Raw genomic sequence first — 144,179 nt, 5'->3', positions numbered from 1 at the left:
GCTCACGGGCGCATGTGCCCGGAGCTCCATGATCGTGATTGCAAGTCCCGCGGATATGATGTCCGCGGGGATACCCGCGATTGTCTCACGGTGAGGGAGAACGAGGAGATGCTAATGTAAACAAGCATTTCCCCATTCTGCCTAATGATACTGTCACTGATCACAGCTCCCTGTGATCGGAAGCTAGTGATCAGTGATGTATCACACATAGCCCCCCCACAGTTAGAATCACTCCCTAGGACACACTTAACCCCTACAGCGCCACCTAGTGGTTAACCCCTTCACTGCCAGTGACATTTTTACAGTAATCAAAGCAATTTTTTAGCATTGATCGCTGTATTAATGCCAATGGTCCCAAAAATTTGTCAAAATTGTCCAATGTGTCCGCTATAATGTCGCAGAAAAATCACTGATCACCACCATTACTAGTAAAAAAAAAATTATCAATAAAAATGCCATAAAACTATCCCCTATTTTGTAGACGCTATAACTTTTGCGCAAACCAATCAATAAACGCTTATTGCGTTTTTTTTTACCAAAAATATGTAGAATACGTCGGCCTAAACTGAGGAAAACATTTTTTTTATATATTTTTTGGGGATATTTATTATAGCAAAAAGTAAAAAAATAATGTGTTTTTTTCAAAATTGTCGCTATTTTTTTATTTATAGCGCAAAAAATAAAAACCGCAGAGGTGATCAAATACCACCAAAAGAAAGCTCTATTTGTGGGAAAAAAGGACGTCAATTTTGTTTGGGAGCCATGTCGCACAACCGCACAATTGTCAGGTAAAGCGATGCAGTGCCGAATCGCAAAAAGTGCTCTGGTCATTGGCCAGCTGAATGGTCCGGGGCTTAAGTGGTTAAAGGATGATTGGTTATCACTCTTGGAAGAAAGGTATAACACCAAGGAGCTCTTTCCAAGGGTACAGGAGATTGAGCGTATTCAATCACCCATAATTTAGTATCTTTATGTCTATTCCAATCAATTGTATACAAAGGTTAAGTACAGCGCTACGCTGAAAGTAAACTAAAACAGCAGCCAACACACCCGTAGACTCAGGATCAAAATAACAATAGAAAATTCAAAAGTGTGGCGCTATAAGCTCCATAATTATGTGATGAATAAATATATCAAAAATGATGAGAAAATCCTAAAAATTAAGTGACTTCAAAGCAAACATTTCAGTGTGAACCAAAAAGTGCCACGTGAACAAATGTAGCAGTACCTAGTGAACAAAGTAATAACACTTATATACATTCACCAATTCAATTAATAAGTGGAAAAAACATCAAACTTTGGTATTAAATAAAAAAGTCCATATCACAATAAGTAAGATAATAATAAAAAAACAAAAAAAACAAAAAAAAAAAAAGTCTGTGATAACAGTGCATAGGCGATGATAAACAAGTGTCTCCTGATCATGCAGAGAGATTGTTTAAACCCGGCAACCTGGCAGATAAATGGACCGTAGGGAGACCAGAAGTGCACGGAAGGTTGAAATCAGTGCCAGGACCATCACCAGAAATCATGGAGGCTTACCAGAAATAGTGGCCTGAAATAGCATATGCCATACAGGTTAAAAGGGCTTGGTGACCAACAGGTCTGAGTGTTTTATCTGGTCAGATGTCATCACCACACAGAAAGGGGGAAGTAATCAGTACGGCTTCCTGTTGATCCTGCCAGTAATGCACTCGGCTGGTAATTCCTGTTGTGGGCTGACAACACACAGGGGTTTGTGGAAGGTAAAAGGCTGAGATCTTCAGTCATCTCAGCCTTTTACCTGAAATGTTTGCTTTGAAGTCACTTAATTTTTAGGATTTTCTCATCATTTTTGATATATTTATTCATCAATAATTATGGAGCTTATAGCGCCACACTTTTTAATTTTCTATTCCAATCAATTACTCTGTTTAAGTGTATTGCTTGGTAGTACTTACGTATATATATGGGGCTTCCAGTCCTCCATATTCTTTGGGAAGCATTAATTGTTTACGTTGTATCCTAGGGTGTTTATGCACCCAGATAAAATCAAATATTAGCTTCTGACTCTGCCTAAAATAAGCAACCGGAATACGAATCGGCAGTGCCTGTAATAGGTAAAGGAATTTAGGAAGAATATTAATTTTTACGATGTTACACCGCCCCAACCAAGACTGTAAACCTATATTCCATCTATCCAGTAATATCTTCACTTTTTGCAACAGTGGGGGAAAATTTAGCTAAAAAATTTTCGATATTTCAGGTGGAAACAAAGTACCCAGGTACATTAACGCTTTATCAGTCCATTTAAGCTTAAAATTTTGTTTGAGTTGCATAATTGATTTATTCACCCCCATTACTTCCGACTTAATAAAATTAATCTGGAGATTGGAAAGCGAGCCATATTTTTCAAATTCCCTCATCAAATTTAGAAGCGTAATCAGAGTTTATGAGAGGTTTGTAAGAGAGAACAACATATCATCAGTGTTGAATATCTCCTATCTGTACTCCTGTGATATCCCGGTTTAAACGGACAGTGCAGAGAAACGGTTCCAATGACAAGGCGAAAAGGAGAGGCAAAAGGGGACACCCCTGTCGCATCCCATTTGTAATTTGAAGAGTATCTGACAATACTCCACTGGCCCATACCCGGGCCGTTGGGCAGGAGTAGATGAATGTAATCCACCGTAACATCCTATTGCCAAAGCCTCCATAGTGTAGTACTGCTAACATAAAACTCCAATTCACCCTGTTAAAGGCCTTCTCTGCATCTGTATTCAAAAACATGCATTGCGTCTGGGATACGTTAACTGCATGTAGTAAATTCAAGGCCTTCGTAGTATTGTCTCTTGCTTCTCGTGTAGGGACAAATCCCACTTGGTCTAAATGGATCAATTTCGGAATAAAATGTTGAATCCTATTTGCCAATATTTTAGTGGAAATCTTAAGATCTAAGTTAAGCAAAGAGATTGGCCGGTAATTTCCACAGTAGGTCAGGCCTTTTCCCTCTTTAGGTATCACCGAAATATGGGCTAGCAAGGTCTCAGCTGTAAATGATGCAGAAGAGCCCAGCGCATTAAATAATTTAAGCATGTATTGAGCAAGAGACGGGAACAAGATCTTATAATATTGGGCCGTCAGCCCATCTGGACCGGGTGCTTTATCCCGTTTAGTGGCACTAACTGCACTTTGAAGTTCTTCTATTGTTATAGGATCTTCAAAATGTATCTCTATCTATATCCGATAATCGGGGCATTAATGATGAAGAAAGGTATGAGTCTATCTGAGCTTGGGTGGGCGGTTTAACCTGCAGGTTATATAAAGATTTATAGAACTCTCGAAATTCCTGCGCTATATCATGAGGCTTCTTAACCTTAGGCCTGTTAGATAAAGCCACCTGTGGAATATAAGTCTTTAATTTCTGCCCTCGCGAAGTTCTAGCTAATACTTTCCCACATTTATCCCCAGATTCATAGGATAACTTCCTACAAATCTGCAATGCCGCCTTAGCCTTATATTGAAGAAGGTCTACAATTTGTGTCCATTTAGCAAGAAGGTCTCTCTCCAAGGAGAGAGAAAACCCGAACAAAATATTGCTAGAACGCTCACTGGTTAAAAAACAGTATTCGAGCGACAACCTATGTGGGGTGTGGTTGGAAATGGCAGGGAACAGAGCTCCAGGCCTTTTCCCTTCTCCAGCTCCAAAAAGAAAAATCAACACTAGAACCTACATTCCCCGCTATCATCATCCACATAAGATCTTACCCCCTTATAACTTGACAATGCAAAAAGCGGTTCAAAAAGTATAATCTTTAGAGGACATCCGTCCGAACTGTGGAAGCCCTCGGTCCCCCACCCCCAAATCCCATAAGGGACTTCAAATGAGGAAAGGGGCCCAAGGGGTAATCCACAGCCAGGCGGTCTGTCCCCCCTCACATTAAGATAATATAAACAATCAAGACTATGTGAACAACCAATGCAAATCTACCGTCTTCCTCAGCCTGCAGATAATCTTCAAATATCTTCAAAATAATAATAGTAAGAGGATATACTATAAGCTAATACCCCCCGCATATAACTCCTTCCTATCCCCTGGGAGCGAATAGGGGCCCAGTCTTGATAGGGTTATCTCTGGGCCATCATCTGCCACCCCAAAGGGGCAAAGGGGCAAATCTTAGTGATAGCCTCAGGTAATACTCTGTCCTAAAATAATAATAAAGGCCTCTTTTAAGTACCTATTTTAAATGCCCCCTGATCCTCTATTTCAATCTTAGCCGTGTAGAAGGGACCCCTCTCTCCGTAGGTTCCTGGCTCCCACCTCTTCTCTACTTCAGAGCTACCTCTCCCCAAGTTATCTCCCCACCCCTACTCCAGCCCACCCACCCCTCCCCTCCCATATTCTGGGGCACTAGGGAAACTAGTGTGGACCTAAATTGTCAATAATATTGATAGTATTGATAACTCTTATCTCTCCATTTGTGCCTTTCCCCCCCTCCCTACATGTCCTCATCCCACCCCTTTCTTCTCTCCCTTACCCACCCCTCTTTCCCTTGAATATCATTTAAAATGAAAAAAAAACATTTCTACAACCATAAATCATACAGTGTAAATATACTTAGTGCAATTCAATGCTATCAATCGGTGATATATCAGTGCAATTCATCTCTAAAAGAATGTATACATTTTCCTCTCAACTCATATCTACTTTATAGAGTCTCTATCTGACTTATTTCATTATCAAGTCTGAATTTTACCTCTCTATTCCTTTAAAGAGGAGGAGGTAGGGTAGCAACCGGGGACGGCAGGAGAGCAATCCCCTAAAAAAAAAAAAAAAAAAAGGGGGGGGGGATTCTTGGATTCTTCCTTTAATGCATCCTAGCCTATCTTGGTATACTTCCTGTTAGTTCCTCCAACTGCTCTATAGGCTGTTCCAAATTTTCTTTAAATTGAATTAATCCAACTAGTCCAACTGATCAGATTTTTAAAAAGCTGGGGGACCAGGAAAGGGAAAAAAAAGGGGGGAAAGGATAGAACGGGGGGGTACACAAAAAAAAAGTAAACACATAATGTCTATCTTCTTAGGACTCACAGTCTCTGGTCTAACTTTCTACTCCCATTTCTCGCCGAATTCTTCAGTCTGTAGAGGGGTTTTCTACAGTTACCCTGGGAGAGCCCCCCCATCGCTGTCTCCTCATCATTGGCTGCAGCCAATCTGGGACTGCACACTGCTCTACCCCCAAAAACAAAAACAGGGCAGGAAGCTCAGACAGCTGAGATAGAGAGAAGGAAGATGATCCTTTCTTTACCATTAAAGATATAGGATATCCCCATCTACAGTATATAAGCCTCCTGAGAGCCTTATTTTCTCCAAGAGCGGGAGCAATTGTGCCATCCGCTGAAGAGTGACCCGAGATAGATCTGGGAGGATTTTAACCAATGCACCTTCATAATTGATCGGGCCCACCTCCCAGGCTTTACGGCTTATCAATTCTTTATGGGCATATCGGTGAAAACGTCCAATCACATCTCTGGGTCTAGCTAAGTCTATGGAGCACGACCCTGCGGCTCTATGTAGTCTATCAAATTCTGTGCCTCAGGGAATGTTGAAATTCCCAGTCTCTGGCATATAGTCAGCACCACTGTATGTAATGCTTCTTCCCCTATGTCCTCTGGGATACCTCTAAACCTCAAGTTATTACATCGGCTCCGATCTTCAATTTCCTCTAATCTAAGTTGTATAGAGAATGTATGGGCCATCTGGGTGGTCAATTCTTTTTCCAGTTTGGATACTAACCTTACTCCAGCCGCCTCCTCTGCAGTACATCTATCCGCCAGCACTTGTATCTCCGTCCGAACCAGCTGCATTTCCCTACGGTGCCCCTCCTCCAGACGGGACACCATCGCCTCCATCTCGCTGCGTGTCGGTAATGCTTAAAGGATCGCTCTTAGGTATAGGTCCCCCAGGAACCGAGCCTGCCGTACTCCGCTCTTCTGATGTTAACCCAAACTGCTCCTCTTCCGGCTCCAGCGCTCCAAGTGTGCCTGGTGTCAGGGATAAGCTCATGCGAGGCGCCGCCATTGGGGTCCCTGTGCATGGTCTCCCCCGTATCTCCAGTGCTGATGCCTGGGCTACCGCGGCTCGTGTGCGCAGAAAAAAATGTTGAATCTCTGGCTGCATAGGGCTTTTATATATGGGTTTGTATCTTTCTTCCCCCTTCTTCTTCATGCTGCTCATTCCGTAGTGTATATCCTATGTATCGGCTGCCTTTAGCAGCGTGGTAGCTGCATTCAAAGTATTCACAGCTCAATTCGCTGGAGGGATGGCCGGAGCTCTGCTAGCATGTCTCTCTACTCCGCCATTACCAGACCACGCCCCCCCCTCTTCTTCTTTAATGGGATAATAATGAAGCTGTTTGGCGGTGATACTGATGGAGGTATTGCAAACGAATTACTACAACACCATTATCCCCTAGTTTATAAGATCAAAGATACAACTATGTTTGTGTCCCTTGTCAATTTTACATTGTATTTTTAAAATGTAACTGCCTACTCCCAAACTGTCACTTGAAGTAAAACACATAGCCAAGTATTATTCTCCACATTTTTTTTATTGTGCATTAAAAAAAAAAATACTAGACATGCTATCTGCCAATAGAAGTTAACCAAAAAGTGCATTCTATGCATCCAAAAATATAAAAAATATACCAAATCAAATCATTATTCAACCAAAAAAAAAAGTCAAAGCAATAACTCCAAGGCCAATAATAAATAACACATTATCTCCTCCGATTCTGCAACATGTCTGGTTGACCAACGGCCTTTCAGGAACGAACTGAAAAGCGCGAAATGAAAAACGCGAAAAGAAAAGCGCGAATCAACACTCACCAAACTTCTACTAACAAGAAGATAGCAGAAGGAGCCCAAAGGGTGGCACCAAAGAGCTGAAAAACCACGTAGTACGTCACTGCGTTCGTAATTGTTGGCCAACATTTGTGTGACCGTGTGTATGCAAGACAAGTTTGAGCCAACATCCTTCGGACAAAATTCCACGGTTTTGTTGTCGAAAAGTCCGATCTTGTGTACGAGGCATCAGAGGGGATTGCTTTTAGAACCACTTTAAGCAAAGATTTGCAGTATTTGTTCTATAGGTATGCAGAAAATTAGAGCATTTTAATTTTTCACGAACACCATCTTAAAGAGGAACTGCAGTCTACTCACATAATTTGTAATAAAAACATCTTTTGCCATTCTGAAGCTTCCCTCCAACCACTTTGCATATTATTTCATATATACTGTGATTCTATACCAAATATGCTGCAGAAATCTCCCTCCACTGAGTCTGGCTGCAACTATTTTAACTGTGGGCAGCTGAAGCTGTTGCCTGTTCACTTCCTGGAGTTACACAGACACACAGAGGCACACCTCCAGCTCTGCAGCCCTGCATTGGCCCTCTTATGACTCACCCACCCTCCCTTCCTGGCAAACTCTCACGAGAGAGACTTGTGCATGATGTCATAAGCCTAGGCTAATGACCAGACAAGAAACAGGAAGTGGGCTGAATAAGGCATTTACTGGCAGAAAAAAATGTTTTACTATCCAAAGTTAAAATAACACGGGCAGAAGATTTAATAGATGGAAAGTTGAAAAAATGACTAAAGGTCCGCTTTAATGGGTATGCAAGTGGTTTTGAATTTATTGTATTTATTTATTTATTCACTATTTTCCGAACTAATATTTCATATTTATATTGCCAGTCAGTAGATGGAGCTGGAGGGTCCTTTCTAAAGATACTATTTACAGAGCTGAATAACTAAGTCTGAAATTATAGTTGCATACAGACTTTCACTTAGAGAGAGACAGTCTGAAAGCAAAACATCTATGACTGTGCTCTTCAGAAGACCCATAATGCTTTATGATACCAGTATCCTCAGTGCACTCTAGATACAGTACATAGCGAATATAAATCCTGTACTGTAAACATCAGTTTAATAAAATAACATTGACTAAAACATAAAGATGAACTCCAGGGACAAAAAAAAAAAATTACCTTTGGAGTGGATCCCTCTCTGCACTGCATGAGTTAACTGTTCATGTTGCCTAGAGTATGATGAATTATGTTATATACTTACCTTATCTCACTTCCCCACAGCCCCTACAGTTACTATAACATAGTGACATATTGGAATAAGAAATAACTGGTGCTAGTCCAAAACATCTCTGTATAATAAAGTGAATTGTCTTTTACACTGTTGCTCATGGTAGTTGAGAGGTTTAAGGGTAAGTTCACCTCTACAGAAAAATCTGTAAGGTGAACTTACAAAGGATGCCCTCCTCACCCCCCCAAGTCCCGCTGACCTGGAGTGCAGTGGTCACCCGCTAGGAGACAATGGGTCGCCGCCTCACCGGTCCGAGGCATAGAAATCCCCCGCAGCTTAATCTCCAAAATGTACCTCATCAGGAGGTACATTTAGGAGCATTCTAATTGGTCGACTTCATCACATGGGCAGCGCCGACCAATCAGAACCCACATAGCCCGTCCTGTCACCACTGGTGAAGAGGAGAGAAAGCCGATGGGATTTCAATTACTCGGACCAATACAGCGGCGATACGAGCTGTCAGTGCGGAGGATTGCCGAACTCCAGGTTAGCTGGACCGGGGGGAAGGGGGTCTGGTGTAAGTTCACCTTACAGATTTTCTGTAAAGGTGAACTTACACTTTAAATATAGAGTTGGGTGAACAGTTTGAGCCTAGCAAAAGTTTGGTCTGAACAGCGCCCGTTCGCTCGGTCGATGAACACACGAATTTGCAGGGAGCTTGGCAGGACATTTGCCCACTGAGCTACCCACAATGCACTGCGTGCTGCACAGTGCATTCTAAGCCCTGATTGGGTAAAGCTTTGCCCATCAGGACACAGTGAATAGCTGGTTTTTAAGGAGTGGACGGGGAAGCCAGCTGCAGTGTCCTTAACGTCGGATGAGTCATCAGCTGTCAATGAGCTTCCCCGCTGACAGCTGAATAAAAAAAAAAAAAAAACGTTGCTGGCAATGGAAAAATGTAAAAAAAAAAAAAAAAAAACGGCATTCCCCCCCCCCAAAACCATACCAGGCCCCTTGGTTGCAACCAAGAGCTTTTGGACTGAAATTTCTAGAGGGAGATTGCCGGGAGGAGGGGAAAGAGCTGCATTTTCTCAGTCTGTAGAGGACACAACTTTCTCTTGCCATGAGGGAAACCGGAGAGTGCATATCACTGTTCAGTGTGCACCACCACTGCTGCATAATGGCAGCCTGAGTGGGATCTGGAGTGCTGAGTCCAGATATGTCAACAGCTAGGGTCCCTTCAGTTCAGAGCAGAGAGTGGACTAATCCCTGCGTGTAACCAGATGGTGAGCTGCAATATCACTAGGACTGGTGAGATGCTGCTGTGGGGAATTTACTATCTGCTGTTAGAGAGCATAAGCCCTTTAGGAATTTATCATACAACCATCTAGTTGCTTTATTGCTGCTTGCAGATTTGGCTGGGACTATTCTCATGTACACCAATGTTACAATTGGGCCTGAATGGTAGCCAGCTATAGAGTTAGGACTAAAGACTGCCCCTTTACAGCTGATACATGGAGACCTTTACTTATTACAGTGCCTTGAGAAAGTATTCATACCCCTTGACATTTTTCACATTTTGTCATGTTACAACCAAAAATTTAAATGTCTTTTATTGGGATTGTATGTGATAGACCAACACAAAGTGGCACATAATTGTGAAGTGGAAGGAAAATGATAAATGGCTTTCAAAATCGTTTACAAATAAATATGTGAAAAGTGTGGCCTGCATTTGTATTCAGCCCCCTGAGTCAATACTTTGTAGAACCACCTTTCGCTGCAATTACAGCTGCAAGTCTTTGTGGGTATGTCTCTACCAAAGCACTATCTGCTTTGAACATCTAGAGAATAACATTTTTGCCCATTCTTCTTTGCAAAATAGCTCAAGTTCTGTCAAATTGGATGGAGAGCATCTGTGAACAGCAATTTTCAAGTCTTGCCACAGATTCTCAATTGGATTTAGGTCTGGACTTTGACTGGGCTAATCCAACACATAAATATGCTTTGATATAAACCATTCCATTGTAGCTCTGGCTGTATGTTTAGAGTCATTGTCCTGCTGGAAGGTGAACCTTCGCCCCAGTCTCAAGTCTTTTGCAGACTCTAATGCCGCGCACACACGATCGGAATTTACGTCAGAAAAAACTTGGATGGTTTTTCCGACGGAATTCCACTCAAGCTTGCCTTGCATACACGCGGTCACACAAAAGTTCTCTGAACTTTCGAGCATCAAGAACGTGGTGACGTACATCACTACAACGAGTCAAGAAAATGAAGTTCAATGCTTCCGAGCATGTGTCAAATTGTTTCCGAGCATGTGTGATTTTTTGCGCATCTGAATTACATACAGACGAACGCATTTTCGGATAGGAACTTTTCCCGACCGAAAAATAGAGAACATGCTCTCAATCTTTTGCTGGCTGGAATTCCGCCAGCAAAAGACCAATGGAGCATACACATGGTCGCATTTTCGGACAAAAAGCTCTCATCGGAGTTTTGCTGGCGGCATTTCCGATCGTGTGTATGCGGCTTACAGGTTTTCTTCTAAGATTTCCCTGTATTTGGCTCCATCCATCTTCCCATCAACTCTGGCCAGCTTCCCTGCCTCTGCTGAAGAAAAGCATCCCCACAACATGATGCTGCCACCACCATGTTTCACGGTGGGGATGGTGTGTTCAGGGGAATGTGCAGTGTTAGTTTTCCACCACACATAGCGTTTTGCTTTTAGGCCAAAAAGTTCAATTTTGGTCTCATCTGACCAGGGCACCTTTTTCCACGTGTTTGCTATGTCCCCCACATCTTATGGCTTTCTTTCAACAATGGTTTTCTTCCTGCCACTCTTCCATAAAGGCCAGATTTGTGCAGTGCACGACTAATAGTTGTCCTGTGGACAGATTCTCCCATGTGAGCTGTGGATCTCTGCAGCTCCTCCAGAGTTGCCATGGACCACTTGGCTGCTCCACCAATTAATGCTCTCCTTCCCTGGCCTGTCAGTTTAGGTGAACGGCCATGTCTTGGTAGGTTTGCAGTTGTGTCATACTCTTTCCTTTTTTAGTGGTCCGTGAGATGTTCAAAGCTTGGAATATTTTTTTATGTTACACCACAGACTGTTTTTGGATTTCCCCCTTCCGGGAGCTGTGACGTGCCTGTCGGCTCCTCCCCCCTCCCCCTCCCGGGGGGGTGGATCTGCTGCCACTGCACGTCAGCGTCACGCACTCCCCATCAGACGTGCGCGTCCTTTGGACGCTTACACGCCTGATTGGATGGTGTTCATCACGCACATCACGGGGATGGGGCACTGACATCGGCGGGTCGGGCGTTCAGCACCTGATCGGCGTCGCCGTCCGCCCCTCTCCTGTGTTTGCGGCGTGACGCTGGTGGGCGGTCCCCATGGTGGCGCCTATATGGGCGTAGCCTCGGCGGTGCTGGCTCTCGAGGCTTTCACTTCACTGGATGTCATGTTCGTTTGGGGATTGCTACTGCTTTCTTCCCTTCACACTGTTCCACTCTGCACGCCAGGTATCCTTTTTTCCGTCATGTCCTCTCATGCTTTGTCCATTCCTCCTTCTCTATATTTTCACTTAAGGGTACTTGGTCTTTCCCCTTTTCCATCCTCAGCTTTTTTCAGGTGTCTCAATCCAGATTTCTCTTTAACCCCCATATGGGTTCAACCTCTTTCTGGGGCAGTATCACTCCTACATTCCTACTTTCACACTGCTCTCTATTCCTTGGTAGTCTTGCAATTTCTTCTTCAAACTTTCACTTTTCACCGCAGGTTTTGCCTCGGGGGATCATGCCTGCCCTGGATGGCGCCTTGTGGGCTGCCCCCGTCGATGAGTCCATCTCAGCTCCCGGGGGGGTGGCGTCTCTAATGGTCGGGCGATGTACGGCTTTCTGCCATCACTCTACAACCAGAATGCGTAAGCATGTACTTAGTGTGGGGCTTGTTTATCACCCCACCTCTGTTTCATGTACACATTTACCAGACCAATTTTTTATATTTCCTATCCTAGATAAGATACGCGCTTGCTCCTGACGAGTGGCACAACAGCCACTAAACACGTAGAGCTACCACGGTCGCGTTTTTACCAGCGTCATGCATCTCTAATCTTTATTTTGAACCTTTTGGAGGCCTTTGGTGTACATTCTTTATTATATGGTTGTGTTAATAATATCCAATTGATGTACCACGGAGAATTTTTGTATTCATATAATCATGTATAATTGCTGCTATTATTGCTAATATTTCTTTCCATTTATGATTGATGTATATTTATTTTATGCATGTTATATTTTTATGAACTGAATAAATTTTCCTAGTTGTTCATTGATTTTGTTTCTGAGCATTCACGCAATTCATTTAAAGTCCCACCCTTTTCTCTTAGACTAGTACAGGGATGGAAACGCATGACCACATCAGGTCATGGTTTCATTAAAAGTCCCACGGGATATACAGTCCCAACCACTTTCTAATATATATATATATATATATATATATATATATTTTTATAACCTAACCCTGCTTTAACCACTTGCTGACCAGCCGCCATCGTTATATGGTGGCAGGTCGGCTCTCCTGCGCAAATCGCCATAGTTGTACGGTGGCTTGCGCAGGCACGATAGCAGGCAGGCGATGGTGCCTGCTGCGCGCTGTGGGTGCGTGCCCGCGGGTCGGGCGGACTCAATGTCTGCCGGCAACCTGCGATCGCCTAGTACAGAGGTAGAATGGGGACCTACCTTTGTAAACAAGGTGGATCCCCATTCTGACAGATGACATGACAGAGATCTACTGTTCCCAGTGATCAGGAACAGTGATCTATGTCATGTCCCAGTGAGCCCGTCCCCCCTACAGTTAGAACTAACCCAGAGAACACACTAAACCCCTTGATCGCCTCCTAGCGTTAACCCCTTCCCTGCCAGTGTCATTTTTACTTTGATCGGTGCATTTCTATAACACTGATCAATGTAATAATGTCACTGGTCCCCAAAAGGTGTCATTTGGGGTCAGATTTTTCGGCCGCAATGTCGCAGTCCATCTAAAAATCACAGATCGCCATCATTACTAGTAAAAACAATAAAAAAAATAAAAGTCCCTAAATCTATCCCATAGTTTGTAGACACAATAGGTTTTGCGCAAACCAATCAATATAAGCCTATTGCATTTTTTTTTACCAAAAATATGTAGAAGAATATATATTGGCCTAAACTGATGAATACATTTGTTTTTATATATTTTTTGGGGATATGTATTATAGCAAAAAGTAAAAAATAGTTTATTTTCCCAAATTGTCACTCTTTGTTTATAGCGCAAAAAATGAAAACCACAGAGGTGATCAATTACCACCAAAAGAAAGCTCTATTTGTGGGCAAAAAAGGACGGCAATTTTGTTTGGGTACAGCACCGCACGACCATGCAATTGTCAGTTAAAGCAACGCATTGCTGTATCACAAAAAATGGCCTGGTCATTAAGGGGGCAAATCCTTCTGGGGCTGAAGTGGTAAAACTTCTCCACAACTTTATCCCTGACCTGGCTAGTGTGTACCTTACCATGATGCTGTTTGTTCACTAAGGATCTCTAACAAACCTCAGAGGGCTTCACAGAACAGCTGTTTTTATACTAAGATTAAATTACATACGGGTGAACTCTATTTGCTAATTAGGTGACTTCTGAACGCCATTGAACATTGAACCATATCCTAGTCATCATTTTAGTGTGCACTCTAGAGTCAGACTAGTTATAGTTAGAGATGAGCCAAACACCCCTCGATTCGGTTCATGGCAGAACATGCGAACAGACCAAAAATTTGTGCGAACACGCAAACCCTGTTAAAGTCTATGGGACTCGAACGTTAAAAATCAAAAGTGCAAATTTTAAAGGCTAATATGCAAGTTATTGTCATAAAAAATGTTTGGGGACGCGGGTCCTGCCCCAGGGGACATGAATCAATGCAAAAAAAAGCTTTAAAAACGGACGTTTTTTTGGGAGCAGTGACTTTAATAATGCTTAAAGTGAAACAATAAAAGTGAAATATTCCTTTAAAGCGGGGGTTCACCCACACCGCCAAAAAAAAAAATATTAAAAGCCAGCAGCTACAAATACTGCAGCTGCTGACTTTTAATACATGGCCACTTACCTGTCCCAGGGTCCAGCGATGTCGGCAGGGGACGCCGAGAACCCACTCGGTTCTCGGCAGCTGCCGCCGCCATCCTTGGTGAGGGAATCAGGAAGTGAAGCGTTGCGGCTTCACTTCCCGGTTCCCTACTGGGCATGCGTGAATCGCGCTGCGCGTCCCTAGTGGTCCCCGCTCTCTCCTGGGAGCTGTGTGTTCCCAGCAGACAGCGCGGTCGGGACGGGAAGAGGCATAGACTCCCAAGGGGGTCTATGCCGGAAGTGGGTGCAAATACCTGTCTTACACAGGTATCTGCACCCCCCTCCCCCCTGAAAGGTGCCAAATGTGACACCGGAGGGGGGGAGGGTTCCGAAAAGCGGAAGTTCCATTTTTGTGTGGAACTCCGCTTTAAATATCGTGCCTGGGGGGTGTCTATAGTATGCCTGTAAAGTGACGCATTTTTCCCGTGTTTAGAACAGTGCCTGCACAAAATGACATTTCTAAAGGAATAAAAGTCATTTAAAACTGCTTTCAGCTGTAATGTAATGTTGCCCCCCCCCCGCCCATTACCAGGCCCTTTAAGGTGAACCCCGCACCCAAATTTAAAAAAAAAGGCGTGGGGCCCCCAGGCCCTATATACTCTGAACAGCAGCAGTATACAGCAGCAGTACACAGGCGGTCCCCAGGTTACAAACAAGATAGGGAGTGTAGGTTTGTTCTTAAGTTGAATCTGTTTGTAATTTGGAACAGGTACATTTTCTAAGTGTAGCTCCAGCCAAAAAATCTATTTTTAAGCTTTTTGGATAGCATGGGGAAGGGTTATCATCACCCCTGTAACATTTATTTTGTTGTCTGTGCCCCTGTTCAGAAGATTTCACCTCACTTTCTGTCCCAATGAGAATTGGATTTTGAAAATTGTGGGTTGTTGTAGAAACAAGGATTGGTGATAAAGCATCAGTGGAGACACCTTTTTCCAATATTAACTCTTACAGGAGAGAATTTCCCTTCCTAGGGATAGATTTCCTCTCACTTCCTGTTGTCTCCCTCCGTTTGTAAGTATAAGTCATTTGTAAGTCGGATGTTTGAAAATAGGGGACCGCCTGTATATACTATACGGCCTGCCCTATACACTCTGCGGAAAATTGGGACTTAGGTGTTGGTGGTACCAGAACACTGGAAGCCCACACAGTTAAGCTTGATGGGCGCTGGAACAGGCCCTGCTGTTAAATATTATATCAAGAATTGTATTTACACGCCCCTGTTAAACAGGGGCATAAAAATTGGGCCTTGGGCGGTGGTGGTGGTGGTGGCACAACACTGTAAAGCCTCATAAATACTTTTGTTGAGCACAGGAACAGGCCTTGCTGTGAAATATTAGATCAAAAATTTTAATTACGTGCCCCTGTTAAACAGGGGCATAAAAAATGGGCCTTAGATGGTGGTGGTGGCGGTGGCACAACACTGTAAAGCCTCACAGATACTTTTGTTGAGCGCAGGAACAGGCCCTGCTGTGAAATATTGATCGAAAATTGTAATTACGCGCCCCTGTTAAATAGGGGCATAAAAATTGGGCCTTAGGCAGTGATGGTGGTGGCACAGCACTGTAAAGCCTCACAGATACTTTTGTTGAGCGCAGGAACAGGTCCTGCTGTGAAATATATGATAAAAAATTGTAATTACGTGCCCCTATTAAACAGGGGCATAAAAATTGGGCCTTAGGCGGTGGTGGTGGTGGCACAACACTGTAAAGCCTTTGCCTGGGACTCAGGAATCCAAAAACCTGAAAGAGCTGCTTATGTGAAGTTTGCTTGGTGAGAGAAAGAAAAGGTTTGCATAATCTTTGTTTTGTGGGTGACTGGGAGAAGCCCTTCACAGTTTTGGTCCGTATGAGATATCATGGTCTTCACGTTTTCATCCGGCTGAGAATTGGGAATCCCTGCCTTAGGACACAGATCCAGAGTTCATCCACCTTAACCCAAGCCTGTTTGACATGCAGAGCGTATGCTCTGATGTGTTCAAACAATCTGGTAAGCCTCCTCTTCACATGGTGTTGGTTCTCTCCATAATCACATAACCCATCTTTTGCAAGAACTTCTCACTTAGAGGTGTCCATTGATGAATCTCACATCCTCAAGCATATAGATTGGGACTATGTACATACCTACCCCTTTGCACCATTACCCACATGGACTTTATTTGAGTTTTTTATATATATATATATATATATATATATATATATATATATATATATATATATATATATATATATATATATATATGTTTGTTTCATTTACCTATTGTATATATTTTTTTCTAATTTAGTGTCATCAAGACTCACTGTCTACACTGTCTTTGGCATATCACTTTTTAGCGCTAAACTTTGCTGTTTTTGTTTTTGTATACGATTTATCTAATTTGGTGTGTTAGCTGCTGACTTTGTGAGCAGCGCAGAATTATTTGTTTACACAACACTGTAAAGCCTCACAGATACTTTTGTTGAGCACAGGAACAGGTCCTGCTGTTAAATATTTGATCAAAAAATGTAATTACGCGCCCCTGTTAAACAGGGGCATAAAAATTGGGCCTTAGGCAGTGGTGGTGCCCTGAACCAAAAATATTCCTAGGAGCTATCATCATTAAGATGATAGGATAGTCACTCAGCATATGCAGTTTTCAAGGGATCCCACGTCCATAGAAAAATCAATCGGTTACATCAGCATCAGGTGCTTGGTAGCTGGTGATCCAAGACTGATTTATTTTTATGAATGTGAGCTGATCAACAGAGTCTGTGGACAGGCGCACTCTGTGGTCGGTTACAAAGCCTCCAGCAGCACTGAATGTGCGTTCAGAAAGAACGCTAGATGCAGAACAGGCCAGTAGCTCAGTCGCATATTGAGCAAGCTCTGGCCAGTGGTCCATCCTCAAGACCCAGTAACCCAGTGGATGCGATGTTGGAAAGGTCTCCAAGTCTGATCTTGCCCCTATATATTCCTGCATCATGTAATTCAGACACTGGCGATAGTTGCTGGAACCGATCAGACCTAGGTGCTGAGGAGTGAGGAATTGTCTAAAGGCATCGGTCAGCCGGCCACCTTCTCCAACGCTCTTTCTGTGACTGCACGAAGCCTCAGCAATATGTTGTCCAGCACCAGGAAATTGTAACCTCCCAGGCTCTGGAAACGCATTGCACAAACCTTTCTGCAAGGCCTCCCGAAGATATTTCACCCTCTGCTCCCTCTGCGAAGGCTAGATATGTTCTGCAACCTTACCCTTGTAACGTGGATCAAGAAGGGTTGTCAACCAGTAATGATCCCTCTCCTTGATACCACAAATCCTAGGGTCCTTTTGCAGGCAGGATCAGGGAGGCAATGCAGCATAGGTTTGCAGAAGCATTCGATCCTGAGTCCTCTGGGTCACTTAGGATCACATGATCCTCAACCACCTCCTCCCAGCCACGTACAACTCCATGGGCTTCTGGGAACTGCAAATGATCCCTTGAAGACTGCTGCTGATGCTTAGTGTTATCCTCCACCTCCATGCTGATGCAATCCTCCTCCTCCTCTTCTTCTTCCTGTGTGATCAGTGGGCCTGCAGGAATACTAGTATCTGGATAAAGGGGGCCTTGAGAGGTAAGGAAGTCCTCCTCTTCTTCCCACTGTTCTGCCTCAAGTGCCCTGTCCATTATTCCACGAAGCGTGTGCTCCAACAGGAACACACGAGGGACAGTAACACTGACGCATGCACTGTCACTGCTCACCATCCTTGTGGACTCCTCAAATGGTGACAGGACAGTGCATGCATCCTTGATCAATAGCCACTGGCGTGGCGAAAAAAAAACAAGCTCCCCTGATCCTCTCCTGGTGCCATACTCACACAGGTACTCATTGATGGCCCTCTGCTGCATGTGCAGCCACTGCAGCATTGCCAATGTTGAGTTCCACCTGGTGGGCATGTCACAAATGAGGCGGTTCTTGGGCAGGTTGCATTCTCTTTGAATGTCAGCCAGCCGAGCACTGTCATTATATGACCGGCGGAAATGACCACAGACTTTCCTGGCCTGCCTCAGGAGATCCTGTAAGCCGGGGTACCTGCTCAAGAACCGCTGCACCACCAAATTCAGGACGTGAGCCAAACAGGAAACATGGGTCAAGTGTCCCTGTCGGAAGGCGGAGAGGAAGTTGGTGCCATTGTCGCATACAACCATTCCTGGCTGAAGCTGGCATGGAGTCAACCACCTCTGAGCCTGCCCCTGCAGAGCTGACAGAATCTCTGCTCCAGTGTGGCTCCTGTCCCCTAAGCAGACCAACTCAAGCACCGCATGGCATCTTTTTGCCTGAGTGCTTGCGTAGCCCCTTGAATGCCTACGAAGCTCCACTGGTTCAGAAGGGAAATCTGCAGAGGAAGGGGTCATAGAGGAAGAAGAAGAGGAGGATGTGGAGGAGAGAGCTGTGGCAGAAGCACCACTAGCATTTTGGAGGCATGGTGGCAGAACAAGCTCCAACAATACTGAACCCTGTCCTGCATCCTTCCCAGCTGCCAGCAGAGTTACCCAGTGGGCCGTGAAAGAAAAGTAACGTCCCTGTCCATGCCTGCTGGACCATGAGTCAGCAGTAATATGCACCTTACTGCTGACCGCCCTGTCCAACAAGGCCAAGACATTGACTTCCACATGCTGGTAGAGAGTCTGAATGGCCTTCCGTGAAAAGAAATGGTGTTTGGGAACCTTCCACTGAGGTACCGCACATTCCACAAATTCACGAAAGGGGGCAGAGTCTACAAGCTGAAAAGGCAGCAGTTGCAGTGCTAGCAATTTGGCCAAGCTAGCAGATTGGCCACAAGTACTTGGGACACCTATTCCTATACCTTCATTCCTCTCAGTGCAGGTTTCTGAGAGGACTGGAGGTATAGTGGGGTTGGAGATCCCAGCTGATGAGGAGCAAGGAGAGTTCCGCCTTGTGCTTTGAGGTGGGTCTTTTAAGTGCTGTTGCCAACGGATTGCATGGGAGGTTGTCATATGTCTGGTCAAGCATGTGGTGCCCAAGCGGCTGCTGTTTTGGCCACGCTTGATACGCTTCAGACATATGTTTTAAACAGCAACTGTGCAATCTGCTGCACACGTGTCAAAAAAGGCCCACACCAAAGAACTTTTCAAAATATGTGGGGAGTCAGCAGCGCCCTGCACCTGCTTAGCTCTGCGGTGTGATGCAAAAGGGTGGCTGCCCTTAAACTGCCCCCTGCAGGGCATCCTGCCTCATTGGAGATGTGCCTCCTCCTCCTCTCTTCTATCAGGCACCCAAGTATAGTCAGTGACCTCATCATCATAAGACTACTGAGCTGATTCAGCAATCCTACTGGTGGCCTAACCTGAGGCAAGATTGTTAGGATTTCGTGGGCTCCTGCACAACCTGTGCCAGAAGTAAGGGAAGCTGCACCCAAGCCTGGGGTCTGCTAAGACCACTACCTATCCCAGACCGCCCCTGGAAAATGCTGTCCATGGATTTTATTGTGGAGCTGCCCCCATCCGAAGGCTTTACCACTATCCTGGTGGTGGTCGATCATTTATCAAAGATGGCCCACTTTCTGCCTCTACTGGGTACACCTTCTGCCATAGATACAGCACATGTCTTTATTAAAGAGATCTTAAGATTGCACAGCTTGCCAGACAGTATTGTATTCGACAGAGGAGTACAATTTACTTCAAGGTTCTGGAGGGCTCTCTGTAAAGCTTTGAACATTGAAATCTGTTTGTCCTCTGCCTATCACCCGCAGAGTATTGGACAGACAGAGAGGACAAATCAGACGCTAGAGCAGTACCTCCACTGTTTTTCTACCTTCTCTCAAGATAACTGGGTAACCTTGCTGCCATGTGCTGAATTTGCCTATAATAATTCGGTACATGCCTCCACCAATCAGTCTCCATTCTGGGTGAACTATGGATTCCACCCATCCTTCTTGCCTCATGTCACCCCAGAAGCAGCGGTACCTGCTGTACAGGACAGACTAACTTTCATTCAAGAAAATTTACAGGTTCTTCAAGAAAACATGAAAATATCACAGGAAGACTACAAAAAGCATTATGACAGGAAGAAGAAAGGTAATCCAGTTCTGAAAGTAGGGGACAAAGTTTGGCTCTCCACATTGAATCTCAAATTGTCTTGCCCCTCCCGGAAGCTGATCCCAAGGTTCATCGGTCCCTTCACGATTAAGAGAGAGATTAATCCTGTTGCTTTTGAATGGTCTCTGCCGAGCTATTACAAGATTCACCCAGTCTTCCACGTCTCGCTGCTCAAGCCAATCAGTGCTCGCCCCTTTTCTGGAAGAGAAGATCCTCCTCCACCTCCAATCGCAGTGGGTGAAGAAACGGAGTTCGAGGTGGAAGCCATCCTGGATTGTCGAAAGAGAGGTAGACAAATTCAGTATCTAGTGAAGTGGAAGGGTTACTCACCAGAGGAGAGCTCTTAGGAACCCGCAAATAATGTTCATGCCCCTAAACTGATACGTGAATTCTTCAGAAGATATCCGGAGAAGCAAGCACGCCTGGGCATTCGGAGGCTGCCCCTTAGGGGGGGACACTGTCAGGGGAGAACTGACATCAATGGCCAGCAGATTCTTGTATCAATGAACACAAATTCTCCAGCGCTAATGCGAACGTGAGAGCTGTCAGGACAGTGTATTCTTCAGTGTGCACACGCGCGCCAAAGCGCGCACCAATGTGCACGCCAAAGTGCGTGCCAATGTGCACACGTGTGCTCCAAAGCACATGCACTACGTGAGAGACTCCAGGTGCCAGTATACTATTTAAAGCATGTTGCAGCAGTCACCAACTGCTGCATGATCTTCAGCTTCTTTTATATTCCTGAGTTCCTGTTCCTATTGCCTTGGATTACCTGCTAACGACCCGGCTTGTCTTGACCTATCTGATCTGCATTGACCCCGGCTTGACCCTTGGCTTGTTCCTGTTACTCCGCTTTGATCCATTGCACTGTGTATGACCCCTGGCTTGTTTCATTGACTTTGCTACTGCTTGCTGTCCTGTGTATGAACCCCGGCCTGGCTCCTGACACTACTCCTGGTACTCCCTGCTGCACAATCTCATCTGGTACTTCTGAGGTACCCCTGCCTAGCAGTCTACCCTGCTCGTCAGCTGCCCACCGGTGGACTTCTCTGCTTCATCTCAGCTTGTCACAGCCAGCAGCCCCTGCTGCTTTGAGTATAGCTCCCCCTGTGCCACCTTCAGGGGGCGCTCTGAACTTAGTAGCAAGGGAAGCCCTCCCAGCATTTCAGCCTCCGATCAGGTACGTGATAGGGGTGCACGGTACTGTGTACACCAACAGAAGTGTAGTAACTATAGGTGCACTGTATGTATGGTGTACACCACCAGGAAAGTAGTAGCAATTGCACTAGGGGTGCATGGTACTGTGTACACCAACAGAAGTGTAATAACAACTATGGGTGTACTGTATTGTGTACATCACCAGAAAAGTAGTAGCAACTGCACTATGGGTGCACAGTACTGTATACTGAATATTAGAGTATATTAGCATACTCTAAGTATATGCTAAGTATATTAGAAACAGTACACAAGGAACGGCCCTAGCTAAACTGTATGCAGTGGATATATATATATATATATATATATATATATATATATATATATATATATATATATATATATATACACACACACACCTATCTATCTATATATATTAAATACACTGCAGCTAACTGAATCACCTGCATGTCAGAAGTATATAGAAACAGTACACTAGGAACGGCTTGCAGTTAGATATAGCTATACTGTATGCAGTGGATATATATATATATATATATATATATATATATATATATATATATATATATATATATATATATATAAAAGACTATCTGTATATATATATATTAAATACACTGCAGCTATCTGAATTACCTGCCTGACAGAAGTATATTAGAAACAGTACACCAGGAATGGCCTGCAGTGAGATATAGCTAAACTGTATGCCCTGGGTTATATATATATATATATATATATATATATATATATATATATATACCGTATTTATCGGCATATAACACGCACAGGTGTATAACACGCACATTAATTTTAAGAGGGAAGATTCAGGGAAAAAAAATAAAATTTTAAATAAGGAACTTTGAAGCAAAATAAGGGTCAGTGCCCATCTGCAGTCTCACCATTGCCACTAATGCAGCCACATCAATGCCCATCTGCAATCTCACACCTGCCATCAATGCAACCTCATCAGTCCACATCAATGCAGCAGCCTCACCATTGCCATCAATGCAGCAGCCTCACTATTGCCATCAGTGCAGCCTGATCGATGCCCATTTGCAGCCTAGAGGGGACAGGGAGGGGGACGGGACGGGACGAGCACCGTCTGATTACATACAGTGAGAATCTCCTATGATAGACAGAACAGTGGTCCAATGGCCGCCCAGGAGACGGGACTTCCTATTACAGAGGCCGCCAAGTAAACAGGAGATTCTCACTGTATGTAATCTGACGGCACTCGTCCCGCCCCCCTCCCTGTCCCCTCCTAGGCAGCTAAAATTGAAGTATTGGCGTATAACACGCACGCGCTATTTGCACCCAATTTTTAGGGTGAAAAAGTGAGTGTTATACGCCAATAAATACAGTATATATATATATATATATATATATATATATATATATATATATATATATATATAAGACTATCTGTATATATATATTAAATACACTGCAGCTAACTGAATCACCTGCCTGCCTGAAGTATAGTAGAAACAGTACATCAGGAACGGCCTGCAGTGAGATATAGCTAAACTGTTTGCAGTGGATATATATATATATATATATATATATATATATATATATATATATATATATATATATATACACACAAGACTGTGTGTGTATATATATATATATATATATATATATATATTAAATACACTGCAGCTAACTGAATAATCTGCCTGCCTACTCAATCTAAATGAGACTCTCTCTCCATCCACGCCAACAACACACTACACGAGACCGACGTGCAGGCGGCCTTATATAGTGTGGGGTGTGGACTTAGTCCCCCTGAGCCATGATTGGCGAAAGGCACCCTGCCTTTGGCCAATTATGGCTCTCTTAGCTGAGGGCACCATGATTGGCCAAAGCATGCAGGTCATGGTGCATGCTCTGGCCAATCATCATATAGCAATGCACTGTGCTCCCTCAGTGCATTATGGGCCTTTACGCGCCGCTCGAATTTGGCGCGAACGGCCCATAATATTCGGTTTTCAATGAACGGGCGAACAGCCAATGTTCGAGTCGAACTCATGTTCGACCCGAACAGAAAGCTCATCCCTAGTTATAGTATTACTATTCACATTGCGGCTAATGCTTATAAGCGCTGTTTATTGCGTATTTTGCTGATTCATGAGTTATTTCTAGTCTAATGGCACAGAACTGTATTCTGAGTAACCTTGACATATTGATTATACTGTCTAGTGCAGTGTTTTTCAATATTTTTTCAGTCAAGACATACTTTAGAATTCTGCGCCATCCCAGGGCACACTAGTCTGAGGTCTCATTCCCACCTGGAGATGAGTGTGAGCATTTTTTTGCACATTCCTGCACATTGCAGTTTTTAATAGGCTGCTCTATGCTTGTGAAACATGCAAAAAGTTGCTGGCATGATTTTTTAAACATACCCCACCAAAGTCCATGGTACTGCGGTATGATGAGTGTTAGTGGACACAAACGTAGACACATTTGCTAAATGCTTGGGGGTGCCATTAAGAATTATTTGCACCCGCATGCATTTGCAAATGGCAGCACATTTTCGTGTGGTGTGGAAAAATGGGTGAACATGCCTTAAAATGTATTTTGTATGGCAGTCAGACTTAGGTAGTCTGTAAGTCATAAATCCTCTACCCAAATTCCCCAAGATAGCACAAATCCTACCCCCTCCTAACATAAACCATCCCATCCTACCATATCTCTCTCATCACATCAGGAGCAGTGACAGCAGCAGAGAGGAGGGGAGAGCAAAGAGGAGGTGTGGGCTGTGCTCTCCCTCAACCTCCCCAGCTCCTCTCCCTTCTGTCTGTATAGAGATGACACAGAACTCCCTGATTGAACTTTACAGGGGTTGATTACTGCCCACCCCCCCCCCACAATTTCTGCTGTCGGGACATAAACAGTTTGGAGAGGAGATGGGGGGAGGTAATCAGGTCCTGTACAGTCCGATTCGAGAGCATTCTGTGTTAACACCTGTGTAGAGAAAGGAGGAAGAGAGCACAGCCTGCACCTCCTCCCAGCTCTCTCCTTCTCTTTACGCTTGTCACTAACTCTGTTGGCAACCCAGAAAGTTGTGTGGGCCACCGGATGTGTCCTTAATAACCAATGATGTCATCAGTTGGTAGGATTTTATGTCATTCTGCTGTTGCATCCCTGGGGGCTGTTTGCGGATTGCTTTAGGGGACTGTTTTTGAACCTACCTGCTGTGTGTTCATGTATGCTCAAACCACCATTTATTCTAACCCGAACCAATACATTGAGTTGTGAACCATCCGTGTAGCCAATCCCATTTGAAAAAGTCTATTCGACGAAACATGTCTTGGGCATGGTTACACGGCATTCCATCGCACTGACATTAGATGCCGCTGTCTGAGGAGGACTACACCGATCGGATGGCTGGGCCTTAGAAGGTTGGGTGAGAGATACACCAGTTTACCCTTCAGGTCCGCTGTGACCGCGGTGCACCGTTGGATCACTGATCCTGTTGCTTGCTGTGCTTGCTGTGGATTTCTTTTTAAAGGCTTTTATGTTTCAGTTTAAAAGTGAGTGTAACCATTGAAGTGTGTTTGAAGTGATTTTAATAAATCTGTCAAAATGGTATCACGCTATGTGGAGCACTTTATTCATTTTTTCACATATGGAGCTGGCTTGATTGGAGTCACGGTTCATCACATGCAACCCAGGTGTGGTTCAATTGCTGTTTTGCCGAACACGAAAGTGGGAGGCTATACAATCTGGTGAGTGCGCTCTTCAGAGGGAGTGGTGAACCTATCACGGTGGTGTGGTGGAAGAGTAGAAGATTTTTCACACAAGAAGATTGAAAAACAACTGTTGAACTTGATCATTCATTTCTTGTATTTTATTATTTATAGTGACACTTTTCACTGGGTGTTAAATAAATTTCTTTTCATGATAAAATTAATATTTTTCATGACACTATTATTATTAATATTTTTATGCATAAGTAGAGGGTCATAGGCATTCTACTGCTCTGACCCATTATTTTACACAATTTATATTAGCGCCGCTATCTCTATCTGTACACGTGTGAGAGGTATAGTTTTGGGATTCTGATCAATACATTGAGTTAGTTTACTACTAAATGGTCTTGTGTCTATTTCCTGGTACCAATTCACAACCAAATTAAAAGCATCTACAATTGTGTTCTTACAGTATAAGTGCTTGAAGTAATTTTCACTCAACCAGGTGTGTCAGAGGGGCTGATGTTGTTCTTGGAGTTGAGGCACAGAACAAATTACCAAGCGGCTCCTTCAGGGGTAGCGCTATATGTGTAATTGTAGCGTTGCCCTTTAAGCTGCATTAAAAAAATCCTCTACCCTGGAACAGTAGGGATGAGCTCAATGTTCGAGTCGAACGTAAGTTCGACTCGAACATCGGGTGTTCACCTGTTCGCCAAATAGCGAACAATTTGGGGTGTTCGCGTTAAATTTGAAAGCTGAGGAACACCCTTTAAAAGTCTATGGGAGAAATCAAAAGTGCTAATTTTAAAGACTTATATGCATGGTATTGTCATAAAAAGTGTTTGGGGACCTGGGTCCTGCCCCAGGGGACATGTATCAATGCAAAAAAGTTTTAAAAATGGCCATTTTTTTCGGGAGCGGTGATTTTAATAATGCTTAAAGTGAAACAATAAAAGTGAAATATTCCTTTAAATTTCATACCTGGGGGGTGTCTATAGTATGCCTGTAAAAGTGGCAGATGTTTCCCGTGTTTAGAACAGTCCCAGCACAAAATGACATTTCTAAAGGAAAAAAAGTAATTTAAAACTACTCGCGGCTATAATGAATTGTCGGTTCTGGCAATAGAGATAAAAGAAGTCATTGAAAAAAATGGCATGCGATCCCCCAGTCCATTACCAGTCCAGAGTCTGGTATGAATATTAAGGTGAACCCCAAACCAAAGTTTAAAAAAAAATTGTGTCGGGGTCCCCCCAAATTCCATACCAGGCCCTTCAGGTCTGGTATGGACATTAAGGGGAAGCCCAAGCCATTTTTTTTTTAAATGGCGTGGGGGTCCCACCAAAAATCCATACCAGCACGCAACCTGGCAGGCCGCAGGAAAAGAGGGGGGGGACGAGAGAGTGCCCTCCCTCCTGAACCGTACCAGACCACATGCCCTCAACATGGGGAGGGTGCTTTGGGATAGCCCCCAAAGCACCTTGTCCCCATGTTGATGGGGCAAGGGTCTCATCCCCACAACCCTTGCCCGGTGGTTGTGGGGGTCTGTGGGCGGCGGGCTTATCGTAATCTGGAAGCCCCCTTTAACAAGGGGACCACCAGATCCCGGCCTCCCCTGTGTGAAATGGTACAAATGTACCCCTACCATTTCACAAAAATATGTCAAAATGGTAAAAATGACAAGATACAGCTTGGGACAAGTCCTTTATTTAAAAAAAAAAAAAAATGTCCCACAAAGTCTTCTTCTCTTGCTCCGCTGACGGACTGAAATATAAAAGCCGACCCGCCTCCATGGGAGGCTCCCGCCGTATGATGTGTCTTCACTTTGACAGTTCTTTTATAACTGAGGGTGGGGCCACACCGTGACGTTCCCTGGTGACCCCGCCCCCCTCTGACGCACGGGGACTTCCCTATGGCTTTCCCGGGGAGTCAGAGGGCGGCGGGGCCACCCGGTTACGTAAACTGCCACCCTCAGTTATAAAAGAACTGTCAAAGAGAAGACGCGTCATACGGTGGGTACTATTTTGACACTTTTTTTGTGAAATGGTAGGGATACATTTGTACCCCAATACTATTTCACACAAGGGGGGTGGCCAGGATGTGGGGGTCCCCTTGTTAACGAGGGCCTCCAGATTCCGATAAGCCCCCGCCCACAGACCACCACAACCACCGGGCAAGGGTTGTGGGGATGAGGCCCTTGTCCCCATCAACATGGGGACAAGGTGCTTTGGGGGGCTACCCCAAAGCACCCGCCCCATGTTGAGGGCATGTGGCCTGGTAGGGTTTGGGGGGGTGCTCTCTCGTCCCCCCTCTTTTCCTGTGGCCTGCCAGGTTGCGTGCTTGGATAAGGGTCTGGTATGGATTTTTGGGGGGCCCCCACGCCATTTTTAAAAAAAAATTTGGCGCGGGGTTCCCCTTAAAATCCATACCAGACCTGAAGGACCTGGTATGGAATTTGGGGGGACCCTCACACAATTTTTTTTAAAATATTTTGGCGCGGGGTTCCCCTTAACATTCATACCAGACCCAAAGGGACTAGTAATGGACTGGAGGGATCCCATGCCGTTTTTTTCAATTACTTCTTTATCTGTATTGCAGGGACCGACAATTCATTATAGCCGCAAGTAGTTTTAAATGACTTTTTTCCTTTAGAAATGTCATTTTGTGCAGGGACTGTTCTAAACACGGGAAACATGTGCCACTTTACAGGCATACTATAGACACACCCCAGGTACGAAATTTAAAGGAATAGTTCACTTTTATTATTTGACTTTAAGCATTATTAAAATCACTGCTCCCGAAAAACGTCAGTTTTTAAAACTTTTTTTTGCATTGATACATGTCCCCTGGGACAGGACCTGGGTCCCCAAACACTTTTTATGACAATAACTTGCATATAAGCTTTTAAAATGGACTTTTAAGGCACTTGGAGAAAATATTACAAAATATTAATACCATTGTAATTTATTAAATTTCAACATTAAAAACAGTAATATAACAAATATTATACAGAATGCATAACAGACATTTTTACATGTATGTACACAGTTTCAGAAGTATTCTTGCACCCGACGCGTTTCGGAGTAAATATACCTCCTTCCTCAGGGGTGGGTGTAAGTTAGAGACATTTTTATTCCAAAAAAGGGTATATACGACAAAATAGAAATACATGTCAACATTCAAACATATATATGGGTATAGCAATATGGTTTAATCTCCATGTATTTTTACACTTACATTATTGTGGTGTGTTACTGACTTGGCATTCCATATAATTGAAAATTAAAAACAACAGCAGGGACACGGTCTGTCAACCATAGAAATTCTTGGTTCCAAGAGGAAGCAATGGTTTTCAATTGTTAGAAATTTATTTGGCATGCGTATTGGGGGCGTAAGGATATAGGATTTCTGAGAATACACTGAGGCCGAAAGGTAAATCCTGCAAAAAAAGCATAATTGAAAAAAATGTGTCATATTTTCTGGAAATTACAAACACTATTTTTATTTATTTTATTATAGTTTTTAGTTTAATAGAGGTAGTTTATTTGTGTGCAAATGATAAATCATACCTGAGAGTTATTAAGCGGCCCGACTACTGGTGTTGCTAGTGTATAGGGAGTCAAAAAAATGGATAGGGTGGGACTTTATATGAGGATGGGGGGCCGTACTGATCCCATCCACCATCCCTATTTGATATTAAAGAAAGAGTTTTTTGTAAGCGGGACTTTGAGTGAAGTACACGGATGCATGTATAGGGAGTAATTATAAAAGCAACAAATGAAAAGTCACCCGTTTAGTTAATTGGTACTTTTTGAATTTTTAAATCTTATGTATAGACATCCAAGATGCACTAACATGTTTGTTGTTTAGTTGTAACCTTTAGAAACAGGGTAGATTTGTTTATTATCATTTGTTACCAATTACTGGGAAATAAAAAAGCACTGAGTCCTAGTAGAATGCTCTTAATGATACTCTCAATTACTTTAGTTTACCGAAATAGGATAACAGCATGCTTTTCATTTTAGATAGCATTTTAGTATGACATTAAGGTAGCACATAAGTGGTGTGGTAACAATCAAAGAACAAAGGAGATGTCTTACCTGAATGTTCCAAAGATAAGCAAACTTCTAACAGCACAGACCGGTGTCATACAGCAGAGTGTGATAGACATCCAGCGTGCTGACATGCTATCAGTATAAAAACCCTCTTCCTACCAATCAGCTGTTGCTGCTAATCGCAACAGCTGATAGTGCGGGAGGGAGAGGAGACAGGATTTTGCCATGTATGGCCCCCCAGGCTAAGTGCACGCCGCCTCATCCATGACGCACATGTGCGAGCCCGCACGCACGTCAGAGTGAGGCCGTCCACTTCACCCGCCGACACAGCAAGCTTCCCGAGAGGACTGCGCATGACCGCTGGGGTCGCAATGTGGGGAACAGTCACAGGCTGTGTAGTGACTGTGCCCGCACAGTAAGCCGCCACGGGTTACATGGCCCGGGCGGCTTTGTGTGCCGTGTCGGCGGGTGAAGTGGACAGTCTCGCTCTGACATGTGGCAACAGCTGATTGGTAGGAAGAGGGTTTTTATACTGATAGCATGTCAGCACGCCAGATGTCTATCACACTCTGCTGAATGTTTGAAACATTCAGGTAAGACATCTCCTTTGTTCTTTGATTGTTACCACTCCACTTATGTGCTACCTTAATGTCATACTAAAATGCTATCTAAAATTAAAAGAATGCTGTTATCCTATTTTGGTAAACTAAAGTAATTGAGAGTATTATTAAGAGCATTTTACTAGGGCTCAGTGCTTTTTTATTGATAACGTCATTTATGACAAAATGCATCTGGAAGAGGATACGTGCTGACGTCACCACGCTTTTGTATTAGGAGGACGGGATATCGTATGCAGCCGGCCGGCTCTGTTACTTATACACGATTTTTAAGTCTTTTTATGTAAGTGCAATACTTCATTTATAAAATTTTTACTTGTGACGATATTACGCTATGGATGTTTTTTTTCCCTTGTTTATGGCTGGGTATCGGGCCACTGATCAAGGTCGTATGATGTCAGGAGCGTTTTTGGCCATCTATTTAACCATCCAGCTTTCAGCCTACTAGCTGATCTTCTATACAGTGGCGTAGCATGGGGGGTGCGGGGGGTGCCGTGGCCCCGGGCGCGAAATTTAGGGGGGGCGCAATTTCGTGCCAGTAGTGTCACTACTGGCTGCCTCCTCCTAATTTCTTTTCCTGTGTCCCCCGCGCTCCGCCGCCATGTCTAGTGTTTTGCGCCCTGTGATTGGGCGTATGGGGGTCATGTGCGGCGTGGGGCTGGCCTATCCGCGATCACAGTCGCTCCTGAAGTCCCGCCTCCGCACATGACCCCCATTCGCCCAATCACAGTGCGCCGGGAAAAATGAATATGGCGGCCGGAGCGCAGGGGAGACGAGAGTGTGAGCGCCGGGGCAGATGTCTTCTCATCCTCCAGACCGATGCAACACAATAAGGTAAGAAATAGATAAACGGGGGGGGGGGAGAGAAGAGACAGGCGCCGTATATGTAGTGTCAGTATAGGAAGACTAGGCAGGACAGTATAGTGTATAGTGTAGTGGACAGTGTAGTATAGTGTAGTGGTCAGTATAGTGGTGTGGACAGTGTAGTATTGTGGTCAGTACAGTGTAGTGGACAGTATAGTGTAGTGGTCAATATAGTGTAGTGGACAGTGTAGTGTAGTGGACAGTGTAGTGTTGTGGTCAGTGTAGTGTAGTGGTCAGTGTAGTGTAGTGGTCAGTACAGTGTAGTATTGTGGTCAGTATAGTGTAGTGGACAGTGTAGTGTAGTGGTCAGTGTAGTGTAGTGGTCAGTGTAGTGTAGTGGTCAGTATAGTGTAGTGGTCAGTGTAGTGTAGTGGTCAGTGTAGTGTAGTGGACAGTGTAGTGTAGTGGTCAGTACAGTGTAGTGGACAGTGTAGTATTGTGGTCAGTGTAGTGGTCAGTACAGTGTAGTGGTCAGTGTAGTATAGTGGTCAGTGTAGTGGTCAGTACAGTGTAGTGGTCAGTGTAGTATAGTGGTCAGTGTAGTATAGTGGTCAGTACAGTGTAGTGGACAGTGTAGTATTGTGGTCAGTATAGTGTAGTGGTCAGTGTAGTGTAGTGGTCAGTGTAGTGTAGTGGTCAGTATAGTGTAGTGGTCAGTGTAGTGGTCAGTGTAGTGTAGTGGTCAGTGTAGTGTAGTGGACAGTGTAGTGTAGTGGACAGTGTAGTGTAGTGGTCAGTACAGTGTAGTGGACAGTGTAGTATTGTGGTCAGTATAGTGTAGTGGTCAGTGTAGTATTGTGGTCAGTATAGTGTAGTGGTCAGTGTAGTATTGTGGTCAGTATAGTGTAGTGGACAGTGTAGTGTAGTGGTCAGTACAGTGTAGTATTGTGGTCAGTGTAGTATTGTGGTCAGTATAGTGTAGTGGTCAGTGTAGTATTGTGGTCAGTATAGTGTAGTGGACAGTGTAGTGTAGTGGTCAGTACAGTGTAGTGGACAGTGTAGTATTGTGGTCAGTGTAGTATTGTGGTCAGTGTAGTATAGTGGTCAGTGTAGTATAGTGGTCAGTACAGTGTAGTGGACAGTGTAGTATTGTGGTCAGTGTAGTGTAGTGGTCAGTGTAGTGTAGTGGTCAGTACAGTGTAGTGGTCAGTACAGTGTAGTGGTCAGTGTAGTATAGTGGTCAGTGTAGTATTGTGGTCAGTATAGTGTAGTGGACAGTGTAGTGGACAGTGTAGTGTAGTGGTCAGTACAGTGTAGTGGACAGTGTAGTATAGTGGACAGTGTAGTATAGTGGTCAGTGTAGTGTAGTAGACAGTATAGTGGTCAATGTAGTGTAGTTCTCAGTGTAGTGGTCAGTATAGTATAGTGGACAGTATAGTGGTTAGTGTAGTTCTCAGTGTAGTGGTCAGTATAGTGGTCAGTGTAGTGTAGTGGACAGTATAGTGGTCAGTGTAGTATAGTGGTCAGTATTGTATAGTGTAGTGGACAGTGTAGTTCTCAGTGTAGTGGTCAGTATAGTGGTTAGTGTAGTGGACAGTATAGTGGTCAGTGTAGTTCTTAGTGTAGTGGTCAGTACAGTGTAGTGGTCAGTACAGTGTAGTGGTCAGTACAGTATTGTGGTCAGTGTAGTATTGTGGTCAGTATAGTGTAGTGGACAGTGTAGTATAAGGGTCAGTACAGTGTAGTGGTCAGTGTAGTATAGTGGTCAGTGTAGTATAGTGGTCAGTGTAGTATTGTGGTCAGTGTAGTGTAGTAGACAGTATAGTGGTCAATGTAGTGTAGTTCTCAGTGTAGTGGTCAGTATAGTATAGTGGACAGTATAGTGGTTAGTGTAGTGGTCAGTGTAGTTCTCAGTGTAGTGGACAGTATAGTGGTCAGTGTAGTATAGTGGTCAGTATTGTATAGTGTAGTGGACAGTGTAGTTCTCAGTGTAGTGGTCAGTATAGTGGTCAGTGTAGTGTAGTGGACAGTATAGTGGTCAGTGTAGTTCTTAGTGTAGTGGACAGCATAGTGTAGTGGTCAGTGTAGTGTAGTGGTCAGTGTAGTTCTTAGTGTAGTGGACAGTATAGTATAGTGGTCAGTGTAGTGTGTAATGGTCAGTATAGGAATCAGGTAGGTCAGTACTATTGTAATTTAAGGGGCTCGGGGAGTGATAAAAGTCCGCAGGTTAGGGGGGGCGCAAATTACTTGCCTTGCCCCGGGTGCTGACAACCCACGCTACGCCACTGCTTCTATACAAGCAAAGGCCCTGGCTGGGTTTAAGCCATCTGCTCCACTTTGCTTGCCAGCTGGTAAGCAGGTTTTTCTTAAGGTGGCGGCACGTTTTGTTTGATTTGGTTCACCCTGGTGTTTGATCCATTTAAGATTGAACTGTTTACTAATTTATCTACAAGCAATTGTATGGACTTTCCAGTAATTAGCGCAGCTTCCTTACTTCCTTTCCATATTCTTATTTGTGCTATCACACAATAAGCTGCTGCTCTTTGGACTACACTGTACGAATTAATTTTAATTGTGATTTTTCATTTACATCACTTACTTTTTTCAATGTTTAGTATTTTTCGACTAAGCGCATTTTTTTTCTTTTTTTAATAAAAATAGTGTTTGTAATTTCCAGAAAATATGACACATTTTTTTCTATTATGCTTTTTTTGCAGGATTTACCTTTTGGCCTCAGTGTATTCTCAGAAATACTATATCCTTACGCCCCCTACTGGCCTCCCTTCCTCTTTGGAAGGCCAAGGGAGGATCTAACCCCCCTCCCTCACCAAAGATATTTTTGAATTAATTTTTTCATCTCAATTTTTCCCAATACGCATGCCAAATACATTTCTAACAATTGAAAACCATTGCTTCCTCTTGGAACCAAGAATTTCTATGGTTGACAGACCGTATCCCTGCTGTTGTTTTTAATTTTTAATTATATGGAATGCCAAGTCAGTAACAAACCACAATAATGTAAGTGTAAAAATACATGGAGATTAAACCATATTGCTATACCCATATATATGTTTGAATGTTGACATATATTTCTATTTTGTCTTATATACCCTTTTTTAGAATAAAAATGTCTCTAACTTACACCCACCCCTGAGGAAGGAGGTATATTTACTCTGAAACCCGTCGGATGCAAGAATACTTCTGAAACTGTGTACATACATGTAAAAATGTCTGTTATGCATGTTATGTATAATATTTGTTATATTACATATTACTACTGTTTTTAATGTTGAAATTTAATAAATTACATTGGTATTAATATTTTGTAATATTTTCTCCAAGCGCCTTAAAAGTCCACCATTAGGGGGTCCATTGTTTTATTGTTTAGCTTATCACTGGATGTGACACAAAAATATACAGTAAGTTGCCGCTCTACAACAGAATCCCTAAGATTTTAAAATGAGCACTTTTGATTATTCATGTTCGTGTCCCATAGACTTTAACAGTGTTCGCGTGTTCAAACAAATTTTTTGAATGTTCGCATGTTCTGCTGCGAACCTGCTGTGAACAAAAACTGCCTTGGTACATGTCTTCCGTGGCAGTTCCCATTTTCCCTTTCTCTTTGTTTAGCAAAAGCTTGCAAATTAGACTGAAAAAGAAATAAGCAAGAATAAACTCCCACAGAATTCAGTGGGGGTTTGATGTTATGTAATAGTGGATTTTTTATAGGGTTCAGCAAATTTCCTGCAAACCAAACTATGCCCAGACTAATGGCAAGCATCAAGGGTCTACTTCCTGCAATAAGTGCTGTGCTGCTGTTTTGCACAGGAAATAACTGGTAAATCATCACATCCACTTTGCTCAAATGCCTAAAATGACTTGCACAGTGATAATCCAGCTTTAATTGGAGACATACAGTTTATTAAGCTCTTTGACTATTTTGATGAATAAAAAAGGGTTTTGAATACCACTGTAGCCAATCATGACATATCCAGGATGAGTTCACATAACTCCTGGGATGTCTGCTATTTGCTTTCTATTGCATTTAGGCAAATGTACGCATTAAGTCCCTCTTTAGGTTCATTAGCAGTAATGCTGATGAACCTCAAGAGCAACTTAATGCTCAAGTTCACCATTTTCACATATTTTGTCTGTAATGCCTCCTACTTATTTAGCTTTATTATAAACCATGCCAGCTAAAAATGTAAACTTGAAAATGTAAATGAAAACTTCCTTCATTCCAGCTAAAAATTTTAATTACACAGACAGTGGAATTTCCTGTGTTTGCTATTACAAATGGAAAAAGCATATAGTGGATATAGTGAAAGAACTAGTTACAAATATTGAACTGTATTCTTTTTTTTTTTTTCTGAAAGCATAAAGAAGGTAAAACGTGTGAAAAAAAATAACCATTTGATTTCTCAGCTCCCTTACCTCTACGTATATACAGGGATCAGTTCTACCATAATTTCCATTAAAGAAAAGAATATGTCCCACAATGTAAATCAAAAATCAGTTACGTAGATCCTTCCTCAGTCATGATGAATGATGGTCTGATGACCAGTTGACACAAATATGTCAATCCTCTCCTGCCGGCCTCTTGCCACAAATGACATCTTCTCCCGCAGCTAAAGGTCAACAAACTGAGTGGCTGCCATCATTGACTTAGTGGCAATAATTTTAAGCTATATATTTTTTTTTATGTCACGTTTGTCACGTATGTCGTTTGTTACAATGTCATGTACATTCCATAAGTGTGCCACTTCACATGCAAGTTTAAGGCATCCCCCAAACATGTTCTTTAGAGGAATTATGTACAGTATCTCACAAAAGTGAGTATCACCCTCCCATTTTTGTAAATATTTTATTATATCTTTTCATGTGACAACACTGAAGAAATTACACTTTGCTACACTGTAAAGTAGTGAGTGTACATCTTTGAATAACAGTGTAAATTTGCTGTCCCCTCAAAATAACTCAGCATGCAGCCATTAATGTCTGTGAGTACACCCCTAAGTGAAAATGTCCAAATTGGGCCCAATTAGCCATTCCCCCCCCCTGTGTCATGTGACTCGTTAGTGTTACAAGGTCTCAGGTGTGAATGGGGAGCAGGTCTGCTACATTTGGTGTTATCGCTCTCACTCTCTCAAACTGGTCACTGGAAGTTTAACATGGCACCGCATAGCAAAGTTTTCTCTGAGGATCTGAAAAAATGAATTGTTGCTCTACATAAAGATGGCTAGGCTAACTTTATGTAAAAAAACTCCCCCCCTTTTCTCCTCCCCCCCTCCACCCACCTCCTCCTCCCCCTATCTCCCTACGTCCCTCCTTAGCATGTTCTCCTTTTCCTCTCCTTGTTTCTCTCTCCCTTCCTTTTTATTAATTTATTAATATTTTCATTTTTCGATTCCCTCTTGTCTCTCTATTCTCCTTTGGTATTTGTAATTCATTAAAAATCAAATCTTCTTCTCCTAAGCCAATATTCCTTCTGCATTATTTATTATCTTCATATGTGGGCCTATTAATAGCTCTTACTGCTTCTGTGTTCTCTTTCCTTTGCTTTTTTGTTGTTTCGTCTCCTTGATCCTCCCTCTCTTTGTGTTTATCCCACACTTGAGTCTGTTTCATTGTTTGGATCAATGTGGTCCTAAGAGGCAGTGTGGTAAAACGTACTGATAGGAACATGCGAGTCATTACACTCAGCTAGCTTTTCTTATTAATGCGGTTTTAAATACATAGGAAGGCTTGATGGAAGAGTCAAAGTGAGATGAATTGATGACTCATTGAATTGGAAAGAAATTACAGCTTGCAGGAATAATATACTTTGTTCAGGTTATGTGTGGATCGCTTCATTCAGAAAACTGGAAAATGACATGTGTGTGTTCCCTTTAGGAGATTTAGGGCGAAGCTGTTGAAACGGACTTGCTGATAAAAGGGACTGACAGCCCCTAATCCCCACCTAGTCCAGACGAAGCTACGCTACCTCTTTAGCGAAATGCGTTGACGTCACAGCAGTCATGTGATGCCAGCCTAGGAGATAGGAGACGTCTGCTCAACATCCACCCTAACTATACATCTCACACGGCGAGTGCCTCATGAACCCAGCGACCTTGTTTTGGAGCACAGGTTTTTCCATTGCGGAGCTCGTTTGAGCCTAAAGAGATATCAATGTGATATAATTCCAGTCCGTGCAAGGATTGAACGGGACATAATGGCTACTGAATTCAACAGGGTGGTAATGTATGGACATACCTTTTTTCCTTGAAATATCAGACTGTGCTTGTTGGAAACGTCTAACTGTTGGAAAAACATCCTGATTGTCAATGAGCAGATTGCTCAAATTATTCATCTTGGAGAAAAGTCGGTCAGTCTGTGCACTGAAGCTGTGTTTGGATGTTCATTGCATTTTTGTTGGGCTACTCACTGTGGACTTGGCCATAGAACTCTGCCTAATACACCCTCTATAAGGCATTTATCAACCATTTGGGACTTCATTGCAGATTTAAGTGTTGATCTGGATAATTGGTGTGTATCTCTAAATGATCAATATCTCAAATGGATCTACATAGTGTCTAAAGGAGTGATGTGAAACTACTCAAAAAGTGTAATGATCCATAACTTAAGGATACTACATCTCAGTAAATTAGCGACAAGACTTTATCATAGGCCATCTAGTGATAACAACATTGTATTTCTTAAACCAGCCTGCAAGTTTCTGATCCAAGGTTATCATATCATAATCGAGATTCCCCGGGGGCCATTCACAGTGAAACTGCAAATTTAACTTCTTTTACTTGAATGGGAGAATTTTTTTCATTCATTTTTCTTATATGCATTTTTCGCATCAATGCGATTTAATCGTATGTCAGTTTCTCTGTGAATGGTATGCTGGTGTCCGGACTTTTTGTGTTTGTTTTTTGATTGTATATGTGTATTATCGTGTGTGTGCTTCCATGTTTTTTTGAATGTTTATATTAGTACATCTTAGTCAGGAGAGGGGCGTGGCCGGAAGCGGACGGAGATGTGTGTGGTGGAGTGAGCGCTTGTGTCCACCCTGCTCCAGGTGCCTGAAAACCTTGTGAACAGCCCGGTCTCCCTGTGATAGAATGCTGGTGCCTATCCTGTTCTCCCCCTGCCGTGCCGCTTAGCCACACTGCCGTGTACTGCCGTGTACTGCTTCCCTGGAGCTTGGAGCGGTGTCGGAGCGTAGTGGAGGAGGTAGTGGAGGGAGACAGACGAGCGGGGCTCGGCAGCCGGCGGAAGTGTGTGGTGAGGAGGACGCTGTGTTGGAGAAGCCCTCAGTGGCAGGAACACCGCCCGGTGCAGACTGTACTGGGGAAAGGTGAAGTGCCGGTGCGAAGATTGGAAACTGGCGGTGGTGATGATAGGAGGAGAAAAGTGGTGGCTGCTAATCAGTGCTGTGGAGACCTGTTTCAAATAACCGCGGTGGCTGTAGAAGTGAACTTCTGGGTCTGCCTACTTTAATAGAGGAGATACTCCTGCTGCAGCGTGGTATCGTATGAATTATACTTGACTTTGCTTGCTGTTCGTTATACCCTGTCTCTGATTTTACTGCATAGTCTGCTGTCCATCATACTGAGAACCCCCTGGTAGGATTGTATATTCAGAGGGCTGTTTGGAACCCCATGGGCGCAGATCAATTAAAGGTGTAACCTGCTTGGTAACACAAGTATAGCCCCGGGGGTGAAGTGGAGTGTATCACTTAGATATCAGCAGTCATACCAGGAGGTGGCGGGGGTGGCACTGGGCTAATAACCCTTTCCTTTCTCCCTGATAAGGACTGTGTATGCAGTATAAGGCTCAATTTCATAAAGAATAAAACTATCATGTCAGGAAGAAGGAAGGGAGAAGAGCATCCCAATCATGACACTATGGGAACCCAGTCCCTGCGGTCAGCAAAAGAAAAGGAGAAAGAAAAAGGTCTCTACCCTACAGTGGCAGGGGCAACTGCAGCGGCGGTGGCAGCGTCCGCTAAGTTAGAAAAAATGGTCCTGGCTGCGGAGCATACCCCGAATAAAGGGGGACAGCAAACCCTGAATAAGTCAGCAATGGACAGGAAAAGTCAAGGACAGTCGGGTCTCCACACAGGAACAAAAACCTCCTCTGTAAAAGGGCCAGGCACCACTGGTAAAGAAATGGAGGCCTCAGCTACTCCAATGGGTATGACAGAAGAGGAACCCTCTTTAAAAGATATTTTATTGGCAATAAACGCATGCAAGCAGTCCTTAGGGGTTCTAGGAGACCAAATGAAGGATATTAAAGAGGACCTGACCCTAGTACGAAATGATCTTAAGAAAACAGCAGAAAGGGTGGTGGAAGCGGAAAACAGAATTAGTGTGATTGAAGATGAGCTGTTACCACTGAAGCAAGAAGGGAAGATCTGGAGAGGAAAAATTGAGACCCTGGCGGGGAAGTTTGATGAGATGGAAAATAGACTTCGCAGGGACAATGTGAGGGTGGTAGGGGTCCCCGAGGGGAGTGAAGGTCCAGATCCGGTAGTATTCCTGGAAAAATGGTTGGTGGGGGTGTTTGGGAGGGAGACATTTACTCAACAATTTTCAATAGAGAGAGCGCACAGAATCCCCTTCAGACCCCCCCCCCCCGGTAGCCCCCCGAGACCAATTTTAGTAAAGTTCTTAAATTATAGGGACAAAGTAACCCTCTTGCGTAAAGCCCGAGAGATGGGAAAGGTCTTGTATAAGGATGTAAGGATATCAATATTCCCAGATTTCTCCCCAGATCTACAAAAACGCAGAGCTGGGTTCCTGGGGGTTAAACGTAGCCTCCAGAAATTCAATGTCTCGTATGCTCTCCTCTACCCTGCTAAACTACGGATAAATGCACTGGGGGGAAGTCAGATTTTTGAGTCCCCGGACAGTGCACTGGCATGGTTGGAGGAAAAGAAGGATCAATTGCCTAGGAAATAATGGAGGAAAGGTGTTGAATTTACTATATAGAGACAGGGCACAAGGTTTTTTATTATTTTGTCATATTTATTTCACATAAGGAGCAGGGTGGTAATGAAAGAAGGGTAATGGGTGTAACCTTGAGAGGGGATGTTGGTATATTAGGCTTTGTTTTTTGTTTTTGCTTTGAATGTTGGGGGGGTGGGGAGGGTGGGGAGGGTGGGGGGTGGAGGGGGGTGGAGTGGTTGGGGGGGAGGGTGTGGTATGGAAGGGTAGGTGGATATGGGCTGGCCATTAAAAATGCCCCTAGGGGGTACCTAGAATGGTATGGGGGGGATTGGGGGTCGGGGGGGGTCGGGGAGGGTGGGGGTGGGGGGTCAAGGGGATGAGCTTTGGGAATATTAGAATGCAATACAGGGTATTAAGTCACACACTCACGAAAAAAAGTTGCAATGATACAGTTAATTACACAAACTCACAAAGGATACAGATAAACACGGGGATAAAATTTAAAGGATGTAATGAGACAGTGGATTTAAGGTCTAACACACTGGGATATGTATGATTTGTATAGAATTGCATTTGTTATTTGGGTTAGCACAGAGATATCATTTTTTGTAGATGGTAAATATTTCGACGCCTGGGTAGATGTGGTAAAGCGAGAACTGAGGGTGAAGAGGCCGGGAATACCAAAACAACAGGAAGCCAATAAATTAGTAGGAACAGGGAAGATTTCCTTCCTTAAAAATATAAGGGGGTACCCTAGACTGGGCTCGGGTGGTTTTTCTTTTTTCCTCTTTCCCTCCCAGTATAGTACCTGGATCTTTGATTAATCAATGGGATCAAGGATAGGGTCATGGAATGTTAGGGGGATGGGCACTCCCTCTAAGAGAGCATTAGTATTTGACATGCTAGACTCTGTTAGAGTAGATATTGTTTGTCTGCAGGAGACGCATTTGACAAAGGATTCTATAGCTCAACTTAAAAGTAAAAAATATCGACATCAGTACCACGCGGTACACACCTCTTATTCTAGGGGGGTGGCGGTGTTAATTGGGAAAGAGACTGCGTTCTTCTGCAGGCAAAGTAATATAGATGCTGGGGGTAGGTATGTTTTTTTGCACTGCACTGTAGGGAGTCAGGAATGTGTACTGGCGAATATTTATAATCCCCCACCTTTTAGGCTAGAAGTTTTATATAGCTTGCTGGATTTTATTGTGGATAAATCAAACATACCTGTTATTGTTGTTGGGGATTTTAATGTTGCAATAAATAAAGAAATAGACAGATTTCCCCCAGGTAAGGAGTGGCAGGGATCGAATGGGAGCCGTATGGGCCAGTTTCTTGAGGAGGCCGGGTTGTGTGACCTTTGGAGGATGGGTAATCCGGGGGTGCAACAATACTCATGCTACTCAGGTGCACATTCCTCCTTCTCAAGAATAGACCTTGTCCTAGGTAATGTTATGGCCGCACATATTGTCAGTGATATGATTTACCAACCTAGGGGTATTTCAGACCACTCATTGGTGACAGCCAGGATGGCAACTGGGGAAAATAAACAACGTAGCCCCTGGAAATTAAATCCAATTTGGCTTGAGTTAATTGAGGACCCAACTGTGATTATAACTAGGTTACGGGAGTTCATTAGTCTAAATGAGGAGTCTACAGCAAGAGGGGTGATGTGGGACGCCCTGAAGGCGTTTCTGAGGGGTCTATTGATCCAGCAGGTTTCAAGAATAAAAAAAGCTTCAAGGTTGGGGGAAGAGAGGATTAGGGAGGAGCTACAAGTAGCAGAGAGGGAACTCGTGAGAAACCCTTCCCCAGAAAACCAACAAAAATGGGAAAATACACAGTCAGTATATAAAGAGGTATTGACTAGGAACTCTGAAAATAAAAGGTTATTTCAAAAACAAATAATATTTGGAGAAGGAGAGAAAGTAGGAAAAATATTGGCCCACATTGTTAAATCAGACTCTCCCCCCCCGACGATTCCCGCTATTAGAACTAAGATTGGTGAGATTACCTCCCAACCAGATAAAATAAATGAAACTTTTAAAATATATTATGAGGAATTATATAAGTCCCGGGGGACAGCGGGGGGGCTGGCACTGGACGAATTTTTCAGGAAAATAGAATTGCCCTCCTTGTCGAGGCTGGACGCTGAGGCACTGGAAGCTCCGATAACATTAGAAGATATTAAAATGGCCGTGAAGGAACTGGCCAATAAAAAATCTCCCGGTCCTGATGGTCTCCCTGCGGAGATTTATAAGAACTATGGGGAGATATTATTACCAGTGCTTCTCAGGGTGTTTGAGTGGGCATACCAGGAGGGGAAACTAACTGAATCAATGACGGAGGCCACAATAATAATGATACCTAAAGAAGGGAAAGACCCCCTGGAACCCGCATCATATAGACCCATTTCATTGCTGTGTTCAGATGCAAAAATCTTGGCTAAGATTCTCGCCTCTAGGTTACAAAAAATAATCCATAAATTAGTTCATCCGGATCAAACTGGGTTTATCCCACAGAGTTCAACAAGCGAAAATATTAGGCGGTTTTTTTTAAATTTACAAATTCCAACTGAAAACTTGGGTTCCAGAGCTATAGTAGCGTTGGATGTTATAAAGGCATTTGATAGTCTTGAATGGGGCTTTATTTGGTATATATTGAGGGCATATGGCTTTGGTCCCACTTTCAGTAAATGGGTAAAAATTCTATACAATGGACCCCAAGCAAAGATCAGAACCAATAATGTACTCTCGAGTAAGTTTTGTCTGGAAAGAGGTACAAGACAAGGGTGTCCCTTGTCACCTCTGATCTTTGCTTTGGCAATGGAACCAGTGGCCGCTGCGGTAAGACAAAATAGAAATATGGAAGGTTTCAGGAGAAGGATGAGGGAAGAGAGGATCGCGTTATACGCGGACGATGTACTTATCTTTCTGGGGGATACGGAGGGATCGCTCAGACAGGTGATGGGTATATTCTCAGATTTTGGGGAGATCTCGGGTCTCTCCATAAACTGGGAGAAGTCGATCTTGTTACCAATAGACCCAATTAAGCAAGGCCCCATTCTGGAAGAAACCCCGCTAAAAATAGTGGAGAAAACAAAATATCTTGGTATCCATATAACTAAAGATGTGGAGGATTTCTTACATAATAACTTAGCCCCCTTATTGGTGAAATTTAGGAAAAAGATTGATATATGGAAGAGACTCCCATTGTCGGTAGCTGGAAGATGTAACCTAATCAAAATGCTATGGCTGCCCCAGCTATTGTACATTTTGTATAACTCTCCAGTATGGATTAATGGCAAATGGTTTAAAAAAATGGACATGCTGTTTAGGGGGTTGATATGGAAGGGAGGGCACTCCAGGATTAGTTTACAAACACTACAGCTGGCAGTGACGGAGGGAGGTATGGCGATTCCACACCCTCGTAGCTACTTTTTGGCAGCTCAGTTGCAACATCTGAGAACGGGTCACGGTCCTATGGGTAATAACAACACTGCAATAATGATTGAGGGAGCGCCCCATAGGCGGGTTTTGGAGGTCTTGGAGGCAAACTCGTTTGTATTTAGAACCCCCACAGTCAAATTAATGTTAAAAGTATGGAATCTTATTAAAGGAATGAAGGACATGGAGGGAGAAGGGAGGTGTAGTCCTCTTTGGGATAATAAGAACTATCAAGAACTGTCACAAATAGGTAAAATTATGACCTGGGAATCAAAGGGGATAGTTAAATTGGAACAACTATATGATGGCAATATGTTAAAGACCTTTGCCGCCTTAAGGGAGGAATTTGGTATCCCGAGTCACTCATACTTTAACTACATACAGATCAGGCATGCTCTGCAGGCCCAATTTGGGGAGCAAGGCCCGAAATGGAGTCAATCTCCCATCTTCCAAAAATTAGAGAGTGTGGAGGATTCAAAGGGATTAATCGCAGAATTTTACAAACATATATGCCGGTATAGCAGGGAGGAACCAGTTAAACTTAAATGCAGAAGAGAGTGGGAGTCGGACCTGGGGTCAATATCGGATGTGCAATGGAAAGAGATATTGGAGGGGAGTCACCAGGTCTCGGTCTCTCCCGCTCAGAAATTCTCGCATTTATTGCTTTTACATAGGGCATATTATACTCCAGAAAAATTGTTTAAGTATGGGAGAAGGGTTGATGACAAATGTCCTAGGTGTCATTATACAGGAGATCTGATGCACATGCTATGGAAATGCCCCAAGTTAGTTCGCTACTGGATGGAAGTAGTGGAGTCCATAAATAAGGCCTTTAACCTGGATCTTAGCGCAAACCCGAAAATGTGTATATTGGGGGTGGGAGAAGATCTAGGTAACAGAAGGGCGGAAAGAAATGCAGTACGGAGATGCCTCTACCAGGCAAGAAAGGAAATAGCGAGGAGATGGCAAGCAGAGAAACCCCCCACAATAGAGAACTGGTCCAAAACGGTGTGTGAAACAATAAGGAAAGAAAGGATAGTCTATGTAAGGGGAGGGAACATCAAAGAATTTGAGAAAATGTGGAACCCCTGGCTTATGAAGATGAACTACCCTAAGTATTGAAGATTTAGAGAGGAAAGGGAAGATGTAGTTTTTATATAATGGCAGTAATTTGTAAGTAGGGTAATTACGAGTGAGAGTGGGCTGGATACTTGACTATAGACTAGGAAAAAAAAAAAAAAAAATATTAGTACATCTTTTCAGGGCATAGTACATCTTTTTCAGTGCATAGTTTGTTTGGCTACGGCAACAGTACCATACTTAGGTAAGTGGCATTACGGTTTGAAAAATTATTTTTCACCATTGATTTTTGATTCTACAGGACTTGTTTTCGTTTCTCTTTTTTTCTGTCTAGGCTATAAGAAGATTTCCAAGACCCTGAAACTGAGCTGCAGCACGGTGGCCAAGGCCATACAGTGGTTTAACAGGACAGGTTCCACTCAGAACAGCCCTCGCCATAGACGACAAAAGAAGTTGAGTGCACATGTTCAGCATCATATCCAGAGGTTGTCTTTGGCAAATAGACATATGAGTGCTGCCAGCATTGCTGTAGAGGTTGAAGGGATGGCTGTCTGTCAGTGCTCAGACCATGCTCCACACGCTGCTTCAAATTGGTCTGCAAGGCTGTCATCCCAGGGGGAAGCCTCTTCTAAAGATGATGCACTAGAAAGCCGCAAACAGTTTGCTGAAGACAAGCAGACTAAGGACATGGATTACTGGAACCATGTCCTGTGGTCTGATGAGACCAAGATAAACTTATTTGGTTCAAATGGTCTCAAGCGTGTGTGGCGGCAGCCAGGTGAGGTTTACAAAGACAAGTGTGTCTTGCCTACAGTCAAGCATGGTGGTGGAAGTGTCATGGTCTGGGGCTGCATGAGTGCTGCCAGCACTGGGGAGCTACAGTTCATTGAGGGAACTATGAATGCCAACATGCACTGTGTCATACTGAAGCAGAGCATGATCCCCTGCCTTCAGCGACTGGGCCGCAGGGCAGTATTCAAACATGATACTGATCCCAAACACACCTCCAAGACAACCGCTGCCTTGCTAAAGAAGACGAGGGTAAAGGTGAGGGACTGGCCAAGCATGTCTCCATACCTAAACCCTATTGAGCATCTGTGGGGCATCCTCAAATGGAAGGTGGAGGAGCGCAAGGTCTCTAACATTCACCAGCTCTGTGATGTTGTCATGGCGAAGACGATGAAGGCTCCAGTGGCAACATGTGAAGCTCTGGTGAACTCCATGCATAAGAGGGTTAAGGCAGTGCTGTAAAATAATAGTGGTCACACAATATTGACACTTTGGGCCCAATTTGGACATTTTCACTTAGGGGTGTACTCACTAATGTCTAAACCACTTGTTACACATTAATGGCTGTGTGTTGAGTCATTTTGAGGGGACAGTAAATTTACACTTATATTATATTACATTTATACAAGCTGTACACTCACTACTTTACATTGTAGCAAAGTGCCATTTCTTCAGTGTTGTCACATGAAAAGATATAATAACATATTTACAAAAATGTGAGGGGTGTACTGTGTGTGTGTGTGTGTGTGTGTATATATATATATATATATATATATATATATATATATATATATATATATATATATTTTTTTTTTTTACAAACTTTTTTATTAGGTACAGAATAATGGTACAAAACGTTATAACATAAGTACAGTGAAGTACAGTATAGAATAGCTATCGAGATATAGGGATTTTAGCGAAACATACACAAACATAAACATATAGTTTACTGAGTGGTATTGGTTGAAGGTGGATTCTTTAATTAGGATTAGGGATGGGCCGAACACCCCCCGAGTTCAGTTCGCACCAGAACATGCGAACAGGCTAAAAATTTGTTTGAACACGCGAACACCGTTAGAGTCTATGGGACACGAACATGAAAAATCAAAAGTGCTAATTTTAAAGGCTTACACGCATGGTATTGTCTTAAAAAGTGTTTGGGGACCCGGGTCCTGCCCCAGGGGACATGTATCAATGCAAAAAAAAGTTGTAAAAATGTCCGTTTTTTTCGGGAGCAGTGATTTTAATAATGCTTAAAGTGAAACAATAAAAGTGTAATATTCCTTTAAATTTCATACCTGGGGGTGTCTATAGTATGCCTGTAAAGTGGCGCATGTTTCCCATGTTTACAACAGTCCGAGAGCAAAATGACATTTCTAAAGGAAAAAAAGTAATTTAAAGGTACACGCGGCTATAAAGAATTGTCGGTCCCGGCAATACACATAAAAGTTCATTGATAAAAATGGAATGGGATTCCCCCACAGGGGAACCCTGAACCAAAATTTAAAAAAAAATGCGTGGGTGTCCCCCCCAAATTCCATACCAGGCCCTTCAGGTTTGGTATGGATATTAAGGGGAAACCCGCGCCAAAATAAAAAAAAAAATGGTGTGGGGGTCCCCCTCAAAATCCCTACCAGACCCTTATCCGAGGACACAACCTGGCAGGCTGCAGGAAAAGAGGGGGGACGAGAGAGCGCCCCCCCTTGAACTGTACCAGGCCACATGCCCTCAGCATTGGGAGGGTGCTTTGGGGTAGCCCCCAAAGCACCTTGTCCCCATGTTGATGGGGAGAAGGGCCTCATCCCCACAACCCTTGCCCAGTGGTTGTGGGGGTCTGTGGCCGGGGGGCTTATCAGGATCTGGAAGCCCCCTTTAACAAGGGGACCCCCAGATCCTGGCCCCCCCCATGTGAAATGGTAACAGGGTACAAATGTACCCCTACCATTTCACAAAAAATGTGTGAAAATGGTAAAAAAATACAATACACGCCTTGGGACAAGTCCTTTATTAAAAAAATAAAAAAATAAAACTGTCCCATGGAGTCTTCTTCTTCTTCTTCTCGCACCCCAATGGAGCGAAAAAGAAAAAAAAAGCTGCACGTCGTCTATGATCTGCCTCCACGGCCGGTCATTGTCTCAGGTGACAGCTCTTTTATAACTGAGGGCGGGGCCACACAATGACATTGCTGGGTGACCCCGCCCCCTTCTGAAGCACGGGGACATCCTTATGGCTTTCCCATAGCGTCAGAGGGGGCGGGACCACCCGGTCCACCCCCTCTGACAAACCGGGACATCCCTATGGCTTCCCCTGTGCGTCAGAGGGGGCGGGGTCACCCGGCGACGTCATTGTGTGGCCCCGCCCTCAGCTATAAATGAGCTGTCATCTGAGAGCAGCTGGTCATTACGGCGGGTGCCTCCCATGTAGGGAGATCGTAGGCGGCATGCAGTTTTTTTTTTTTTCGGTCCGTCGGAGTGCGAGAAGAAGAAAACACCATGGGACAGTTTTATTTTTTATTTTTTAATAAAGGACTTGTCCCAAGGCATGTATTGTGTTTTTTTTGTATTGTGTATTTGTACCCCTTTACCATTTCACACAGGGGGTCAGTATCTGGGTGTCCCCTTGTTAAAGGGGGCTTCCAGATTCCGATAAGCCCCCTGCCCACAGACCCCCACAACCACCGGGCAAGGGTTGTGGGGATGAGGCCCTTCTCCCCATCAACATGGGGACAAGGTGCTTTGGGGGGCTACCCCAATGCACCCTCCCAATGTTGAGGGCATGTGGCCTGGTAGGGTTCAGGAGGGGGGGCACTCTCTCGTCCCCCCTTCCTGAACACGGAAATGTTGATCATAAAAGCTTAAGCAGCAACCCCAAAAAGACAGTGTCATCCTGATAACCCTACTGGTAGAAAAACAGAATGGGGAGAAAGAATAGGGAAGAAAAGATGTATATGTACAAATTCGTCATAGATCACCATGAGAAACATGAGAATGAATCCAAAGCTGGTTAAAGTATGTTATGATATTAAAAAAAAAATAGGAAATTTTATTTAATCTGTTTTACCTGAACTGAAGCCCTCCGAGAAGGGCCTAAAGCTTTCTGCCTCATTGAGCCCAGGTGGGGTGGTAGCATCCAGGTGTCTAATCCAGCGCATTTCACGCTGTAATAGGATTTTATTCCAATCCCCCCGCTAGTTGGAATATGCACTCGGTCTAAGACTGTAAAATTGACAGATGGCATTCTATATCCATGTCTTTTGGCCACATGTCTTCCAAGAGGAAGGTACAGATTGCCAATTCGCATTCTCTATAGGTGTTTACTAACTCGCTGTCCTAATTTTTGTTGAGTCTTCCCAACATAGAAAGCCCCACATTGGCATTGTACAAGATAGACAACTCCTTGGGTTTTGCAATTGGCAAAATATTTCATGCGGAAGCGTTCACCATTGGGCAATTGAAAGTATGTTCTTTTGCCAATTACTGCGCAGAACGAACAGGACCCACAGGGATAGTTACCCCATACTTTGCAGGGATCCTGTCTTTGATTGCCTTTGTATTCACTTTAAGTGAGCATTTCACCCAGGGAACCTTCTTTTCTAAAAGTGATCTGCAGTCTGGAAGTAACCAGATCCCCCAAAATGGGGTCCTCGGTAAGGATAGACCAATGTTTAGTAAGGATCTTCATCAATATCTTATGATGATTCTTGTTGTAGCATCTTGTTTCTTTATTTTGGGTTTGAAGATTAGCTCATGTCTATCTTTATCCTTTATGCAGTTGAAAGCTTTCTTTAGAGAAGATTTTGTGTATCCCCTCGCCAATAATCTCTTGCTCAATTCATCCGCTTCAGCTTGAAAGGTTTCAAAGGTGGTACAATTCCGTTTCAAACGTAGGAATTGGCTGAAGGGTATGGACTTGTTCAGAGGCTCCGGATGGAAGCTGTCGGCATATAAAAGAGTGTTGCCGGCAGTTTCCTTTCTGTAAAGTCTACTGGCAAGTTTCCCATCCTGATTTTTATACATACTGATGTCCAAAAAAATTAATCTTCTGATAGTCATAGAACATTGTGAAAAATAGATTTAATTCATTACTGTTCATGGCTTTTAGGCATTCCTTCAAAGTTTCTTCCAGACCATTCCATATTGAAAAGATATCATCAATATATCTTTGACAAAGGATGATATATTGTGTATAAGTGGCCAGCTGGTCATTGGATAGAAATGTTTTTTCCCATTCCCCCAGGTACAGGTTTGCGTAAGAGGGGGCGCAGCACTTCCCCATATCAACACCCTGTACCTGGAGGTAGTGGGAACCCTTAAAAAGAAAGACATTGTATCTCAGGATGAAATTCAACATCTCGAGTAAAAACTTATTGAACTTCCACTCTGTGGTTGCCTTTTGATGTAGGACATGACTAACAGCGGCCACCCCCAGGTCATAGGGTATACTGTTGTATAAAGATTCAACGCCTATGGTAACCAATATCGCCGAATCCGGGATTACCAGGTCATCCAAAATTTGCAATAAGTGAATGGTGTCCTTGGTATAGGACACCAATTCTAAGACATGGGGTCTTAGATGTTGGTCAATGACCTGACTAATGCCTTCCAAAATACTACCATTACCAGAGCTAATAGGTCGACCTAGGGGGTTAAGGAGATTTTTGTGCACTTTGGGTAGTGCATACATTGTGGGAGTGCGGCGGTATCTAGTACGTACGTATTCTAGTATTTCGCTGGTAATGGCCCCTGATTGAACTTATCCACTAGTGAGGCTGAGATTTTCCGAAGGCATTTTCGATTGTTAAGAATCTTGAAGCACATGTCTTCATATTTGGAATTATCCATTAAAATGATGTTACCACCTTTGTCTGACCCCTTAATTGTTATTTTGAAGATTATTTTTGAAGGATTTCGAAGTTTATTTATTTATTTTATTATTTATTTATTTGTGTTTGGGAAGACTCGACAAGAATTAGGACAGTGAGTTAGTAAACACCTACAGAGTATGCGAATTGGCAATCTGTACCTTCCTATTGGAAGACACGTGGCTAAAAGACATGGATATAGAATGCCATCTGTCAATTTTACAGTCCTATGCCCCGTACACACGGTCGGACATTGATCGGACATTCCGACAACAAAATCCTAGGATTTTTTCCGACGGATGTTGGCTCAAACTTGTCTTGCATACACACGGTCACACAAAGTTGTCGGAAAATCCGATCATTCTGAACGCGGTGACGTAAAACACGTACTTTGGGACTATAAACGGGGCAGTAGCCAATAGCTTTCATCTCTTTATTTATTCTGAGCATGCGTGGCACTTTGTGCGTCAGATTTGTGTACACACGATCGGAAATTCCGACAACGGATTTTGTTGTCGGAAAATTTTATACCCTGCTCTCAAACTTTGTGTGTCGGAAAATCCGATGGAAAATGTGTGATGGAGCCTACACACGGTCGGAATTTCCGACAACAAGGTCCTAGCATACATTTTCCGTCGGAAAATCCGACCGTGTGTACGGGGCATTAGACTGAGTGCATATTCCAACTAGAGGGGGGGATTGGAATAAAATCCTATTCCAGCGCGAAATGCGCTGGATTAGACACCTGGATGCTACCACCCCACCTTGCCTCAATGAGGCAGAAAGCTTTAGGCCCTTCTTGGAGGGCTTCAGTTCAGGTAAAACAGATTAAATAAAACATTTTTTAATATCATAACATACTTTAACCAGCTTTGGATTAATTCTCCTGTTTCTCATGGTGATCTATGACGAATTTGTACATATACATCTCCGGTTTTCTTCCCTTTTCATTCTCCCCATTCTGTTTTTCTACCAGTAAGGTTATCAGGATGAAAAAACGATATTAGTAGAACAGCGCTGTGTAGCCTGGATAAACAGCTGCCAACACACCTATAGACTCAGGTAGTTAGAGATGTAAGTGAAAAAAAGTGTGGCGCTATAAATTTATAATGACATCTGTGACATATCTCAGAAAAAATATGTGATATGAAAAACAAACAAAATATCTCCTCAATAGAGTGCAAAAAGGTGTGAACCAATGTATGAGGAAAAATTATCCAATATCAATAAAAATTTAGGTATACACTATACCATATATAATATACTTAGAAGTTAGGCATACACTATACCATAAACTGAATAGCATATATAAACATACAAATCAAAACATGTGTATGACAAAGCATGTGAAAAAGTGATGGTATCATACAAAATATAAAGTCCAAAAAAAAAAGTAAATTGAAGCTGCTGGAGACCAGCAGGTTAGAATCCACCAACAGTGTAAATGAAAAAAAGAAGAAGTGAAGAAGCCACCACCTAGGGTTATAGGGGGCTCACCAGATGCAAATGACCTGGAACGGCATATGCCGACCAAGTCAAAACAGGCTATGAGACCGGCGGGTCACTCAAGTATGATATTTTAGATGCCCATGTTGAAATGGAGTTTAAAACGAAGGTAAATGAAGAGGCTATGTAAAAGCAACCAGAATTCCCGGGAAAGGCAACAATGGTAGGGAAAAGCCATCACCTGAAGATCTGGAGGCTTACCAGAGGGTGTTGACCTGGAAAGACTTATGTCAACCAAGTCAAATAGGCATAGTGACCATCTGGTCGGAAGGAAATTCCCCTTTAGTATGTCTTCAAAATGCTTCAACTTAGGGCGACTCCTGGGCGTCCACAGTGATTCTCAACAGCCATAGGATTAGTATTTCAATGTAAGGCCACAAGCGGGTATTCAAATGCCATGTGAGGATTGGATAAAAAAAAAGCTCACATGGCATAATAACGTTTGAAACTGGTTTATTAAAAAATATTAAAAGCAAACTCACATTTTCGTAGAATAGAATCAAATATCAAGTAGCGATAATGATGAGGGGTCCACCCAACATGTTTCTGCTAAGAAGCCGTCATCTAGACCCCAGATGTGCGTACTCGGCTTTCCGGGGTTATACCGGGATGATGCCCGCAGCTGCAGGCATCACCCAGTACCATGTTGTAGAGCGGGCGATCGGCTATCCATGTATAACAACCGATGCGGCTAAAAGCCGCTCGGCTGTTATACCGGAGGAGCTGGAGGGGACGTCCCCCCCCTCCGGCAGCCTCCCACCGCTCTTACCGGGCCTCACGATACACCGGGAGGCCCGATCGATGATCCACCGCCTCCGGCAGCTGCTGACAGTCTGGAATGAAGCCTTGTATGGCTTCGTTCCAGCCTTCTAATTGTAAACGCGGAAGCGACGTCATGATGTCACTTCCCGTTTACTCGGCTGCCAATGGTGCTGGTTTAAAAAAATATACAGTGTTCAGAATCGCCGTTTTCGGCGATCTGAATACTGTGAAGTGCAAAGGATCCCTCCATAAAGAGTACCTGTCACCACCTATTACTGTCACAAGGGATGTTTACATTCCTTGTGACAGCAATAAAAGTGATCAATTTTTTTTTTTTTTTTAAAAACACAATTTCTGAAAATAAAAATAAATAAAATAAATAAGAAAAATTTTTTTTTTAAAGCGCCCCTGTCCCCGCAAGCTCGCGCAGCAAAGAAAACGCATACGGAAGTTGCGCCCGCATATGTAAACGGTGTTCAAATCACACATGTGAGGTATCGCCGCGATCGTCAGAGCGAGAGAAATAATTTTAGCACTAGACCTCCTCTGTAACTCTAACCTGGTAACCGTAAAAAAAATTTAAAGCGTCGCCTATGGAGATTTTTAGGTACCGTAGTTTGTCGCCATTCCACGAGTGTGTGCAATTATAAGGCATGACATGTTTTGTATCTATTTACTCGGCGTAACATCATCTTTCACATTATACAAAAAATTGGGCTAACTTTACTGTTTGTTTTTTTTTTAATTCATGAAAGTGTCCCTTTTCCCAAAAATTTGCGTTTAAAACACCGCTGCACAAATACCGTGTAATAAAAAATATTGCAACAATTGCCATCTTATTCTCTAGATTCTCTGCTAAAAAAATATATATAATGTTTGGGGGCTCTAAGTAATTTTCTAGCAAAAAATATGGATTTTAACTTGTAAATACCAAATGTCAAAAATAGGCTTAGTCATGAAAGGGTTTTATATATATATATATATATATATATATATATATATATATATATATATATATATATATATATATATATATATATATATATATATATATATATATATATATATATACACACTGTGTAGTTGTGTAGACTATATATACAGCTATATATATATATATACTGTATATATTCTGCATTCAGTGTAGAATTTATATACAGTGCAGTCAGTGTACAATATATATATATACAGTGCACTCTTTATTTCTTTCCTTATTTTCATTTCCTTTTTCTTTTTTAGTCTTCTCTTTTTCTTTTCTTTTTTTTCTTTTCTCCCCTCCGTCCCTTCTTTCTCTTTCTCTGCACTTACTGTTCCACTCTTACACTTCATATACACTGTTTCCAATTTTTATAAATTTTTTTGCTATACACACATTTTCTTTTTCACATAGGTCCTTTTCGAGGTCACCAGTTTAAGCATACACTAGGATCACTTCACATACCCTGACCCGCTTTGGATGTTGCTTGTGTTGGCTGTTGTCACTCTGCACGCCGCCTCTGCTCCCAGGGATTATGTTTTCGGCTGGTTTGTGATCCTCAAATGCTGCACCACCAATACACAGATGTGCCTGTAAGGTCTATGCAACTGAGGGGGTTTTCCTACCCTATATACATTATAATATATTTACAACTTTTTGAAAGTTTTTTAATTTTTTGATTTTGCTAGATCATTTAGACATGACTGCATTTTTTCATTTATAGATAATCATTACATTTCTGCTCCTGATGAGTGGCTAGAAGGCAGCGAAACGTGTCAAGATAACAACTACCATATCCACCATTAATTATGGGCCGTTAAGAACTTTTTATTATCCAATATATGGTTATATTGAACAAACTATGAAAGTTTTTCCTAATATATTCCATCTTTTTTATTGCTATTTATTGAAATTGAATTTAGGTCAACAGGCATAACTGCAATATGTGTATTATATGTATTATGTGCATTAGTTATCCCATGTGTATGTGTAAATGTATGAATTTTATTGGACTGTTAACCATTATGTAATAATAATTTTGAATGTAATGCAAAAGAGCATCAATATAAAATAATGTATATATCCAATTTATTTATTTGCTCCTGTGTGCTTCATATAAAGTCCCACTTCCTTCTTGCTCCTTTATATCAATGACAGGGATAGTTTCAGGGACCTGGAAGACTCTTGCTTCATAGAAAGTCCAAAAAAATCCCTCTCTTTTTTTCTGCCAGTGTTGTATATATACAGTTGTTCTAATAAGTTTACATACCCTGGCAGAATGTATGATTTCCTGGCCATTTTTCAGAGAATATGAAATAATGATAACACAAAAACTTTTCTTTTACTCATGGTGAGTGTTTGGCTGAAGGCATTTATTATCAATCAACTGTATTTACTCTTTTTAAATAATAATGACAACATAAACTACCCAAATGATCCTGATCAGAAGTTTACATACCCCAGATCTTAATTTCGTGTATTGCCCCCTTCAGGGACGGGCTGGGCCAGGGGGCAGGGTGGAAATTTCCCCCCAGGCCGACGCCTACATTAGCTTTAAAACGGCCGCTGACTGTTTGTTATTTTTTTTTTCCAGGCTGTGACGGGTGGCCTGGGTTATACAGTACTACTAGAAGTCGGTCGCTGCGGCCGCCGATTAGCTAGCTCGGTGCTGCTGCGCAGCCTGCGCTGCATTGTGGAATTTGTAGTTCGGCCGCACTAAAGTTCCACTAAAGATCAGTGCAGCAGACTACAACTCCCACCAGGGGAGGGGACACGCGGCGTCACGAACGTCACGTCACATGTGACTTGCTAAGCTTGCGGGCGCTGGCTTGAGGAGTGGCTGCAGAGAAGAGAAGACGTGACTGATTCAGAATCATCACCCCCCCAAAGAGTGGCAAGGACCTGGCTCAGTGTCTCCTCACTGAAGCACACAGCCCTCCTCAGCCTGAGGTAAGGTGTGATGACTGATGACCCCTGTGATATCCTTCACAAACTGACTTACTGTAGAAAATCTCCTTCAGCTGTAAATTTAAGAAATGATGCATAGCATAGTCATCATGACAATTTAAAATTTTGGCAGTGGCGGCTTGTGTTTTTGTTTTGTGGACTCATCCAGCAACCCCCCCGCCAGCGGACTCATCCAGCAACCCTCCCCTCCGCCAGCGGACTCATCCAGCAACTCTCCCCCCTGCCAGTGGACTCCTCCAGCACCCTCCCCCCACCAGCGGACTCATCCAGCACCCTCCTCCCCACCAGCAGACTCATTCAGCAACCCCCCCTCCAGCTGACTTATCCAGCAACCTTCCCCTCGCCAGCGGACTCATTCGACAACGTGGACTCATCCAGCAACCCTCTCCCCGCCAGCGGACTAATCCAGCAAACCTTCTGCCCCGCCAGCGGACTCATCCAGCAACCCTCCCCTGCGCCAGCGGACTCATTCAGCAACCCTTCCCCGCCAGGGGACTCATCCAGCAACCCTCCCCCCGCCAGTGGACTTATCCAGCAACCCTCCCCCCACCAGCAGACTCATCCAGCAACCCTCCCCCCCACCAGCAGACTCATCCACCAACCCTCCCCCGCGCCAGCGGACTCATTCAGCAACCCTTCCCCGCCAGGGGACTCATCCAGCAACCCTCCCCCCGCCAGTGGACTTATCCAGCAACCCTCCCCCCACCAGCAGACTCATCCAGCAACCCTCCCCCACCAGCAGACTTATCCAGCAACTCTCCCCCTCGCCAGCGGACTCATTCAGCAACCCTTCCCCGCCAGGGGACTCATCCAGCAACCCTCCCCCCGCCAGTGGACTTATCCAGCAACCCTCCCCCCACCAGCAGACTCATCCAGCAACCCTCCCCCCACCAGCAGACTCATCCACCAACCCTCCCCCCGCCAGCAGACTAATCCAGCAACACCCCCCGTGCTCGGCCAGCAGCATAGACGCACACAGCCACCCCGACCCCACCCGGTCAGCGGAGCGGACTGATTCAGGAGGACACTGGCTCACTGTCTGCCCGGCACTTACCCCATCTTTGTGGTGGGTCAGGCAGCGGGTCTTCTCATAGCGATGCCGTGCGTCTCTTCTCTCCTCCTTGCAAGGCATCCAATAGGATCACCTGTACTGTCAGCCAATCCAGTGATGGGTACCAGACCTGCTACCCAATTGGCTGAGCAGAGGATCAGTGTTGTAACAGCGGATATTCATTCGCGACACATCTGGATGTGCTCCGGACGCATCCTCAGCGTCTCGAGCCCACCCTATTTTGAAGCCTATTAGAACCTATGGCTCTAATCAGGTGCTTCAAGAAAACTCCCCGCCGCTGTAATTCATGTGCCCAGTGACCTGAAAGGGACCAGACACATGAATAGGGGGCAGCAGTGGATAGATTCATGCTATGCATGAATCTATCCACTGCATATAGGGGGTGGAGAGGAGAGAGGGGGTGGTGCCCGGGTGCCCCTAATGGGCCGCCACTGCATTTTGGTTCTGCTGTTTTGAACGGAGCCCTCAGTGCTTTATGTGAATGTAACCCAGTCACACATCGAAGTCACACATTTGGAAATTCAGACCCTGGGCAGTGGGCACTGAGGGCTAGGACAGGCATGCAGAGATTTGCTATACTACATAGAACTGTGAGTTCGCTATCACTCAAGAATGCATTCTTGCAGTTGGCTGGATAGAATTTGATCTCCCAGTTCTGTATAGAGGGCTGTGAGACAGACCCAGGTCCTGACACCCCGGGCCCCAGCTGATCCCCACATCCCATGGACACTGATCAGGCGGCACTGATCAGGTTGCACTAATGAGCACTGTCTGCACTGGTGAGGCTGCATTGATAGGCACTGATCAGGCTGCGTTGATGGGCATTGATCAGGCTGCACTGATGGACACTGCACTGGTGAGTCTGCACTGATGGGCACTGGTGACCGTGAGGCTGCATTGATGGGCACTGATCAGGCTGCATTGATGGGCATTGATCAGGCTGCACTGATGGGCACTGGTGAGGCTGCACTAATGAGCACTGATCAGGCTGCACTGATGTGCACTGTCTACACTAGTGACTGTGAGGCTGCATTGATAGGCACTGATCAGGTTGCACTGATGGGCACTGTCTGCACTGGTGAGCAATGTCTGCACTGGTGAGGCTGCACTGATGGGCACTGTCTGCACCGGTGAGGCTGCATCGATGGGCAGTGATCAGGCTGCATTGATGGGCACTGGTGAGGCTGCATTGATGGGCAATGGTGAGGCTGCATCGATGGGCACTGCTCAGGCTGCATTGATGAGCACTGGTGAGGCTGAGTTGAAGGGCACTGATGACACTGCATTGATGGTCACTGATGAGGCTGAGCTGATGGGCACTGGGGAGGCTGCATTGATGCATTATTTTTGTTAAACCTCCTTTGTTGCTATTAACATTAAACTTTGTTACCACATTTTATCATATTTGTCTTGCTTCATAACATCCATATCCATTATAAAACCAGGTGGGCATGAATGGTGAGCTGATTCGGTGGTTCAATGGGCCACTTGACTGGACTTGCCCCCCCAGGCCTAAGGCTACCAACCCTCCCCTGGCCCCTCTTTAACATCAAAGACAGCTTGAAGTCTTTTGTGGTATTTGTGGATGAGGCTCTTTATCTTCTCAGATGGTAAAGCTGCCCATTCCTCTTGGCAAAAAGCCTCCAGTTCCTGTAAATTCTTGTGCTGTCTTGCATGAACTGCATGTTTGAGATCTCCCCAGAGTGGCTCAATGATATTGAGGTCAGGAGACTGAGATGACCACTCCAGAACCTTCACTTTATTCTGCTGTAGCCAATGACAGGTCGACTTGTGTTTTGGATCATTGTCATGTTGGGCTGTCCAAGTACGTCCCATGTGCAGCTTCCTGGCTGATGAATACAAATGTTCCTCCAGAATTTTTGGATAACATACTGCATTCATCTTGCCATCAAGTTTGACCAAATTTCGTATGCCTTTGTAGCTCACACATCCCCAAAACATCAGCGTTCCACCTCCTTGTTTCACAGTAGGAATGGTGTACCTTTCATCATAGGCCTTGTTGACTCCTCTCCAAATGTAGTGTTTATTGTTGTGGCCAAAAAGCTTAATTTTGGTCTTATCACTCCAAATGACTTTGTGCCAGAAGGTTTGAGGCTTGTCTCTGTGCTGTTTGGCGTATTGTAAGCGGGATACTTTGTGGCATTTGTGTAGTAATGGCTTTCTTCTGGCGACTTAACCATGCAGCCCATCTTTCTTCAAGTGCCTCCTTATTGTGCATCTTGAAACAGCCACACCACGTTTTCAGAGAGTCCTGTATGTCACCTGAAGTTATTTGTGGGTTTTTCTTTGAATTCCGGCTAAAATTTTAGTTGGTCTACCTGACTGTGGTTTGGTTATAACAGAAACCCTAATTTTCCACTTCTTGATTAGAGTTTGAACACTGCTGATTGGCATTCTAAATTCCTTGGATGTCTTTTTATAGCCCTTTCCTGTTTTGTACAGTTCGACTACCTTTTCCTGCAGATCCTTTGACAATTATTTTGCTTTCCCCATGAATACAGAAACGTCAGTGCACTGGATGAAAGATGCAAGGGTCTGTTAGGAGTCCAGAAACTTATTGACCTTTTATGCACACACAGTAATTACAAGAAAACAGATCACAGGTGAGGGTGGTTACCTTTTAATAGCCATTCAAACCCCTTTGTGTCAACTTGTGTGCATGTTATCAGGCTAAAATCACCAGGGTATGTAAACTTTTGATCAGGGTCATTTGGGTAGTTTCTGTTGTCATTATGATTTTAAAAAAGAGTAAACACAGTTGATTGATAATAAATGGCTGCGGCCAAACACTAACCATGAGTGAAAGACAAGTTTATGTATTATAATTCATATTCTCTAAAAAATCAAGAAATCATAAATTCTGCCTCGTATGTAATCTTATGAGCACAACTGTATGTATGTATACAGTCCCTGACAAAAGTCTTGTCGCTTCTCTATTTTGTAGAAACTCCTGCTATTAACCTGACTTTTAATTAATCAATTGGTGTTAGAAATAGCTCATGTGAAAAGCTTAATCCCTCCCAAATGATGTTTAATGCACTGAAATAAATTAGTTTCACTGAAAAAAGATTTATCATTTAATCAAGACAGACAGGTAAAATTTTGGCAAGACAAAAGTTTTGTCGCCTATACAGAAATTGAACAACTTTACTGAAAATCCAAAAATATGTCAGCAAATTAAGTAGTGGTGCTGTGAGATCCAAATTTAATATCTTGTATGACTTCCATTAACTTGAGGACAGCATCCATGCGGTTTGGCAAGGATTCATACAATTTATTGATGAAGTCATCAGGAATAGCAAAGAAAACAGTCGTGCATGCCTTCCAGAGTTCATCAATATTCTTTGGTTTCGTCTTCCATGCTTCATCTTTCATCCTACACCACATATGCTCAATGATGTTCATGTCTGGTGACTGGGCTGGCCAATCCTGGAGCATCTTGATCTTCTTTGCCTTAAGGAACTTTGATGTGGAGATGGAAGTATGCGATGGAGCACCATCCTGCTGCAAAATTTGGCCTTTTTTATGGTTGGGAATATAAGAGGTAGCTAAGATTTCTTGGTATTTTAGACTATTGATGTTGCCTTCCACCCTGCAGATCCCTCGCACACCCCCATACTGGATGTAACCCCAGACCATGATTTTGCCTCCACCAAACTTCACTGTTTTCTGGGTAAATCTCGGCTCCATGCGGGTTCCAGTAGGTCTCCTGCAATATTTGTGGCGACTGTGGTGTAATTCAACAGAAGATTCATCTGAAAAATCCACCTTCTGCCACTTTTCCAGAGTCCATCCTTTTAGCAGGCTGTGGCCCTTGGCAAATGCCTCACGGTTTTTCAATTGTCTTTTGTTTAGTGCTGGCTTATGGGCACTGATTCGACCATGGAGGCCATTTTGAGACAGAATTCGACAAACCGTTCTGGTTGACACAGGGACTTCAGGTGACCAGGTCTCGTGGAGCTTTGCTGCAGTGGAAAATGGGCTGGCCTTGGATTTTCGAGCCAACAAACGGTCCTCTCGAGCAGTTGTCTTGCGGGGTGGGCCTGACCTGGCCTTGTCCAAAACGTCTCCAGTCTCTTCAAATCTTTTTTTTATCCTCTGAACTTGACGCTGAGACACATTGAAGGTGTCTGCCACATCAGCAGTGGATCTGGTCTTCAGCCTCTTGATAATCAACACTTTAGTCTCCGGGTGAATCTTAGGCATGTTTGCAGAGGTCTAGTTGCAATTGAGAAGGTCTAGTGTACTGGTGTTCTTTTTATACACACCTGAGACCTAATTGATCCATTATTAGTCACAGGTAAAGCTCATATAACAAGGCGACAACACTTATGTCTTGGCAAAAATTGACTCAATGGGCTTTACCAAGCTGTGAATATTAGAATACTTTTTGTCAATTTCGTTTTGCACTGAAACATTATTACAAAAGCTGTTGGGATTAAAATGACCCATTTCTTGTAGCAAAATCTTGATTAGAAATATATTTTAGCGGCACTTCAGGTCAATTTGTACACAAGCGACAAGACTTTTGTCAGGGACTGTATATATATATATATATATATATATATATATATATATATATATATATATATATATATATATATATATAATCTCTAGATAGATAGATAGATAGATAGACAGATAGATAGAGAGATAGATAGAGAGATCTATATCTATATCTCTCTGTCTATCTATCTATCTATCTATCTATCTATCTATCTATCTCCCAGATCCCACCCCCCCCCCCATGAGAATGGGTAAAAAAGAAAAAAGAAATATCCCGCGATGTCCATCCATCTTCAATCACGGCGCAGACGGATCCGAAAAATAGAAAAAAAAAAGAAAATACTCTGCCTCCTGTCTTTTCGCTGTGACAGCTGTTATATAGGCAAGGGCGGGTACACCCAATGACATAACCGAGTGACCCCGCCCCTTCTGAAGTCATGTCAGAGCGGGCAATACATTACAGCCGCAAGCAATTTTAAATGACATTTTTTCCTTTAGAAATTACATTTTGTTGCGGCAGAGTAAAACACATGAGACAGAAGCACTACTTTACAGGCAGGGTTCTGTGCTGGGACCAATCCTATTTAATTTGTTCATAAACGACCTGGAGGATGGGGTAAACAGTTCAATCTCTGTATTTGTGGACGATACTAAGCTAAGCAGGGCAATAACTTCTCTGCCGGATGTGGAAACCTTGCAAAAAGTTCAGAACAAATTAATGGGGTGGGCAACTACATGGCAAATGAGGATTAATGTAGAAAAATGTAAAATAATGCATTTGGGTGCCAAAAATAAGAATGCAATCTATACACTGGGTGGAGAACCTCTGGGGGAATCTAGGATGGAAAAGGACCTGGGGGTCCTAGTAGATGATAGGCTCAGCAATTGCATGCAATGTCAAGCTGCTAACAAAGCAAACAGAATATTGGCATGCATTAAAAAGGGGATCAAGGCGCATGCGCGGCAGCTCCTAAAATGGCCGCTGGCTATTAAAGCTCCGCTCCACCACGGCACTGTAACAGCCACCTGAGTGTTCTGAGCGATCATCCGAGCACCTAACCGGGACACACTAATGGGGGAGACCCCCGGGAACACACTGCGGAAAATGGCGCACATTGGGAGGAACCTGGCGGGCCAGATGAACGCGGCGGGCGTTCTGGTCAGCTATGCCCCACGAGGCCCGCACAGCATGGGGGAAGCAGAAGACTCTATTGCTGACCAGGACACACAGCCTCCACAGTCCCCAGGTACAGACTTTCCGCCCCTGCCCCTGGCCACTTCTCCCTCATCCACGGAGTCCCTCCTGGGCAGGCTGGGACCCGGCCTCCCCTCCACACCTATGATGGATCCACACACAGGACTTTTACTGTCTGTGACAGAAGCAAATTCTGCCATCCCTGTGCCCTTCGATTTCCCCTCCATGGTGGATGCCTTCTCCCAGCTCCTTTCCAAAAGCCTGTCCCTGAATGCAGCCCAAATTATATCCTCCATCCATGCGGATCTGCAGAAAATAGGGCAGAGAATGGACACAATTGAAAAGAAAGCCGACCAAGCTGTCTCACGCATAAATCAAAACTCAGCAAGGATTCAAGAGATGCAAGATCAGCTTGAAACAGCGTTTGCAAAGATCGATGACCTCGAAAATAGATCGAAACATTATAACTTTCGCATCCGTGGGTTTCCTGAATCTAAAAAAGAGGTACATGCCTGTGTGAAAACCCTTTTGCGGAACCTCATACCAGATATCACAGAGCACCGACTGGAGCTCGACAGAGCTCACAGAGCCCTACAACCCCCTCGATCGGATGGCCTCCCCAGAGACATAATTGTGAAACCCCATTTCTAATCTGTTAAGGAGGAGGTAATGAGGAGATCCAGGGGCGCAGATAACCTCAAATTGCTGGGACACAGGATCCAGATTTTCACGGATTTGTCGCCATACACAGTACAAAAAAGGCGCTCTCTCAAGCCGCTACTCCAACTTCTGCTGGAAAAAGGGATCACATATCGGTGGTCTTTCCCCCTACGACTGAACTTTTCCTACAGAAACAAAAATTACAGCTTCTCTTCATTCGCAGAGGGAGAACGTCTGCTTCTACAGTTGGGCTTGATTTCCCAGGACCCATCACCCTCCCAGAACTGCAGGAGCTCCAAGAACAGCAGGAGCTCCACTTCATCCACAAACAGGCCTCCGCCAGCAAGCCCACTGCAACCTACCTGGATGAAACAAAGCTCCAAACGCTCTAAAGAAAATCTTCCCCCATGATGTGCTGCCCCCTTCATGGATCAGGGCCCTGATCCGGAACTCTCCTTTTAATGCCTTCCAATCTTCAGTGACCTTCCCAGGTCTTTCATTCGTCCCACCATCAATAATTCCCACATAACGCGTTTGACTCCTTCATTAAACAGATTTATCCGTACTTCCGTTCCCTGATAATCCAGGTTTAACAGCAGCCGCTTCTATGAGTCTACAGGGCTGGGTCAGGGGCGGGGGGTAGTTCTATACAACTAACCCTGGACCATGTTTAGAGGGGCTATGTATTTTCAGATTAACATCACTGATAGGGATGAGCTTCGAGTTCGAATCTAACTCATTGTTCGACTCGAACATCGGCTGTTCACCAGTTCGCCGAACAGCGAACAATTTGGGGTGTTTGCAGCAAATTCGAAAGCCGCAGAACACCCTTTAAAAGTCTATCGGAGAAATCAAAAGTGCTCATTTTAAAGGCTTATATGCAAGTTTTTGTCATAAAAAGTGTTTGGGGACCTGGGTCCTGCCCCAGGGGACATGGATCAATGCAAAAAAAGTTTTAAAAACGGCCATTTTTTCGGGAGCAGTGATTTTAATAATGCTTAAAGTGAAACAATAAAAGTGTAATATTCCTTTAAATTTCGTACCTGGGGGTAGTCTATAGTATGAAGGGTCTGGTATAGGGTCTGAAGGGTCTGGTATAGATTTTGAGGGGGACCCCTATGCCATTTTTTTAAAAATTTTGGCCGGGGTTCCCCTTAATATCCATACCAGACCTGAAGGGCCTGGTATGGAATTTAGGGGGACCCCCCATGCCATTTTTTTTTAAATTTTGGTTCGGGGTTCCCCTGTGGGGAAATCCCATGCCATTTTTATCAATGAACTTTTATCTGTAAGTAGTTTTAAATGACTTTTTTTCCTTTGAAATGTCATTTTGCTGTCAGACTGTTCTAAACATGGGAAACATGCACCCCTTTACAGGCATATTATAGACACCCCCCAGGTACTTTCCCCAAACACTTTTTATGACAATAACTTGCATATAAGCCTTTAAAATTAGCACTTTTGATTATTCATGTTCGAGTCCCATAGCCTTTAACGGTGTTCGCGGGTTCGAACAAATTTTTTGCCTGTTCGCATGTTCTGGTGCGAACTGAACAGGGGGGTGTTCGGCTCATCCCTAATCACTGATATATCCCTCTCTCCCTGTTTGATTCCACAGTATTTTTTCCCATGTGGGTAAACTTAGTGTAGCCGATTACTGTTTATTTACTGTTTGGTCTTGCTACCTCTTTACACAGATTTCACTGCACCGCTGCGGAGGTACACTGCCCAGGTGATGCAGTGACATCTCCCGCCATATCACCAGAACATCTCCCCCACCCTCAAAATTATATCACATAATACCCAGGGACTGAGCTCCCCCATCAAATGGAGAAAACTGTTCCAACTCTACCAGTCTATGCACGCAGATATCCTCTTCTTGCAAGAGACCCACTTTCCCATATCTTACGAAACCACATTCCTACATCGCAACTTTCCCCAATTTTTTTATCCTCCACGTCCAACAAAACAAAAGGTGTGACGATTTGTTTTGCTAAACATATTAACCTCTCTGAACCTGAGACAGTTGCAGACCCCCTAGGACGTTATATACTTGTCTCGGGGAACATAGATGGGGAATTATATACCTTAGTTTCCTATTACTCACCTAATAAAGGCCAGAGGGCCTTCTTCGAAACCCTACTACACAAACTTCGACCTCACCTTAAGGGCACAACATTTTTTGGCGGGGATTCTGATATAGCTTTTGACTTCTCGCTGGACAAATCTGGAACTGGGATATCGAAATCCAAACGCCCTTCCAGACAAAGCGTTCGAATAGCGAAGCTACTACATGAGGCGGGATTGGTAGACGTCTGGAGGGAAACTAACCCTCATTCTAAGGACTACACGCATTTCTCAGCACCCCATAGTTCCTACGCCAGGATAGACCACATCTTCACACACGCCACTACGATCCCTTTGCTTATGAGATCTCGGATAATAGATACCCCCTGTCGGACCACTCGATGGTCACTCTGTCATCCCACAGACCCTCGGCACATGGAGAACCCCCTCGCTGGTGCCTGCAGGAATTTATTCTTAGTGATCCCATACAGGCCTCTATTATAGAGGAATCTATTAAGGAATACTTCAGCATAAACACTACGACTGACATCTCCCCGTCGACGGTATGGGCTGCACATAAACCAGTGATCAGGGGGAAACTAATTCAATTATCAGCCAAACTTAAAGCGGAACACAGAGCAGACACAATTAAATTGACGGCAGATTTCCAATCTCTCGCAAAAGCCCACAAACTACATCCCACCTCAGAATCACTGGCTAACTTGGACAAGGCACGGGCCCTTCTCAACCTGACCTTAACGACAGCTGCTGAAAAGCACCTCAGGTGGACAGGGGCACGTTTCTACTCTCAGAGGGATAGGATAGGGTCGAAATCAGCGATTAAACTTAACCCTAAACCTCGCCAGCTGGCATTCCCCAAAATCAGGCTACACTCAGGTGACCTGACCCAACACCCTACCAAAATTATGGAAGAATTCCAACAGTTCTATTCTGAACTATACAAACCTCAACATCCCCCATCAGGGCAGTCACAGAGCAGTTTCCTTGACTCCTTACACTTGCCTTCCTTGTCTACAGACCATAAGGATTTGCTTGACAGCCCATTCTCTCTAGCAGAAGTGCTGGATACAATCAAATCTTTGAAAGTCGGCTCCTCTCCTGGACCGGATGGGTTCTCCACCGGGTATTATAAAAAATTCGGAAACACCTTGGCCCCACATCTCACCAAGTTTTTCAACTTGCTTATGGAAGGCTCCCCTTTGGGGGCTGAGTTAAATACAGCATATATTTCGGTGATTCCCAAACCAGGGAAAGACATGAGCGAGGTTGGGAATTATCAGCCTATCTCATTAATTAACAATGACATTAAGATTATGACCAAGATATTAGCAAATAGAATAGCAAGTTTTATCCCCTCTTATATTCATAAAGACCAGGTGGGCTTTATACCTGGGAGACAAGGTCTTGATCAGATTAGACGGTCCATAGACGTCATCTCTCTTCTTAAATCACAATGGGACGGAGGCCCCCCAAACACGCTTCCTCTTATCGATTGACCTACACAAAGCTTTCGATTCCATAGACTGGCTTAATCTGTCAGAGATACTAAGGAGATGCGACTTCGGCCCCTACTTCCTAAACCTAATCCACTCAATGTATTCCAACCCATCTGCCCAAGTGCGATTAATGGGCAGATACTCAGCCTCATTTCCTAGTGGAAGAAGTACCAGACAGGGCTGTCCCCTTTCCCCCCTTCTCTTCGCTATGGCCGTTGAAACCTTGGCCATAGCGATCAGAACAAATCCCAATATTAAGGGGGTGACCTGCGGGGACCAGGAGCACAAATGTGCTCTTTATGCGGATGACCTTTTGCTATATATAACTTCCCCCCTAATATCCACACCAGTCATATACAGAGTTCTGAGCTCATTCAGCAAAATCTCAGGTTTAAAGGTCAATATGTCTAAATCAACTGCCTTAAATATCACGGTCCCTCCCGACCTATTATTACAGCTTACTAACAACTTTGCGTTCTCCTGGTCCCCCATGGCTATCCCCTATCTAGGGATATCTTTAACCCCGGATATAAATGACCTCTTTAAGGCTAACTATCCCCCCATGATCACCAAATGTAGAGGGGATCTTCAACAGTGGTCTAGATGTGGTCTGTCCTGGCTGGGCAAGGTGCACGCAGTAAAGATGACTCTCCTACCCCGCCTCTTATACTTGTTCTGCTCTCTACCAATCCCGCTTCCGAAGAGTTTCTTGGGTAAATTTCAATCAGAGATAATATGCTTTGTCTGGGGAAACAAGGGCTATAGATGTCTGTCCAAAATACTACTTCGCCTTAAGTCCCAAGGTGGCATGGGTCTGCCGGACCTCTGGGGTTACTACCAGGCAGCTCAATTGTCACAAATCTCGATGATCTTTTCTAAGGGCCCGAAGCCCGAATGGCTCTCTATGGAAAGGTGGGCTACACCCCTCAATACCATTGACTTTCTCCTATGGTGCGATCCCAAACAAAGACCGGCCATAATGGCCCCTACCCTTTCTCACTCTATTTCAATAAGCACTAAACTATTCACACATACCTCAATTATATCTGCCTTAAGACCATTGTCCCACATCTTCCATAACGTTAAATTTCCCCCAGGATTAAATATTCAGGCGTTCAGATGGTGGACTGACAAAGGTCTCTACTGGATAGGTCACTTCTTTACCCCAACTGGTCCTCTTACCTTATCTTACTGTAAGCGTAAATTAGACATGCCTGACACGGAACAGTTCAGATTTACACAAATCTCCCACTTCTTAAACTCTTATTTGGATTACCAAACCAGAATTTCCTTCAATAACCCCTTATGAGCATTGGTGCACCAACATATCGGATCAAAAGGGAGGAATTTCATTAATATATACCGCACTACAGACAAATCTGGACAAGCCGTCCTACTCGAAGACCTGGAAGGAGGACACAGGCGGAATGTGGCTAACAACAGAATGGTTCCGATCTTGGATACGCTCCTACAGAGGTATTTGTAATATTTCCCTTATTGAGGCCAATCTAAAGGTTTTGACCAGGTGGTATTATGTCCCCTCTAGATTGGCATTGATTTACCCCGGGACCTCCCCACTTTGCTTTAGGGGTTTTGGACTTGAGGGCACTATGCTACATACCTGGTGGACTTGTCCCCGCATTAGAACCTTTTGGCAGAAAATCTTCCGCACAATTAGTAAACTAGTAAAGGTTTCTGCCCCCAACCCACACATTGCCCTGCTTAACCACGCCATACCTGGATTATCTAAACACCTACAGGCTCTCTCCTTCTTCGTTCTGCTAGGTGCGAAAATCACTATAGCTAAGGCCTGGAAGAAAACCACGGTTTCTTTCCAGTGTTGTAGGAGAAAGGTGTTCTGGATTATGTCCCAGGAACAAATAGTGGCAAAGATGAATGACAAAATTGGGAGGTTTTATGCTATTTGGGAACCTTGCGCCACGTTCTGCAACATAACACTCCTACCGGGTGCGGAGTCTGGCATTAGATTTGCTCCAGCTCTATGCTGAACAACACCCTACCCTCTTACTCCTCTCTCTCCCCTTTTCACATGTTTCCTCTCTCTCTTTTCTGGGACTACTCAGCCCCTTTGGTTCCTTTGGTGCAAAACGAACTACAGTTCCCCCTGCGGGGAAAACTTAAGAGACGGATGGTCGGAACGTCAGCGGGACCCCTTCTTCTCCACAATATAAGTTTACTCGTCACCTCAGTAGTAATCTGGAAATGGAGGGCTCCGCATTTATAGCCTTTCCATTCTATCCACAATGATCCTGGGGGGGAAGGCTGATGCTGGGGAGACCCTAACACACCTACAGGAAGATCCCACAGAGGTGGTGTGTGCGGGTCCTCTGGAGCCATCCTGCGTCCATCCCCCAGGGACAAAACTTCACATTTAACTCTGCTCCCGCAATGTTGGGCTCCCTCTGACAGTTCTGACCAGAAGGTATAGACCCACTGAACTGGGCTTACCTTTCTTCCCCTTGAGCTCCCCTCTAGTAATCTCAGAAGTTAACCTATTTGAATTACTGTCCTCATGCAACTATTTTCTGATTCTTTGATTACCTATACAGTACTCTGTCATACATGAATGTTTATACTCAGTTCATCTATTTTACTCAATATAAATATACTGAAAATATTTGGAACAGAAAGATATGGCACACTAAATGGTTAGGTGTGACTATAGGTCATAATTGTGCGTTATCCAGTTTTTGCAATACATATTTACAGTAACAGTTTTGTATTGTACTACTCAGTTCGGTATATAGTTATACATCACAAATGCAAGAAACTATCTATGTACCTTATTTCATAATGAATGTATGCAAATATATGGTATATGTGAAATATTCCAATAAAAATTATTTGAGATTAAAAAGGGGATCAACTTCAGAGATAAAACGATAATTCTACCGCTCTACAAGACTCTGGTCCTGCCGCACCTAGAGTATGCTGTCCAGTTATGGGCAGCAGTCCTCAGGAAGGATGTACTAGAAATGGAGTGAGTACAAAGAAGGGCAACTAAGCTATTAAAGGGTCTGGAGGATATTAGTTATGAGGAAAGTTTGCGAGCACTGAACTTATTCTCTCTGGAGAAGAGACGCTTGAGAGTGGATATGATTTCAATTTATAAATACCATACTGGTGACCCCACAACAGGGATAAAACTTTTTCGTGGAAGGGAGTTTAACAAGACACATGGCCACTTATTAAAATTAGAAGAAAAGAGCTTTAACCTTAAACTTCGTAGAGGGTTCTTTACAGTAAGAGCGGCAAGGATGTGGAATTCCCTTCCACAGGTGGTGGTCTCTATGGGGAGCATCGATAGTTTCAAAAAACTATTAGATAAGCACCTGAACGACTACAACATACATGAATATACAATGTAATACTGACATATAATCACACACATAGGTTGGACTTGATGGACTTTTTTCAACCTCACCTACTATGTATCTATGTAACTATGTGTATTATTGTTTCACTTTAAGCATGATCAAAATCACTTCTCCTTACAAAACGGCCGTTTTGAGTAACATTTTTTTGCATTGATACATGTCCCCTGGGGCAGGACCTGGGTCCCCATACACTTTTAATGGCAATAACTTGCATATAAGCCTTTAAAATGAACACTTTTGATTTATAAAGTTCGTGTCCCATTGCCTTTAACGGTGTTTAAGAAATTTTTTGCCTGTTCGCATGTTCTGGTGCGAACCGAAGCTGGGGGGTGTTCGACACATCCCTAGTAATCATCTCTGTGAGTTCCCACACTTCTTTTTCTCCTCGCTGCCATTTGTTTGGATTGAGCAATATACTTTAGTTGCAGTCATGTTGCAGTCATGCACACTACAAATCCCATAACCCACAGTCTCTAGTCTATCTAGAACATGCAAGAAAGCGTCGCTATGCTCATAAATACAGTGGAACTATGGAGAACGAATGCAGCCACCCTCTAAAAAGAAGTCAGATCACAGCAGCAAAAAAGAAAAGAAATTAGGAGATTTGGAGAAGGCTGAGAGCAATAGATGGTACTTTTTGAGTTAAAGCGGTTGTAAACTCCCAGTTCTGTATAGAGGGCTGTGAGACAGACCCAGGTCCTGACACAACGGGCCCCAGCTGATCCCCACATCCCATGGACACTGATCAGGCACCACTGATGAGCACTGTCTGCACTGGTGAGGCTGCATTGATGGGCACTGATCAGGCTGCGTTGATGGGCACTGATCAGGCTGCACTGATTGACACTGCACTGGTGAGTCTGCACTGATGGGCACTGGTGACTGTGAGGCTGCATTAATGGGCACTGATCAGGCTGCATTGATGGGCATTGATCAGGCTGCACTGATGGGCACTGGTGAGGCTGCACTAATAAGCACTGATCAGGCTGCACTGATAGGCACTGTCTACACTGGTGACCGTGAGACTGCATTGATAGGCACTGATCAGGTTGCACTGATGGGCACTGTCTGCACTGGTGAGCACTGTCTGCACTGGTGAGGCTGCACTGATGGGCACTGTCTGCACCGGTGAGGCTGCATCGATGGGCAGTGATCAGGCTGCATTGATGGGCACTGGTGAGGCTGCATCGATGGGCACTGCTCGGGCTGCATTGATGAGCACTGGTGAGGCTGAGTTGATGGGCACCGATGACACTGCATTGATGGTCACTGATGAGGCTGAGCTGATGGGCACTGAGGAGGCTGCATTGATGCATTATTTTTGTTAAACCTCCTTTGTTGCTATTAACATTAAACTTTGTTACCACATTTTATCATATTTGTCTTGCTTCATAACATCAATATCCGTTATAAAACCAGGTGGGCATGAATGGTAAGCTGATTCGGTGGTTCAATGGGCCACTTGACTGGACTTGCCCTCCAGGCCTAAGGCTGCCAACCCTCCCCTGGCCCCTCTTTAACATCATGACAGCTTGAAGTCTTTTGTGGTATTTGTGGATGAGGCTCTTTATCTTCTCAGATGGTAAAGCTGCCCATTCCTCTTGGCAAAAAGCCTCCAGTTCCTGTACATTCTTGTGCCGTCTTGCATGAACTTCATGTTTGAGATCTCCCCAGAGTGGCTCAATGATATTGAGGTCAGGAGACTGAGATGATCACTCCAGAACCTTCACTTTATTCTGCTGTAGCCAATGACAGGTCGACTTGTGTTTTGGATCATTGTCATGTTGGGCTGTCCAAGTACGTCCCATGTGCAGCTTCCTGGCTGATGAATACAAATGTTCCTCCAGTATTTTTTGATAACATACTGCATTCATCTTGCCATCAAGTTTGACCAAACTTCCTATGCCTTTGTAGCTCACACATCCCCAAAACATCAGCGTTCCACCTATCCACCTACCGGGCTATGAGCAAGCGCTCTGTATGAGTGCGAAACGCGTTAGCTGTTAAGCCGTATCACTCTAGCGGTGTCATATGTACCTTATAATCCTATTTATTAAATAAAGAAGAATTTTACCTGCCCACCCCGGTGTGCGGCTGTCCAGATCCTTCTACACGACTATATCAGCGTTCCACCTCCGTGTTTCACAGTAGGAATGGTGTACCTTTCATCATAGGCCTTGTTGACTGCTCTCCAAATGTAGCGTTTATTGTTTTGGCCAAAAAGCTTAATTTTGATCTCATCACTCCAAATGACTTTGTGCCAGAAGGTTTGAGGCTTGTCTCTGTGCTGTTTGGCATATTGTAAGCGGGATACTTTGTGGCATTTGTGTAGTAATGGCTTTCTTCTGGCGACTTAACCATGCAGCCCATCTTTCTTCAAGTGCCTCCTTATTGTGCATCTTGAAATAGCCACACCACATGTTTTCAGAGAGTCCTGTATTTCACCTGAAGTTATTTGTGGGTTTTTCCTTTGAATCCCGATCAATTTTCCTGGCGTGGCTGAAATTTTAGTTGGTCTACCTGACCGTGGTTTGGTTATAACAGAAACCCTAATTTTCCACTTCTTGATTAGAGTTTGAACACTGCTGCTTGGCATTCTAAATTCCTTGGATATCTTTTTATAGCCCTTTCCTGTTTTGTACAGTTCGACTACCTTTTCCCGCAGATCCTTTGACAATTATTTTGCTTTCCCCATGAATATAGAAACGTCAGTGCACTGGATGAAAGATGCAAGGGTCTGTTAGGAGTACAGAAACTCATTGACCTTTTATACACACAAGCAAACAGATCACAGGTGAGGATGGTTACCTTTTAATAGCCATTCAAACCCCTTTGTGTCAACTTGTGTGCATGTTATCAGGCTAAAATCACCAGGGTATGTAAACTTTTGATCAGGGTCATTTGGGTAGTTTCTGTTGTCATTATGATTTTAAAAAGAGTAAACACAATTGATTGATAATGAATGGCTGCAGCCAAACACTAACCATAAGTGAAAGACAAGTTTATGTATTATAATTCATATTCTCAGAAAAATGGTCAAGAAATCATAAATTCTGCCTCGTATGTAATCTTATGAGCACAACTGTATATATATATATATATATATATATATATATATATTTTTTTTTTTTTATCTCTCTCTAGATAGATCTGGATCTATCTATACAGTGCAGTCAGTGTACAGTATATAATACAGCATATTGAAGTGGTTAAGGGGAGACCCGCGGTGTTGGCGCTGTGGTTGTAGGAGAAGCTGTGTGTTGTATATAGAGGATCCATCACCTGTTCAGCCTGAGACGTCCGCTGGGAAGACAACATACTGCTTGTTGTTATGGGACACAGCTAGTTATGAGTGTGTGGCCAGTGCTGTGTGTGCAGAGTATGAGAACACCCCACCGCCTGTAATCTCTCCATTGTGTGCCTGCAACATCCCTCTCACACTGCTGATCCCTCCTAGGGAGTTACTGAGACCCACTGGAGTTCCACAGCATCGGGGCGTTTGGAGACCAATCCTTATCCACACCTGTCCAGACTTACTTTCCATAACAAGTAAAGGCCTTGGCTGGGCTATAGCCGTCCGCTGGGTTTTGCTTGCCATCTGGTAAGCAGGTTTTTTATAAGGTCGTGGCACTTATTTGTGGATCAGTTTCACTTGGGTGTTTATTTGGAATCGTCTGAACTGTCACTCATTCATATCTTGCTATCTACAAGCTATTGTTGGATTGAACCTTCACACAGTGCAGCTTCTCTCTTTTTTATTCTGTTTTTGTGTATCTTGCAACAAGCTGCTGCTCTTTGGACTTTTTATTTTTCATTTGTCAATGTATTCATTTGCTTTTTTAATCATTAATGTTAATTTAGATCTAGGGCGTTTTTTTCTTTTTAATTTTTCTTTACAGTAAGAGCGGCAAGGATGTGGAATTCCCTACCAGAGGTGGTGGTCTCTATGGGGAGCATCGATAGTTTAAAAAAACTATTAGATAAGCACCTGAATGACCACAACATACAGGAATATACAATGTAATACTGACATATAATCACTCACATAGGTTGGACTTGATGGACTTTTTTCAACCTCACCTACTATATAACTATGTGACTAAGGGGACCCTCCAGACACGACATTTAGAGGAATATTTCATTTTTATTGTTTCACTTTAAGCATTATCAAAATCACTTCTCCTTAAAAAGCAGCAGTTTTAAAAACTTTTTTTACATTGATACATGTACACTTTTGATTTATCACGTTCGTGTCCCATTGACTTTAATGGTGTTCGCACAAATTTTTTGCCTGTTCACATGTTCTGGTGCGAACCGAAGCGGGGGGTGCTCGGCTTATCCCTAGTAATCATCTCTGTGAGTTCCCACACTTCTTTTTCTCCTCGCTGCCATTTGTTTGGATTGAGCAATATACTTTAGTTGCAGTCATGTGCACTGCTGCATGCACACTACAAATCCCATAACCCACGGTCTTTAGTCTATCTGGAACATGCAAGAGAGTGTCACTTTGCTCATAAATACAGTGGAACTATGGAGAACGAATGCAGCCACCCTCTAAAAAGAAGTCAGATCACAGCAGCAAAAAAGAAAAGAAATTAGGAGATTTGGAGAAGGCTGAGAGCAATAGATGGCACTTTTTGATTTAAAGCGGTTGTAAAGGCTTGATTTTTTATCAAAATAATAAACATGTTATACTTTCCCTCTCTGGCATTCCCTGCAGGCGTTGTCCACTGCTTGCTATGGGGGCCAGGGCTGCTGTTAGAAATCTGGTAGTCTGTACATGCTATTAGCCAGGTTCCGCCCCCCCCCCCCCAAAAAAAAAATATTGAATTTATTTTTTCTCTAAAAATACAGCAAAATCATTATTAGCGGACACAAACACAACATAACTTACAAAATTCCTAATAAAACTATATTGAATTAATAAATAAAGCTCTGTGAATGAGGTCTTGGGGCTTTGTGGCCTTTACAGTGTGAATCTGTGTTTTTTTTTAATGTTGCTGGAGATGTGTGTAGCTAGGCTATGTTACACTATGGGGACACAACAGCTGTATGAACACAATCGCAGTTCCTAATTTGACAGGTGTGTGGATGCATGTGGATTGCCTCCGAACACAGACAGTAAACTTTTGGGACCACTCACCCACATCTACATACCTGTCAAATTAGGACTTGCGGCTGTGTTTGTACAGCCGCTGCATCCTCATAGAGTAGCAGGAGTCTACAGCTTCACAATTAAACTGCTCTTTCACACTGTATGGGCCAGAGAATACATTTTATACATATACATACATTTTTTTACTATTTTTTTTTTATAATTTTATATATTTTTTTCACAAGGTTTTTTTTTTTGAGGGTTTGATGAAATATAAGGGGTCAAAATAGACCCCCGATGTCTCACTTATGAAAAAGGGACCGTGGACATACATTTGTTCAGTCCCTTTCTCTGCAGCCTCAGCTGCAATGGATAGTGAATGAACATAAATTGCTCTGTACAGAAGCTCCTGTTCATTCACTGTTTACTATGCTTTAACACAATTTACCATGCTTCAGTTATGAATGAACACAGTAAGTGGTTGGTACCAATCACTTACTATGTTCATTCAGGAAAGGAAGGGGCTGGTAAATATGACATATTTACCTGCTCCTTTCCCCGCTCTTCATCCTAAAAAAGATCTCCCCTGTGCCTGCAGCAGCCAGCTGGAGTAGAGGAGTAGGCCTTGCTTGTGCAGGTAGGGGTGCCAGGGCAGCAGAAGAAAGAGGAAGTTCGACAAGAGTGAGTGATTGGTGTGGTGGGTAGAAACATGTACAGGAATTGATGCCCTTTAGTTCCCCCTTGCAGCAGCTAACAGCCAGTGGGAGAGGAGAGGAGGGGGGCCCGGGCAGCACTGGGAATCGGATGTGGGCAAGGAGGGAGATCTGAACGGCGGTCCCTTGTATGGCTCTCCATGCAGCAGCTGAAAGCCAGTGGGAGGGAGAGGAAGAGAAGCTGGCATTCAGCTCTTGCCGAGCCACACAGAAATCAGCTACAGTAATTAACCCCCTGGCGGTATTCCCGAGTCTGGCTCGGGGTGGATTTTACATACCAAAAGCGGTATCCCCGAGCCAGACTCGGGCTTGCATCGCAGGATCCAGGAAGAGCTTACTTACCTTGTCCCCTGGATCCTGCGATGTCTCCCCGCTGTGATCGGCGAGCCGCTGTGTCTCGCTTGATTCACAGTGCCGAGCTCCGTTCCCTGCGAGCGTTGCGACGCACGGGGACGGAGTTCGGCGGTAAATTCAAAAGTGAAACACACAGTATAGATACAGCATACTGTAATCTTACAGATTACAGTACTGTATCAAATAACTACACATCCCCTTTGTCCCTAGTGGTCTGCCCAGTGTCCTGCATGCAGTTTTATATATATAAAACTGTTCTTTCTGCCTGGAAACTGGAGATTGTCCATAGCAACCAAAACTGTCTCTTTACATCAAAAGTGGTTTTAGACCAGCTAGAAAAAAGCGATAATAAATTATAATCACTTGCAGAATTGAGCGATAGTGATTTGTGGGGAGATCCGTCATCAAACACTAAAAGTAATAAAAGCTAAAATTCTGCAACTGAGCAAATTTCAGTGTTTTTGATTTGATTACATTATTATATAATTTTTATTATTATTATATTATTATGTGTTTTCATTATTTATAGTTATTTATTATATTATAATTTTTTATTTCGTTTTTCAAACTTTATCATACCCGGGATGTCTACTAGACTCTTGTTTGGACAGATTTAAGTGAACTATTCCTAAGAATTACAGGCCTACAATATAAAACGCCAAATTTCTGTGCAAAATAATTGTACCGCTTTCAGCACCTAAAATCTGAAATAATCATACCGCCAGGGAGGTTAACCTCCCTGCTGCACCAATCACCTTCCCTGCCCACATTCAATTCCCCCAGCTGCCCGGGCCCCCCTGCTGGCCTGTGTCCCATAGAGGAGGACTGGTGGTACCCATAGAGGGGGACTGGTGGCTCTAATGGGGGTTGATGTGCAGGCCCACTCCTGAGCCAAGCTGTGTGCATTAATAGACACATGAGGGTTGATGTAGGAGGTACTGGGTGCTCTACATGTAATAGCGCCCAATTAAAGTAAATTAAGACTTCGACTGGGTGGACATGCATATGGAAAGTGCGCTATTGCCGGCGATCATGCCTGTCACATCGGCATGTGCGGGAATTGTTGAAGTCAATGGGGCTCGAACCTGCAAAATCAAAAGTCCTCATTGAAGGCTTGTAAGCAAATTATTGGCCATAAAAAGTGTATGGGGACCTGGGTACTGCCCTGGGGGATATGTATCAATGCCAAAAAAATTTTTTTAAAATGATAATTTTTAAAGGAGCAGTGATTTTAATGATGCTTAAAGTAAAACCATAAAAATGAAAAATTCATTTAAATATCGTGCCTGGGGGGTCCCCTTAGTCTGCTTGTAAAGTGGCGCATATGTGTGATGTGTAGAACATGCCGCAGCAATAATGCCTTTGCTAAAGGAAAAAATGGTTTCATGTACACTGCTGCTGGTAAACAAACATTTAGGAGCAGTTGGGCGTTTTTTTCATCTGGCCCTGAACTCTCCCATATGGTATCTTATCAGTACATGTACACAGGGTCATTTATAGTAGTTTCTAGGCAGTTGAGTTTAGAAGCATTTTTTGGAAAGCAAAAAAATGCGTTCAGGACTGATGTTTAGAGGCATTTGAAACGCCAAATGGCCACAACAGCTTGTAAACACGTGCAAACGCGGTAACTTGCATTTAGCCGCATTTCATTTACAGGCGTTTTAAATTTTTGACAATTTGCAAAAAAAACCAAAAACGCTTCTAAATGCAAATGCGGCATGCAAAATGCGACAAAACTGACATTTTTAAACTTCAGTTACTATCTGTTAAGAAAATCGTTCAGGAGAGGTATTAAAACATCCCGTGTACATTAACCACTTCAATACCAGGCACTTTCTTCCCTTCCTGCCCAGGACAATTTTCAGCTGTCAACGTTGTTGCACTTTGAATGACAATTGCGCGGTCAAGCAACACTGTACCCAAACTACATTTTTATCATTTTCTTTGCACAAATAGAGCTTTCTTTTGGTGGTATTTGATCACTTCTGTGTTTTTCTATTTTTTGCACTGTAAACAAAAAAAAGACCGGCAATTTTGAAAAAAAAAAACCTGATGGGCACTGATAGGTGGCACTGATAGGCTGCACTGATGGCACTGATAGGGGGCACTAATGGCACTAATAGGTGGCACTGATGGGCACAGATAAGTGGCACTGGATAGGCAGCACTGATGAGGAGCTACTGACAGGCATTAATGAGTGGCATCTGAAGTTCACTGACAGGCATTACTGATGGGGCACTGATTGATACTGTTGTGGGCACTGATTGCCACTTTTATGGGCACTGGCAGGCGTTATTTCTGGGGCGCAGGCTGGCAGGTGATGGGCACTTAAAAACAGGATTCAGGCGGCTAGGATATGCATCACGTGACCTCTGGAAATTCCTGGAAGGTCACGTGATGCATTGGGAAAGTTTTTGAAGCGGGGCTTATTATAAAAGGACCCCGCTCTGAGGTAACCATCAGTGGGTCTATCACAGCTGAACGAGCTCCACCTCATCGCTGTCATGTCCACAAAGTCCCTGGTAAGGCGTGTGCTTGAGCAGGCGGGTAGCAGTGGTGGAGAAGAGTGGCTACAGCGGTGCCTACTAATGGCTGAAGAGGAAGAAGCATGGCAGGGACAACAAGGAGAAGAAGAAGCGGAGAGAGCTGAAGACTCACCAGTTCACTGCCAGGAGAGAGGGAGAGCGATACTCAGGAGCCTGCAACAGGGCCGTCAGAGCTAGAGGGGCACGCCATCCCGGCTGCCCCCACCACTGAATAGTGCAGAGCCGCAGGAGACACAGCTGGAAGAGGCGGCCGTGGAGGCTGGACATAGAAGAGCCAGCCAAAGAAATAAGAAGAAGTGGATGGTTCTATCCTCGTCTCTGCCCAGAAGAGGCAGAAGGAGGGCCATTCAGATGGAGCAAAGCAGGGAACACATAGTTGCCAACAGTCCCGATTTTCCCGGGACAATCCCGATTTTGGGACCCTTGTCCCGATTTAATTTTGTCCCGGGTGTTTTCCCGAATTTTTGGGGTTTGTCCCGAGAAAATCGTGAGTGTTTTTGTAAAAAACGGCAACGGCTCCACAAAAATGGCCGCCGTTGCCTCCACGAGTCAGTCACAAAGTTCCCCTTGTGTTCAGTGCAGGGGAGAGGGGCAGCCAATCCGCTTCTCTCTTCAGTGTACAAATAGAAAATTCTATTGTACACTGAAGCCTATTGGCTGGAGGGATTGGCAACCCCTCCCCGCTCTACACTGAACACAAGGAAGACGTGATCAGCCTCCACTGCCATCACCCTCCGCCCCCGTGTGTCCAACGGAGCTCTGAGGAATAGTGGGAGTGACGGGAGGGAAGAAGGGAGGCTTTCATCTGGCTGTTCAGGAGTTGTCTGACCTGTGAGTAGTGGCCTGTCAGTGTAGTGGGGGAGAAGAGAGATAGGGGGAGGGGGTGTACTCAGTGTATGGGAGGCTTGGAGCTTTCCCTGCAGTACACTTCTCAAAGGCTGAGGTCCAGCATGGATGGACTGGGGCTCCGCTGGCTGGGGACATTGATGGTCCTGGCTCCCCTCTTGCACACCATGTCACCACCATACCTGATTCCCCCCTCCCCCCTGTGTCACCACCATACCTGCACCCCCCTCTCCCCCCTGTGTCACCAACATACCTGCACCCCCCTCTCCCCCCCTGTGTCACCACCATACCTGCACCCCCCTCTCCCCCCCTGTGTCACCACCATACCTGCACCCCCCTCTCCCCCCCTGTGTCACCACCATACCTGCACCCCCCTCTCCCCCCCTGTGTCACCACCATACCTGCACCCCCCTCTCCCCCCCCTGTGTCACCACCATACCTGCACCGCCCTCTCCCCCCCTGTGTCACCACCATACCTGCACCCCCCTCTCCCCCCCTGTGTCACCACCATACCTGCACCCCCCTCTCCCCCCCTGTGTCACCACCATACCTGCACCCCCCTCTCCCCCCCTGTGTCACCACCATACCTGCACCCCCCTCTCCCCCCCTGTGTCACCACCATACCTGCACCCCCCTCTCCCCCCCTGTGTCACCACCATACCTGCACCCCCCTCTCCCCCCCTGTGTCACCACCATACCTGCTCCCCCCTCTCCCCCCCTGTGTCACCACCATACCTGCACCCCCCTCTCCCCCCCTGTGTCACCACCATACCTGCACCCCCCTCTCCCCCCCTGTGTCACCACCATACCTGCACCCCCCTCTCCCCCCCTGTGTCACCACCATACCTGCACCCCCCCTCTCCCCCCCCTGTGTCACCACCATACCTGCACCCCCCCTCTCCCCCCCTGTGTCACCACCATACCTGCACCCCCCCTCTCCCCCCCTGTGTCACCACCATACCTGCACCCCCCCTCTCCCCCCCCGTGTCACCACCATACCCGCACCCCCCTCTCCCCCCCGTGTCACCACCATACCCGCACCCCCCTCTCCCCCCCCGTGTCACCACCATACCCGCACCCCCCTCTCCCCCCCTGTGTCACCACCATACCTGCACCCCCCTCTCCCCCCCTGTGTCACCACCATACCTGCACCCCCCTCTCCCCCCCTGTGTCACCACCATACCTGCACCCCCCTCTCCCCCCCTGTGTCACCACCATACCTGCACCCCCCTCTCCCCCCCTGTGTCACCACCATACCTGCACCCCCCTCTCCCCCCCTGTGTCACCACCATACCTGCACCCCCCTGTGTCACCACCATACATGCACCCCCCTCTCCCCCCTGTGTCACCAACATACCTGCACCCCCCTCTCCCCCCTGTGTCACCAACATACCTGCACCCCCTTCTCCCCCCTCTGCTGGGGGCACCTTATGTAAGGACAGACTCTGCTGGGGGAACCTGATGGCATCTGGTGGCAGGTGACGTGGCAGGTGACACGCTCAGGGGTCCCACTGATTCTGCATTATGGTGAGTTGAATGATTTCATTATTTATATTACAATGTAATAATAGTAATAATGCGCTTCAATCATCCTGACATTATAACAACCATGGTGCTGGGATGATTGAAGTGCTAACACCAGGTGTTTGGAGTATCTTTATCTGCTGATTATTAAACTCTGGAATACACATTGCTATTATGGTGTAGGATCTGGGTCTGCTGTCCCTCCATCCCTCTACCCCCCTTTCCCTCTGCATCCCTCATTCATCTCAGACTCTAACCACACCCCATTTAGCCACGCCCATGTAAGCCACGCCCACCATTTCACGTAAACCACGCCCATTTTTTTGCGCGGCGCGCGAAGCGCGCCGCATTTTTCCTTTTTTCTATGCCCCGCCTACTATCGCGTGCCCCGCCCCCTAATTATAGCCTGACTCCGCCTACAGCCAAAAAAAGTGTCCCGAATTTTTTTTTCCCAATGTTGGCAACTATGGGAACAGGAGGAGGAATCATTCACAGGAGTGGTTTCTGGGCAACAGACTACACACAGCTCCAGGCAAGTAAACTGTGAAAGCAGCCTAATGTCAGAAAATGGGCAGGCAATACCCTCGCTGGCCAGCGGAGGCAACAGTGAGCAGCATAGAGCTGCTTCTACTCACAACAGTTCATCAGCACCATCTAGTGTTCATGGTGAGCTATACAACATATTACATAATGAGGAATCAATTGCAAACCTATCTAACAACATGGCTACAAATGTGAATGTGAGCACTAATTATGCAGCAGTACAGACTAGTAATACAAGTAATATGAACACAGTTGAAGATGGTAGTAATACAAATTATGCTTCAAATTCTAAATTCTGAATTCTGTAGGAATCCCTTTTTCCTCTAGCATTACTCGGGCTAGTTCATCGGTTCCTGAAACATGTATGATGGAAGCACTACCATGTGAGATTTCGCCACTGAGATATCATCTTTCCAATCAAACAAAAGAGAAAATCTGGAAGGGTGAGATTATAGACAAATTGTCACTATTGCCATCATCCAAAGATTTTATAGCAAAATCCGAAAAAAAATTTGAAGAAAAATCCGAAAATGATGGACGTGGACCAGTGACTAAATCTTTCCGTAACTGGCTTCAATCATTTATTATTTACGCAAGTGTTCTGGGTGAAAAGCACCCGGAATTTTGCTGCAGACTTATTCAGCACTTAGAACATGTATTGGAGGCATGCAAGAATTTTGGAGGATTAGGATGGTATAATTACGATGAATCGTTAAGACAAAAACTGTCAATTTATCCGTCATTAAAGTGAGGAATGAAAGATGTGAGGCTGTGGCTTAATTTAATTTTGCCACAAAAAAAAACGCATTTTCTAAGCCGTTGCCACCGTCTTTCATTTTGCCATATAAAAAAGGTTTTTGTTATGCATTTAACGAAACACAATGTAAATAGGGTAATGCCTGTAAATATAGGCATGAATGTTCACACTGTTCAGGCACACACCCATTGGTTAAGTGTTTCAAAAGGGGTAATTTTCAAGGACAAATGGACCATACTGCAAAAAGCGTGCACACCAGTGAAATCAGCAAGAATGCTGCAATGGCTGGAAATTTATCCAGACCAGGAGACAGCCAACATTTTAGTTTAGGGTTTTCTCATGGTTTCCCATTGCCTACATTTAGTGGTAATGATTGTAATATGGTTGAAAACCTAAAGTCAGTTTATATATTCCCTCATATTGTAAAAGAAAAATTAAATCAAAAGATATCAGAAGGCCGTATGGTGGGTCCTTTTAAAAATCCACCGTTTATCAACTTTAGAATCTCTCCATTAGGTATTATCCCAAAAAAAAGCACAACTCATTCAGACTTATATACCACCTGTCATATCCAAAGGGTGCGTCTTTAACGGCTTCAGCCCCGGAAGATTTTACCTCCTTCCTGACCAGAGCACTTTTTGGGATTCGGCACTGCGTTGCTTTAACTGACAATTGCGCAGTTGTGCGACGTTGCACCCAAACAAAATTGACGTCCTTTTTTTCACAAATACAGCTTTCTTTTGGTGGTAATTGATCACCTCTGCGGTTTTATTTTTTGCGCCATAAACAAAAAAAAGAGCGACAATTTTGATAAAAAACATTATTTTTTACTTTTTGCTATAATAAATATCCCCCCAAAATATATTAAAAAAACTACTTTTTTCCTCAGTTTAGGCCGATATGTATTCTTCTACATATTTTTGGTAAAAAAAAAAAAATCACAATAAGCGTATATTGATTGGTTTGCGCAAAAGTTATAGCGTCTACAAAATAGGGAATAGATTTATGTTTTTTATTAAGTTTTTACAAATAGGTAATACAAACATACATTGGTGGTATACCCACACAAAAACAGAAAAAAACCCAAAAAAACATCTTATAATAACATTTTGCAGACTATCATAACTATAGCATCAAATAAATAAAAGGATGGCCAGGGGGTACAGCATTAAGACATCTCCTACGCATACCCCAATTTTTTTTTTTTTTAGATTAAGGTTCCATTTGCCCCTAATTTCCAGGCAATTCCCTAAATGTTCTCCAGGGGGCCCATATCTGATAACATTTTTCATATGTGTCCAATTCATGTGACAGGAGGGTCTCCATCTTCTCAATTAGGTCCATTTCTGCTATCCATTCGTTAACTGAAGGGGCTTGTGGCTTGTGTAGTTCGCCAATATCGTGGAATAACCAGTCTGGCTGCTATTAACCAATGTCTTAGTAAACCTTGTTTGATATTTTTATATGGACCTGGTAAAATGGATAGCAGAGTAATTTGAGGTGTGTTGAGGTTTAGCTCCCCTGTAACTGTAGTATACAGCTGCATGATCATATCCCAGAATTGGCGAATTTGCGGACATTCCCACCATATGTGTAGCAGCGTTCCCTTGGCAGCATAACATCTCCAACATTTATCTGATGTGTCTGGATATATTCGTTGCATAGTTGTTGGACATCGATACCAGCGGGAGACAAGCTTATAGCTTGTCTCTTGGGCTTTAATTGTCGATAACAGACAATGTGTGTAAGTAAATGATTTCTCCCACTCTTCTGTTCCAATTTGAGTATTAAGTTCACGTGCCCATTTATTTGTGAATTCTGGGGGCTCAGGGTTCTTTTTTAGGACAAGAATCTTATATATTGCTGATAAAACATGTTTTGGTCTGTTACTTTGCAAAAGGATGGACTCGAACATATTTAGGTCTCTATTGAGGGATTGGTTTGGAGAAATAGAAGATAGAAATTACAATAATTGTTGATATTCCATCCATTGCATAAATGAAGGCCTATGCATTGATATTAGGTTCAATATGGGTGGTAATTTACCCTGGCAAAGAATCTGGCTCACTCTTCGATGAGATTCCTTATTCCATATGAGAAAATGATTCCGGTCTACTGCAGGTGGGAATTGTGAATTGCCAAATAAAGGTGTCATTGGTCCTATCTGTGAAGAAAGCCCTAACCGCAAGATCATTTTGGACCACAAGCTCAATAGGTGAGATGAAAGAGAGGGTGGAGAAAGGTCGTATCTCGGTAGTTACCCTGAAAGAGTAAATCTAACCAAGGAAGAGCCTGAAGGTCAAACTGATTCAGCCCCTGTTCTATTGATACCCATTGTTTGATATCCGCGTGATGAAACCAGCTTACTAATCTGGTCAGGACTGCCACCACATAGTAAAAATAGAGATTCGGTGCACCCGCTCCTCCTTTCGTTTTAGGTAATGTTAGCGTTTTCCAATTTAATCTAGATCTCTTATTACCCCAAATAAACTAAACTAAACTAAACGAAAGCGGATTGTAGAGTAGAAAAAAAGGATCTAGGAATAGTAACAGGAATATTTTGAAAGAGATATAAAAATCGCGGTATTATGTCCATTTTCAATATATTGATCCTCCCAAACCATGAGTATTGTTTTGAATCATATTTTTTAGATCTTGTAGAGTATGTTGCATTAAGGGAATATAATTTGTCAAATATAGCTGCTGGGTCAGATCTGATGGAATATTAATTCCTAAGTACCTTAATGCAGAAGAGCAAAATCTGAATGAAAAGTTATTTTTCAACATCGTCACTTGATATGGTAAAAGTGACACATTGAGAATTTCAGTTTTTGAAACATTTACCTTAAAATTACTTAGAGCTCCAAAGCGCTGGAATTCCAATAGAATAGAGGGCATAGAAATATGTGGCTTGGTAATAAAAAGTAGCAGGTCATCGGCAAACAAAGCAAGTTTTATTTCCTGTTGGTCTAGCTTTATACCTGTAATTGAGGGGTTCTGTCTGATTGCTATTGCTAAATGTTTCATTACTAGAACATAAAGCAAAGGAGATAGGGGGCATCCCTGATGGGTGCCATTTTTTATATGGAAACTTGTGGTCAGTGAGCCATTGATCCTAATTCTAGCGTTTGGTTTAGTGTATAATGCCAAGTAAATTTGGACCCATCCCTATTTGCTTTAGTGAATGCTCGAGAAAAGGCCACCCAACCCGATCGAAAGCCTTCTCCACGTCGACCGAGAGGAGGCATGCTGGCATTTTAGCCATTTGGGCATGGCCCATTAGTAAGAAAGTTTTTTATTGTATTGTCACGTGTTTCCCTTCCTTGCACAAATCCGGTATGGTCATTATGTATCAAGTTAGGTATGAAGGATTGGAGACGTGACACAATCAATTTGGCATAAATTTTTATGTCTACTAAAAATTAAAGATAATTAAAGATATTTAATCTATCTAATTAAAGATATTGGACGATAACTAGAACATAATGTTAAGTCTTTATCTGGTTTGGGAATCAAAGTGATATGGGCTTCCAATATTTGGGTCGGGAATGTGTTTGTAGAAGAGATGGAATTAAACACTTGTAGCATAAATGGAGACAAATATTCTTTATATGTTTTATAAAATTCTGGAGTGAATCCATCTGGGCCGGGACTCTTCCCTGATGGAATGTCTGTAATTACTCCAAGTAGTTCTTCCATTGAGAAAGGGTTGTCCAATAATTCCCTATGGTCATCTTCTAATGTTGGAATAGAGGTCTTCAATGCTACAAGTTTTTGATCCCTCGTTCTCTACAAAGGATGGTTGGGCCAAGTTGTAAAGAGCTGAAAAATATTCTCTAACTGTTTGATGTAGACTTTGTGGGTCTGAAGTAATTTCCCCCAATGACTTCCTTATGCTAGCTATAAAGGTCTGAGGAGGACGAGTGTCGGGAACGGTGTCATCTCCGGTTTTACCTGTTGGTGGCACTATTACATCCAGCACCAAAAGGGTGTAATTCCAGTGGCCACCAGCGGGTATCTCCCTCTCTGGACTTCAGACTTGCCATCAGCACACCTGTCATGGGTCTGCTGGACTATATAGACCCGCCCTGAAATAAGCCTCAGTGCTTCAGAATTCCTCTGCTAAGCCCTTGTCCCTGCCAGTACCTGCTCTTGTTCCAGCCTGTTCCTGTTTGTTCCTGGACCCTGTTTGTGTATCCTGTCCTTGAGTCCTGTTTCCTCTTCCCTGCTTCTTGGTCTGCTTCATTATTCCTGGTTTCTGTTCCCTTGTCGCTTTTGCCCATGCCTTATTTTTATTTCATGTTTGTTTCCTTGCTCGTGTATTATATTAGTTAGATAGATAGTTAGGTGTGTTTGAGGGTTTGCTGTGTTTTCACCATTTACTTGTTTTTGGTTTGCTGTCTTGATTTCACATGCATCTTTATCATTAATAATAAACATACTTTTTTTATTTATTTACTCGTTTGTCCCTGATTCCTTGGTGCAGCCCAGCGATCTGATCACCTGCATTGGATGTTGTATATAACATCCCCTGACAGAATTCTGAAGCCATACAATCAGATCGGCACCTGGGAATTGGGGCCTGAGTCCCTGCTATTGTTGAAAGATGGATTTTGAAATTATTTTGTATTTATCGCTCCTGGCAACTGATGACAGAGACTTTTGTTGTCAGACATTGGCTGAATACACTAGGGAACAATTGTTAGAAGGCATCCGCCTAGCTCATGCTTTTATTGATCAAGGCAGTTTTTTGTTTGAAGATGTGCAACCATTAATTAAGATCTGTGCTGAGTTGGCCCTGTCTGATGTCGCTGAGGGAGGTGATGACTATACACACCCTTTTAGTGCAGCTCAGGTAGAATCTTTAGTTTGGCTGTTGGAGAATGATTCAGCATTTTTTTTTTTAACAATATTCAGCTTGTCCTCAGCAGGTACTTGCAAAATGCATTGAATCAGTGCAGTCTCTGGTCAGACAAGCTAAGTGCAAACCTGATTCAGTGCAATCATTAATACAGGCCTGGTCAAGTCTGTTGCACTCAGCCTTTGTTAGCTCCCAATATACCTTTCTACCAATGAAATACCAGTACCCTGTTTCCTCCTGTTGCACCTACCCTGCCTTTAACCCCCCTGCTGCTTCTCAGCTGCCTCCATCAGCTCCACCAAATCTTCAAAACCTACTCCCTCTGTTTTGCCATCCTTTCACTCTTTGCTTCTACCAGCTGCATTCACTACCTACAGCCCTGTACCCACTTATAGATTCCCAGTGGCTAAAACCAAAAAGAAGCGGAAGTTTTTTCCAACCCATACCATCATGCCAGTACCCAGTCCTGCCTCCCCACCAGCTGATCTGTTCCAGCCTGATGTGCCAGCGCTTGTGCCTGCTGCCCAGTCTGAAGTTCCAGTACCGGCTGCCTGGTTTGAAGTTCCAGTACCTGCAATCCAGTCCGATGTACCTGCTGTTCAGCCTGTTGTGCCAGTACCTGCTGTTCTGCCTGATGTGCCAGCACCTGTGCCCACTGCCCAGTCTGAAGTTCCAGTACCAGCTGCCCGGTTTGAAGTTCCAGTACCTGCTATCCAGTCCGATGCACCTGCTGTTCAGCCTGTTGTGCCAGCGCCTGCTGTTCTGCCTGATGTGCCAGCGCCTGTGCCTGCTGCCCAGTCTGAAGTTCTAGTACCAGCTGCCCGGTTTGAAGTTCCAGTACCTGCTATCCAGTCCAATGTACCTTCTGTTCAGCCTGTTGTGCCAGTACCTGCTGTTCTGCCTGATGTGCCAGCACCTGTGCCCACTGTCCAGTCTGAAGTTCCAGTACCGGCTGCCCGGATTGAAGTTCCAGTACCTGCTATCCAGTCCGATGCACCTGCTGTTCAGCCTGTTGTGCCAGCACCTACTGTTCTGCCTGATGTGCCAGCGCCTGTGCCTGATGCCCAGTCTGAAGTTCCAGTACCAGCTGCCCGGTTTGAAGTTCCAGTACCTGCTATCCAGTCCGATGTACCTGCTGTTCAGCCTGTTGTGCCAGTACCTGCTGTTCTGCCTGATGTGCCAGCACCTGTGCCCACTGCCCAGTCTGAAGTTCCAGTACTGGCTGCCCGGTTTGAAGTTCCAGTACCTGCTATCCAGTCCGGTGTACCTGCTGTTCAGCCTGTTGTGCTAGTGCCTGCTGTTCTGCCTGATGTGCCAGCGCCTATGCGGGCTGCCCGGTTTGAAGTTCCAGTACCGGCTGCCCGGTTTGAAGTTCCAGTACCTGCTATCCAGCCCGATGCACCTGCTGTTCAGCCTGTTGTGCCAGCACCTGCTGTTCTGCCTGATGTGCCAGTGCCTGTGCTTACTGCCCAGTCTGAAGTCCCAGTACCTGCTGCCTGGTCTGATGTCCCGGTGCCCACTCTCCAGTCTGATGTGCCCGCTGCCCAGCCTGATGTGTTCCTGTCCGCTACCCGGCCTGATGTGTTCCTGTCCGCTGCCCAGCCTGATGTGTTCCTGTCCGCTGCCCAGCCTGATGCGTTCCTGCCCGCTGCCCAGCCTGATGTGTTCCTGTCCGCTGCCCAGCCTGATGTGTTCCTGTCTGCTGCCCAGCCTGATGTGTTCCTGTCCGCTGCCCAGCCCGATGTGTTCCTGCCCGCTGCCCAGCCCGATGTGTTCCTGTCCGCTGCCCAGCCTGATGTGTTACTGCCCGCTGCCCAGCCTGATGTGTTCCTGCCCGCTGTGCCCAGTCTGATGTGTTCCTGCCCGCTGCTCAGCCTGATGTGTTCCTGTCCGCTGCCCAGCCTGATGTGTTCCTGTCCACTGCCCAGCCCGTGTTCCGGTCCGCTGCCCAGCCTGAAGTGCCTTTGCCTGCTGCCCAGCTTGGTGTGCCTTTGCCTGCTGCCCAGCTTGGTGTGCCTTTGCCTGCTGCCCGGGTTAGTGTGCCTTTGCCTGCTGCCCAGCTTGGTGTGCTTTTGCCTGCTGCCCAGCTTGGTGTGCCTTTGCCTGCTGCCCAGCTTGGTGTGCCTTTGCCTGCTGCCCAGCTCGATGTGCCTTTGCCTGCTGCCCAGCTCGTTATGCCTTTGCCTGCTGCCCAGCTCGTTGTGCCTTTGCCTGCTGCCCAGCTCGTTGTGCCTTTGCCTGCTGCCCAGCTCGTTGTGCTTTTGCCTGCTGCCCAGCTCGATGTGCTTTTGCCTGCTGCCCAGCTCGATGCGGATGTGCCACTGCCCAGCGTGATGTACCTCTGCTTTCTGCTCAGCCTGATGACATGGTGCCTGCTAAAACTGTTCCTGACTGATGGCCATCTTGCCGCTGTGTCAATTCTGTCTGTCGCCCGGCCTGAATGTAATGCTCCTGTGTGGTCTGCCTCCAATGGTTTCTTGCCAGTTACCCTGCTAATTTTCATCTATGGATCCAAACTTCCTGACCCGAGTGGTGGGGTGCGTGTCCTATTTTTAGACTCTGATGGCACGTCCCCCAGTGAACTAAAAGACTCTGGCCTTGGAAGTGCTAAGAAGTCTGCAGACTCAGTAGGGAAACATTTTAGGGTGTTTCTGCACCCACTCGGACTGTCGTACCCAGGGCTGAATGGACTGTCTGGAGGCCACTCCTTTAGGAGGGGGAACTGTCGGGAACGGTGTCATCTCCGGTTTCACCTGCTGGTGGCACTATTACATCCAGCACCAAAAGGGTGTAATTCCAGTGGCCACCAGCGGGTGTCTCCCTCTCTGGACTTCAGACTTGCCATCAGCACACCTGTCATGGGTCTGCTGGACTATATAGACCCGCCCTGAACTAAGCCTCAGTGCTTCAGCATTCCTCTGCTAAGCCCTTGTCCCTGCCCTTGTTCCAGCCTGTTCCTGTTTGTTCCTGGACCCCGTTTGTGTATCCTGTCCTTGAGTCCTGTTTCCTGTTCCCTGCTCCTTGGTCTGCTTCATTATTCCTGGTTTCTGTTCCCTTGTCGCTTTTGCCCATGCCTTATTTTTATTTCATGTCTGTTTCCTTGCTCGTGTATTATATTAGTTAGATAGATAGTTAGGTGTGTTTGGGGGTTTGCTGCGTTTTCACCATTTACTTGTTTTTGGTTTGCTGTCTTGATTTCACATGCATCTTTATCATTAATAATAAACATACTTTTTTTATTTATTTACTCATTTGTCCCTGATTCCTTGGTGCAGCCCAGCGATCTGATCACATGCATTGGATGTTGTGTATAACATCCCCTGACAACGAGGATGTAATATTCGTGCTAAATGTCTCCCACATTTGTTTCCATATCTATAATTATTTAAGGCACATTTCTGTTGGTATGAACTATGCGATTCTGCCATATGCTGCAATAAGGATACCCTTGTAGACATTATGTTGGCTAATACTTCTGGAGACTGTGAGGCTTTATGTAATGTTTCTAGTGTATGAAGCTTTAACAAGGAATTTTGAATTGCCACGATCTTTCTTTTTTAAGACGAGAGCCATGTTGGATGAATAACCCCCGTAGGACCGCTTTAAGATAGATTTATGGCATTTTAATTTTTATTTTTTTATTAGTAATGGTGGCGATCTGTGATTTTTATCGGGACTTCAAAATTATGGCGGACACCTCGGACACTTTTGACACTACTTTGGGACCTTTTTCATTTATACAGCGATCAGTGCTATAAAAATGACTGATTACTGTGTAATTGACACTGGCAGTGAAGAGGTTACCAATAGTGGGTGATGAAGGAGTTAAGTGTGTCCTAGGGACTGTGGGGGGATGGGCCCTGTTCTGAGGCTTCGTGACATGATCACTGGGAGACCGGCGGACATCGAGTCCGCCGGTCCCGCAGGCACGGTCACACTGTACGCGGCGCGTACACTATCCCCGGCTCTTAAAGGCGACGTACAGGTACGCCCATTTGCCCAATGATGCCAATGTGCCGACGTATATCGGCGTGCAGAGGTTGGCAAGTGGTTAAACGATGAAATTTGAAGAAAGTTTGATTTCATTTTCATACTGTACATTTGAATAGGCAGTTTTTAAAATTAGAAAAATCGGAAGGGCAGCTTTGTTATCCAAGATTATCAAGGCTGCTTTCTGTTTATTACCTATCGCTCCAAAAGCATATCATTCATTGGGGATTCTTTTTTTATTATGATATGTGCCTTCCTATGGGCTGCTCAATATCTTGTGCCTATTTTGAAAAATGTGCCACCTTTCTGGAATGGGTAGTATCATTTGAGTCTGGATATTATGGGATATTACATTACCTGGATGATTTCCTATTCATAGGTCATGCAGACTATCCTATCTGTTTTTTCATGCTTCAGCTTTTTGGTAAGATTGCTGAATACTTTGGAATTCATTTAGCAGTGAATAAAACAGTTTTTTTTCCACATCTTCAATTGAATTTGTAGGCATTAATATTGATATAGTAAATTTAGAATTTAGATTACCTTTGGAAAAAAATAGTTAAATTAAAATGCATAATAGATGGTTTTTGAAAAGGAAAAAGTTTTATTAAAAAGATTACATTCATTATTAGGCCTATTAGCCTTTGCGTGTCACATAATGCCAGTAGGCAGGGTTTTTTGCGCGCCGCCTCTATCTCTCCATCTCAGACCTCAAATCCCCGTTTGCTCATGTTAAGCTTACTTCTTAGTGAAAAGAAGATTTAGTTAACTTCATATTTTCTGCAGACTGGGTTTTTTACAGATGCGGTCATGTGGTTTCTCGGCAGTATGGAAGACGCATTGGTGCTGCGGTAAATGGCCTTGTAGATGGGTAAATATAAATGCTTCAAAGAACATAGCTCTATTAGAGCTATTTCCCTTAGTAGTGGCTCTAGAGATTTGGGGTAAACTATGCCGTCGAGTTCAGACGCTGGAGTTCTGACACGGCGTGGAATGACGCTGCGTTGCGCCATCAGTTCAAGATGGGGTTGTCAGAACCCCTCAAAGATGAGTTGGCACGAGTAGGGGTACCACAGACCCTGGAAGAGCTTATCAATCTGTCCATCCAAATAGACCGTAGACTGCGAGAACGACGTACTGAAAGAACCACCAGTACCTTTCGTCCCACCTGGATGATTCCACAAGTACCCTGTCCTCCCAGCAGATCTCCCGCTCCACCACCTGCCTCGACCTATGATGCACCTGAACCAATGCAGCTTGGTCTATTCCGTCCTTCTTTGACCCCAGAGGAGAAGACACGTAGGCGGGCACACAACCTCTGCCTCTACTGCGGGGAATCGGGGCACTACGCCAGCGGTTGCCCCAACAAGATGCGTAAGTGTCGTTCTGATGTTTGTACCTGTGCTACTATTGTACCCACTATGGGCACGCACCTAACCATTTCTGTCACTTTACAGCTTCCCGGAAAGGCCATCCAAGTCCCAGCTATCATTGATTCTGGAGCCTGCAGCTGTTTTATCGACCGGACCTTTGCCTCTCAACATGCCATTCCTCTCCAAACCAAAACTCAAAGCCTTGCTGTTCATCTTGCTGACGGTTCTGCTCTCCGCTCCGGCCCGGTCACTCAGGAGACCGTCCCCTTAGAAGCCATCATGGGCCAGCAACACCATGAATATCTCTGTCTGGACGCCATCTCGTCCCCCCTCTTTCCAGTCATTCTTGGAATACCTTGGCTACAGGTGCACAACCCCCAAATCAACTGGGCTTCAGGTAATGTCGAGTTCCTCTCTGGATATTGTCTTCAACACTGCATGCAAGGGACAGGCCGTGAGGTTACCCAACTCCTCTGTCTACATCCAGATGTTGATCTGCTTCAAGCTATCCCTGAGCCTTACCGAGACTTTGCGGATGTGTTTAGCAAAAAGGGGGCAGAATTGCTACCTCCACACAGGCCCTACGACTGCCCAATCGAATTGCTTCCTGGAACCGAGGTACCTTTTGGCCGGATCTTCCCCCTGACTGAGCAGGAGCTGGGCACCCTGAAGCAGTACTTAGATGAAAATCTGAAAAAGAAATTTATCCGCCCGTCCACCTCCCCGGCCGGTGCGGGCTTATTTTTTGTGGAAAAGAAGGATCATTCCCTGGGGCCATGTATCGATTACCGCGAATTGAATAAGATAACGATTAAAAATCGCTACCCGCTCCCTCTGGTACCTGAGTTATTCCAAAGGCTGGGCACTGCCAGAATCTTTACTAAATTGGATCTCCGGGGTGCTTACAACTTAATCCGCATCCGAGAGGGTGACGAGTGGAAAACTGCGTTTCGCACTCGTTTCGGGCATTTCGAGTACCAGGTCATGCCCTTCGGTCTTTGTAATGCCCCAGCTACGTTCCAGCACTTTGTGAACGACATCTTTAGAGATATCCTGGACCTCTACGTCATCGTTTATCTGGACGACATACTCATCTTCTCCTCTTCTTTGGCGGATCATCGCAGGCACGTCAGGAATGTTCTCATCCGGCTCAGGCAACATGGCTTATACGCTAAACTGGATAAATGTGAGTTCGAACGCCAGAGTATCCAGTTCTTGGGACTCATTATTTCTGTTGAAGGAATCAAGATGGACCCACAAAAAGTATCGGCCATCCTGGACTGGCCTGCTCCTACAGACAAGAAAGGGGTCCAACGTTTCGTAGGATTTTCCAACTTCTACAGGAAATTTATTAAAGACTTCTCTAAGATCATTGCACCAATAACGGAACTTACTAGACAGGGGGCACGATTCTGTTGGTCGTCCCGAGCACAGGCAGCGTTCGAGAAATTAAAGGGACTGTTTACTTCTGCTTCTATTCTCAAGCACCCGGACCCTGCGTTACCGTTTGTGCTGGAAGTGGATGCTTCTGAGATCGCAGTGGGGGCAGTACTTTCTCAACGTCAGGGCCCCAAGGCCCTCTTGTTTCCTGTAGCATTCTTTTCCCGTAAACTCTCGTCATCTGAGAAAAATTATGATGTCGGAGACCGAGAACTGTTGGCCATCAAAGCGGCTTTGGAAGAATGGCGCTATCTACTAGAGGGTGCGGTACATCCGGTTCTCATCTTTACCGACCACAAGAACTTGGAATACCTAAGAGCAGCCAAGCGACTCAGACCACGACAGGCTAGATGGGCACTTTTTTTCTCCCGCTTCTCCTTTCATATCACGTACAGGCCCGGATCCAAAAATGGAAAACCTGATGCCCTATCACGAATGTTTCACGACTCCAAGGAAAGTACTCCTCCTGATACTATTTTGCCTGCAGGTAGTTTCTTACTTCTCCAGGGAGATTTAATTTCCAGGATTAAACAGGCCTCCTCTGAAATTCCTCTACCTACTGGAACCAGTTTAAGCGATGGGTTGCTCTGGCATGAAGGCAAGATTTTTGTACCTGAAAGATGTAGGGTACTGGTACTGGAACTATGTCATGACCACAAGCTGGCGGGTCACTTCGGAGCCCGGAAAACCTCAGAATTGGTGCTACGCACCTTTTGGTGGCCAGGTCTCCTGGAGGACTGTAAGAGGTATGTGGGTTCTTGCCGCACTTGTGCCCGGAATAAATGCAACCGCTCAAAGGCCTGGGGTTTATTGAGACCCTTACCGATTCCTGACAGACCTTGGAGAATGCTATCAATGGACTTCATTGTGGAGTTACCCCCCTCTGAAGGTTTCTCAACCATCTTTGTGGTGATCGATAGGCTATCCAAGATGGCACACTTCATCCCTATGAAGGGTACTCCCACAGCCGTAGAAACGGCGAAGATATTCGTCAAGGAAGTAGTAAGGTTACATGGGGTGCCCGCGAATATTGTATCCGACCGGGGTGTTCAATTTACCTCCCGGTTTTGGAGAGCACTGTGTGCCACTTTGGAAATTGAATTGGCGTTCTCCTCGGCCTACCACCCTCAGACGAACGGCCAGACAGAAAGAACTAACCAGACGCTGGAGCAATACCTCCGTTGTTTTTCTGTATTTACGCAAGACGACTGGGTGTCCTTGTTACCAGTCGCTGAATTCTCGTATAACAACTCCCTACACTCTGCCATCAACCAGACTCCTTTCTTTGCGAATTATGGATTCAACCCTTCTTTCCTTCCCAGTTCTATCCCGGAATGTTCTCTACCCGCAGTAACGGAAACAATGGAGTTCTTTTCTAGTAACTGTAAGATCTTGCAGGAAACCATGGCCCAATCCCAGGCTTCCTTCAAGAGGATGTTCGACAAGAAAAGGCGAGGAGAACTCGTCCTTGAGCCTGGCAACCAAGTGTGGCTCTCTACAACTAACCTAAAGTTGGCTTGTCCCTCCAGGAAGTTGGGACCTAAGTTCCTGGGCCCGTTTCGGGTGAAAAGAAAGGTGAATGATGTTGCCTTTGAACTTAGTCTGCCAGAGTCCCTTAGAATCCACCCGGTCTTCCACGTTTCGTTACTGAAACCAGTTATCCACGATCCTTTTCCTGACCGTAAGGCCAAGCCACCGGAGGCTGTTTTGGTCAACAATGAGGAGGAGTTCGAAGTCGAGGCAATCTTGGATTGTAGGAAGAGGCAGAATCAGCTCCAGTACCTCATTAAGTGGAAGGGGTATGGACCCGAGGATAATTCTTGGGAACCCGAAGGTAACCTACATGCCAACGAATTGCTACGAGCCTTCAAGAACTCCCATGCACCCAGGCTGGCCCAGCTGGGCATCCGGAGGCTGCCCTTGAGGGGGGGGCACTGTCAGGGTCCTTACCTCGGCAGGCGGGGCGCCCGCGGTGGTGTGCGTCAGGGTGCCTCGGCGCGCGTTGGTGCGCGCGTTCCTGCGGACCTCGCCGTGCGGGCTCCTCGCGGCGCCGGTGTGTGTGTCCAGGATCGTTCCACTGTGCACGCCGGTGTGCGGGGGCGCGCGCGCGGGCGTTGGCGGGCACGCGTGCCTGTGTGTGCCGGGGCGCGCGCGTGCACGTCGTTTGGCGCCAAAAGCCCTATTTAAGCCAGTGAGTTCTGGTGACCAGTGCTGCCTAATCAACAGCTAGTCGTTCCAGAGCCTGACCGTGTACCTTGTCTGTTCCTGCTATACCTGTTGACCCGGCCTTGTCCCCCGACCTCTCTCTGAACTCTGCCTGCACCGACCTTTGCTTGTCTGACCATCCGCTTGCCTGTTCCACTGTACCTCTGCCGTCTGCCTGTTGCCAAACCCGGCCTGCCTCCTGACCATCCATCTGCCTGCTCCCTGGGATCCTATCAGCCTGTCTGCAGACTTCCTGCCTGTTGTCCACACCAGCCTGCTCAGCTCAGTGAAGGTGCTCCAGCCTACTCCAGTCTTTCCAGCTGTTAACCCTGTGACACCCGGACTGCAATACCAGGACAGCCATACAGGCCTTCATACCACTCCGTACTGTCGCACCCCCTGTTTACTCTAGCAGGGGGCCGATAGTCGGAGGGTAAGGGAGCCTACCCTCTGCCCGACAGGACTCGCCGGTCTGGTAAGTAGGAGCCTGATAGCCTTGTTCCTCTGCGCTGCCGGCTGGTGTGTTCGGCGCAGACTTCCGGGATTCAATCATGATCCAAGACGAGGCTTGCACCTCCGCCGGACAGTCGAATGGAGGGCTGGAATGCAGATTCGATAGTATGGGCTGTACTGCCGTTAAGCAACGCGTTTCTGTGCTTTTAATTGAGACAAGGACACACAAAATAGGGTGAAAAAAAGGAAACAAAATCTATTAAAAAGGCAGTTGCTTATGATACTCAGGGCTTTGTATTAACTTATATTTTAGGATAACACACACTTTAAATTGATCAGTTACATTTTTACTCTCTTGAAGTGATACTAATTATATTGGTTTATATTTCAGGGATAAATATTGTCAGTGGCGGCTGGCGTTTTTTTGTTTGGGGTCGGCAAACAACCGAACCCCTCCGCAACTCAAACTCCACCTCGTGTCTGCCGGTTGGTTTACCGCCACTTACCCCATCTAGGCAGCACTGGGGATCGGGTGTCCATGGAGAGGCGACCGGGCATTGGTGGATTAGCGGCGGGGACCGGGCATCCAGGCATTGGCAGCTCTTTTCCTCCTCGCTTCCACTGTGCATCTCCACCTTTCTCCTAGGCATCCAATAGGATCGCCTGTCCTTTCAGCCAATCAGGTGATGCGTATCAGACCCGCTTTCCAATTGGCTGGGAGGAGGAACAGTGTTGCAACAGTGAATATTCTGGGTGGGCTCCGGCTGCACTCTCTGCAGCCTGAACCCATCCAATTTTGAAACCTATTAGAGCCTATGGCTCTAATCAGGTGCTTAAAAAAAACCCTGGCCACTGTAATTAATGAGCCCAGTGCCCTCAAAGGGGCCAGATGCATGAATAGGGGGTGGCAGTGGCGGCCATGGATAGATTCATGCTATGCATGAATCTATCCATTGCATATTGGGGGTGGTGAGGAGAGAGGGGGCAGAACCCAGGCACCCCTAATGGACGGGCAGCTCCTGAATATGGTCCTCTGGGGGCAGGATAAGCAGTGGTGAATCAGAACATTTTATAGATAGAGCTCACTTGCTCAATGCCTTTCCACTGGTCACTGGCCAGAGCGTGTGCAGTTTACAAACACCTGGACATCACTGTCACTCATAGCAGCCATGCTTTAAGACTGAGCCTCGGTTCACACCGAGGCGACCTGCACACGACTGCCCGGGCGACTTGCAAAATGACTTCTGTATAGAAGTCTATGCAAGTCGCCCCAAGTCGCCCCCAAAGTCGTACAGGAACCTTTTTCTAAGTCGGAGCGACTTGCGTCGCTCCCCTTAGAACGGTTCCATAGCACAGAACGGGAGGCGACTTGTCAGGCGACTAGGTCGCCTGACAAGTTGTCCCTGTGTGAACCGAGCCTCAGAATTTATATTTCTACAGTTTACAAACACCTGGACATCACTGTCACTCATAGCAGCCATGCTTTAAGACTAAGAATTTATATTTCTACAGTATATTACCACTAAATTTGAATGATTCAGTGTCTGAAATACTTAAACTTGCTTTATTACAGTAAGAATCTTTTGAAGATAAATAATCTAGCATGAATTTATGGTTGCAATCAATCACAGTAAAACTTAAACTACATGTGAACCTTTGAAACTTTTCATCAGATATCTCCTTTTATGGGGTGAAAATTCTCTTTCTCAATCTCCCAAGTGCGGGGACTACATGTATTCATTGCAATTAGGGATGGGCTTTATGTTCGGGTCAAACATGTTCACCCGTTCGCTGAATAGCGAACAATTTGGGGTGATCGCGGCAAATTGGAAAGCCGCAGAACACCCTTTAAAAGTCTATGGGAGAAATCAAAAGTGTTAATTTTAAAGGTTAATATGCAAGTTATTGTCATAAAAAGTGTTTGGGGACCTGGGTCCTGCCCCATGGGACATGTATCAATGCAAAATAAAGTTTTAAAAACGGCCGTTTTTTCGGGAGCAGTGATTTTAATAATGCTTAAAGTGAAACAATAAAAGTGTAATATTCCTTTAAATTTAGTACCTGGGGGGTGTCTATAGTATGCCTGTAAAGTGGCACCTGTTTTCCGTGTTTAGAACAGTCTGAGAGCAAAATGACATTTCTAAAGGAAAAAAAGTCATTTAATACTACTCGCGGCTATAATGAATTGTCAGTCCCGGCAATACACATAAAAGTCATTGAAAAAAACAGCATGGGATTCCCCCACAGGGGAACCCCGAACCAAAATTTAAAAAAAAAATGCATGGGGGTCCCCCAAAATTCCATACCAGGCCCTTCAGGTTTGGTATGGATAATAAGGGGAACCCCACGCTAAAATTAAAAAAAAAATGCCGTAGGGGTCCCCCTCAAAATCCATACCAGACCTTTCAGGTCTGGTATGGATTTTAAGGGGAACCCCTCGTCAAAATTTTTTAAAAAATGGCGTGGGGGTCCCCCCCAAAAATCCATACCAGACCCTTATCCGAGCATCCAACCTGGCAGGCCGCAGGAAAAGAGGGGGATGAGAAAGCGCCCCCCCCTCCAGAACTGTACCAGGCCACATGCCCTCAACATTGGGAGGGTGCTTTGGGGTAGCCCCCCAAAGCACCTTGTCCCCATGTTGATGGGGACAAGGGCCTCATCCCCACAACCCTTGCCCGGTGGTTGTGGGGGTCTGCGGGCGGGGGGGCTTACCGGAATCTGTAAGCCCCCTTTAACAAGGGGACCCCCGGATCCCAGCCCCCCCGTGTGAATTGGTATTGGGGTACAAATGTACCCCTACCATTTCACAAAAAAGTGTCAAAAATGTTAAAAAAGACAATAGCTGGTTTTTGACAATTCCTTTATCAATGTCTTCTTCTTTCCCCGCTTCTTCTTCAATCATCTTCTGGTCTTCCTTCGGTGTTCTTCTTCTTCCTCCATCTTGTTCTTCCCCCGCTTCTTCCTCTATCTTCCTCTGCTTTTTCCTCTGGTCTTCTCGTCCGGCATATTCCTCCGGTCTTCTCGTCCGGCATCCTCCTCTGGCTTCTTTTCTGCTTCGACCTCCGGACGATCCGCCTCAATGGGAGGCTCCCGCTGTGTGACGCTTCTGTTCTTGTGACAGCTCTTATATAACTGACTCTGCCCCCTGTGGGGGAATCCCATGCCGTTTTTTTCAATGACTGTTATGTGTATTGCCGGGACCGATAATTCATATAGCTGCAAGTACTTTTAATTTAAAAGTACTCGCGGCTATTAATGAATTGTCGGGTCTCTGCAATACACATGGGATTCCCCCACAGTCCATTACCAGGCCCTTTGGGTCTGGTATAAATATTAAGGGGAACCCCGAACCAAAATTTTAAAAAATAAAATGCGTGCGTCAAAAACCGTCTCTTGTGTTTTTAACCTTTTTGACACTTTTTTTGTGAAATGGTAGGTGTACATTTCTACTCCATTACCAATTCACGGGGGGGGGATCTGGGGGTGTTAAAGGGGTTTCCAGATTCCAATAAGCCCCCCACCCGCAGACCCCCACAACCACCGGGCAAGGGATGTGGGAATGAGGCCCTTCTCCCCATCAACATGGGGACAAGGTGCTTTGGGGGGCTACCCCAAAGCACACTCCCAAAGTTGAGGGCATGTGGCCTGGTACGGTTCAGGAGGGGGGGCGCTCTCTCTTCCCCCCCTCTTTTCCTGTAGCTTGCCAGGTTGCGTGATCAGATAAGGGTCTGGTATGGATTGTTGGGGGGACCCCACGCCATTTTTTTTAAATTTTGGAGCGGGGTTCCCCTTAAAATTCATACCTGACCTGAAGGGCCTGGTATGGAATTTAGGGGGACCCCCACACATTTTTTTCTTCAATTTTGGTTCGGGGTTCCCCTGTGGGGAAATTCCATGCCATTTTTATCAATGAACTTTTATGTGTTTTGCCGGACCGACAATTCATTATAGCCAGCGCTAGCAATAGTAGTTTTACATGACTTTTTTTCCTTTAGAAATGTCATTTTGCTGTCAGACTGTTCTAAACATGGGAAACATGCGCCCCTTTACAGGCATACTATAGACACCCCCCAGGTACAAAATTTCACTTTAAGCATTATTAAAATCACTGCTCCCGAAAAAACTTCTGTTTTTAAAACTTCTTTTTGCATTGATACATGTCCCCTGGGGCATGTATCACACCCCAGGTCCCCAAACACTTTTTAAGACAATAACTTGCGTACAAGCTTTTAAAATGAGCACTTTTGATTATTCATGTTCGTGTCCCATAGACTTTAACGGTGTTCGCGTGTTCAAACAAATTTTTACTTGTTCGCATGTTCTGGATGCAAACCGAAGCGGGGGGGTGTTTGGCTCATCCCTAGTCCCCATCAGCAGCCCCCTTCACATCAGTGTGTCCCCATCAGAGTGTCCCCATCAGCAGCCGCCTTCACATCAGTGTGTTCCCATCAGAGTGTCCCCATCAGCAGCACCCTTCACATCAGAGTGTCCCCTCAGAGTGTCCCCATCAGAGTGTCCCCATCAGCAGCCCCCTTCACATCAGTGTGTCCCCATCACAGTGTCCCCATCAGCAGCCCCTTCACATCACAGTGTCCCCATCAGCAGCCCCCTTCACATCAGAGAGTCCCCATCAGCAGCCCCCTTCACATCAGTGTGTCCCCATCAGAGTTTCCCCATCAACAGCCCCCCTTCACATCAGAGAGTCAACATCAGCAGCCCCCTTCACATCAGTGTGTGCCCATCAGAATATCCCCATCAGCAGGCCCCTTCACATCAAAGTGTCCCCATCCGCAGCCCCTTCACATCAGAGTGTCCTCCCTCTCCTCCCCCTCTCACATGTACTCACAGTTTTGAAGGCAGCTTCTCATTCCACTCTCCAGTCATGTGATAACAAGTGATAAGGGGAGAGAGGATGGAACGTCTGCCGGCTGTCTATCTCCCCCTGCAAGCTGGAGGGAACAGAAAGCCTAATGCTCTCTCCAGCAAGTGACGGCAGCTGCTCTTCCTGACAGGAGTGAAATCGCGATCACACACTGTCAGTGAGGAGCGTCTCCAGGACTGCACCTGATCAGCCCATCGGGAAACTCCCAGTAGTCCCGATGGCCAGTACATTCCTGCCAAACTTTAGATGTGGTGACTGCATTCAATTTATTTTTTTAGGCTTTTTGCCTATGTTTTCACCTGGTAATCTGGTCAGTAACACACCTCCTGTATTAGAGTACCCCCACTCTGGATGAATAAGCACAGGGGACACATTTGGACAGCAGCATTGTGAGTCTGGGGGGAGGGGGGAGTGTTAGCTGTATTAGCAGATTTAAATGCAGTAACAAATTGATGCTGAACTCCAGCTAATACTTTACAGTCAGTTACAGTAGATTTTTTCCTTTTGGGATAAAGGTTTTGCATACATAAATAAAAGCTGATAATTTTAAGCACCCCTGTCAGTGGTAAATTGTTTATCTCAATTCTGTAACTATTACGTCTGTACAACAGTCTGTTCTTTTGAAAATCAACAGACTTACTGGCAGGATAACCAGATGAAAATAAAGAAATTACCCCCTGGCAGCAGAATGAACCATACCAGGCCATGTGCCCTCAACATGGGGAGGGTGCTTTGCACCCCCTCCCCTTACCCCGGTAAAGCATCCTTCCCCATGTTGAGGGCACATGGCTTGGTATGGTTCACTCTGTTGCCAGGGAGAATGCCCCACTGACAGCAAGGATGAGTCATTGTTGTTATGACGCCAGCATGTGCCAGCTCCTTAACAACCAGCTCCATTACTTTCATACATTCCTTAAATAATGCATGGCTAGACCACTACTTTTTTAACCACTTGACCTCCGGAAGATTTTACCCCTTCATAGCTAGGCCATTTTTTGCTACTCAGCACTGTGCTACTTTACCTGGCAACTGCTCAGTCATGCAGCACTATACACAAATGAAATTTATATAATTTTTTCACACAAATAGAGCTTTCTTTTGGTAATATTCAATCACCTCTGTGTTTTTTTTTATTTTTTATTATATAAACGGCCAAAACTTTTGAAGAAAAACAAAACAATATTTTCTACTTTCTGTTATAAAACATATCCAATAAAATCAATTTTTTTATTAAATTTAGGCCAAAATGCATTCTGCTACACGTCTTTGGTAAAAACCAAACTGAGTTTTTGGGTACACTATAGCCGTTGTACAGTTGCTAATACAGTGCAGGCGGTGTACTCAGTATCTAATACAGTGTGTACAGTTTCTACTACACTTCTGGTGGTGTACACAGTATACAATACAGTGCAGCCATTGTACAGTTGCTAATACAGTGCAGGCGGTGTACACAGTATCTAATACAGTGTGTACAGTTTCTACTACACTTCTGGTGGTAAACACAGTATCTAATACAGTGTAGTGTGGTATTGCAAAACAAAAAATACATCATGTCCGGAAGGCCACCAAGGAGAGGCAGACGCTCACAGGACACTAAAAGAGGGCAAGCAGCCTCTGTGTCTAAAGTCAACAGTGGTGGTCATCCTCTGCAGGTAGCCGTGGGGCACGCTTGTCCTTTTTTGCTTCTGCTGGCCATGTTATTGAGCCACAACATGCAGAAGAGTTGGTGGAGTGGATAACAAAGCCGTCCTTATCCTCCTCATCCTCAGTCACCCAGGCTCGGAATAGTTTGCCTTCCAACGCAGCTGCCTATTCCACCAGCTCCTTGTCCACAGTGACTCCTTCCCTAGCCCCACCATCATGCACGGAGCAGTTCCCAGAATTATTCGACCACAGTGTCGGTTATATGCTGCTGGAGGATGCACAGCAATTTGAAGGCTCCGATGTTAGTTCACAGGTTGAGGAAGGGAGTAACGTGAGCCTAGAGAGAGGGGGTGCCACAGAAGGACAAGAAACTGGCAGTCATGTTTCCCCAGCTGCAGCATACTGCCAAGTTTGCTCCAATGACGGTGAGGGAGGGGATGATGAGGTCACTGACTGTACTTGGGTGCCTGAGAGAAGAGAGGAGGAAAGTGAGGAGGAGGCACAACTCCAACGAGGCAGGATATCCTCTAGGGCAGCTTAAGGGCAGCCACCCTATTGCATCACACCACAGAACTCCGTGGGTGCAGGGCACGGCTGACTCCCTGCTGACCTTTAAAAGTTCCTTGGTGTGGGCCTTTTTCGACACATGTGCAGCAGATCGCACCGTTGCTGTCTGAAGTGGATCAAGAGTGGCCAGAACAGCAGCCGCTTGGTCACCACATGCTTGACCAGACATATGACGACCAACCAGGCAGTCCATTGGCAACAGCACTTGAAAGACCCATATCAAAGAAAGAGGCAGACTTCTCCTTGCTTCTCATCTGGGATCTCCAACCCTACTATACCTCTAGTCCTCTCAAAAACCTGCACTGAGAGGAATGAAGGTAGTAATAGGTGTCCCAAGTACTTGCAGCCAATCTGCTAGCAGTACACCACCAATTGATTTTAGCAGGAAACTTTCCCTACCCCAGTTTATGAAGTGTAAAAAGAAATTCAGTCCCAGCCATCCACATGTTCAGGGTCTAAATGCTAGCTTGGCCAAATTGCTAGCACTGCAACTGCTGCCTTTTCAGCTGGTAGACTCTGCCCCCTTTCGTGAATTTGTGCTGTACCTCAGTGGCAGGTTCCAAAACAGCATTTCTTTTCACGGAAGGCCATTCCGGCTCTCTACCCGCATGTGGAAGGCAATGTTTTGGCCTCGTTGGACAGAGCAGTTAGGTTCATATAACCACTGACTCATGGTCCAGCAGGCATGGGCAGGGATGTTACCTTTCCTTCATAGCGCACTGGGTAACTCTGCTGGCAGCTGGGAAGGATGCAGAACAGGGTTCAGTGTTGTTGGAGCTTGTTTGCCACCACGCCTCCAAAATGCTAGTGGTGATTATGTCACAGCTCTCTCCTCCACCCCCTCCTCTTCTTCTTCCTCTATGGCCTCTTCTGCAGATTTGTCTTCTGAAACAGCGATGCTCCGTAAGCGTTCAAGGGGCTACGCAAGCAGTCAGGCTAAAAGATGCCATGCGGTGCTTGAATTGGTCTGCTTAGGGACAGGAGCCACACTGGGGCAGAGATTCTGTCAGCTCTGCAGGGGCAGGCTCAGAGGTGGTTGACACCTCGTCAGCTTCAGCCAGAAATGGTTGTATGTGACAATGGCACCAACCTTCTCTCCATCCTCCGACAGAGACACCTGACCAAAGTTCCATGTTTGGCACACATCCTGAATTTCGTGGTGCAGTGGTTCCTGAGCAGGTACCCAGGCTTACAGGATCTGCCAAGGCAGGCCAGAAAAGTCTGTGGTCATTTCTGCTGGTGATGCAATGCTGGCTGAGCACTGGCATTCAAAGGGAATGTAACCTGCCCACCAACTGCCTTATTTGTGACATGCCCACCAGGTGGAACTCAACGTTGGCATTGCTGCAGCGGCTGCACACACAGCAGAGGGCCATCAATGAGTACCTGTGAGAGTATGGCACCAGGACAGGGTCAGGGGAGCTTGGCTTCTTTTCACCATGCCAGTGGCTACTGATCAAGGATGCATGCACTGTCCTGTCACCATTTGAGGAGGCCACAAGGATGGTGAGCAGCAACAATGCATGCTTCAGTGACACTGTCCCTCTAGCCTTCCTGCTGGAGCACATGCTTCGTGAAATCACGGACAGGGCACTTGAGGCAGAACAGCGGGAGGAAGAGGAGGACTTCCTTTCCTCTCAAGGCCCTCTTTATCCAGATAGTATTCCTGCTGGCCCGCCAAACACACAGGAAGAAGAGGAGGAGGATTGTGTCAGCATGGATGTAGAGGATAACATTCAGTAGTAGTGTTAGGGCTGGCTCAGCCCTTCCTTCTGTGAGCTGGCTGCTCAGCTGTTGGCTAATTGCCAGCTCTCATCTCTCTCCACAGTTACCCAGCTGTTCCTGATCCTACTCGTCGGACCTGCCAACTTAAAGCTGTCCAGCTTACTTCATCTCTGCCTTCACCTTGGTCACATCACAAGAAACCATCTCCTGTTTAAGACTGGCTTTGCTGACATCCCTTCTGGCTCCTTATCCTGCTTGCTGTTCCTCTACTTGGATCCCTGACTTCTGGCCTGGCTGATTACCCGATCTGGTAACTGAACTCTGGCTTGGCTGATTACCCGATCCGGTTACTGGACTCTGGCTTGGCTGACTACCCGATCCGGTTACTGGACTCTGGCTATGCTTTGACTATGCTTACTCTATTTACCTTTTTATTTTTATTAATAAACAAGTGTGATTTTATTGTACTTCTGTCTCGGTCTGGTTCATGGTTTCTGACATGTAGTCTTCAAGGGATGGTTTTCAGTCCCCAGAAACCCAAGGAGTTGTACGTGACTGGGAGGAGGTAGTTATGGATTATGTGATCCTTAGTGACCCAGAGGACTCAGAATCAAATGCCTCAGCAAACTTACTCTGCATGGCCTCCCTGATTCTGCAAAGCCTGCCAAAGGACCCTAGGATTCGTGGTATCAAGGAGAGGGATCATTACTGGCTGGCAACTCTTCTTGATCCACGTTACGAGGATAAGGTTGTAGAACTCATTCTGCCTTCGCAGAGGGAGCAGAGGATGAGACATCTTCAGGAGGCCTTGAAGAAAAGTTTGTGCAATGCATTTCCAGACCCTGGGCGGTTACCATTTCCTGGTGCTGGACAACGTGTTGCTGAGGCTTCGTTCAGTCAGAGAAGAGCAGTGGAGAAGGTGGCCATCTGACCGATGCCTTTAAACAATTTTTCAGTCCTCAGTGCTAAGGTCTGATCAGTTCAAGCAACCATCTCCAGCATCTGCTTTATATGGTGCAGGAATATCTAGGGGCAAGAGCAGATTTGGAGCCCTTTCCAACAGAGCATCCAGTGGGTTACTGGGTCTTGAGGATGGACCACTGGCCAGAACTTGCTCAATATGCAATTGAGCTACTGGCCTGTCCTGCATCCAGCGTGCTTTCTGAATGCAAATTCAGTGCTGCTGGAGGGTTTGTAAGGAATCTAAGAGTGTGCCTGTCCACAGACTCCGTTGATCACATTCATAAAAATGAATCAGTCTTGGATCAGCAGCTATCAAGTACTGAAGTGGCAACGAGGGTCAGTTTATATGGCCATAGTTATGTGTGTAGTAAGACTGATTTAGAATTTCAGCTAAGAATCATATTTCTTGTATTTCATCCTGAAACTTCTTATGACAGGTTGTGGTTCCTCTTTTTGTGCAAGAGCATACTGCAGAGAAACTAAAGTTTTACATAAGGTTTAAAAATATATATGTTTTGCAGAACCTGTCTGGGTTAGCATGCGTAGGTTGATTTAGGTTGATTTTTAAAAGGTTAGAATGTTTTGTATAACGGAAGAGTACCGCCTGTTCGCTTGTGACGCAATATGCTAAAAATTATATGTACACTGTATTAGCTGAATTAGACACTCTTGACATGTAGACACTAGTCGGGTCATGAGTGTCCATTCTTTTTGGCCAGAAAGATGGAGTAAATCTCCCATACCAGAGTTCTTTGTCCAACAATGTCATTCACCGATATCCTGCCTTAAACCTGCTACTTTAGTACCTGGTGCTGATTAAGCTGATTGAATTTGCTATGGATCTGGGATCCCTTGAAGACTGCCTATTCTGACTATCCTAGTCCTCCTTAATCTTGATGATGCTAGCTCCAACAATATTTTTGGTTTAGAGCACCACCACCACCACCCAAGGCCCAATTTTTCTGCAATGTATGTAATTACAATTTTTGATATAATATTTCATGGCAAGGCCCGTTCCTGCACCCAACAAGAGTATTTGTGAGGGGTTAGTGTTGTGGCACCACCACCCAAGGCCCAATTTTTCTGCCCCTGTTTAACAGGGGCATGTAACTACAATTTTTTAAATAATATTTCACAGCAGGGCCCATTCCTGTGCCCTAACAAGAGTAACTGTGAGGGCTTACAGTGTTCTGGCGCCACCAAAACCAAAGGCCCAATTTTTCTGCCCCTGTTTAACAGGGGCATGTAATTACAATTTTTGATATAATATTTCAAGCGGGGACCGTTCCTGCGCTCAACAAGAGGAACTGTGATGTCACGTGGCATCAAAAGGGCGCCTTTTTATTTTTTCTTTTCGGTTCGTCGGGCGGCGTGAGATGGATCTACATCGCGGGGCATTTTTATTTTTTTATTTTTAAATAAAGGACTTGTCCCAAAGTGTCTTCTGTCTTTTTTACTATTTTTGACATTTTTTGTGAAATGGTAGGAGTACAACGTACCCGTTACCAATTCACATAGGGGGGAGAGGCCAGGATCTGGAGGTCCCCTTGTTAAAGGGGGCTTCAAAGATTTGGATATTTTTTTATAACCTAACCCTGACTCGTACTTCTCAACAACATTGTCCCTTACTTGTTTGGAGAGTTCCTTGGTCTTCATGGCAGTGTTTGGTTAGTGGTGCCTCTTGCTTAGGTGTTGCAGCCTCTGGGGCCTTTCAAAAAGGTGTGTATTTGTAATGACAGATAATGTGACACTTAGAGTGCACACAGGTGGACATCATTTCACTAATTATGTGACTTCTGAAGGTAATTGGTTTCACCAGAGCTTTTTATGGGCTTCATATCAAAGGGGGTGAATACATACACACATGCCAATTATTTTTTTATTTCTGAAAAATAGTTTTATGTATATATTTTTCTAATTTTTCTAATTCAGTGTAAAAATGTATTATTACGTGTTATTTTATACATAGATAAGAAAGGGGTGGTGTGAGATGTTATTAAAAACTAACAAATAGAAATATGTTATTAAAAGCTAACAAATAGATATATAATTAAAAGCTAGCAAATAGAACAATTGCAAAAGTAAAACCTTGAGAGGGGAGGGGGGAGTAGAGAGCTTCTAGTACAGTGGTTCTCAACTCCTGTCCTCAGGACCCACTAACAGGCTAGGTTTGCAAGATAACTGAAATACATCACAGGTGATATCATTTGCTGCTCAGTGGTTGCAGTATCCTAGTCTGCATCTCCTCAAGGTAATACTTAAAATCTGGCCTGTTAGTGGGTCCCGAGGACAGGAGTTGAGAGCAATTGTTCTAGTAGAAGATGTGTCTGTGTGTTAGGTGAAGGTTACAGAACACATGTCAACAGTGAGAACAAAATGGAGTCTCTTGTGCTTAACCTCCCTGGCGGTATGATTATTTCAGATTTTAGGTGCTGAAAGCGGTACCATTATTTTGCACAGAAATTTGGCGTTTTATATTGTAGGCCTGTAATTCTTAGGAATAGTTCACTTAAATCTGTCCAAACAAGAGTCTAGTAGACATCCCGGGTATGATAAAGTTTGAAAAACGAAATAAAAAATTATAATATAATAACTAACTATAAATAATTAAAACACATAATAATATAATAATAATAAAAATTATATAATAATGTAATCAAATCAAAAACACTGAAATTTGCTCAGTTCCAGAATTTTAGCTTTTATTACTTTTAGTGTTTGATGACGGATCTCCCCACAAATCACTATCGCTCAATTCTGCAAGTGATTCTAATTTATTATCGCTGTTTTCTAGCTGGTCTAAAACCACTTTTGATGTAAAGAGACAGTTTTGGTTGCTATGGACAATCTCCAGTTTCCAGGCAGAAAGAACAGTTTTATATATATAAAACTGCATGCAGGACACTGGGCAGACCACTAGGGACAAAGGGGATGTGTAGTTATTTGATACAGTACTGTAATCTGTAAGATTACAGTATGCTGTATCTATACTGTGTGTTTACTGTGTGTTTCACTTTTGAATTTGCCGCCGAACTCCGTCCCCGTGCGTCGCAACGCTCGCAGGGAACGGAGCTCGGCACTGTGAATCGAGCGAGACACAGCGGCTCGCCGATCACAGCGGGGAGACATCGCAGGAACCAGGGGACAAGGTAAGTAATCTCTTCCTGGATCCTGCGATGCAAGCCCGAGTCTGGCTCGGGGATACCGCTTTTGGTATGTAAAATCCACCCCGAGCCAGACTCGGGAATACCGCCAGGGGGGTTAAATGAACAGTACAGTGAATGTCCATGTCATTTCCCTCCTTTTGTTAATTTGACACAATTCTTCTCCGCGTTACATTCAGCCGATTTCTGATAACTCTTGTTACATTGGCGCAGAGAGACGGCATCCAGTTCAGCTCTCTCCTAGCTTTCACACAATAATGGGTTCATCAGGGCTGGTGGGCCATTTGTTGGTACAGCAGGTAGTCACACAGAGGCATAGCCTGATGAGGAAGTAAATAACAACTATGAGAAATAGGAACATCACAATGTAAGCGCCTAGTTTCTGTAACCATGTTGCTATGCCATATAAAAAGTCACCAAAACCTCCTAAACCCTTAAAGGGGTTCCGTCCATCTTTAGCAATATCTATGGCCTTATTCTGTAGTTCTTAGCAATATGCCCTTTAATAACGTCCTCATTATCAGAAATGTATATACAACATTCAGTGCAAAATACCTTACACATCCCACCTTGAGCTGCAGTGAGATAATTTAGCGTTAATCTATGCTCTAATACTACTTTTTTAAGCTGAGCTATTTCTTCACTTAATAAACCTATATCAGTGGTAGTAAGGTTATCTCATCTACAATTCTAGTGTAATTATTTATTCTTTTCATTGCTTCAATTCCCAATCCTGTTCAGGAAGGGAACCATGACCATGCCATGTCACCTTCAGTGCACAGCTCTCTTTTGAACACTAAAGGGTATTCTGGACTTTGATCTGGCACTGACACTGTATCTTTGTGAACAGCCAAAGCAGGTGCTAACTTCCCAATATAACATGTACCTGTAACATTAGTAGGAAGCCAGGCGTAAGCTTTTTTTCCACATACATAATATAACTCTCTACATATGGATGTTATGCCTGCTCCTAAAAAACTGGAAGCAATAACATGGAATCCCAAGTAACCGATATTTTCACATTTTGGGAACTGTGAGCAATTTGTACTATAAAGGGTTCTATTTAGTTCTGGATCTGGGATATAATAATATTGACCATAGTTTCCTCCATAAAACTGTAATTTTAGCTCCGGTGCAGTCTGAATTGCCCAACCGTGTACATTTAGTGTTAAACGGGCATGTAATGTTTAAACAAATCTGTGGAGTGTCTATCTGTTTTGAGACCATCGAAGTTACTGATCTGTGCTCAGCTGTGGAGACTGTCTATGTATGAGCCATTTATTCTGGTCCAGTTTAGATCAGTGAATTTGAGAGGCATTGCTATCAAGGGTATTGTTCCTGTTTGGGGATGTAAGTGAGAACACACCCAGCAGTTACTAGCGTTGCTATGGGTTGCATACAATTTTAACATTTGGATGAAAGGGTTATTTTTCCATGTCTCAGTTCTCACAAACAACAAAAAGAAAAGAAACATCATCATAATTTTTTCAAAGGAAATCATCACTTCAGGATTTTCTTGCAGTGACTGGCATGAATCCAGGTGGGGTTTCCTTCCAACTTGACAGCGGAACCAGTTGTCAAAAGCACCAAATGTGGTCTCTCAAATTTTGGTTCTATCGGCTTTCTGACATGTCGCTTGACCACTACCCAGTCACCTGGTTGGATTCTGCGAATACCTGAAACTGAAGCTGCCTGGAGTTTGCATGTTCTCCCTGTGCCTGCGTGGGTTTCCTCCGGGTACTCCGGTTTCCTCCCACACTCCAAAGACATACTGGTAGGTTAAAAAGTGCCCTGAGGCGATTCAGTTCGCATAGGTAGCGCTATACAAGTCACTCATTCATTCATTCATTGAAACTGAATCTGGGTAGGGGATAGAATTATAAACACCTTCATGTATTTTATTCAATGTTCTTTGCAAAATCTGAACATATTCTAACAGACTATAGTGAGAAGCCTGCAACTGTTGGGGAAAATATAGCCCTGTTTTGGGTGGCCCTCCAAATAAAATCTCATAGGGGGACAGCCCATGTGGTTGTTTAGGGGTAGTTCGTACAGAATATAGGGCTAATGGCAAAGCTTTCACCCATCCTTTCCCTGTATCTGCTTTAACCACTTGTTGACCGGGCCATAGCTGAAAGACAGCTACAGCGTGGTCAGCTTATTCTGGGAGGGCGTCCATGGACGTCCTCCAGGAATCTTAATCTCACGTGCCCCCTGGGGCGCGCACCCAGGAACATCCATGACCGGACCCGATGCATCACGGATCACGGTAAATGGGCGCTGATAGCGGCCGTTTACCGCGTGATCGCTCCGTCAATGATGGAGCGATCACATGTAAACAAACCTGCATCACGTCCAGTTCCTCCCTCCCCTCTCTGTACAGATCTGTACAGTGCAAGGGGAGAGGGGGAGCGATCGAGTGCTGCAGCGATGTGGGCTGGATGTGTAGTGCCCACACCAGCCATTTAGCCAGCCATACCCAGCCAGCCATACCATCAATACTCAGTCATTCATACCATCCATACCATCCATGCTCAGCCATCCACCCATACTCAGCCATACATACTCATCCATCCACCCATCCATACTCAGCCATACATACTCATCCATCCATCCATCCATACTCAGCCATACATACTCATCCATCCATCCATACTCAGCAATACTCATCCATCCATCCATGCTCAGCCGTACCCAGCTGTACTCAGCCATACTCAGCCGTACCCAGCCGTACTCAGTTGTACCCAGCCGTACCCAGCCGTACTCAGCCGTACCCAGCCGTACCCAGCTGCACTCAGCCGTACACAGCCGTACACAGCTGTACACAGCTGTATTCAGTCGTACTCAGCCATACCCAGCCATACCCAGCCATACCCAGCAATACTCAGTCGTACTCAGCCATACTCAGCCGTACCCAGCAATACCCAGTCATACCCAGCCATACCCAGCCATACTCAGCCATACCCAGCCATACCCAGCCATACCCAGCCATACCCAGCAATACTCAGCCATACCCAGCAATACTCAGCCATACCCAGCAATACCCAGCCATACCCAGCCATACTCAGCCATACCCAGCCATACTCAGCTATACCTAGCAATACTCAGCCATACCCAGCCATACTCAGCCATACCCAGCAAAACCCAGCAATACTCAGTCATACTCAGCCATACCCAGCAATACTCAGTCATATCCAGACATACTCAGCCATACCCAGCAATACTGTCATACCCAGCCATACCCAGCAATACTCAGCCATACCCAGCAATACCCAGTAATACTCAGTCGTACTAAGCCATACTCAGCCGTACCCAGCAATACTCAGTCATACCCAGCAATACTCAGTCATACCAGCCATACTCAGCCGTACCCAACCGTACTCAGCAGTACCCTTCCATCCCATCCATACCCAGCCATACTCAGCCGTACCCAGCCATCCCATCCATGCTCAGCCATACCCAGCCGTACTCAGTCGTACCCCGCCATACTCAGCCATACTCATTCATGCTCAGTCATCCCATCCATACTCAGCCATCCCCATCCAGGGCTCATCCATCCCCATTCATGCTCATCCATGCCACATCAGTTCTCATCCATACCACATCCATGCCACTACAGTGCCTCACAAAAGTGTAATAGGTAGTCAAATTAGATTTGAAACTTATGCCCCTAGAACACCTGATGGTGCTCCCTGCATGTTGGGCCTCTTGCGGCCAGGCTGTGTAAAAGTCTCACACATGTGGTATTGCCATACTCAGGAGGAGTAGTAGAATGTGTTTTGGGGTTTACTTTGTGTTTTGGGGTTTTACTTTGAATACTTTTGCAAGGCACTGTATAATAAGCCTTTAAAATGAGCACTTTTGATTTTTCATGTTCGTGTCCCATAGACTTTAACGGTGTTTGTGTGTTCGCCCAAATTCTTTGCCTGTTCGCAAGTTCTGGTGCGAACCGAACTGGGGGGTGTTTGGCTCATCCTTAATGTCAGCCTATGCCATATTGGCACAAGGAATATTTTGGCACAAAGGGTGTAGACAAATAATCTTGTTATTACAACTGCCTCTTGTAGTTCTTCAATACTAAGCTCCCGGTCTCTCACTAGACCCTCTGATTCACTGACTCTGAATCCCTTGAGCTCCTCCAATCTTTGCGGTGGTATCTCCCTCAAGCGTCACCCATGCTTCCCTGCTGGGTCCCTAGCTTGGCACTCCAGATACTTCTTAAGCTTCACCCCTGCTGACCGTCTCGGTCCCTGGCTTGACTCACAAGGCTGCTCTGCAAGCGTCACCTCTGCTGGTTGGGTCCCTGACTTGATCACTGCCTGAAGTTTTCCGATTCTTGACTGTGCCCGTTTGGTGAGAATGCTGCGCCGGTGCTTGCTTCAGTTACTCACTGTGGTCCCTGGTAATAAGGTGGTTTGTCCCTTTGTGGTGACAACTTCCCTTCTACCTCCGAATACTGACAGGTTCTCTGGGCGGCAGAACCGTCCCTTCTGGCTTGACTGCAAGCCGCAATACCAACCCTGCTCTGCTCTCTTACTTATGGATAGGCCCTCACACAGCCTAGTATCCAGTTGCCCCTGGGATAGGCCCAATCTCCGGCCTAGCAGCCCAGGGCACACGACACTTGTCCACCCAGACAGCCGTCCAGGTGGCACAGAACACAGATCACCTGACTCCACCCAAATATATAGGCTCTCCCAGCAGGCCAAGGGATCCAAGAAAACCCCTGCCCATTGGCTGAGACACCCCATATACCCATAAACTGACCTTGGGTTGTCCTTCTTATATCTAATACCACCAAGTGTCCGGCCACCTAGTGATAGAAAAAGTAAAACAAGGCCAAACTTAGGGAGAAATCAATGAATCTCTAACAATTGACCAGGGTAACTATTCCTGGCAAGTAAATTTGTGAGGAGCATACCTGACTAAACCCCAGGGTGCTACAGAAATGTGGAGAAAAAAATAGTACACATTATTTCTCATTATAGGGTGCTTTAAATCATCAAGATGTGACATAAGGATTAGAGGCAGTGGGAGGAGGGGGCCACTGTGCTCCGACAGACACTGTACCCATGAATGAGACATGTCAGGTCGGGGCAGTGCCAGAACTACCAGGGTGGCACTTACAACCGGACCCTGGAGTTCTGCCACTGTTGGGGGGGCTGTCGCCCACCCAAAAGCTTTTCTACCATGAGTGGGGAGCTAGTCACACTCACAGGCAGAAACACAGTATCCACACATCACTACCACTGATCCTACCCCCCCACCACTGCTTCCACTGATCCCATCCCCCACCACCACCACCTCTTCCATTGATCCCCCACCACCACCCCCACCACTGCCACTGATCCCACCCCTTCCTCACCATCGCTGCCACAGATCCCACCCTCCCCCACCACCGCTGCCACTGATGCTACCCCCCCTTCACCCCACCCAGCACTGACAGCTTGTTCCCTCCCTCCTCGCACAGAGAGGGCTTGACCTGCTCCTCCTCTTCCTGCCCCTCTCCTTCTATGTGTGCCTGCAGCCCCACCCAATGCCGTACACTCCGCACTCCTCACCCTGCACATATTACTTACCGACATACACTCTGCACTCCTCTCCCTGCACATACTACTCACCGCAGTACACTCCACACTCCTCTCCTGTACATACTACCCACCGCCATACATTTCACACTTCTCTCCCTGCGCATATTACTTACTGAAATACACTCCACACTCTTCTCCCTGCACATACTACCCACTGCCATACATTCCGCATTCCTCTCCTGCACATATTACTTACCAAAATACACTCCGCACTCCTCTCCCTGCACATACTACCCACTGCCAAACATTCCGCATTCCTCTCCTGCACATATTACTTACCGAAATACACTCTGCACTCTTCTCCCTGCACATACTACCCACCGCCGTACACTCCGCACTCCTCTCCTGTACATACTACCCACCCCTATACACTCCGCACTCCCCTCCATGCAAACACTACTCACCGCCGTACACTCTGCACTCCTGTACATACCACCCACCGCCATACACTCCGCACTCCTCTCCTGTACATACTACCCACCGCCATACACTCTGCACTCCCCTCCTTGCACATACTACCCACCGCTATACCGCCAGAGCCTCTCCCATCCTTTGGAACTCGCTACCTCCACCTGTCCGGCTATCCTCTACTCTTGCTACCTTCAGGCGATCCCTGAAAACTCATCTCTTCAGGAAAGCCTATAATGTCTCTAACCAATCCTTTACCACTTCCATCAGCTCATTCCCCACAGTTACAACCTTTTGTACCACCTGCCCCCCCCCCCCCCATTAGATTGTAAGCTCTTCTGAGCAGGGCCCTCTTGATCCTCCCGTATCTTATTGTATTATAACTGTATTGTCTCCCTTTTATATTGTAAAGCGCTTGTGTAAACTGTTGGTGCTATATAAATCCTGTATAATAATAATAATAATAATACACTCCGCACTGTACATTCCCTGGTTAACATTACCACATTCTGCACTATGTAAGACATTTCAGACTTTATTTAACCACACCTCCTTTAAGCCACAACCAATATTTAAATCAATTTAAACCAATGTACTTTGGGCCCTGCATTTTTATTTTTTTCAATGCCTAGGGCCCATTTTTGATCTTGTACATAGGCCCACTGATTTCATGATATGCCCCTGATCTGAAGAGGTGTGTATTGTCCCGGAATAAAACCCTAAAAAGCATAGAAATAATTGTTCACTTCTCAACTATATAAAGCACTGAATGGCATCTTTTTTAGTTGAATATTTTATGTTCCCTTGCCGAAAGTGTCAGTGAGGTACCATCAGATATGACTAGAGTACAATGTCAGGGCTATTTGTAATTCTGCTTGGTTTTTGTGAAGATGTGCCAATGCCACTGTTAAGGAGTGAACATAAAATAAACAATTCAGTTATAAATACATAACCTTGCCATGAATAAAATTTATCATTTTAAGAGACCCAGTCACCAGTCCTAATTTCACCACTTAAAGACCAAACTGTTTTCCTGTCCAGGCCATTTTTCAGATTATAGTTATGGTTATGAATCAGATTTCATGCAACACTGCACCCAAATTAATTTTTATATTTATTTTTTTTTCAAAACAGAGTTTACTTTTGGTGGTGTTTAATTATCATTGGGGTTTTCTTTTTTACTATATAAAGGAAAAAAGGCTGAATATTTTGAAAAAAAATGTTTTCTTAATTTTGTTAAAACATTTTGCAAAAAAAAAAAATATTTATTCATACATTTAGGTCAATATTTATTCTGCTACATTTCTTTGGTAATACATCACCTAAATCAGTGTATATTATTTTAGTCTGTGTGAAAGTTATAGAGTCTACCAACTACGATATATACAGTATAGTATATTTGAAAACTGATCAATCCTGATATATTGAATGCCTGTCTCATTTCTTGAGATGCCAAAATGTCAGGACAGTACAAATACCCCTAAAATACTCCTTTTTGGAAAGTAGACAGTCCAAGATGTTTAACAAGAGTCATGGTGAATTTCTAGAACTTGTGTGGTGGTGATCAGGAACACTGTGGCTGGTGTGGAGGTGATCACGGACACTGTGACTGATGTGGTGGTAATCAGGGTCCCGTGACTAGCGTGGCGATGATCAGAGTCACTTTGACTGGTATGGCGGTGATTGAGGAAACTTCAATGACTGGTAGCACTGGTCTGGTGACATTGTACTGCTGTGGCATTGATCAGAGACAATGGCTGGTGTCACTGACATACAGTGATATCAGAGCAGCCAGCCATTGTAGGTGATTGCCGCCATTGCAGTACAATGTCACCAACCATAGTAACACTCCAAATGCACTGGTTAGAGTATGTAAAAAAAAAATTAAAATTTCACAATTTTTTTTATAATATAACATCACTATAGTGACACTGTACTGCTCGGGGGTGATCCTTTTTTTTTTTTTTTTTAACACTGTGACTGCTTATACAATCTTGATGATTGTATGCGCAATCATTTTTTAGCACTGTTCAGCTACATTAATGCAGCCATTGTTTACGATTGTGATTGCTGTGATTGGTCACAATGACCACAAGGTACAGCAACAATGACAGTGGCCCTGTACTCCAATCTGTAATCTGCATCTGCTGTGTCCAAGGGACACAACGATCATAGATTGCACCGCTGCACACCACATAAAATAAAAATGTGAAAAGTAAGATAAAGGATATGTATGAATAAAATGTATGATAATGTGCCTTCTAAACCGAAGCACTGATCAACCTGATGCCAAACTGTTTGGTGAACAGGCAAATGAAATGGCCAGGTTTGGCCAGTTTGCCCTCCCAAACCTTCAACTTCTGTAGCTGTAAGTCATTTATTTAGCGGAGGTATCACTACCACTATTAAATGTCAACTTCCCTCTCAGGGCTGCCTTCCTTTGCCACTGGTTGCTAGAATAAAAAAAAAACAGTGGCACTGTGCAGCCCAGACCACCTACATCCCAGAAACCATTAGCTGCTAAGATGCAGGTGGCTGCACAACATAATTAGCTGCTAGATGGCCACCAGTGTCTTAGTGTAGCACCCTCTAGATAAGTAGGTGCTAGAGGTAGGAATTTTTGTAGGACAGGTAAATTTGTTTGTTTGTTTTGATCTGATCTGGGCTGGGAGTGGCTCACGGTAGCAGCTGGTGACTCACATGTAGCGTCACTAAAACATCCATCTTCTTTCTAGAGTTTGCTAGAAAGCAGTGGTGGCTGATGGTTTTTTGTTTGGGGGGCGACAAACAACTAGCCCCCCACCGTGGCACCTCAAACCCCCTGCTGTGTGCCAGTCTACCAGCATTTACCCCATCAGCGGCGGGGATTGGCAGGCACATCGGGGATTGGCGGGCACATCAGACAGGGGGACAGGCTGCGGCGGGCATCTGGCAGCGTCTCCTGTGTCCTCTTCCCTTCTGAGATCAGGGCAGCTTCTGCCGTGTGTCTCCTCCCCTCCTCCTAGGCATCCAATAGGATCGCCTGACCTTTCAGCCAATCGGGAAACGGGTAACAGACTCACGCTTCCTGATTTGCGGAGAGGCGATTCAGTGTTAGAAAAGCGAATATTCATTTGCTTTTCTAACACACCTGGATTGCCTCCGAGTGCAATGCTCTGCGCCACAAGTCCACCCTATTTTGAAACCTATTACAGCCTATGGCTCTAACCAGGCGCGTCAAAAAAACACCCCCACCGCTGTATTTCATGCACCTGGTGCCCTGAAAGGGGCCGGACACATGAATAGGGGGTGGCTGCGGCAACCATGGATAGATTCATGCTATGCATGAATCGATCCATTAATCATACCAGGGGGTGGTGTGAGTAGAGGAGGTGGCGCCCGTGCATCCTTGATGGACAGCCTGCCCCTGCTAGAAAGTTCTGGAAAGAGAGGAGGAGAGGTGGAGCTGCCTGGGGTGTTTTAGGGAGCCATGACCAATCCCCAACCTGGATTGGCAAGGGGTAGGCCTCCTTAAATACCCAGGGTCAGCCCAGCTGGGGAGGGGTTGTTCGGGTGGAAGAGCTGGAGATGGAGTGCTAGGCTGTTGGGAGCTTTGAGGGAGCTCCCCAGTCTGTGGGGGTGACCTTGGGCCTGGGCTCGAGTGCGGATGGGGCCCTCCAAGAAATTGTGGTGTGTCCTGGACAGAAGGCACAGGAAGAGCAAGAGAGGACAGCGAGAAAGTGCACTATCTGGCAAATCTCCAGGGAGAGGAACAAGTGGTCGCAGCCAGGAGGGCTGGTGAAAGGCATGCACAGGCCTGAGAGGACTGGGGAGACACGCCTGAGAGGACTGGGTGAATGCAGTTTGGGAAGGGTACAGAACCAGCGGAGTGGACTGTGGTGTCATGGGTAGCGGGGCAGGGCAGCTGCAGCCAGGAGGGCTGGCAGGGCCTGAAGATGGGTTACTGGGCTCAGTAGCCGCATGTAGGGCAGCTAGCACCAGGAACTTTCTATTTTTGCTACACTATAGGGCCTACAGTCCCTGCCTGCAAAGGGAAATTGCTAAGGCCTGGCTGAGCCAGTGTCAGGCCTAACCACTTTGTGCTAGCTGTGCCTGAAGGCTCAAGTAAGCAAAGTGCTGGAGGAGCTGAGGAGTGATAGTCTGCAGCAAGAGTTGTGCTGGAGTGGAGATTAGAGTATATATACCAGAGTGTATATAGTTGTCCCAAGCAAGTTCTACTAATTCTACTGGGCATCCCATGATTCCCTTACCCCATCCAAATTCAATCCCCTAAATAAAACAAACAAAAACAAAGTACATGGACTGTTCTATGTCTCGGAGCATCTGAGTTGTGAATTCTGGCTAGGCAGGCTGTATGCTCGGACAAAGATCTGTTATGGATTTCATGGAGGTCCCATGTAGTTTTTTTTTTTGTTTGTGGATCCCGCTCAAAATCCATACCAGACCTTTCTTCAAGGATGTAATCAAGTAGAGTTCTATGCTGTCCAAGTCAAGAGGGTTAGTGTTAATTATGTTCCCCGTTCTTTCTTGGTGGGCTTTTCTGGGTCCATCCTGCTGCTTTTGTGTATTACATAAAGGACAGGGGTCTAGACCCGAAGGGAGGGGGTGACTTGAGAATGAGAGAGCAGTTGCTGCTGTTACCACTGCCAGAGATGTCCTTCTGGCCTCCTGAACTATGTTGAGACCGGAGTGCCAATTAAGGTACATTTGTCTTCAGTATCCTTCTACAGCCTAGGGGGATTGGTAGGACCTAAAGTCCGCCCTGAAGATTGTCATCCTGGATATTACCATCATGGACTCAGCCAGTTGTGGACTCTTTCCTGTGCAGGTACACTGGGGCAGTCACAAGTCTGAGGTAAGGACTAGTTTAGGGAAAGACTGTTGTATTTGTTTGACTGTCATGTCAAGTTATTTAAGTAAAGCTTTTGAAACGTTGTAATTTCCTGGTCTGTAACTACTCAAGGGGTTTAATGCAAGCAACTGGAACACATTAGCCTGCAGTTCGGGTCAGCTAAGCACATTGGGGTATGAAGATAATAGTACAAGAGCTTATACAGTGTGAAGATACAAGCGGTTACCAAGGGCAACAAAGGTTTCACTAGCAGCCTGTCATAAGCATGTACATGTGACAGTCAGTATAGCCTCCTACGGGAGGAGTTCTCGGCACTTTCTCCGTGAGCAGGTATAGAAGTGTCTCCCATAGCAAAGGGAGAGGTCCTCAGCCCGTGCACAGGTATAGAAGAAGAAGAGTGATGTGCACTCATGGAGTCCATTCTAGCTGCATGTTGGGACCCCAAACCATTACTGGGAGTGAGGTAGCGGTGATACGCTGGACAGGTGAAGAGAGCATTATCTATGCATGTCCCTCCTAAATGAATAAGTGACCAAGGTGGTGTATATTAACATCAAGAGAGTGGACTAGAGTGCAATCATCTGTTCAAGTAGAGGTACCCCATGTGTAATGTAGTGACCCTTTCAAAAGTGCCCAGCGTAGCCCAGAAGAGCCTATCCCGGGGTAGACCTCTCATGTGACCCTTGCTTAGTGCCCAAGAAGGAGGGAAACATGGAGGATGTGACCACCACCCATGACCCTACCCACCTACATGGATACAATTTTTTTCTGCCCTGGTCCCTTTGGAAATTAATTCTGTGAAGATATTTCATTATATTAGTGTACTGCATTGAACTTGGTTTAATATACAATATCTCACAAAAGTGGGTACACCCCTCACATTTTTGTAAATATTTTATTATATCTTTTCATGTGACAACACTGAAGAAATAACACTTTGCTATAATGTAAATTAGTGAGTGTACAGCTTGTATAATAGTATAAATTTGCTGTCCCCTCAAAATAACTCAACACACAGACATTATTGTCTAAATCTCTGGCAACAAAAGTGAGTACATGTCATGGTTATGCAATAGAGTTTGTCGATCAGCATACCTGTCTCTATGTGTTCATCTCTAGAGACCAGCTGACCCTCACCTGACTGCTTTTGTAACCTCTCCTCTAAGCATGGCCCCACCCCAGGCACTATCAGGGAACCCTATATTAACCTGTGCACTGCAAGCCAGCAGGGCTGATCAACCATTGTGTGTTAGCCTCTGTGTGTACTTGCTGTGTTTCCTACATCTGATTCCTGTTACCGACTTTGGCCTGTTCTTAACTATTCCTGTCTGCTTGTGACCCTGACCTTTGGCGTGTTCCCGGCCATCCCTGTTTGCCTGTGACCCTGAACCTTGGCGTGTACTCTGTTGTCCTTGTCTGTTTGTGGCCCCGACCTTGGCTTGTCCCTTACTTTGCTTGTTGTTCCAGCCTGCTGCCTCCTTCCTCTTCTCCTGTAGTCTACCGTGAGCGTGAGCTGTGAGACCCTGTGCATCTGTGTGCATCTGTCACCCAGCCTCTTGGTGACCTGACAGTTTGATCAGCCATGGACCCGGCTGATGTGCCGCTACCCGCAGATGATCCGTTGCCGGGCTTAGTTCGCAGACTTGAGACCCAGGAATTGCATCAGACCCAAGTGATGCCATTCCTTCAGGATTTGGCATCCCGTTTTGAACAGGTTCAGGCCTCATTAGGACCCCCGGTTCAACAATCTCAACCGCTATCTGCTGCTGCACCTATCGCACCAGTTGCAGCCACACATTCATTACAACTGCCAGCTCCGGCCCGTTTCTCTGGGGACTCCAAGGCTTGCAGGGGGTTCCTTAGCCAGTGCACGATTCATTTTGAACTTCAGCCCCGGGCGAAAGTAGCCTATATTATATCCCTTCTGTCCGGCGAGGCTCTAGCTTGGGCTGCCCCTCTGTGGGAACTAAATGATCCAGTGGTTTCTAGCCTGTCTGATTTCTTGAAACTTTTTCGGAATATCTTCGAGGAACCGGGTCGTGTCTCCTCAGCAGCTAGCGCTCTTTTACGTCTCCGTCAAGAGTCCGCTTCTGTGGGACAGTATGCTCTTCAGTTCCGTATCCTCACAGCTGAACTGAGCTGGAATAATGAGGCCCTAGTTGCAACCTTTTTACATGGCCTCTCTGATAGAGTGAAGGATGAATTAGCAGGAAGATCCCTTCCTGCTGATCTGGACGGTGTCATCACCTTGTGTAACCAGATCGATATTCGCTTTCAGGAGAGGGCCCTGGAAAAAAGACGCCAGCACTCCCCGTTCCTTAGGCAGCTTGAGCTCCCAGTCCCTTCTCTTTGGTCCGAGGAGCACCCCCTGCCTGCTGAGGAACCTATGCAGCTGGGCTGGACCAAGTTGTCTCCTGAAGAACACGCTAGGCGCAGAACTCTGGGCCTGTGCCTCTATTGTGGGGCCAAAGGTCATTTTCGTGACACTTGTACTCTTCGTCTGGAAAAACGATCGGGGCAAATACATCTGGAAGGTGGACTATTAGACCCTGAGGTATCACCTTCACCTTCTCGTCTTCTTCTTTCTGTGTTCCTTCATGTCGGCGCTTCCTCTCGTTCGGTCTCGGCACATCTGGATTCCGGAGCCGCTGGCAATTTCATGGATTGGGAAGCTGCATCTTCCATGAGACTTACCCTTTTCAACGCCATTGGTGGTCTTGGTGATTGATGGCACTGTTCTCTCAGGGGGTCCTATCCGCTTCCAGACCCTTCCTGTTAAGATGTCGGTAGGGACACTCCACCAGGAGTGGATATCCTGCCTTGTCTTGCCTAAAGCTTCATCTCCTATCATATTAGGTCTTCCTTGGTTATGGTTTCATTCTCCACACATTGACTGGACTGCTGGACGGATCCTGGCTTGGGGTTCCTCCTGTTCCTCTTCCTGCCTACTCAAGGTTACCCCAAAAGAGAAACTTCCTGTTGCCACCATCCCAGTATCTTCTGCTCTTCCCGCTGCATATAGCGATTTCTGGAATGTCTCCTGCAATAGTCGGGCTGAGGCACTCTCTGGGTCATGTGGCACTCTGGATGAGGAGCCCACCTGTAAACTTGAGCCGATCATTCACTCCAGTTTGCATGGTCATTTACCTTTGCCTGTTCCTGGACCCCCTTGGACGCACACCCAGGCTGACTCGTCTACCAGTTCCACAGTCGCTACGCCCTGTGATGTGATTCTGGTGGTCGCTGCACCTGGCAATGCTGTTCAGTCGGCCTCTGCACCAGTTCAGCCTATTCCCAGTGAAGCTATCCAGCTTGACTTCTGTGACACATCACTTTCAAAACAACCTGGCCTCAGGGATCCACTGACATCTGCCCAGTCTGATGATCCTGTGTTGGATGTCCAGCTCATCTTTAAGGGTCTGGGGGACCTTGCTCAGACTCCTGATGGTCTTCTTATGCCTTTACCCATTCCTAAGAAGCCTTTAACCCTCAATAAGTCCTCTCGTCCTCTCCCTACCTCGGTTTCGGTCTCTGAGGATAATCTTAAGTACAAGGTTAGTCAAGTTCTCGATTCTCGGCGCCGTAGAGGCATTCTTCAGTACCTCGTACATTGGAAAGGGTTTGGTCCTGAGGAGAGGTCTTGGATCACTGCATCTGAGGTCTTTGCTCCTCGTCTATTGAGAAGGTTCCATCTGGAGTTTCCCTTTAAGCCTGGGCACAGGCGGGGGAGGGGGAGGTCTTAAGAGGGGGGGTACTGTCATGGTTATGCAATAGAGTTTGTCGATCAGCATACCTGTCTCCATGTGTTCATCTCTAGAGACCAGCTGACCCTCACCTGACTGCTTTTGTAACCTCTCCTCTAAGCATGGCCCCACACTAGGCCCTATCAGGGAACCCTATATTAACCTGTGCACTGCAAGCCAGCAGGGCTGATCAACCATTGTGTGTTAGCCTCTGTGTGTACTTGCTGTGTTTCCTACATCTGATTCCTGTTACCGACTTTGGCCTGTTCTTAACTATTCCTGTCTGCTCGTGACCCTGACCTTTGGCGTGTTCCCGACCATCCCTGTTTGCCTGTGACCCTGAACCTTGGCGTGTACTCTGTTGTCCTTGTCTGCTTGTGGCCCCAACCTTGGCTTGTCCCTTACTTTGCTTGTTGTTCCAGCTTGCTGCCTCCTTCCTTTTCTCCTGTAGTCTACCGTGAGCGTGAGCTGTGAGACCCTGGGGGCCGCGACCTGGAGCCAGACTGCAGCTCAGTCCATCCTTACCATTAAAGGCTCTGGTGAACACCTGCTGGCTCTTAGTTTCCGCGCCCTGGGGAATCTATGCTCTAGCTCCCAGTGGGATCTGTGTCAGTGATCCAGTAGACCTGCTTCCTGAACCTCCCAGGGTTCAATCTGCAGCAGTCAGCCGTAGGGTCCACTACCTTGCGGTGCACTCCTGATCCCAACGGTGTGCATCTGTCACCCAGCCTCTTGGTGTCCTGACAGTACACCCCTAAGTAAAAATGTCCAAATTGGGCCCAATTAGCCATTTTCCCTCCCCGGTGTCATGTGACTCGTTAGTGTTACAAGTTCTCAGGTGTGAATGGAGAGCAGGTGTTTTCAATTTGGTGTTATCGCTCTCACTCTCTCATACTGGTCACTGGAAGTTCAAAATGGCACCTCATGGCAAAGAACTTTCTGAAGATCTGAAAAAAAGAATTGTTACTCAGAACAGGCCTCGCCATGGTAAACCAACGAAGTTGAGTGCACGTGCTTAGCATTATATCCGGAGGTTGTCTTTGGGAAATAGACGTATGAGTGCTGCCAGCATTGTTGCAGAGGTTGAAGGGGTGGGGGGTCAGCCTGTCAGTACTCAGACCATACGCCACACACTGCATCAAATTGGTCTGCATGGCTGTCTTCCAGAAGGAAGTCTCTTCTAAAGATGATGCACAAGAAAGCCCGCAGTTTGCTGAAGACAAGCAGACTAAGGACGTGGATTACTGGAACCATGTTGTGTGAACTGATGAGACCAAGATAAACTTATTTGGTTCAGATGGTGTTAAGCGTGTGTGGCGGCAGCCAGGTGAGGAGTACAAAGACAAGTGTGTCTTGCCTACAGTCAAGCATGGTGGTGGGAGTGTCATGGTCTGTGGCTGCATGAGTGCTGCGGGCACTGGGGAGCCACAGTTCATTGAGGAAACCATGAATGTCAACATGTGCTGTGACATACTGAAGCAGAGCATGATCCCCTCCCTTCAGGGAATGAGCCGCAGGGCAGTATTCCAACATAAGGATCCCAAACACACCTCCAAGATGACCACTGTTTTGCTAAAGAAGCTGCAGGTAAAGGTGATGGACTGGCCAAGCATGTCTTCAGACCTAAACCCTATTGAGGATCTATGGGGCATCTTCAAATGGAAGGGGGAGGAGCGCAAGGACTCTAACATCCACCAGCTCCGTGATGTCATCATGAAGGAGTGGAAGGGGACTCCAGTGGCAACCTGTGAAGCTCTGGTGAACTCCATGCCCAAGAGGGTTAAAGCAGTGCTGGAAAATAATATATTGACACTTTGGGCCCAATTTAGACATCTTCACTTAGGGGTGTACTCACTTTTGTTTCCAGTGGTTTAGACATTAATGACTGTGTGTTGAGTTATTTTGAGAGGACAGCTAATTTACACTGTTATACAAGCAGTACAGTCACTACTTTACATTGTAGCAAAGGGTCATTTCTACAGTGCTGTCACATGAAAAGATATAATTAAAAAATTTCAAAAATGTGAGGGGGGTACTCACTTTTGTGAGATACTGTATAAATGCAATATATATTTTGTGAAGGATTATACATTTCTAAAAATGTTTTACTACATATTATATAGTTCTTAATATTTAAATTTTACCAAAAGGGCTAGGGATTAATGGCCATGTGTTTTAGAATTCCTCATTTGTGAGGAATTCACAAATTACAACTTCCAACTTACAGTGGAAGACAAGCTTAAGTCTAATTACTGTTAAACATGTTCCCTCCCTCCACCTGACTCATGCCTAGCTGTTGCCAGTACTCCTTCTTCTCCCCTGCAGCAGCAGCTTACTGGCACAAGGGGGCCGAAGCTGCGGGATCACGTGACCTTACCGATGCAGATTAAAAATAGCTAAGCATACAGTTTAGGTTAGGTAGGATAGAGGGAGAGAATAGTTAGACTTAGCTTTTCTTTCACTTTAAATGGAAATTACCAATTGCAACACTGTAGTCATAAACTAACTTGCTGTGGTTATACATATGTGTTTTCTTGGCTACACCTACAGGTGAGCACCATCTAAAATGGATTCTAGGAATGTACTCTATTGCTGTGAGAACATAATGTACGAGCATAAAGATTTCCTAATTTGCTTATACTTTTTTTAAATCTATTGTGGCAGGGGAAAAAATGATCATTCATTTTGCAAACGATGCTCTTATGACTTTCACTCACAACATTTCACAAGAGAACCTTCTGATAAATCTTATCATTGCAGGAATTATGCACAGAGTTCAGTAGCTACTATCATGCTATCTCTGACACAAAATTTCAATCTTAGTCATTTATTATTATGCATTTATAAGCCATAGTGTACAAGCATACACATCTCCTTATTTGCATATATATCTAGTAATATATTATGAAAGGGGACAAAAGGATCATCTAATCTCTGTTGCAAACTCAGCTTTTATGGCTTAAACTTATCAACGTTCACAGGAGATCCTTCTGATAAACAAATTTTAATGTAGCCTGAATTATGCACAAAGCTTACCAGTTGCTATCCTACTATCTCCAATACAAAATCTCAGTCTTGGTGATTGTTATGACATTTTATAAAATAATGGTCAGATGATGAATTATAGGTTCTAGTAGCTACAATGTCTGACTCATCTTCAGGTTGACTTCCTCATGCAGCTACGTATTAAAGCACAATGCCAGCCAAAAATGTTTACTGCACACATTTGCACAGTACCACAGCATGCATGCTGCTTGTGAGTAGGGATGAGCTTCGTGTTCGAGTCGAACCCATGTTCGACTCGAACATCGGCTGTTCGATCGTTCGCCGAATTGCGAACGTTATGGGCCGTCCGCGCTAAATTCGTGTGGCGCGTCACGGCCCATAATTCACTGCGGCATCGCAGTGCATTGCTGGCTGATGATTGGCCAAGCATGCACTATGACCCGCATGCTTGGCCAATCACAGCGCCGTCAGTAGAGAGAGCTGTAATTGGCCAAAGCCAGGGTGGCTTTGGCCAATTATGGCTCAGGGGATTTAGTACACACCCCACACTATATAAGGCCGCCTGCACGGCGGCCCTGTGTAGTGTGTGTTCCGGTGTGCTGAGAGATAGAGAGAGAGAGAGACAGTGTCATTTGATTTGAGTTAGATAGATTAGGCAGAACAGTCAGTCAGTTAGCTGCACTTACAGTGTATTGTGTATATATATGCATCCCAGGTGTTGCATATATATATATACACTGTATTCAGTTTAGCTAGATCCGTTCCTGTTATCTTCTATCTAGACTATTTACATTTAATGCAGTGCGTCCTGCTCACAGTGTTCAGCTAGATCCGTTCCTGCTATTTACATTTAGTGCAGTGCGTCCTGCTCACAGTGTTCAGCTAGATCCGTTCCTGTTATCTTCTAGACTATTTACATTTAGTGCAGTGCGTCCTGCTCACAGTGTTCAGCTAGATCCGTTCCTGCAATTTACATTTAGTGCAGTGCGTCCTGCTCACAGTGTTCAGCTAGATCCGTTCCTGCTATTTACATTTAGTGCAGTGCGTCCTGCTCACAGTGTTCAGCTAGATCCGTTCCTGCTATTTACATTTAGTGCAGTGCGTCCTGCTCACAGTGTTCAGCTAGATCCGTTCCTGCTATTTACATTTAGTGCAGTGCGTCCTGCTCACAGTGTTCAGCTAGATCCGTTCCTGTTATCTTCTAGACTATTTACATTTAGTGCAGTGCGTCCTGCTCACAGTGTTCAGCTAGATCCGTTCCTGTAATTTACATTTAGTGCAGTGCGTCCTGCTCACAGTGTTCAGCTAGATCCGTTCCTGCTATTTACATTTAGTGCAGTGCGTCCTGCTCACAGTGTTCAGCTAGATCCGTTCCTGCTATTTACATTTAGTGCAGTGCGTCCTGCTCACAGTGTTCAGCTAGATCCGTTCCTGCTATTTACATTTAGTGCAGTGCGTCCTGCTCACAGTGTTCAGCTAGATCCGTTCCTGCTATTTACATTTAGTGCAGTGCGTCCTGCGCACAGTGTTCAGCTAGAGCCGTTCCTGCTATTTACATTTAGTGCAGTGCGTCCTGCTCACAGTGTTCAGCTAGATCCATTCCTGTTATCTTCTAGACTATTTACATTTAGTGCAGTGCGTCCTGCTCACAGTGTTCAGCTAGATCCGTTCCTGCTATTTACATTTAGTGCAGTGCGTCCTGCTCACAGTGTTCAGCTAGATCCGTTCCTGTTATCTTCTAGACTATTTACATTTAGTGCAGTGCGTCCTGCTCACAGTGTTCAGCTAGATCCGTTCCTGTTATCTTCTAGACTATTTACATTTAGTGCAGTGCGTCCTGCTCACAGTGTTCAGCTAGATCCGTTCCTGCTATTTACATTTAGTGCAGTGCGTCCTGCTCACAGTGTTCAGCTAGATCCGTTCCTGTTAAATTCCTACTGACCGGCAGGCTTGTCTGGTTACAGTATATAAAGCTACCTGAAGAAAATTACAGGTGTTCTATTTGATCCTATTAGTACCACGGTCAGGCAGCTAGACTATTTACATTTAGTACAGTGCGTCCTGCTCACAGTGTTCAGCTAGATCCGTTCCTGTTATCTTCCTACTGACAGGCAGGCTTGTCTGGTTACAGTATATAAAGCTACTTGAAGAAAATTACAGGTGTTCTATCCCAGCTTAGTGCAGCTACAGGCCATTAGTATGTCTGGAAGGCCAAGAAGGAGAGGCAGACAGTCACAAGCCAATAAGAGAGGGCAAGCAGGCTCTGTGTCTAGTGCTGGTCGTGGAGACGGTGCATCCTCATCAGCACGTGGCCATGGGACACGCTTGGCCTTTTTTTCGGCAGCTGGCCATGTTGAGCCGCAACATGCGGAAGACTTGGTCGAGTGGATGACCAAGCCGTCCTCATCCTCCTCATCCTCTCTCACCCATGCCCAGGGTGCTTTGTCTGGCAAAGCAGCGGCCTCTTCCCTCAGCTCAATGTCATCAGTGACTCCTTCCCTAGCTCCACCATGTCCTCATGAGGATTCCCTCGAACTGTTTGACCACAGTGTTGGGTACATGCTCCAGGAGGATGCCCAGCGTTTGGAAGGCTCTGATGACGATACTGAGCTCGATGAAGGCAGTAACATGAGTGCGGACAGAGGGGGTGCCCAAGAAGGACAGCAATCTGGCAGTCATGCTCCCCCTGCTGCAGCATACTGCCAGGTTTGCTCCAGTGATGAGGAGGGAGGGGATGATGAGGTCACTGACTCAACGTGGGTGCCTGATAGGAGAGAGGAGGAGGAGGAGGAGGAGGAGGAGGAGGCGGCAGCACATCACCAACGAGGCAGGATGCCCTCCAGGGGCCAGCCTAAGGGCAGCACATTGACTGCATCACACCCCAAAGCTCCACATGTGCAGGGCGCTGCAGTCTCTGCGCGTTATTCAAAAAGTTCTTTGGTGTGGGCCTTTTTTGAGACGAGTGCATCAGATCGCACCGCTGCTATTTGCAACATATGTCTCAAGCGTATCTCGCGTGGCCAAAATATCTCCCGCTTGGGTACCACATGCTTGACCAGACATATGTTGACCTGCCATGCAGTTCGTTGGCAAGCGTATCTAAAAGACCCACACCAAAGAACAAAGAGGATCTCTCCTTGCTCCTCATCAGCTGAGATTTCCAACCCCACTAGACCTTCAGTCCTCTCTGAGACCTGCAGTGAGAGGAATGAAGGTGTAGAATTAGGTGTGTCACAGCCAAGTACTTGTGGGCAATCTGCTTTTGGTACACCGACGTCAGATTGTACCAGGCAAATTTCCCTGCCCCAGCTGCTGCACCGCCGAAAGAAGTTTGCTCCCAGCCATCCACATGCCCAGCGGTTGAATGCTAGCTTGGCAAAATTGCTAGCACTTCAACTGCTGCCTTTTCAGTTGGTAGACTCTGCCCCCTTCCGTGAGTTTGTGGAATGTGCGGTTCCTCAGTGGCAGGTACCCAAACGCCACTTTTTCTCACGGAAGGCGATTCCGGCTCTCTACCGGCATGTGGAAGGCAATGTCCATGCCTCGCTGGACAGGGCGGTCAGCGGTAAGGTGCATATTACCGCTGACTCATGGTCCAGCAGGCATGGACAGGGACGTTACCTAAGTTTCACAGCGCATTGGGTGACTCTGCTGGCAGCTGGGAAGGATGCAGGACAAGGTGCAGTAGTGTTGGAGGTTGTTCCGCCACCACGCCTCCAAAATGCTGATTGTGACACACCTCTCTCCTCCACCCCCTCCTCTTCTTCTTCCTCCATGGCCTCTTCCTCGGAACCAGCGGTGCTCCGTAGGCGTTCAAGGGGCTACGCAAGTACGCAGGCCAAAAGATGCCATGCGGTGCTTGAGCTGGTGTGCTTGGGGGACAGGAGCCACACTGGGGCAGAGGTTCTGTCAGCTCTGCAGGGGCAGGTTCAGAGGTGGTTGACGCCACGCCAACTTAAGGCAGGAATGGTGGTTTGCGACAATGGCACCAACCTCCTCTCTGCCCTCCGACAGGGACAAATGACCCATGTGCCCTGTTTGGCTCACGTCCTTAACTTGGTGGTGCAGCGGTTCTTGGGCAGGTACCCGGGCTTACAGGATGTCCTGAGGCAGGCCAGGAAAGTCTGTGTGCATTTCCGCCGGTCATATAATGCCAGTGCTCGGCTGACGGACCTCCAAAAGGAGTTTAACCTGCCCAAGAACCGCCTAATCTGTGACATGCCCACCAGGTGGAACTCAACGTTGGCCATGCTGCAGCGGCTGCACACGCAGCAGAGGGCCATCAATGAGTACCTGTGCGACTATGGCACCAGGACAGGGTCAGGGGAGCTTGGTTTTTTTTCCCCACGCCAGTGGGCCATGATCAGGGATGCATGCACTGTCCTGTCACCATTCGAGGAGGCCACGAGGATGGTGAGCAGTGACAGTGCATGCATCAGTGACACTGTCCCCCTTGTCCACCTGTTGGAGCACACGCTGCGTGGAATAATGGACAGGGCACTTGAGGCAGAACAGAGGCAGGAAGAGGAGGACTTCCTTAGCTCTCAAGGCCCCCTTTATCCAGACAGTGTTCCTGCGTGCCCGCCGATCACACAGGAAGAGGACGAGGAGGAAGAGGAGGAGGAGGAGGAAGATTGTGTCAGTATGGAGGTGGAGCCTGGCACTCAGCATCAGCAGCAGTCTTTAAGGGATCAGTCCCAAGAAACACATGGACTTGTACGTGGCTGGGAGGAGGTGGCTGCGGACCATGTCGTTCTTAGTGACCCAGAGGACTCCGGACCGAATGCCTCAGCAAACCTACGCTGCATGGCCTCCCTGATCCTGCAAAGCCTGCGTAAGGATCCTCGTATTCGTGGTATCAAGGAGAAGGACCAATACTGGCTGGCAACCCTCCTTGATCCACGTTACAAGGGTAAGGTTGCGGACCTTATCTTGCCATCGCAGAGGGAGCAGAGGATGAAACATCTTCGGGAGGCCTTGCAGAAAGGTCTGTGCAACACGTTCCCAGAGACTGGGAGGTTACAAACTCCTGTTTCTGGACAACGTGTTGCTGAGGCTTCGGTCAGTCAAAGAAGGAGCGGTGGAGAAGGTGGCCGTCTGACCGATGCGTTCAGACAATTTTTTGGTCCGCAGCCCCAAGGTATGATCGGTTCCAGCAACCATCGCCAGCGTCTGTTTGCAGGAATACCTAGGGGCAAGATCAGACTTGGACACCTTTCCCACCGAAAATCCTCTGGGTTACTGGGTCTTGAGGATGGATCACTGGCCAGAGCTTGCACAGTATGCAATTGAGCTACTGGCCTGTCCTGCATCCAGCGTTCTTTCGGAACGCACATTCAGTGCTGCTGGAGGCGTGGTAACCGATCACAGGGTGCGTCTGTCCACCGACTCGGTCGATCGGCTGACCTTCATAAAAATGAATGAGTCTTGGATCACCACCAGCTACCAAGCACCTGATGCTGATGTAACCGAATAATTTTTTTTGAAATCTCAGATCCCTTCAAAGACTGCCTATGCTGATGCTGAGTGACTATCCCTGAGTAATTATCCTCTTCCTCCTCAATCATCACGCTGATAGCTTGTAAGAACATTTTTGGTTCTGGGCGCCACCACCAGTGCCTAAGGCACAATTTTTCAGCCCCTGTTTAACAGGGGCGTGTAATTACAATTTTTGATGTAATACTTTGCAGCAGGGCTCGTTCCTGCATTCCAACTAGAGTGTCTGTGAGGGGTTGCAGTGTTGTGGCACCAGCACCAGTGCCTAGGGCCCAATTTTTCTGCCCCTGTCTAACAGGGGCGTGTAATTACAATTTTTGATGCAATACTTTGCAGCAGGGCTCGTTCCTGCGTTCCAACTAGAGTGTCTGTGAGGGGTTGCAGTGTTGTGGCACCAGCACCAGTGCCTAAGGCCCAATTTTTCTGCCCCTGTCTAACAGGGGCGTGTAATTACAATTTTTGATGCAATACTTTGCAGCAGGGCTCGTTCCTGCGTTCCAACTAGAGTGTCTGTGAGGGGTTGCAGTGTTGTGGCACCAGCACCAGTGCCTAAGGCCCAATTTTTCTGCCCCTGTCTAACAGGGGCGTGTAATTACAATTTTTGAAGCAATAATTTGCAGCAGGGCTCGTTCCTGCGTTCCAACTAGAGTGTCTGTGAGGGGTTGCAGTGTTGTGGCACCAGCACCAGTGCCTAAGGCCTAATTTTTCAGCTCCTGTTCAACAGGGGCATGTAATTACAATTCTTGATCTAATATTTCACAGCAGGGCCCTGTGAGGGCTTACAGTGTTGTGGCCACAGCAACACCTAAGGCCCAAATTTCTGCTGAGTATATAGGGCAGGACCCTACTTTCAAACATCTAACTTACAAACGACTCCTACTTGCAAACGGAAGGAGACAACAGGAAGTGAGATGAAATCTACCCCTAGGAAGGGAAATTCTCTCCTGTAAGAGTTAATATGGGAAAACAATTTCTCCTTTCCACTGATGCTTTCCAATCCTTGTTCCACAAAAAAACCCAAATTTTCAAAAAACATTTTTCATTGGGACAAAAAAGTGAGGTGAAATCTTCTGAAGAGGAGGAAAGACAGCAAAACAAATGTCACAGGGGTGATAACCCTTCCCTATGTTTTCCAAAAAGCTTAGAAAAGATTTTTTGGCTGGAGCTAAACACGTTAAAAATGTTCAAAATTACAAACAGATTCTACTTAACAACAAACCTACAGTCCCTGTCTTGTTTGCACCGCCTGTATACTGCTGTTCAGAGTATATAGGGCCTGGTGGCCCCACACCTTTCCTTATTTTAATTTGGGTGCGGGGTTCCCCTTAATATCCATACAAGACCCAAAGGGCCTGGTAATGGACTGGGGGGTACCCATGCCGTTTGTCTCACTGATTTTCATCCATATTGCCATGACCCGACATGACATTAAACCCGCAAGCAGTTTTAAATGAGATTTTTTCCTTTAAAAATGACATTTGGTGCAGGGACTGTTCTAAACATGGGAAACACGCGTCACTTTACAGGCATACTATAGACACCCCCCAGGTACGATATTTAAAGGAATATTTCACTTTTTTTTTTTTTACTTTAAGCATCATTAAAATCACTGCTCCCGAAAAAACGGCCGTTTTAAAAAGTTTTTTTTGCATTGATACATGTCCCCTGGGGTAGGACCCGGGTCCCCAAACCCTTTTTAGGACAATACCATGCAAATTAGCCTTTAAAATGAGCACTTTTGATTTCGAAAGTTCGAGTCCCATAGACGTCAATGGGGTTCTAACGTTCGTGCGAACTTTCGGTCCGTTCGCGGGTTCTGGTGCGAACCGAACCGGGGGGTGTTCGGCTCATCCCTACTTGTGAGGCAATGGCAGGCAGGATTTTGGACTATGAAGGTTCCAGGGTTTATGGCTAATGTGGAGCAAACAAACCTTTTGTTTCCTCAGAATCTGAATAATTTTTATTTTGGGTCCTGAAGCCCAGAGACTTTGCAGAGCTATGGATGGATAAAGCCTCAATTCCTAGATCCACAGCCAGACCTTATTAGTTATGAGGAAAGGTTGTGAGCACTGAACTTATTCTCTCTGAAGAAGAGACACTTAAGAGGGGATATGATTTCAATATACAAATACCATACTGGTGACCCCACAATAGGGATAAAACTTTTTTGCAGAAGGGAGTTTAACAAGACACGTGGCCACTCATTAAAATTAGAAGAAAAGAGGTTTAACCCTAAACTACATAGAGGGTTCTTTACTGTAAGAGCGGAAAGGATGTGGAATTCCCTTCCACAGGCGGTGGTCTCAGTGGGGGGCATTGATAGTTCAAGAAACTATTCGATAAGCGTCTGAACGACCGCAACATACAGGGATATACAATGTAATACTGACATATAATCACACACATAGGTTGGACTTGATGGACTTGTGTCTTTTTTCAACCTCATCTACTATGTAACTATGTAATCCCATTATTAGTCTTATCTGTCCACAGGCCTTCATACTGTATATACTGTAAATTATTATACAGGATTGATATAGTGCCAACAGTTTACGCAGTGTGTGACAGACCTAGCCGGGAGAGAGACTTTTGGAGGGGACTGAATGCTAGCCTCTTGCCGATCGATCACGGGCCCTGGCATTTGGGGGAACAGTGCTCTTTGTGAGCTGTAGGCCTGGGGACACTTGAGGTGGTATAACTGTGGATTCGGGTCCTGGTCCTCCAGGACACACAGACTCTGGGGACCCTGGATTTGCCATATTAGAAATAGTGGCTGATTCATAATGCTGGGACAAATACTGTTAGGAGATGCTGATGTCAATTCCAGCCACCTGTCTGTCTGTTGCCTGCTAGAATGTGTATTGTAAATAAGTCACTAGTATGGGATCTAAGAGTCATTAGATCCCCATTGTTGTTTGTGTTAATTAACTCTGCTATTGTGATAATGTTGATTGGGTTTTCTGAGCTACAAGACGGCCAGTCTGGCCTAAAGGTCATGTCTGAGTCATCTAGGCTGTCTAAAGGGATTAGTTAATTAGCCCATGTTAATAAGGTTTCTGGTCACAGGTGTATGTTCAGAGTAATATGAGCAGGAGGTATACACCTCCTCTTTTACTGTATAAAAGAGCCTGTATTTTACAATAAAGGAGATTCCTGTTTGAACTTACATACAGCCTGCCTGGTGTTTCTTCTGAGCTGCACAACTGGATTAGAACAGCACATAGCTGTAGTTATAGTCCCGGAGCATCGGATGACCGAACCATCAGATGTTGCGATCTGCAATCTGATTCTATAGCCACAGAGGAGCGTCGGGAGAGTGGAACTGAGCGAGCAAGGGGCTCGTTACACAGCGCTTTACAACATAAGGGCAGGCAGTACAATTACAACACAATTTAAAACAGTGGGAATCAGAAGTCCCTGCTCGTTAGAGCTTAGAATCTAAGAGATACACTATATTGCCAAAAGTATTGGAACACCACTTCAAATCATTGGATGCAGGTGTTCCAATCACCTCCATGGCCACAAGTATATAAAATCAAGCATCTAAGCATGCAGACTGCTTCTACAAACATTTGTGAAAGAATGGGTCACTCTCAGTAGCTCAGTGAATTCAAGCGTGGTACAGTGAGAGGTTGCCACCTGTGCAATAAGTGCATCCATGAAAGTAGTGTGCTACTAAATAGTCCACGGTCAACTGTTAGTGGTATTGTAACAAAGTGGAAGCAACTGGGAACAACAGCAACTCAGTCAGGAAGTGGTAAGCCATTTGAAATGATACAATGGGGTCAGCGCATGCTGAAGCTCACAGTGCACAGAAGTCGCCAACTGTCTGCAGAGTCAATAGCTACAGACCTCCAAGCTTCAAGTGGCCTTAAGAGTACAACAGTGTGTAGAGAGTTTCATGGAATGGCTTTCCATGGCCGAGCAGCTGCATCCAAGCCTTACATCACCAAGTACAATGCAAAACAGCAGATGCAGTGGTGTAAAGCATGCCGCCACTGGACTCTAGAGCAGTGGAGACGTGTTCTCTGGAGTGAAGAATCATGCTTCTCTGGCAGGCAATCCGATGAATGTGTCTGGGTTTGGCAGTTGCCAGGAGAACGGTACTTGCCTGACTGCAATGTGCCAAGTGTAAAGTTTCATGGAGGGGGAATTATGGTGTGGGGTTGTTTTTCAGGGGTTGGGCTTAACCCCTTAGTTCCAGTGAAGGGAACTCTTAAGGCATCAGCATATTAAGACATTTTTGACAGTTGCATGCTCCCAACTTTGTGGCAACAGTTTGGAGATGGCCCCTTCCTGTTTCAACATGACTGCGCACCAGTACACAAAGCAAGGTCCATAAAGACATGGATGAGCAAGTTTGGAGTGGAGGAACTTGACTGGCCTGCACAGTCCTGACCTCAACCCAATAGAATTGTTTTGGGAGACTGCGAGCCAGGCCTTCTTGTCCAAAATCAGTACCTGACCTCACAAATGCGCTTCTGTAAGAATGGTCAAAATGCCCATAGACACACTCCTAAACCTTGTGGACAGCCTTCCCAGAAGAGTTGAAGCTGTTGTAGCTGCAAAGGGTGGGCCAACTCAATATTGAACCCTACGGACTAAGACTGGGATGCCATTAAAGTTCATGTGCGTGTAAAGGCAGGTGTCCCAATACTTTTGGCAATATAGTGTATATGCAAATTGACTGGGCTTGCACTCTCTCTGCTGTGGGAACCTGGGGCTAGGCGAAAAGGCTAAGTGTTGACAGAACACTAAAAATTGTACAAGTGCTGCCTGCTTGTGTTGGTGAACCCATTAGGGTGCACCCTGTTAGTCAGGAACTGAGCTAAATTTACTTAATGCCCTGGAGGAGCAGGTGTTTTGTTTGTTTATACCCTGGACTTGTTATACAAAGCCCTCCTGCATTGAAGCTGTATTTGCTGCCTTTATGAATAAAATTTCAGGGCAACACTGCTTGGACTGCTCCTAGGTGCTCCTGTTTCATGCGTGCTGCCAATACTAGTTTTGTCTAACCCCTTTACACACCCCAATGCACCAAAACAACATGCCTGGATTACAGCACACTACAATACACTAGCATGTGCTGTGATTCACTGCATTGTTAAAAGGAGCAGGTGCAGTTTAAGGTGGGGTGCACTGGAGCTGAAACTTCTGTATCACATGACTGCACCAAAGTGGATTGAAAAACAGTGTGTTTAAGGAAAAGCTTCAGTCTGGGCAAAAAAAAGTAGGTCAGCAGCTACAAATAATGTAGCTGCTGACTTTTAATATAAGGACACTTACCTGTCCAGGGATCCAGCAATGTCAGCATCCCGAGCCGATTCTTCAATCGGCTTCGGGTGAAGGCGCTGGCATCTTCACTAAGGGAACCAAGCAGTGAAGCCTTCATGTTTCACAGCTGGTTTCTTACTGCACATGGGTGAGTCGCTCTGAGCTTTTTGAATGGTCCCACCGTCTTCTGGGACCTCCAGCAGGGGGAAGAAGGAGGATCCGGAAATACTCAAAAATAAATGTCTTCAAAATCTCTGAATTGGAGATACTGTATATTTGCGGATTTGCTAAGTAGCTCTATCCAGTTACAGCCAACTCTACAAAGTGCCTGAAAGTACATTTATTAGTAGTAAAATCTCCTTGCATGAGCCTGGGGAAGATTCTTCAATTTGAACGCACCCTGTAATTCTTAGTTTACACTTGCAGTTGGCGAGAGGAAAAAAACAGGCAGTTGAGCCGCCCCTCCCAAATTTCAAAGACAGCCGCACAGGGGTATTATACAAATGCCATGGTCTTGATTCTTTTCATCACAGCACAGCAAAAATTAACTATCTATCTACTGTATCCTGACAAGGAATGAAAACTATTAAATGAATTCAGAAATAAAGAATTAATTAGCAAGTTAAAGTAATTTTATAAAAATGAAAAAAAAAAAATGTACTGCTTACCAAAGATAACCAGTTAACACTTTTATCTACCTGATCTATTGGATAGTTCTGGAGTAGGAGTCTTTACACTGGACATCTCACTGGACCAGTGACAGTTAATATGTCCAGAAGTGATGTAGGTGTCGGCAGGAGGAACCACAGAACATGCAGGGGAAGGAGACACGCTATTCAACACTTCAAATGTCTGGATAGCAGCACCAGCCAGGGCTTTTTAAAATGGTGAAGATTTAACACAACACCTGCCAGAAGGTGCCACCCTTTGAATTTTTCCAACATAGCAACAGGGTCACTTTATGCACTTCTTAAACAGGAACTGCAGTCTACTCACATAATTTGTGATAAAAACATCTTTGCCATTCCGAAGCTTCCCTCCAACCACTTTGCATATCATTTTATATATACTGTGATTCTGTACGTGCAAATATGCCACAGAAATCTCCCTTCACTGAGTCTGGCTGCAACCATTTTAAGTGTGGGCAGCTGAAGCTGCTGCCTGTTCACTTCCTGGATTTACACAGACACACAGAGGCACACCTCCAGCTCTGCAGCTCTCATTGGCCCTCTTATGATTCATCCCCCTCTCTTCCTGGCAAACTCTCAGGAGAGTGAGAGAGAGAGCTGTGCATGATGTCATAAGCCAAGGCTTTTTTCCAGACAAGAAACAGGAAGTGGGCTGTATAAGGTATTTACTGCTAGGAAAAAAAAATGTTTTACTATCCAAAGTTAAAACAACACGGGCAGAAGATTTAATAGATCGAAAGGCGAAAAAATGACTGAAGGTCCACTTTAATAAGATTACTAATGCAAATTTTTAGCCAAAGCTTGTTTTTGTAGTTTTGAACGAGAAGGTTTGGAATTACTATCATGTTTCCTGCTGGGGAGTTTTCCTTTAACTTCCTGTCCTTGTGACATCCCAAAGCAGAAATCTTAATACAGGCAGACATACCTCTTGGTAGAGGGCTGCACTGACTTTGGACTTGATAAAACACAGTGGACCCACACCAGCAGATGACATGGCTCCCCAAATCATCACGGACTGTGGAAAATGCTGCATTTAATTTAGAAATCAAGGTCCCAGAGTCTAGAGGAAGAGTGGAGAGGCACAGAATCCAAGTTGCATGAGGTCCAGTGATGATTTGGGGAGCCATGTCATCTGTTAGTGTTGGTCCACTGTGTTTTATCAAGTCCAAAGTCAGCACATCCCTCTACCAGGAAATTCTAGAGCACTTCATGCTTCCATCTGCTGACCAGCTTTATGGAGATGCGGATTTCATTTTTCAGCAGGACTTGGCACCTGCCCACACTGCCAAAAGTACCAATACCTGGTTTCATGATCATCATGGTATCACTGTGCTTGATTGGCCAGCAAACTCGTCTGACCTAAACCCCATAGAGAATCTGTGGGGTATTGCCAAGAGGAAAATGAGAGACCCCAGACCCAACAATGCAGACAAGCTGAAGGGCACTATCAAAGCAACCTGGGCTTCCATAATACCTCAGCAGTGCCACTGGCTATTCGCCTTCATGCCACGCCACATTAACCCCTTCCCAACCAGCAGCCGCAGGCAGGTTGGCTCCCCTGCGTGAGCCGTCATAGCTGTAAGTCGCTCTTTAACCACTTCAGCCCTGGAAGGATTTACCCCCTTCCTGACAAGAGCACTTTTTACAATTTGCCACTGCGTTACTTTAACTGCTAATTGCGCGGTCATGCAATGCTGTAACCAAACGAAATTTGCGTCCTTTTCTTCCCACAAATAGAGCTTTCTTTTGATGGTATTTGATCACCTCTGCGGTTTTTATTGTTTGCGCTATAAACGGAAAAAGACCAACAACCGACTTTTTGTTATAAAAAAAATCCAATAAACTCAATTTTAGTCATACATTTAGGCCAAAATGTATTCGGCCACATGTCTGGTAAAAAAAATGTCAATAAGCGTATATTTATTGGTTTGCGCAAAAGTTATAGCGTCTACAAACTAGGGTACATTTTCTGGAAGTTACACAGCTTTTAGTTTATGACTGCCTATGTCATTTCTTGAGGTGCTAAAATGGCAGGGCAGTACACCCCCCCCCCCCAAATGACCCCATTTTGGAAAGTAGACACCCCAAGGAAATTGCTGAGAGGCATGTTGAGCCCATTGAATTTTATTTTTTGTTGTCCCAAGTGATTGAATAATGACAAAAAAAAAAAATTACAAAAAGTTGTCACTAAATGATTTATTGCTCACACAGGCCATGGGCATATGTGGAATTGCACCCCAAAATACATTTAGCTGCTACCACATTTGTGGGACTTTTTGGGAGCCTAGCCGTGTACGGGGCCTGAAAACCAATCACCGCCTTCAGGATTTCTAAGGGCGTAAATTTTTGATTTCACTCCTCACTACCTATCACAGTTTTGAAGGCCATAAAATGCCAAGATAGCACCCCCCCCCCCCAAATGACTCCACTTTGGAAAGTAGACACCCCAAGCTATTTGCTGAGAGGCATGGTGAGTATTTTGCAGATCTCATTTGTTTTTGAAAATGAAGAAAGACAAGAAAAAATTTTTTTTTTTTCTTCAATTTTCAAAACTTTGTGACAAAAAGTGAGGTCTGCAAAATACTCACTATACCTCTCAGCAAATAGCTTGGGGTATCTACTTTCCAAAATAGGGTCATTTGGGGGGGGGGGGGGGGGTTGTGCCACCTGGGCATTCCACGGCCTCCGAAATTGTAATAGGCAGTGAAGAGTGAAATAAAAAATTTACGCCTTTAGAAAGCCCGAAGGCAGTGCTTGGATTTCGAGGTCCCGTACGCGGCTAGGCTCCCAAAAAGTCTCACACATGTGGTATCCCTGTACTCAGGAGAAGCAACAGAATGTATTTTCGGGTGTAATTTCACATATTCCCATGGCATGTTTGAGCAATATATCATTTAGTGACAACTTTGTGCAAAAAAAAAAAAAAAAAAAGTATTTTTTCCGCAACTTGTGTCACAATATAAAATATTCCATGGACTCGACATGCCTCTCAGCAAATAGCTTGGGGTGTCTACTTTCCAAAATGGGGTCATTTGGGGGGGTTTGAACTGTCCTGGCATTTTATGCACAACATTTAGAAGCTTATGTCACACATCACCCACTCTTCTAACCACTTGAAGACAAAGCCCTTTATGACACTTTTTGTTTACATGAAAAAATTATTTTTTTTTTGCAATTGAACACCCAAACGTTATATATTTTTTTAAAGCAAATGCCCTACAGATTAAAATGGTGGGTGTGTCATTTTTTTTTTTCACACAGTATTTGCGCAGCGATTTTTCAAACGCATTTTTTGGGGAAAAAACACACTTTTTAAAATTTTAATGCACAAAAACACACTATATTGCCCAAATGTTTGATGAAATAAAAAAGATGATCTTAGGCCGAGTACATGGATACCAAACATGACATGCTTTAAAATTGTGCACAGGTTACCACTTTAGATTTACAGAGGAGGTCTACTGCTAAAATTATTGCCCTCGATCTGACCTTCGCGGTGATACCTCATATGCATGGTGCAATTGCTGTTTACATTTGATGCCAGACTGACGCTTGCGTTCGCCTTTGCGCGAGAGCAGGGGGGGACGGGGTGCTTTTTTTTTTTTTTTTTTGCTATTTTATCTTATTTTTAAACTGTTCCTTTAATTTTTTTTAATCATTTTTATTGTTATCTCAGGAAATGTAAATATCCCCTATGATAGCAATAGGTAGTGACAGGTACTCTTTTTTGAAAAAATTGGGGTCTATTAGACCCTAGATCTCTCCTCTGCCCTCAAAACATCTGACCACACCAAGATCGGTGTGATAAAATGCTTTCCCAATTTCCCAATGGCGCTGTTTACATCTGGCGAAATCTAAGTCATAAAATGCTCGTAGCTTCCGGTTTCTTAGGCCATAGAGATGTTTGGAGCCACTCTGGTTTCTGATCAGCTCTATGGTCAGTTGGCTGAATCACTGGCTGCATTCTCAGGTTCCCTGTTGGGACAGGAGAGCCAGAGAAAAACATGGAAGACGGTGGGGGGGGGGGGCATTCCCTCCCACTGCTTGTAAAAGCAGTCTAGAGGCTAATTAGCTGCTAGGATTGCTTTTACATGAAAGACGACCACTGGCTGAAAAGAATGATACCAAGATGATACCTAAACCTGCAGGCATCATTCTGGTATAACCACTCAAAGCCCAGCAACATACCAGTACGTTGCTGTTCCTTGTTGGGCATATATTGTAATCTTTTTTTTTTTTTTCATGCAGCCTGTGGGCTAAACGGAAAAAAGAGATTGATCGGTGGGTATGCCCACCATTAGAATACCTCCCTTCATCCACCCACTTCTAATGATGGGCATACATGCACCATTTATATATGCCGAAGCATGGGGGCATCTGCCCCAAAAGTTAGAAGCAAATCTCTCCTCTGCCCCTGCTGCCCCCATGCTTCAGCATATATCACCTCTGCTGGAGTCACGGCTTTATATATCGTGGAAGCAAACGCTGTTGCTGTCAAGATAAATAAATCCGCGCTGCAGCTGAATGGCGTACCTGAAGACAAAAAAATGGTTAACAATAAAACACAGTAAACAGTAAAGTATAAAAAATTGCATACCTGAAAAGCAAACATGATAAAACATAATAACAACAAAACATTGCAGAATAGAATACAGTAAAAAAAGAGCAGAACAATAGAGAGAGAATAGAGAGAGAGAGAGAACAATAAAACGACAACTATTTTTTTTTTTTTATATATATATTTTTTTGTGTTTTTTTTTTTTTTTTACACTTTTTTTTTGTAACTGTAACTTTTATAACTGTAACAGGTTCCAGGTTCGGGTCTCTCAAAATGCGATGGCATCTTGGGAGACCCTGTGAAAGTGTGCCTAGTCTGTGCAATACTGTACCCTACGCTAATACTCAACTAGTGTATGGTAGTGTACAAAACATTCACCAATGCAAAGACCTGGATTGTCAGGACAGGAGGGACAATAATAGCGGGTGTCACGCCTATATCTGCGCTTGCTGCAGACACAACATCTTTTTTGGGGGGGTTCGTTGGGTAGGGGTACTCGGGAGGACATAAAGAAAATGCCTCTCATGCAGCCGACTGCATTTGGTTGGGGATGTGAATGGGGGAAGTACGGGTGCTGCAGAAGTGGTGGGTTCCCAATTAGGATTGGCGAATGCAGCAGGAAGGGCACTATGGGCACGACGGGCCTGTTTGTCTTCTTCTTGGTGGCAGCGGGACACTACTTGTGCTTGCCACCTCACCAGCTTGAACTGCACTTATGGGACTCGCCACGTCACCACGTGATACTGCAGTGCTGGTTTGACTACGACCGGGGTGTACTAGGCCGCTGGTGCTTGCCAGGTCACCAAAACGTTACCAAAAAAACTGTTAGCGATCGCAGGGATCAGGCCTGACTCTGCGAATGGCTGATCCCGCTAACACTGCATTTTTGGGAACCCTAAACTGCTGGGGACGCTAGTATAGATCTGATCGGATCAGATATTGATCCGTTCAGATACTATACCACTAAGGGAGGTGTATGGTGCGTGCATGGTTGTTAGCGCTACTGGCACTAACCTGACGCTGGCTGGTGCTAGCCAGTTCACCAAAATGCTACCAAAAAAAAACTGTTAGCAATCGCAGGGATCAGACCTGACTCTGCGAACGCTGCAGTTATATGTGTTTAGTGTTTTGTAAGTGACAGTGATCGATCAATACTGCACTTGGGTGGGCTGGGCTGGGCCAGGCAGAGGGGCAAAACGCAGGTGCTAGCAGGTATCTGGGCTGATCCCGCTAACACTGCGTTTTTGGGAACCCTAAACTGCTGGGGACACTAGTATAGATCTGATCGGATCAGATATTGATCCATTCAGATACTGTATCACTAAGGGAGGTGTACGGTGCGTGCGTGGGTGTTAGCGCTACTGGCACTTACCTGACGCTGCCTGGGGCTGGTGCTTGCCAGTTCACCAAAACGCTACCAAAAAAACTGTTAGCGATCGCAGGGATCAGGCCTGACTCTGCGAACGCTGCAGTTATGTGTGTTTAGTGTTTTGTAAGTGACAGTGATCG

The sequence above is a fragment of the Aquarana catesbeiana genome, linkage group LG09, assembly GCF_042186555.1.
Source record: "Aquarana catesbeiana isolate 2022-GZ linkage group LG09, ASM4218655v1, whole genome shotgun sequence".
NCBI classification, from domain to species: Eukaryota; Metazoa; Chordata; class Amphibia; order Anura; family Ranidae; genus Aquarana; species Aquarana catesbeiana.
The sequence above is the reverse complement of the archived record's forward strand: the minus strand, read 5'-3'. Positions refer to the sequence as shown.